The 136,322-nt window shown below is 46.9% G+C and overlaps 3 protein-coding genes across 6 annotated transcripts in view; 2 read left to right on the forward strand and 1 right to left on the reverse strand.

The window, feature by feature from the left end:
- Nucleotides 1–24,333, forward strand: part of LOC104358118 (cystine/glutamate transporter) — a 24,497-nt gene extending 164 nt beyond the window's left edge. Inside the window, exons 1-14 of one of the 4 annotated variants that reach the window (XM_042795557.1) lie at nt 5,586–5,747; nt 6,410–7,050; nt 8,482–8,750; nt 11,543–11,669; nt 12,446–12,561; nt 13,279–13,404; nt 15,831–15,930; nt 16,020–16,064; nt 16,242–16,365; nt 16,677–16,780; nt 18,588–18,684; nt 19,665–19,814; nt 21,774–21,948; nt 22,860–24,333. In XM_042795557.1, coding sequence (XP_042651491.1) covers nt 8,555–8,750; nt 11,543–11,669; nt 12,446–12,561; nt 13,279–13,404; nt 15,831–15,930; nt 16,020–16,064; nt 16,242–16,365; nt 16,677–16,780; nt 18,588–18,684; nt 19,665–19,814; nt 21,774–21,948; nt 22,860–22,924 — 1,425 coding nt within the window. In that variant the 5' untranslated portion in view covers nt 5,586–5,747; nt 6,410–7,050; nt 8,482–8,554 and the 3' untranslated portion in view covers nt 22,925–24,333. Of the gene's footprint in view, nt 1–3,743; nt 3,890–5,585; nt 5,748–6,037; nt 6,109–6,409; nt 8,751–11,542; nt 11,670–12,445; nt 12,562–13,278; nt 13,405–15,830; nt 15,931–16,019; nt 16,065–16,241; nt 16,366–16,676; nt 16,781–18,587; nt 18,685–19,664; nt 19,815–21,773; nt 21,949–22,859 lie in introns of those variants that run through there. The other 3 variants (XM_042795556.1, XM_032996398.2, XM_042795558.1) reach the window with 3 other exon arrangements.
- Nucleotides 24,334–26,523: 2,190 nt separating this feature from the next.
- Nucleotides 26,524–55,548, forward strand: LOC116962343 (protein mono-ADP-ribosyltransferase PARP12-like). The gene is made up of 20 exons (XM_032995757.2): nt 26,524–26,616; nt 28,200–28,237; nt 29,652–29,787; nt 30,247–30,367; nt 31,412–31,502; nt 32,738–32,813; nt 33,546–33,676; nt 35,510–35,661; nt 36,067–37,178; nt 38,328–38,415; nt 42,318–42,420; nt 42,955–43,075; nt 44,839–45,075; nt 45,205–45,323; nt 46,161–46,209; nt 47,374–47,485; nt 49,585–49,665; nt 53,607–54,007; nt 54,367–54,521; nt 54,876–55,548. Exons 3-9 carry the CDS (start codon nt 29,728–29,730, stop codon nt 36,345–36,347), a joined length of 912 nt encoding a protein of 303 aa, XP_032851648.1. The 5' UTR covers nt 26,524–26,616; nt 28,200–28,237; nt 29,652–29,727; the 3' UTR covers nt 36,348–37,178; nt 38,328–38,415; nt 42,318–42,420; nt 42,955–43,075; nt 44,839–45,075; nt 45,205–45,323; nt 46,161–46,209; nt 47,374–47,485; nt 49,585–49,665; nt 53,607–54,007; nt 54,367–54,521; nt 54,876–55,548.
- Nucleotides 55,549–84,768: 29,220 nt separating this feature from the next.
- On the reverse strand, nt 84,769–120,414 carry AKR1D1 (aldo-keto reductase family 1 member D1). Its single transcript, XM_032996373.2, has 9 exons — nt 120,106–120,414; nt 103,518–103,685; nt 98,911–99,027; nt 94,428–94,505; nt 91,993–92,115; nt 90,115–90,224; nt 89,471–89,636; nt 88,616–88,698; nt 84,769–84,937 (listed from the first exon to the last, which is right to left on the reverse strand). Exons 1-9 carry the CDS (start codon nt 120,196–120,198, stop codon nt 84,895–84,897), a joined length of 981 nt encoding a protein of 326 aa, XP_032852264.1. The 5' UTR covers nt 120,199–120,414; the 3' UTR covers nt 84,769–84,894.
- Nucleotides 120,415–136,322: the final 15,908 nt, after the last annotated feature.

A 136,322-nucleotide genomic window follows, 5' to 3' on the forward strand; every position in this document is an offset into this window, starting at 1 on the left:
CCCCAAGGAGGGGGCTGCGTGGGGAGGATGGGGCTAGGGATATTCCAGCCACTATTGTTTTAAGGCACCCAGGAGAGGAGGAGCTGAATTCAGGCCTTCCGTGTTCAGGATGGTGGCTCCTTGGTGTGTTGGCCACGATGACCCCAAGCCCCAGCGCCTCACAGGGCGATGGCCCCAGTCCTGCAACAAAAGGTCCTCCCGTCCTCTCTCCACGCGTATGCTGTGTCCGTGCAGAGCCACGACAACAAGGGGAAAAAATGAAAAAAAAAATCCTCGTGGTGTTTCTTTCTTTGAGCGGCCGGCAGCAGAGCCTTGCTGGGCTGTCCTGACCCCGTGCTTGGTGCAGTGCACAAAGGAAACCTCCTTCTAGACACCCTGCAGTGCTCAGATTTGCCCCCAAAGCAGGAGACGCAGTGACCTCTATTTCAACATGAATAATTGCGACTGTAGTTCTTGCCCCTCCAGTGATGCAGGTCTTTATTAGACCTGACTGGGGTCTGTAACCTCTGCTGGCTGCAGGTTCTCCCAGCTGCCGGCATGCTGTGTGAAGTGCTGTTTGTATTTCCTTCTATTCATGCTAACCTTACCTGCCATCAATGATGCAATCATGTGGACAAGAAGAGATCAGAGGGAGGTTCAAAGTCCGGGATGGAAAAAAGAGAGAGGGAAAGAAAAAAAAAAAAAACAAAACCCCAAAACCAAACAAAACAGCAACAACAACCAAAAAAAAACCCAACAAAACAAACCCAAACCCCCCAAAAAACAACCAATCAACCAAAAACGGACCACCATAAAAAGAGAGCCAAAACCAGAGCTTCCAAAGCTGGAGATTGTTTGGGTGTGGGGCTCAGGGGGCATCAGAGGCATGCTGGAGGGGAATATCCACTTGGTGCCTTTCACCTGCCTGTAGTTACCTGTGCTTAAGCCACCCCAGCTCTCAGCTGTGTTGAGTTCGTTGACTTCAGGGAAGCCCGAAGGGAAGTGAGTCTCCGGGGGCTGGTGGAGCCCTGGGTGCTGGAGAGGGGAGGGGTGGCAGGGACCATCACCAAAGGCAAGTGCGAGCTGATCGGTGCAGGGAGACTGTGAGGTTGAGCCTCCTGCAGGTCTCGGGCGCGGTGGATGATCCGGCGGTGGATGATGGCCGTAAGCGGTGGCTTGGGACGTTCAGGGTGGCCACTGGGACAAGCGTCTCCCCGGGAGGGTAGTGCAGCACTGGAAAAGGTTACCCGGAGAGGTCAGGGACTCTCTGACCTTGAGGGGTTTTAAGACTCAGCTGGACAAAGCCATGGTTGATCTGAGCTAGTGTTGGTAACAGGCCTGTGTCTTACGGAAGGCAGGACCAGAGGCACCCAGAAGTCCTTCCCAGCAGGTACTTCTATGACTGTACTTAGATTAAAATTGAATAAACACGTCCTTGTGTTGACTTAACCTTCCCAGTGAGCACGTTGATCTGGTTTTGTTGACACGCTCGTTCCTAGAATCCGATTCTCACTAAATGCGACGGAAAATGGGAGGTGGCCTGCATGTAACCTGAAAAAACACGAGAGCAGGGGCTTGGGTAAGTTTCTGGTGCCATCCCTCGGGCTCTGGGAAAGCTGGCAGGGCTGCACACGTGGTGCCAACCGTCACCCGTAGCCAGCTCTGTCGATGCAGTGATTGGAATAAGGCTCCTCTTTGCGATCAGCAGCCTGATGGCCCCTCGACATGTATTTCTGCTCTGTCTTCGCACTTCAGCTACTGCTGTGGGTAAAATGGGCTGCAGCCAGCGAGGGCCCGGGGAGGGGGGCCGCTGCCAGGTGTTCATTCCCTCACCTCTTCTAAACCATGAGACGTAGTGACGTGTTTCTGCTTCACCGCAGGCACAAAACGGGACCTTCGAAGGATTTGCGTGTGCACGACTGGAGATACTCCTTTCAGACCAGGGGTTAAAGCTCTGCCCAAGCTGCTCCCGGCATGGAGCATGCTCCTCACCCCTACGGTAACTACCACCGTTAAGCAAACCTCCTTCCACTCCCGTGCCCCCACCAAGACCCTTGTTTGGCAGCTGCCAGCACAGCCATACCCACCGCTGGGCTAGAGAGGCCCCGTAGGTGCTGGCGGGACTGAGAAAAAAAATCTCATTTTCCTTCTGGCCAGAGGGATTATTGTCTTTTTACAAGGCACTTCTCCTTGTTACCTGGGCTGGGCCACTCTGGACGTGCATTCCTGCTTTGCCTCATGGGGGATGAGGTAGTGGTTCTGGTCAGAGAAAAAACATCTTGTCCCCCCTTCCTTCCATCAGAGGAGTGGGGAATGCTGAGCAATTAATCTGAAACTCCGTGTAGTAAAATGTAAATCCCCATGGCCTGAGAAATTCTGGATAAGAGCCAGAAAGGGTTAACAAGGAAACATGTTCCCTCCAGTATAACTGTGTATTTGGCTTATATTTTAATAAATGAATAACAGCTGAGCAGAGAAGCCAAAAGGAGAGAGTCCCCCCACCCTGAAGTATGTTCAAGGCAGTTTGGGCTGCGTGCGAGTCAGGTACTGCAGTGGGTGATTTGGCACAAAGCACTGAGGATTAACTATGAATTAGCTACGTAGACAGTGAGTAGCAATCAGGGCAAGTGGCTAATGCAGGTGTGAAGGGTTTTGATTTTTTGTTTTTTTTTTTTTTTTTAATGTTTAAATTTTCTTCTGAATTCCCTGAAGGTGGTAAGAGAAGGAGCAAAGCCAGGCACTGCGGTGGAGCCTGAGGCGAGCAAGAGGCCTGGGGTGATAAATCAGCAGCACTGCAGTGAGATTAATGGGGGAACTACTGTAATATATGAGGCAACATGGAAAGAGGAGGTTTATTGCTACGATCAGCTCTGCAAGGATTCAGTTTCAGATGGTTAAAGCAGAGGTGGATCGGGAACCCCCATCAGATGGGGCCCACCATCTGACACCGTCGGGCAATAGCAGAAGCAGCCGAGAGTTTCCTCTGCATTGAGTTTCACCTGGACAGAGCTGTCTCCAAAGCAGGATAAAATAGCTTGCACTAGTGGGGAATTTCCTCTTTGTGAGGAAAGCTGGTGATGGACTTGGCTATTTTGGCGTTTTCCCCCATTCAAGAAACGTGTTTTGTTCTTGCAGAGCATTTCTGGGAAGGCTTTGGGATTAGGCTGCTGCTCAAAAGCACCGGGTGGTTCTGGATGATGGTGCCATTGGCCTGACACTGATGGCAATACTGGCCTTGACAAACCCCCCCTGCAGCTCCTCCACAGACCAACAGGCCCTGGGGATGGGTGGCAGTTTTAGCACCCCTTACGCTGGGCTGGGGACTCCTGTTCCCCAGCGACCGGCCTGAAGCTGTTCAACTTGGTTTTCTGATAAATCAGCAAGCAGTGGCAAGGGAGCAGTGTCGTTTACAGCTCTCAGCCAGGGCAAGAGGTAAAATGAAGACCCGGCTCGTGGAGGGATTTCTTCTGCAAGAGCAAGGGCTGTCGGGTGCAGGCTAACTCTCAGACCTCAGCACTGATGCAGCGCGACAGATTGCTGGGAGGAGGGGGGATGTTGCTCTATTATGTTTTTTTTTTTTTTTTTTTTTAATTTTGAAATGGTTAAGAATCCTCATTTGGGGAAATTTTGGCTGTACTTTGCTACAGCATTAGAATTCTCTGTTGGGTCTCTTCTGCTAGAGTTGTTTAGATTTATTTTTGTTTGTGTTCTGTCTTACGCAGCTAAGAAAACAGTTTCAAATAGGACAAATTGTCTTGTTCCAGGGAGGAGGGCTGATCTAGAGAGTGAAAACAGCTTGCTACTTGGAGAGCCATCCACAAAAGAACAAAGCTCTAAGGACAGTTCCCTACGCTGTGCCCCACAGGAGAGATTACAGAGCCAAGATGTTGGCCTCGGGAAGCACTACTATGTGAGACAGTCTCCTTGCTAAGTGGCTTTTTTCCCCTAAGATTTATGTGCCCCGGTGCCTGGTCCTCTGGGTGCTGCTCCTTTGGGTCAGGATGGGCAGGGAAGTAAGTGCCTGGGGTATCCCCTTCTCCAGCTTGTAAGAAAGGGGAACCACGTTCCTTCATTTCACAGGGATGCTGGTGCACCTTTCTGATACTGTTTAGTAGCTGGTGCTGTAGAAAAAGAGTTGAGCCTGTTCTAACCAGGTGTGCATCTCTCCCATATTTGTGTTTTGTGTGTCAGTGGCAACATGAAAGGAAGAAGTGCTCGTGAAAGAGCCAGTGTTCCCGCACAACCTTCGTGGAAAATCAGTTCTGGATGCACGGAAGTGTGAATTTTTTCTGGCAGTTGGATGCAGAGTTACACTCGGGTGCTTAGAAAAGTGAGATGACATTGTATGAAAATGAACCAGCGCTGCTATTATTAAAACATCTCCACTTATAAGGGCTGCTTTGGCAGACTGGTTGTAATGAAGAATTTTGGTGTAGGACATAAATTCCAGTAGGAAGGAACTCTATAAGCAACAGGAATTTTGCTGCTTGAAAACCAGTAACAGTTTAACCCAATTTCTAGCCAAAGAGCCAAAGTGTGGATTCAACACTTCTAGATCCTCAGTTAAAAGGTCATCATCACATCATCAGGAGGTCCAGACTCACCACACCATCAGTCTGTTTTCCAGAAAAAAAGCCATTCTTGTCCAAAGGACAACGGAAATACCTAAATGAGATGGTAAAAGTGGTGTGACCCGAGCCAAACCCCATTTTGCTGTCAAGACTTAAAAAAAAAATATTTTCATTAAAGAAGAAATGTTAAGAAATGTCAGTCTTTTGATGGACAACTCACGAGACTAAGTTTGTGAAACTGTAGGAAGAGGAGCTGATGGGAATTATTCTTACATTTACACCTCAGGCAGTCACCCTGGATTTATTACTACAGCTAAGGCTGCAAGCCTGAGTCTGATTTATTAACTACTGTCCTTTTTGGTTCTTTATCCAGGGTGGTAAACCAGCTGCAAAAAGCTGAAAAGTAGTTGAGCTGCGTGTCTTATCTTTTCAGCCTGTTTCTTGTGTTCATGTTGGTCTATAAACAAACATCTTTCAGGTCTCCTAAATAGATTTTCTGACTGAGTTTTTGGAACAGACCACCACCAGTCTCATTAAAGCTTATTTATGCTACTTTCATGCGTGAATAAAAAGCTCCCATTCACTACTGATTTTTATTTAGTTAGATCCTGTGCCTTGTGGTGGACATTGAATTGGAATGACATTTTTGGCACCAAAAAACAAACAAACAAAAAAAAAATAGTGTGACTGCAGAGGAGAGTTTGATGCCTGCATCTTTTGCGGCGTGAACAGGAAGGGGTTAACCTGTTCTTGGCTGTATGGTATTGATTGAGGCCCACGCAAAGAAAATACAGCTGTAAATAGTTAGGAGTATTCCCTAGTAGCTGTATTTTCTTTCTTTCTTTTTTTTTTTTTGGAGCGGGGCAGGGGGGGTGAGTCGCTGAACTGGGACTCGAGGTGTGATCGGTGTCCCAGGGATGCCACCCGCTTCCTGGGTGATAGGAGGAGGCAGGTCACTGGTTGCTCCAGGTCTCAGCTCCCCAGCTGAGAATGATGCTTTCTCCCTCCTCTGCTTTTTTCCAAGTTGCTTGTTTACATCGCTAGCTTCCCAGCCGAGTAACATCTACCCTGCCTATGGGCTGGTCACCGTGGGTCCTGCTCTCAGCTGGGGCCTCTAGACACCACTGCGAATAACAAATATGATTTTCCCTTTACGCTTGTCTCCTTCATCTCCATCCATGCTGCAGTGCCTGTGAGGTAAGATTAACGGCTAAAACTAAGAGAAAAAAGAAATCAGTAAAGATTAAGAACAAGGAAATAAAGATCCAGCAGGTGTGAAAAGTTGTGGAATGGGTTTGCGTTTCTCCAGCCCTGCTAGCTGATGATCTCATGCAAAGGTACTGCACTTCGGGAAGAGAAGGATTTGAGCCTGTCCTTTAAGTCAAAAGGGCGAACAAAAAGCGGCTCTGTGGGTTTCCTTTGTGCTAAGCACATTGTGAATATTCTTAAGCATTGCCACAAGGATTAACATCTCTGCATTCTAATGTGCCTGGTGCTGGAATGTAGCTGGAAAGCAGAACAGGCAGGAATGGTCTCTCCAGGCGGTGGGCTCTGCTAGGTGACTCTTTGAAGTGCTATTCAATAGCTTTCTGCTACTCTTTCTTTCCCCTCTTCTTCAACAACTTCTGGAACAAATCCTGATAGATTTAATGTTTCTGAAATTTACTGGACTGGACAGTTTTGTCTCCAAATACTTATGCATGGCAGTAGTATTCAAAAACAAAACCAAAAAAAAAAAAAAATGCACGTGGACAGAAGTATGGAGTTTGGTATTTACTTTGGACCGTTAACCTGATCTGTAAATTTGATTTAACCTCTACTTGTTTTTGTTCCTCCCCCCCCTCTTTGTGTAATTTCAGAGCCTGCAAAGAGACGCTGTCTTTTGCTGCTTCGGGATCCCAGCAAGAAATGGGAGTCTGATGGATTGTAAATGCACCTGCTTTGTTTAAAACCCAGCCAAACAGATAAGTGCCCTTTTAATTATCTCACAACAGCATTTTAGACATAGCTGCGCACATTTCTGTTTAGTTTGGTTTCAACTCGGTGAGTCCCGTGTGTTTCATCATTGCAAACGAACGCTCTGCAGTTCTCCTTTCAGCTGAGAAGTAACCAGACAATATTGGTATTTCATGTGAGCTAATTAATTGGTGTCTGAGGAAACTGCAGCTGAGGGCTGAGGGAGCTCCCGGGGGTCTTTCCCTGCCTCTCCAGAGCCGCCGTCTGCAGCAGCCCTGGGAGGTTTGGGGACTCTGAGGAGCAGCTCTGCGGGACCAGACGAGGCTGATGTGACCCATCTGAGCCTTAAGGAGTCCCCCGGGACTCATTAGAGGTTTAATAACTAAACTTGGCGGGTTCGATTGAGAAGATTCTTGTGCAGGCTTGGCGCGATCTCAGAGAAACCAGCTAACGCTGCTGGCAGGAGAGAGAGGGCTTTCTGCATGTGCTAATCATATGTGTGCGGAGAAAGTGATAAACTCGGCTTCCTCCTGCCGGTTTCCAGGTGGGGAAATAGCTGGGGATGGGGCAGAGAAGCTCGTTGTATGTCCTGTATAAACTCAGTGTAACTAAGCGGTATCGTGGGTGAGTGGTAACAAGAATTGTCCCCTCAAAGTTATGGAGACTGTTTATGTCAATGGATGGAAAATACAAACTGTCAAGAAAATAATTTCTGACTGCTTAGATCTGCTTCTATAGACGACTGCTATGGGACACACCACTGTAATTATTTAAGAAATCCATAAAATTAAAAAACAACTTAAGAAATCCATGAAATATGGTCTCATGTACAGCGTAACTTTGCAATAGTATACAGCCATGGGGCTGGGGCAAATATTCACTATAGCTGCCGTCTACTGTGCTAGAATAATGAAAAAAAACACTAAAGCTGAGCATGTGAGGGTTGGAGAAGACGTGTGGCTGGAGGAGGAGAACAGAAGCCAAATTATATACTCCAGACCTGTCTTGTCTACTCTGTCAGGCTTAGCTAGCAGTGTAAAAAGTCTACCTTGCACTTAGCAAAGCTGCAAACAGGTTTGCTACAGCAAATTAGACTGTAGGAACTGATGTGAATTCATCTTACCTGACTCAGCAGAAGGTGAATTTCTTGGTGAAGGTGCCAGCCTAGGACTGAGAGAGGCTGGAGAGACACGAGGATGAAGCAGGAGGTTACTGCGGTACAAGAGACCTGGATCGAGATCAACTCGTGATCCCTGGAGTGTCTGAAGTTCCCTCTTTTCTAGGAAAAACTTCACTCCTGCTTCTATTACTGAGAAAGATTTTATATTAATAGAAGGAATGGCATGTCTGATATTAATGACTGTGCTCTGTCTTATAATTGTAAACAGTACTTATTCCTGACTCTTCAATACTCCGATAGCAAAAAGGCTGGACAGTATGTTAAGAAACAGTGATAAAATGGAGATCTAGTGAGAAAATCAGGGTTTGTTCATTCAGCAAGGATGGATAGGACTGTGTACTCCAACTAACGGACCTCTTCACTCCTCAAAAAAAAAAAAATATTTTTTTTTCAGCCTCAGAGATCCTTAAGGTCTCTGATTATCAGGTTTGCAACTTTCTGCCAGTGTGCTGATATCGATGTTCCCCCAACTGAGGTCCCATTAAATTAAACCTAAACTGGCTAGTTCCAGTCTGGGCATCAAAGTTGAATCTGGAAATCATATCCTGAAGTGTGTCATGCAACTTGCAATGCTCCGTGCCCCTTGGCAGAAGAGGCAGAAGACCCTTACAGCCCCACTCAGGAGCTGTACTGCTGTGAGAGATGACATCCGAGTGTGCTCCGTGCACCTGTGGTGCGGCTGGTGCACCCAGCAGCTGAGGAGAACAAATCCAACAGATCTTTGACAGCTTTCTGCGAAAAATCCTGTCCAGAAAAGCAGAGCCCTGAATCCCTAACTCTTTCCTCGTCTTACAGGTGAGCCTTGAGGACACTTGGGAGGCTGCAGCTCCTGAACGCATGACCGTCCCCTGGGATTAGAAGAAAAGCCATGGGGAAAGACAAGAAAGAAGAGGAGGCTGTCTTTCTGAGGAAAAAGATAACTTTGCTGCGGGCTTTCTCGCTCCTCATTGGCAGCATGGTTGGCAGCGGCATCTTTATCTCCCCAAAAGGAGTGCTGAAAAACTCTGGCAGCGTGGGTTTCTCCCTGGTTGTCTGGTTTGCCTGTGGACTCCTCTCAATGTTTGGTGAGTGGTGAGCTCTGTCCGCCTTTGCTTAAGCACCTGGGAGCTGAGGGGAGCCAGCACATTTTTATGTATAAAAAGTTGGGGGAAGAATAAACCGAAAATTCCCTGTGGTGACTCTGGGGGAGTCACCAGGGGTCTTTAGTTGAAATGATTCCCCCGGGGTGATCGAGGAAATCCCAGCACTTATGGCCTGTGAATATGAAATCATGTGCAAGTCCCGAGCAGAGGAGTGATGACGACTGCAGATGGAGGTGGCGCGGTCTCTGCCAGGAAAGCTGGGGGGAAAGGAGAGGACTCATTCTGTAAGGTGCAAGGGAGATGTAAGGCATCTAAAAGGCCCCCGTGAGTCCGAGGGCTGCGCAGTGCTTTTCCCAGACGCTGAGAAAAGGGCAAGAACTGACAGTCTTAATATGTCATAAGGGATCCCCTTTCTGTCCGTGAGGATGGAGGAGCACCAGGGCAGATCGCCCGGGGAGCTGCGGAGTATCCCCCAGCCCGGGGTGGGGGTCTGGCTGCCCGTCAGAAACGGTTTGGGTATGTCTGATGCTGCCTTGGAGCAGGAGGTGGAGCAGATCAGTTCAGCCCTGCTTTCTGTGCGTTACCCTTGGCTCTGTTTCTGGTGTATAATACCGGCTTTTTCTCACAAAGGGTTGACTTTTTGATGACGGTTTCATTCTAGTTCTTCGGAAATAATGTAGCTCTTAAAGTTATGATGGATAGACCGCATGGCTTTTAGTTTTCTTCATTAACTGTGTAAGATTGCCGTCTCAGAAATGCTCTAAAGGTGCTGTTAGGAGAACTGTAAGATCTCTCAGCTCTGGGGAGAAATCTGATGTTTATTTCAGCGGTTGACTTTAAGGTTCTTCTTCTGTCATAACTTAGGAAAAAAGCCAACCAACCAACCAACCCAACAAAGGAGAAATACTCCGTGTGGAAAGAAACCACTTTGGCACCGTGAAATGTACACGCAAGTTTAGAAATCAATACATTCAATATTAAAATGGCAACAAGTGTGGGTTTCGCTCTTAGCACATGCTTACCAATATTTCGTGTTGCAGCCTATGTGTGGTTTTTGGCGAATGATATACTTTTGCGTAAGGAAAATCTTAAAATATAATGTGAGCACAGTGTTTCTTTTAACTGAGCAGAGCAATAAATGCTAACGTGTGTGCTGATCACATAGCCTGAGCTCTGCACTTGGAAAGGTTTCTCTCTCCATTGCATCCTTTGATAGACTCTGCTGGAAGGGCCCTGGGAGCCTTTTTATCAACTTACTGTAGCCACATTTGTTGGTTTGTTCTTCCCTTTCATCATCCTGATGACCTCCCCTGATCGTATCTCTGACACTTTTTTTTTTACAGTACATTAAAAAGGCCTGCTTTCTTTACTGCTTTTTTTTTTTTTTTTTTTTTTTTTTTCTCTTTTCTTTCAAGTATGGCATTTATATGAGCCCCATTGCATGAGTTCAGCAAAGCACTTAAACGTACACTTGAAGAATGTAGAGAGACCCACTGGAATAAACAAGACGAGGTGTCCGCCTCTATCCTACACGTTGAACAAGGATCCTGCACAAATTTGTCAGCAGAGATGTGGGCGAAATGGAGGTCCTCACCATGGGCATGGCCTGAATATGGCATGATTGCCACCGGGACCTGGAGACGTGGCCACATCCATATCAGCACGGGGCTCCTCTGTGCTCTCCCTCCACGGCCGCCTGAGCCGGGCAAAGTAGCGGCTCGCACGGCCAGAGGTGGCCTTAGCCCACGGGGTCACATCCCAACAGCTCCCAGACCCGCTGCAAGGAGAGTTGTGCTCAGAGAAGCGAAGCGTTTCGTCTTTTCTTTCGGTGAAAAAAAAAAAAAAAAAAGGATGTTTAACCTAGCAAGTGAATCCAGTGTAGGCAGAACCGAAGGTTCGTACTTGGACGCGTCCAAACGGCGTGATGAATCGCTCTGTAGAGAAAACACAGGTGGGGTGTTTTTGGCACAGGCAGGGGCGTAAAGGTTTCTATCCGCTTGCCTGAAAATTTCAGGCTGCCTTCTCTGCTGCGCCTCCCCCCGGGGTTTCTTGCTGTGCCCCAGGGCAGGCGTGGAGGCGCTTGTTGGGGCGGGGACGGGCTGTTCCCCAGGTCTGGGGGTGCCCTCGTACACCGACGGGTGAGAAGAGACCGGCTGAGCCCCTGACGGGGACGCTCCCCTCGCTCTGCACCCTCGGGGCCGTGTCCTGCTCCGGCAGGCAGGCCTTCCCTCTCGGCGGGGATGCCCTCCCAGGTCCTCTGCCCGGCGTCTTTGAATGGAGGAAGGGATTTATGTGAAGATGCAAAGCGAGGACACTGGGAATGGGGTCTGTGATTAAAAACACGGGTGAAACGACCTGTTCAGCCACAGCCTGCTGTTACAAGGCTGTAACTGCTTCGTAAGCACCGGTTCACCGGTCTAACTGGGAGGAGAAGCGAGAACCCAAACCTCCGGGACATTTTTCAAAGGAAACCTCTTGTAGCTTAGTGCAATGTTTCTCTTGCACACCCTTCTACGTAACTTCCATGGCAAAGTTGTATCATTGACCAGAAAATGGAGAATTTCTTTCCTTTTGTCAGAAGTCAGTTACTTCAAAATGTACTTCCAAAACACTGCAGCACACAAAAATAGGGAGGAGCTGTTCTGCTAAAGCCCCTTTTCTTCCTCTAATTCACTCCTTATTTTAAACAGATTCATTCAATCCCTGAAAAGTCACACAGAAAAGAAACTCCATGGGATGATTTACTCATTGCGTTTCTACCTGAACTTTTCCAGGTGCCTTGTGTTATGCAGAGCTTGGAACAAGAATCACCAAGTCTGGAGGACATTATATCTACATTTTGGAGACACTGGGGCCTCTGCCAAGTTTCTTATTCCTGTGGGCAGAGTTTTTTGCTATCAGGTAAGAGAATTTTATGGGGTTTTTGCCTTTTGCTGGACACCATGACAAAAAAACTCCAGAGTTTATTGTGCCAGGTAACGGCCTAGCTAAAAGAAAGTTTGTAAAAAAAAGAAGAAACAATCCTGAACTACTTTTAAATGTTTTCAGTGGTAAAAGGAAGAAGGCATAATGAGTAAATAGCTACACGTGTTCAATGGGATCTGTACTTGAAAAATACCTCTCTTCTCCGCTGGCAGCTGGTATCCTCCAAGAGCCATGGTATTTTTCAGAAACTGACAGTAGAGGCCAGATTTATGTCAGAACTTCTGTTTTCATTGTGAGACTTCTTTGGAGTCTCCTGTGGAGAAAACTGGCTGGCTTAGCCCTGAGTTAAATAATATTTTAGAAAATTGTAAATTAGTTATTTTTTTAACTTTGTATAGAAAGTCTTCACCTCTCAATAACCTGTGTCCTTCATGTAAACCGAGATGAAGCAGGACATACGAACCGCACCACATTGCTCAATATGATTAATCTCAAATTTTGCCTTCAAGTTGGGAACGAATCTTTTTACAATGTGATTTTTTTAACCCATTTACTTAGAAAAAGCTATGAAAAAAACTCTACGGGAATTTACCATCTGCATGGGAGAGCAGGATTAAAGCCGAATGGGGAAAATGCACCCCCACGCCCCCCTCCCTCCCCCGAGTTTTGTGCACTTTTGCATCATGCCATTTTTCAGCCGTCTGCAGACCACAGTTTGTTCTCTCTTCCCCCCTCACCCCCCCCACCCCCAGGCCTGCCAACAGTGCTGTGGTTTCTTTGGCATTTGGACGCTATATGCTGGAGCCGTTTTTTGCCCCCTGTGCAGCCCCTGTCCCTGCTGTGAAGCTCGTGTCTCTCCTGGGGTACTGTAAGTACTAACTTTTACGGGACTGCCAATCTCAGAGCCTCTCTGCCCCACACCAGAGGCGCTTACAGGGTGTTATCTTCGGGGGTAACTTTGGGATCGGGGTCCCCTCTTACCCCCTTGGCCACCCAGAACATCCCGATCCGAGGCACTGGTTTGGGGCCGCAATTATTCTCCAAGAAGGGGAATGGGCTTCCCTGTTGACCAGCTGGAGCCCTAGGTTGGAAGGATCGTGCCGAGTACGGGAGTAGGAACTCTTCATCTATAATTGTGCAAAAGCCACCCGGGTTGAGGGTTTAAGGCTCAAGGTTTTGGACTTCTGGTGCACCCAGCCTGTGAAGCTGTCCTGCCTGCTCCGGGCTGGTGTGTGCTGGCACAGGGACCGCTGTGAAGGGGGCTGCTGAGATGTCCCTGCAAATTCACACCTCCTCCCCCACCCCCCCCCCACCAGGCAGGCATGGATCACCCGACAGCAACCAGCCTCCTGGTCCCTCATAGGAGCATAACTCATTTCCCACTTCAAACCCTGTACCCTGGGCCACGTCTGTAACGTTTTCTGACATCTCTCACCCCGAGCATCCTCTCTGTAAAGACACAGTCTTCTTCCCGGCATCCCCAGAGCAGGGAACGCTGTTGTATTTTTTTATTTTTTTATTTTTTTTTTCCCCCTGCGTGCGTCAAGCGTGGGCTGCAGCTGTAGCCGTGTGTTCTCCTCTCCAGACATGGTCCTCACCCTCAATTCCTGGAGCGTCACCTGGAGTGCCCGGCTGCAGACGGCTCTTTCCATTGTCAAACTCCTGGCTCTCGCGCTCATCATCGTGCCAGGGATGATGCTGCTGGCGCAGGGTAGGTGCGCTGCTGCGTGGCTGAGGGAGGGTGCTCGACATGCTCGAGAGCTTTTACCTGTGCCCTAGTGACAAGTGTGGCACTCCTTTAGCTGCCGGGAGCTTTCTCTGCCTGTGTGCTGGGAGCTGAGACCGGGGCAGCTGACACCAAGCTGCAGGGCTGCGCTGGGCTGGTACAGCTGGCTCAGCCCTGCTTTCTCCAAAACTGGGCAAGTCCCAGTGCCCGAGGCTGTGTGAGCCTCCCCAGGGGCGCGCCGGCCCCTTCCCTCTGCAGAGGGTCTTTCTTTGGTGTCAGACTCCCCTGTTTCCAGCGTGGCTCGAAATCCTTCCACAGCAGCACAGACTGATGGACATCAGGGCTGCGTGGCAGCACCCTGTGGTGACGTGACGAGTTACCAGCCTCAGCCGAGCCCTGGCAACTGCATCTCTAACCCTCCGGTGGCTTAAGCTAATGGTTTTTACCTCCTAATTGAGATGGGCAGTGACTTAGTGAACTTACAATGGACTCGTACAGGATTACACATTCACATCCAGAGTGGGGAAAAAAACCTACCAGTCATTCCTTCTGGGAATGATAGAAGAGTGTTGGCTTTAATCCAAGCCTCTGTTTATCAAAAAGACCAAGGCATTCCTACTCAGGGGATGAAGTCTGCTCCCTCCCCATGCTGTTACCTTCCTCTGCAGAGGCAGTAGCCTCCACGTTCTTGTTTGTTTTTTTTGTTTTTTTTGTTTTTTTTCTGATGTCTGGAGCTCGCTCCTTTGAACTTGCAAAGATCCACTCGGGCTGGCAGCACTTCTGAACCGAGGGACTGCCCTGCAGCTAGAAGTCCCAAGCCGTTATTGTCAGGAATGCCTTCAAATGACAATCTGGAGCCCTGGCACCCTTCCTCTGGTGAGGAGGATAAGTGCCGGTGACATCTGGAGGCAGAATACACCAAGAGACCCCAGTATGACAGGTTGTATTTAATGTGATTCCTGGGGGACTGTAAATCACTCATTAATGTACTGCAGACAATAAATCCTTTTTATTCACCATCACTTATCAGCAATCATTTTAGAACATAAAAAGACTACACCCATAGACCCAGTCCCATATTTTGGTTTAATTTTCTTCAAATCTATTTTCTTTTTGACTTGTTTTATGTGCCTAAAAATCGGCTTTGTGCTTTTGAATCAGTTTGCCTGATTCCCTTGTCTTGTTCTATTATTTTTTTTTTTTTTTTTTGGTTACACTCTTGTCCTTTCCCCTGCCATTACCTTCCATTTGGCTCAGGTTTGCTTTAGAGGTGTGCTGGGCCTGTGTTTCAAACCCAGATGCCCAAATCTCATCACAGACGTCCTTGCAGAAGCACCTCCATGGAAGTGGCTCGACTTTCTCCATGTGCCTCGTGCCATTTTATCCTCTCCCCAGCACAGCCCAACTGAGAAGTGCTCCGCACCTTTTACTTTTAAAGAGACTTTGGTATGGAGAACTGAATATAGATGGGGAACCAAACCTTGGGTCACCTGGCTTTCAAAGTGTTGGAAATACAACTCTTTTTAACTGCATTTTTTATTGGTCTTCCTTTGAATGGGGGGTTACTAGGTGTTTCTCCCTTCCCTAGGTTTTTTTGGAGTTGGATAAAATACGGTTCCTATGCAAAATCCTGACTTTGATTTTGTTGTTGTTATATCAAGCAGACAACTTCTAGGAAAACTGTGGGAGTTGGCAAAATGGGATCTCTGTCTGAGCCACCTCTACTTTTAAAATTCTATTTGCTTTGCCCTCTGTGTCCTCAGTTCCTCCTCCTGCAGGCGAGGCGCAGTGGCTGGCAGGGGCAGGGGCGCGGGGAGTGTGCCCGGAGCGGGGGGTCCAGGCTGGTCGGTGGTCCCCAGTCCCCGCTCCCAGCTCCATCCCTGTCCCCGCGCTCCGGCCGCCGTGGGGCTGGGGCCAGCTCTCTGGTGTCAGGATCAGGAGGGAGCACAGCCGGAGCCAAATCAGCCGCCTCGCTGGCTGCACCGCATCGAAGAGGAGCGCGCATCCAGCTGCTTCAGGGGCCGGAGAGGGGGATGAGGGGGGTCAACGTGGCCAATTAATTTGAAGCCTAAAGAAAGGACAGGACGACTTGGGTCCTCTCGTCTCCACGGTCTCTCGTTCCCACAGCAGGCTCTGCCTGAAACGGAACCAGCCGCCGCTGTTGCCCTTCCCGAAATGTCTCCCGTAGCTGGATGGGGGATGGATTTGTCCTGTCGCTGTTTGTGAAGTAAATGCACCAGAACAGCACTGCAAATTAAAGCAATTAAACAAATCTGAATACCCGGCTCCAAGGAAGTCACAAACGCTCTTCCCAGGTCTGGGCAAGAGGAACAAGGGGCATTATGCTGCGGGAAGGAAGCCCACTTCTGATTTTTTCCCTGCTCTGTGTCCGTTGTTTATCTCTTCCGCAGGCCACACTGAAAACTTCCAGGATGCTTTTGACAGACAGTCACTGGTTTTGGATAAGCTGCCCCTGGCTTTTTACGCAGGCATGTTTGCATATTCAGGCTGGTAGGTGTGACAGGAGGGTGCTTCCCGGGCAGCAGGCTGGTGTTTGAGACGTGGCTCAAGCTCTCTCCCTGTCTCTTCCCGCCATGCAGGTTTCAGACGAGCTTCGTGCGTGAGGAGTTGGTCAGACCTGAACGGTGAGGCTGGGAAGAAGTTGTCTTGGGTTAGAGGCCTCTGGAGTACTGCAGCTTTCCCAAATGTCATATGGGAGGAAATATGTTTGTGGGTTCACCTAACCAACGTCAGCAGCAATACTGTGTGCGACAAGGGATAACAGCTTGCTCTTTGTGTCTGCCTCTTCCCCTTTCTTGTAGAAATATCCCCCTGGCTGTCATCGTGTCTGTGATCACAGTAATCGTGGGGTACATGCTCACCAACGTCTCCTATTACACGGTCCTGGGAATGCAAGACGTTCTGGCTTCTCCTGCAGTGGCTGTGGTGAGTTGTCATCCCTACAGTTATCTTTCTTCGGTGTGGCCAGCTTATGCTCAAGGGGTGGTCACGGCAAGTGTTTTGGAGATGGTTTTCCTATAAAATGCTTTATTGCTTTGTCATTTCTCCGATTATTAGGCAACAGTAACTTCTTCTACTCTTGCCTAAAAGATAATTAAAAATAATCTGCAGATGACACTAGAAAGGGTAAGATTTATGAGTTACGTTTTACTCCTTCGATGGAGGAACTTTTCTTTCCTTTGGAGCTGATGAGAGATGACCACATGTTCCTAAAGTCGTGCTTGCTCTTTCTCCAGAGCTTTGTGCAACGAGCCTTCAAAAGCCTGATCTCTGTGGTCCCTGTCCTCGTTGCACTGTCCTGCTTTGGAACCATGAATGGAGGGATCTTCACGTTTTCAAGGTCAAGTCCCTAAGAATTTATTACTCTTTTGGCTTACCGAACTGGAGGGAAGCACCAGTGACCTGTGCAGCTTCCCACCCATGCGATGGCATTTTAGCCACTCTTGTGGGAAAATTAAGGCCTTTGACTCCTAGGATGTCAACTACAGGATGATCCCTCTTGGCTAAGAATCTACCCTTTCTATTTCTGGCCAGGTCCAGACTTTGGTATCTGGGGCTGGTCACAAACACGGATTTTCATCTCTCTCCCCACCCTTCAGTTTAAATCCCAAGTTTAAAGTGTAATGTCAGCGGTTCTGGTGAACTGGAGGATTTGTTGATGTTGGCAGCTGCTCAGTGAGACCTCGTCTTCTGTTGCTGGGTTCACCCAGCTGCTCTGCTGCAGGGCACAGGGTCCCTCTGTTGTGAGGACCTCTGGCCAGAGGCAAACTCTCCCCCGAGGACTTTGCTTTGAGGTCAGTGAAATGTTATCAGGGACGGGCTATTCCTAAAGCAATAGCCGAGGCTCAACAAGTCTTGTTGTAGCAGTAAGAAAAGCTTTGTTCAATGGAAAAACGATCTTACCAGCTTCACTGGGTACCACACTGCATGTCCTTATGGGAGCCTTGAAATTGGAGAGGAGGGCAGAGCTCACGGAGAATTGTGTTGTGCTGGTCCTGAGGAGCTGAGTGAACTCTCTGGAGACAGTTCCATTTCACAGCTTTGATTACAAAAGGAAAAATCAGTTGATATGAAAGGGATGTTTCACGGTGCAAAACCTAATGAGTTATTTGACCCACTGCCCTGAAATCTTGTATTAAAGACAGGCGTGGAGCATCCTCCCCATTATCTCCTCTAGATAGTGGTTTTCTTTGAGGATGAGGAGCCCCCAGACAGCACAGAGGTTCCTGCCTGTCCTTATCACCTTTCTCTCCCCCATCCTGGCACCATTAACATAATCACTGTGGAAAGGCCATATAAACAGTGATGGGGCCTCCCTGGCTGCTGGCCAGCCACTCCCCTGCAAAACCACAGAGACAGCAATAAAACCCAGTTTTACACTCATGCCCCAGCTGCTTCGGGCCCTGCTCCAGCCCAGCTGATGCTCTGGCATGATTTGTTTGTGGATATTAAATTTATAAAATTGGATGCAATGTCTGCTCCCTTTCGTGAGTCAAAGGAGGTATGGAGGCAAGGAAGCTCTCTGTTGTCATATAGTAGCTGGTCTTGTGTGTAGCTGGCCTCTCTGCAGTACACCAAACTGTATTTTCCAACAGCTGGCTAGAGGATTGAAAATCCTCTATTATTTGCAGAAATTGCACCTTATTTATATATATATATATATATAATATATTGGCATCAAGACTGACAATCCCCTATCATCCACTCATCAGCCTCTTTTATAAAGAATTGAAGTTTGTGACCCCTCCACTTCCTACTGGAAAGATGTACCCCTTCTCTGATGGCAAGAAACTTTCTTACTTCTGTTTCCAGCCTGAACTCCTTCATGGTCACTTTGGACTTGCCCAAAGGTCTCTGCTAAAGGGCCACCCAAGGGGATTCCTGCTGGCGGGCTCTGCACTGTGTTGAACTAACTGGTCCTGGGAGAGCTATGGGAATTCAACACTGGGTTTTTCTTCCAAATGCCCCAAAAGTGCGGCTAAAGGCAGAACTTTTGCCTTGAATAGCAGACCTGTGCTGGGGGGGGGTGGGGGGGTGGTGTGTGGAGGTGGGATGCCTTGTGACCTTAGGTCAGTCCAGCAACTGATATTCTCATTTTTAGTCTGGATGTGGGATGCTAATGCACAGGGCTCCCTGCCTTTTCCTAGGACTCTGTTTGTGGCTTCCAGGGAAGGACAGTGGCCGCCTCTCTTCTCCATGATCCACATTCGAAGACATACACCCCTTCCTGCTGTCATGTTAATGGTAAGGAGATCTGGCTTTGTAACACGCCCTGTTCTTGCCGTCTTGGCTTTCTTGCAAAGCCTGGAGAAGCTGAGGAGTTTTAAAAGGTGTTGAGACAGCCTCTGAAAAATAGAGAAGATGGAATGCTGGAAATGGCTGCAAAGTAATAAGTTCCCTTCTGCCAGCAGTGGTATCCAAACCTACTCCCTTGAAGTCCCTGCCTTATAACCTTGGACACCTTTTTTTAAAAATGCTGTCCCTACCATCTGCCGCAGTTGCTGCTTGATATTGTCATACGAAAACACCTCTGTTGGGCTTTGGCTATTTGGAAAACTGAAATTCTCAGGTGTGGTGGAAATGCCGGCAACGAGCATTTGCAAAGATGCTCTAAGTTTTGGTGTGGGTTTGTGTGGTGTGTGTTTTTTGTTTTTTTGTTTTTTTTTTGTTTTTTTTTTTTTGTTTGTTTTTTTTGTTTGTTTGTTTTAATGTTGTTTCTGTTTAGGTTTCGTTTTTTTTTTTTTTTTTTTTTTTTTGGGGGGGGGTGGGAGTGTTGTTTTGGTTTGGTTTGGTTTTGGTTTGTTTTGATTTTTTTCCCAGCAATGGTTCAACTCCATCCCAACTGTGCTGCAGTGCCTCTTGCAGCTAGGCTGACCTGCTAAAAACTTAGCAGGTATCTTTGTAGGTAGCCTTTGTACTGGCAGCATGGGCTTTTGGATCATGCATGTTTTAATTACACTGCCTAGGACATAAAGCATCAAAGGTGCTGCTCATCTTGAAAGGATTGCTCCTTTCTGTAGCACGTCATAATAGTGTGTTTAGGCCTTTTGCCTTCAGTCCATGACACTGTTTTGTAAAGATCTCTGACCTCTGAAATGTTGGGCCTGGGAAGTATCTGCCAGTGATTGCAGGGGGGCTGGAGGGGGGGTGATCCATATTACCCTTTCTAGCCTGAGGACTGTAGCAAGGCCTTAACGACTGTATTTCATCTTCACAATGCTCAGTTCCCTTTGGTTACTGCCATGGTGTGTATCGGAGATATCTACCATCTAATGAACTTCTTCAGCTTTTCCCGATGGCTCTTCATAGGATTAGCCACCCTCGGGCTCATTGTCCATCGCCACCGCCACCCAGAGCTGCACAGCCCCTTCCAGGTAACCCACGGCATGTGTCTAACAGCCAGCAGTGCGCAGGCTTGTCATTTCTCTCTCTTATTTGGTAATAATTAGAACATTACGTGGCCGTGGTCGCCTTGAGGCTCTGAGGGGTCGCCATCCCTATTGCTCAGTGGGGAGCTCCTGAGGTTGGCTGATGTGCCCAGCCGGCCAGATGTGGTAATTCCCATAAAAGTGGTTCCACGTGGTGTCCACTGGTAGCATCTGTAAGACGGCAGGCTGCTCCAGGGGGGGACAAAGTTTCAGGCTGGGAACTGGGAGGTGCACAGGAGGCACTTGCCACACTCACATCTCAGGGGCTGCAAGGAGGGACGCTTGCCTGGATGTTATTTCAGTGGTAGCCAAGTCCCAGCTCTATCCGGGGAGCAGGAGGGTGTCAGACTTGGGGGAAAACAGCATGGCCGGGGGGACCCTGGGAACAAACCTGACTTAAGGGGCATCATCAGCTGGCACAGAAATACCGTATCGTGGAAAGCAGCTTGGGTGCAACCATTGACCTTGAAGCTTCCCATGGTGTTGGTTGGCTGCAGCCGTGTCCTCACCCGGAACCAGCTTTTAAATAAGTTTCCTCTTCTTTTAAAACAAGCTTCTCAGGGGATATTTATTAGCAGATAACACTGGTGACGTGGTCAGCTGCTGAGATTTCGCCCCGTTTTGTTTTAGACAGAGGTTTAGGCTTTTAGCGGTTCCTTAAAGCAGATGAAGCGAGGGAGGGGAAATGCTGGGTTTTCGGTCCGTTTGGGAGATTCCCCTCCTGCCCGTTCCTAATTTTTATAACCTTTTGGGACCCGAAGCCCAGCTGCCCGCCAGCGCAGGTGCCGCGGGCGAGTGCTGCGCTCTAGTGGCCACGGACCGGGTCGTCTCCGGCCACCAGCCGAGGGAGCACCAGTCATAAACCCCCACGGTCGTGCTGGTACTTCTTCAACCCCCCCGCAGCCTTTTGAGTTAAAAACGGTGAGAAAACGCCGGTAAGAGGAGGAAGGGGTCCCCTCACACACACTCACCTCTCGAGGAGATGTGCAGCGGGTGAGGCTGGCAGGGGGGGCTCCGGCTGGAGGGACCCCAAGAGCACTTACGTTTGGTGGCTGGATGGCTGCCACCGCTGGAACAACTGGTCTCTTCCAGCTCGGCATGGTCAGCATCCAAAATAGGATCTCTGTTACCGGGAAAGAGATTGCCACCCTACTTGAGATGAGCAAATCCTTCATTCCATCAGCCGCGGCGAGGAGTAACTTGGCTGAGGTTGGATCCAAAGCCTGAGTTTTATTTTTTATTGCAGTCTTCCAATTTATTCTCCAAATAACCCAGATGAGCCGGATTACCCAACGGGGTAAGGCTGAAGTGCTGACTGCTTCTTTGGTCTTTCATCAGGGCGACACTGAAGCTCATGTTCTTGATGCAGGTGCTATAGAGAGAGGGAGTCTGGTTTATCCTGTTTTGGCCACTTTAAGTCTCAGGCAAGCTGGAGGCAGGTGAAAATGAGTCGCGGGTGTTATAATCGAAGAACGATTTGATTCAAAGTGATGCTTTTACTCTCGGCTTCAGGCTTTCCACCAGCAGTTGCGGCAGGTGGCAAGTAGATTGGTGTGCATGGGCACGCACAGGAGCGGTATGTCCAGAGGGCAGTGGGGTTTAGAAGACTTCTCCCCCTCCTTGGCTTCCAGCTGCAAGTGAGGTTTATCTTTTTTTACACTAATATAGGAGGCATGCAGCCTCACAGGGCACACTGGGCTCTGAGGATGATACAAATCAATTTTTCTTCTATGCATCCTACACGTTCACAACTGGTTGTACAGAAACAGTGTGCAGGACAGCTGTGTGATTTTTCTCATCTTCTTGAAGATGGAGAAGTTAATACAGTGTGTGCTGGCACGGATGGAGACTGATTTGCTACAGCCACTGGTTTTGCCTGAGAGTCTTCTGTGCTCTTTTCCCCAGGTTCCTCTGTTCGTTCCTGTCTCTTTTACCGTCATCTGCCTCTTCACAGTGGCAATGTCTTTCTACTCAGACCCCGTGAACATTAGCATCGGGTGCACCATGGTTTTAAGCGGTTTTCCAGTCTACTACCTCATAATCCACAGGCAAATGTCAAGACATTGCAGTAGCCCATTTTGTAAGTATGTGTTTGAATTCCACTGTTCTGGGCCTAAACGTGCGCTGGGGGGTGGGGACGTTGGCTTGTTCCCAGGGCTCATCTCTAGTGCCAACTGCTCCATGGCCAACAGGCCACGTGAAACCTAAATCGTGACCCCTGCCAGCCCTTCAGTGGCTTCCCCCAGGACACGGCCTCCGCGGCCGAAGAGACGAGGGGTGGGCTGTGCTGCGGGCGGCTGGCAGCCAGGCACGGGCTGGGTCTGCCTGGCTTGTGAATGTACTGATAAGCCAGCTTCGTGCTCTGTTTTAAAAAAAGACAGGGCTGGGGTCTCCCAACGGGAGGAAAGGAGAAGGTCACTTCAGTAGAAACCAGGGCTGGGGTGCCAAACCTTGTCGTATCTTCGGCATCACCACCTCCCAGGCAAATTTGGCTGACACTGAGCGACAAGGTGAAAAATTAGGAATGGAGGGACTGGCAGGCAGACACTGTAACCCTGTGTGCAAACATACTTGCTGCGGGGCTGGGGAGAGGACTGCTGGGAGAAGGTCGTGCTGCCTGAGGGCTATCTGTTTGGTGAAAAGGCACAGATGTGGGTGTGTAAATGAAATACATCTCCGCTTCATGCAACTCCGGCGCAGATTGCCTTTGGGGGTAGCTCTGGTGGCACAACGATTTACTCAGAAAGAAGAGCCCAATTTTGAGTTTAATTAATAATTTCAGTTATTAATCTTGTTTTCTTTTGATCTGATGTTGGGCCGACGTCTGTAAGTAACCACTGAATAGAAGAAAATGCACAGCAAGAACAGAAATGGATACAGGGATCTGCTAACATAAAGTGCTCCGGCCATCGGTGCTGACACTGTGATTTTCAGCCATATCTCAAGATTTCCTCTGGACTAAACTTTCTTCCTTTTTTTCCCCCTTTTCAGATTATCTTACACGCAAACTACAGTTACTGCTGGAAGTAGTCCAACAAGAAATCAAGACTTACTGAGAAAAAAACATCAGAACTCACAGAACTCATAGGAGAAGATAAAATCTACTTACTTCGTTTATGATACCTTTGACCCTACCAAAAGCAGGCCATGGTCTTAATCTTTTAATCATTACAAATGAGGATAAGCCCGAGCAAAAACCTTGCTGCAAGTGTTCCTGAGCTTGCCAATTGGGATGAGCGTGTCACATCTGTTTCTGCCCTTTTCTTTTTCAGCAGAACAATCTAGTTCTCTGAAATGAGCTTGCTTTGCCTGCAGAATGTCTTTGAAACTAAGATCCTAATTTGTAGCTTAGCCCAGTCCTCAGTAAAATAGTGCGTGTGAATATATATATATATATATTATTTTTAGTTTTATTTTTATTTTTTAATTTCCTAAATTGGCAAATAGAGGAAGGGAGCATGTTGCAGAGCTTAGAGCCCAATAGAGGGAAGCCAGATGCAGTTTTCAGTTTGAAGCGTTGTAGTAGCCATGCTGTGGACAAGCATTATGATGGGAAATGGGTGGGGACGAGCAAATTAAAAATAAGGTAGGTGAATGAGAAAGTAGGAGTCAGAGGGATAAAACTTCATTCACCAGAAAGTGCCGATTCAGACTAATGAGAAGCTATTTGAAAACCCTTTGAAATTCAAATATTAACAAATATGAAGGTCAGAATGTTTTGCTTTGACTATTGTATAAGCAGAATAAGTTTATTTTGCTTTGAAATAGTATTTCAATTTTGAATTTTATTTTTCCGAAATTATATTTCAAAATGTATGAACACATTAAAAAAAATCAGTTAAATATCAACAAGAGCATGACAAAATAGATCCTGATCCCTCCCCCAACTCCCCAGCCCCGCTCCTCACCTGGCACTACCAGTGAAATTGAAAATTCAGATTTTGGCCCAACTCCAGTGAAATACAATTTCTCCTTTAGTTAGACAAGCTCGCTGATGAGACTCGAGCAGATTCCTGAATAAGCGCATCTTTTGGTACTGTGAGAAGACATGAAAGACTTCATGTCAGAGCTTTAGCTTTAAATCTGCCGTCAGATGACTTGCTGAATCGATACGTAAATGCTCACTTGAGCTATTGACATAAGAAAGGTTTCTGGTTTTGGATTACCTTGGTTGACATTATTAATGTGGCAACGCTATGTCCATATAAAATATCAGTTAGCTGTTTCCAATCACTTCATTGTTAATCTTTTCCTAAAAGATGGGAAGTAGCATGCTGAGACTCCTCTAATGACCGCTGGAGAGAGGAATAGCAGAACGTGGAGCATTTTAAATCTTTTCTATCAAGCATTTATGTACTTAGAGTAAAACCAAAGTATCATTTACAAACCCGATGTAATCTACCAAAACTTGTAAAATTCGCCATCAAGATTTGGAAATAAATAAGTTGGGGTTTTTTTTTCCAAAGCAATTGAGAATTATTATTCTTGTTATGACTGCTTCCCGTTCCTGCGCTAAATTAAGCTGGGATAGCATCAGCGTGGTTGCAGGGCTTTTTTCCCCCCCTTCCCCAGATTAATTTACAAGCTGCTGGACACTGCCCAGCAGGAAATCCGGTCTTACTGGGAAAACCATCACGACCTACAGGAGAAGGCACCAGTTTTAAATGATCGTGTGGCTTCAGGTGGGATCTGGAAATGTTCCCAGGCTCCCGGACGTGGGTCAGCTGAAGCTGAACCCCCCACTCCAGCACAGCTTCCCACCGCCAAACCCCACTGTGAGCGGCTGGGGAACCGACCTGGAGAAGGACCTCAGAGAGCCAGGTGAGCCCCAGCACCCCAACATAGCCTTAGGTACTAGTTTGGGGGGGGTTTTCCACGTCTTGAGGTAGGAGCGTGGGGTGCTGCGGGACCCCTGTGAGCACAGTGTGCCCACGCCGTGGCGTCAGCACTCGCGCATCGAACCTTGGAGGGGTCTGAAACGGCAACAGAGCTGCTGTGTGCCCGCGGGTAGACGCAGAGGAAGGGGGAGACCGTCACTTGTTTTGTCCGTTTCCTCTGAAGAGAAAAAGGGAGCAAGAATTTAAATTCCTGGAGGGAAAAGAAGTAATCCTACCTGCTGGACCACGGTTTCTTTGTACATGATAAATCATTTTTACGTATGCAGGGAAACCACACTTGGGTGCCTCTGCTGACTGTGAAGAAATATGATCTTGCAGGGCTATACACAGGATGTCTGCTCCAAGACCTGTCAGGTACTGGAAATGCAGACAGATATAGTACCACAGTTACATTCACAGTTAGAAATCAGAGGTTCAACAGGTGTACGGATGACACTGCAATTACAAGTGATGAAAATAAAAAGTATAATGTTCAGAAGGTATCTGTTTACAATGAGCTCACGTTTCCAGTTGGCGGTGAGTTGTTTGGTTTTAGAGAGGATGGTATGCTGCTCCCAGCAAAGCTACATAAACATTTTCTACCAAGCCAGGATGTTTTTTCCTAGAGCTGATATCTCATGCCTACTGAAACTTTTGGCTTCAGTTCAGAAGAGTATTTTACTAGAGAATTCACATGTGAAAAAATGAAACGGTGGGACCTGATCCGATAAATCTCATCAGTCGAGGGGAAGCACAAAAGTACAGCTGTGGAGATGGGAGCCAGATAACTATATGGGAGGTCAAAAGCCAGTCAAGAAAGGCCAGATGGGGAAGAAACAAAGTTCAACTTCATAATCACATTTGTGGTGGGGTTTTTTTGTTTTGTTTTAGTTTTTTTTTAATACTATGTCTATAAAATGCCCTGAGAGTGCAGTCTTTCCATAGACATAACCAGAGATTTACGTGTTTCAGCCACTACTGATCTGGTCTGACTGGATCATCAGGAAATAAAAATGTTCTGGGCAATTCAACCGAACGTGATTTGTACAACAAAACAAACCAAAAAGTTTGCATCTGAGCAAGTTTATGTAGGTAGTGCTACCTGACTTGCCATTAGGTTTTATGCTTCAGAGCTCTGCTGGGAAACGCTGTCAGCCTTTCAGGCCGAGAGGTCAGACGGGAAAGCTCCAAACCCTTCTCTGATTTCCGTGGGGAAGAACAAAGCGGAGGCTCAAGCTTGGCGATAAAGGAGCACAAACACTCGGGACGTGGCAGAAGCTCTGCGGGGGCTGACTGAGCCTGCCCCCCCCCCGGGGCTCTGTGCCTGGTTTGCACTGCTTTGGGCAGCTCCGGGCAGCGCTGCGCACTGCAGCCCCCCCGAACGGTGCAAGAACCTGTGCGAAGAGAGCGTTGAACGATGCACCCCCTTCCTGCACTGTAGGTTTTGGGGTCCGCTTTGCAAGGCAACGCTTTTGGCTTTCAAAGAATGACGCTCAGCAGAAGCTGCTCCCGGCAGGAATCTTGAGAGGAGAAGGTCTTCAGTATCCCCAGCCACTGGGAAGGATGGGAGGAATGAGCTCAAGGTAAGTGCTGGCGAGCAACAGCAGGAACCAAGCTGCAGGGATGAACTATGTCCGTTCGCAAGGATGTTGATTTTTACTGATGCATCTGCCAAGAGCATCAGCTGTGCCTGGCCGGTCTGCTCATGCCTGGCAGATGCGCATGCGTGCGGTGCAATAACCAGAAGGAAATGTTACTCAGCTCTGTTTCCTTAAGGGTCGGAGGCTAGCGGAGCGGCACCTGTGACGTCCCGCGGAGAGGGACGGCGAGGCGCGAGCGCGCGCTTGGGAGCTCGCGGGGAGCTCGAACAGGCCAGTCATATTTCATTTCCAAGGGTTTTAACTGCACCCCCCGGGGGGACCTTTTGCACGTGGAACAAGGGTTCCCAGGGCTCGTCTGAGGGGCGGGCGTGTGGGTGATGCCCTCGGCTCCCGGAGGGTGGTGGCTGGGCGGCCCAGCAGCAGGACCGTGAGTACGGGAGCTGGGGAGCGTGCCGGGGCTCTGGCAGCTTTTCCAGGGTGCTGCCGAGCTGGGAGGAAAGAGGTTGGGGATTTCATGGTTTGTGGGCTTGGCTTTAAGGATACCTGCTCGCTGTTAGTCATACTGTAAGCTGCGTTTACACGTTCGTTAATTCATCCTTTCTCCCAGGCGAGGGAGAAGTGCGTAAGAAAAGAGGTGGCATGAAGTTGCTTTTTTTATGTATAAAATTTCCTCTGTATAAAGCTATTCCTGTGGAGATATAAAAAGCAAATTTACGGGGTGTCTCTCAGTTGCACAAGACTGGATAGCAAACTCTTCAGCCAAAGGTGAAGGACACTACCTGTCTTAGTGAAATATTTCACTGGTCTGTTTTATTAGGTGTTTCACCTTTGTTTCTTTCTGTTTGGGGTTAGTTGGTGTGTGGAAATTCCCTACAAGGAGCAGAAGGGCTGTCTGGCAAGTGAAAGTGAAAGTAGGGCACAACTGGCCATTCTGAAAAGCTGACTGGGAGCCCTGGCTCTCGGCAGGGGAGCTGGCAGGGGTTTGCATCTATCTGTGGAGTTGGGAGAGAGGGAACAGAGGTGGGGAGGGCAGTGAAGAAAAGCTGCCTGGACACATCAACTCCTCTGCTTTCTCCTCCGTTTCCCCTCTGCCCTCCCAAATCCCACGCTTCAAACACAGAAACTCCAAGTTCTGCTGTGGCAGCAGCAGCACACTGCTGTGCAGAGGGGAGAAAAGGGGCAGCCACGTCCAAAAAAAGTTCCCAGGTGTGATGGATCTCTCATGAATCTCCTGCGGTGGGATTCGAGAGAGAATGAATTGGGAGCATTTTTCTAGGAACAGCCCTGGCTGGTGTTGCTGCTGGTGGTACCTCGTACAAAGAGCAATCGTGGTCTGAAGACAGCAGTGGTGCACGCTAAGGCTGCGAAGGAGACTTGGCTTTTTCCTCCCTGTTTGTTCTGGCAGTCTGGGGGCTGCCAAGCCTTTTGTTTGTGGACCTTTGTACTGTAACCAGCTCCGTAAGGAAGCTCCTCCTATAACGATTTCCTCTGATTAGCCCGGTCAGAATACTCGTGATCCCTGCCAAAGCATGAAGGGTGCCAGAGCTGGATAAATGGTCATTCCCAGCTTCTGTTTGAATACCGTGTTCAGATTCTTCAGGCAGCTCTGAGTAGCTCAGCCACGGACCCCTGCAGACTCCACGGCAGGTGGGTGGGCAGGTCTCGGCTGGGTGTATGTGCTCCACAGCCGGGTGATGTTGGAGGACCAGTAAAGTGATGAGATGCATAGAAAAATGTTGCTTGAGTCCAAAACCGGGACAAGGAAAGGAGTTTGAAGCACGGCAGCAAGCAGAGTAAAATTCTCTGTATTTGAATTATTGGTGGCTACCTGTTTCAGCTTGTTCCCTTTGTAGGTCCTGTGTCTCCAGGGTAGAGCACAGAGACTTTGCTGGTAAGTGATTTTTTTTCTTCAGATTTTCTTGTTTTCTCTCTCGGGAATTTGACCTTGTCTGGCTGCCAGACACCCACCCAGCCGCCCTCACTCCCCCTCCTCAACAGGACAGGCGAAGAATGTAAGGTGGAAAAGTCAATGGGTTGAGATAAAGACAAGGAGATTGCTTACCAATTACTGTCATGGGCAAAGAAGACTTGACTTGGGGAAAGTTAATTTATTGCCAATTAATTGGCAATAATCCCATAGATTGGGATGGTGAGAAACAAACCCAAAAATTAGACCAACACGTTCCCCCCACCACCACCACCCCTTTCCTCCTCGGCTCAACTTCACTCCTTCATTCCTGACTCTCTACCTCCCCCCGCCAAGTGACTTCGGGGGAGGATGGAGAATGGGGGGTGACCTCAGCCCATCAGCGCTGCCCTCTGCCACTCCCTCATCCCGAAACATTTCTCATGCTCCAGCACGGCTCCTTCCCGCAGGCTGCGGTCCTTCAGGATCAGCCTGGTCTGCCAGGGACTGCTCTCCATGGATTGCAGCTTCCTTGGGGGCATGCCCATGTCCTGCAGCGCGGGGCCCCCCACAGGCTGCAGGATGGATATCTGCTTCACCACGGTCCCCCGTGGGGTGCGGGGGGACAACCTGCTTCACCGTGGTCTTTATGAGCTGCAGGGGAACCCGTGCTGCGGTGCCTGGGGCATGTCCTCCTCGCCTCCTTCGCTGCCGTGGCTGCCTGTAGGGCTGTTCCACTCGTGTTTTTTTTTCCACGCTTCCCGCTGCTGGGCAGCTTTCTCAGGGGTGCCACCAGCTCAGCGGATGGGCTCAGCTGTGTCCTGCAGCGGGTCTGCTGAGCTGGTTGTGTCCCGTGTGGGGCACCAGGTCCTGGTCTCTTCTCAGAGAGGCCACCCCTGCAGCCCCCCCCGCTGCCAGCGCCCAGGCACCTGCACCCAGCACCGTACCTGTGAGCGGCAGCTTTGCTTTCCTCAACTCTAAAGGAGAGGTGATGCTGCCAGTGCCTTCTGAAGGCTCTCTGGCTTCTACAGCTGATCACACGCTGCCCGAAAGCCTAATCTTACTCCTGATAGCCAAGGCACCACTGGCCTTCACGTAACAAGCTGAGTTTATTGCGTCGAGTCGTATTTTCTTACAGTGTGGATTTTAGAACGATATCTTTTAGAGAAACGCTGTGACCCAGGTCCAAGCCAGAGAGGTCAGTGTCATTTCTGTGAGCCTTAACACACCCCATAAACATGCAAACATCACTTCCTTGGTTCTGGGCCAAACCTGCACTTCCCAGAGGGAAGGCTCTCCTTTTCTGAGAATTGATTAGACTTCTGACCAGACCGGCGATATCACATAGTGTGGTAGCTTTGGAAAAAACTTTAATCTGGATTTCTCTTCTGATGGTAAGGCCGAGCAAGCAGCCAGGCATCGGTCAGCTCCTCTGCGCCCGTGGTGTCTTTCCAACTCAGCCGCCTGCTCCCGAAATGGAGTACACCTGGTACTGGTGGGACGATTCTGGGCAGTGGATTGAGTACGGGGAAGAGGTGAGATCCACGTTGCTAAGCCATCTTTCGGCGAGTGCTTGAGGGCACGGTGCTCTGCAGCCGGCGCGTTTCGCGGGCACCGCCGCGCACCCCCGCAGGGCTGCGCTGCCGCCCCGGCGGCCCGGACTTGTTAATTGTCCCTCGAAGCAGTCCTGCTACCCTGGGAAAGCTTCCAGGGGACTGGCTTTGAAAGCAGGGGCGCTGCCGGGAGGTGATGGACGTCTTTTGGCTGGAGCTGAGCAGGCGGGCTGGAGGCTGCTTTGTCGCTCTCCTTACAAGCGGCTGTTTTCTGCGGCGCGCCCCTCCGCCGCCGAAGGACAAAACGCTTGAAGCCTTAGAGACTTGGTTCAAAATGGCATCCCATAATAGGGGCCTGGGGAAACACTGGTATTTCCCCGCAGTGTCACCTAGACCAAAGGCTGGTTTCTAACAGGCGTAATTTCCTTGTTCTTTCTGTAGCATCCAAATCACTGCTCTGCCACAGTAACATCTGAAGATCTGGAGAAAGAATTTCTATCTGACCAGAAGGGTGTTGTGTTATTCAGGGCTGGTTCTCAGGTGTATGAGTTAAACTTTGAAGGTGAAGTATCTCCTTGTTTTAAGTTCATTACACAGGGTACCTTTTTCTAGTAGCCTCTTTCACGTAGACTTTTTACCCTATAACTGTGTTTCTTTGAACAGGTCTTTTTCCCCCGGTAAGTTTTCTCCAAGCACAGCTTGAGCAGTATGTACATTTCTCTGCAGTTTTGAGATGCCCTGCTCGAGCTTCTAGACCTGTGCATCTATACTCGGGAAAGCATCTCCGACAGTATTGTGTGTTCAGATGAAGAGCTGAGAGTAAACACTTCATGGCATCTGGCTTATGCATTTGTGTTTATACAACTGAAGAGGAGAAATGAGAAAGGAAAAAACAAAACAGAAAAAAAAAGCAGTGAGAAGTCAAATGGAGAAGAAGGGAGCCCATGGCAGACTTCTTGCACCTAGCTATGGGGAGAGAAAGCACACAGTGCAGCAAAGAGAGAGAGAAATCAGAAAAATGAGAAATGCTTTTCTGTTTCTAATTTATTTACCCATCTTAAAATTCCTGTTGGCTTTCCAAACTTTAAATCTGTTTCCTGGCATGAATAAAAAGAGTGGAGTTTAAAGGAGGAAACAGTGGATAATTAGCCATGTCACACACCGTGTGCTCTGTGATATTGTTACAGGACCAAGAAGAGAGGGCAGACTTTCCTCTCAGCACCGTGCAACAATCCTGCACTGCCAGGAAATCCAGATTTATGGCCCCCATCATAGTGAAACCTCTCCCCAGCTGTAGGCCTGGCATCAGACATGGTTTTCTCTGGCCGGCAGCCTGGGTGCGAATGCACGTGCAGGTGCAGTTGGTGGTTGGGTTGCCTCGAGCTTCACAACCTGTGCTAGCAGGTGGTTGACCTTGCTGATCTCTAAGCAGAAGCAGCACAATCGGGAGTGGTTTCGCAGTCTGGAGCAGGGTGTGGGTGGTAGACAGAGCACTGCGATGAGGTATTCAGGGCTACCTCCGTTTTATTTTTTTTCTAATCACATAAGGATGTGTCCCTGGACAATAAATTGTCTAACTATTAAGTCATTGTGTTTTTCTTTCAAGACATGGTCCAAACGAATTTGTTCTATAAAACTCAAAGAAAAGTTGCCCGGCTGCCAAAATTTTCATCCTCTCAAGGTGGACAAGGCAGAAGGTAATATACATTTATTATTTGATAATGTCTCTAGATGACAGCACCTGTCTGCTAAGAAGTTCCTCCTACCTGTCTAGAATTCAATTTTAGATTTCTTAAATTAATTTTTCGCTATCTTTTGCTGACTGGTTTAGTGGCAAATTTTGCAGTGATAGTATTTGTAAATCATGCAACAGTTGTGTGAAGTGTGCTGGAGGGATGTTTGGTGGCAGTCTCTGGCAGCTGTGAGAGACCCCGAGAGTAGATTTATTCTCCCGGAGAGAGCAAGGCCACATAGGGCTGGCACAACTGTGCCAGGAATTTTTATTCCTTGATTTATGCCCCAACAATACTAAATAAACCGTGCACAGAGTAAGAGCAAGGGACTGCCAGTCCCGAGAACTGTGGAGGAGGTAGATGTCATCCCCTGGAAAGCTGAGGATAAAATAAAACACGGAAGAAAATCCCTCTAAATTAAGAGAACTGGATGCACTTCTTTGGGGTACCCTATCTTATGGCTCGTTTAAAGGAACTTCAGCTTGACAGACTTTGAGTATGTCTGCTGTAAAATTTAGTTGGGCTACTGCTTTATTTTTTAAAAAATAAAAGCATTTGCTTCAGAAACTCACCAGCAGACAGTTCATCTGAAGCCAAGCGTTCAATTTAAGGGTTGGTTCAACCAAGGCTGGGTTGAATCAAACAGACAACAAACTGCAGCTCCTGAAGGGACGCTAATGCTCTTGCTGCTTGGGTTAAAACGTGTGTGCCAGGAGGCCGTTAGTGCTGGAAGCTGTGGAGCACTGGCTGGTGCAGTGGTGCCTCCGGGACACGAGTGTCCGCCCACAGTCTCCTGAGGGGCTTGGTCCTGGGGCTAGCTGGGGGCTGGCCACCTATGTGGCCAGCAATTTAGAGATGAGTAGCCCCACATGGAGGGAGAGGGCTTGCCCTCCAGTGTCCTAGAGGTTCAAGCAGGACGTGTGGAGGGCTAGCTGGCACAGTTGTATAAACAGCCCAGCTAGGAGCACGTTACTTCCTATTTGAAGCTCTCCTACCAGTGTCTTAACCTGCCAAGAGATGCATTAGGATGCGCGGGGATGTGTGTGGAAATCTAAACTGGAGAATGCGATAATGGTTTTGTGGAAAGTAAAATAAAAATCCAGGGATATACCTGAAGGCTGCTGTAGAGCCAGGGGCTGGACCCTCCGGAGTTGGTTAGGAGTACCATAGACTGACTTGCTCCTTTTTCTTTCCTGCAGCCAAAACACAACTCTCTCAAGTTCTGCCTATCCTCTGCAATGGGACCAATCTGCACTGCCTGATGTCGGGTTCAGGGTAGGTCCTTCCAGCTCCCCAATGGGTATGGCAAACTGTGTCCCGTACTGATTTTTCCAAGAACGTGACCCAAGACTGTTGAGATGTTCCCAAATTTTAAATGTGTCTTATAAAATAAGCAACTATGAGGTGAAACAGGCTGACAGTTTCATGTTCAGAATAGACCTGTGTCTCCTGGGTGGCTCTCTGAGCCCCCCCACATACACCACACAGGGTAAGAAGGGCCCTTTTGGCCCTTACCGGTCTGACCTGCCCTTTGCACTCTCCCAAGGCACCTGATAAACTGTATGAATTGCATCTTAAGGGGTGTTGTAGTCTCTCCTCCTTCGATTTGAGGCAAAATGTTATTTGCCATGATAAAACTAGGGCTTAGCCCTGTAGGGAAGGAGCTAGGTTGTCAAATTAAGGTGAAACTGATATTTGCTCTTCTCCAGCCTGAATATTGCCGTGCTTGTAATCTTCAGGTTACTCTGAAGTAAGAATAATCGAGATGCGGAGGTGTGTCCATCAAAGGAAGCTTGCGTGGGATTGCATTCATTTTTCTCAGTCAGTGCCTGTGCTTCCACATGGGGAGTGAGGGTGAAGGAGGGGAGAGGATGGTTAACTAGAAAGCTTGTGATTTTAATGGCAGGGCTTTTTCCCCTAATGTGAGGAGGCCAGTGAGTCCTTAGGTAGGACTGGGAGTTGTTAGTGTCAGTAATACCTTATTTTGGGTGTTTTAAAACTATTCAGTTGGTACAGCTCAGCTACAGTTCCAATGAGTACGGAAAAATTCAGAGGCTGTTTGAGAAGACAATGAAAGATTACTACATCCACCAAGTGCAAAGGATCCAGAACCCAACACTCTGGCAAGTTTTTCAGTGGTTTGTATCTATTTTATTTCATTATCCTTATGGTAGCAGGAGACTGGTATTTCCTGATCTATTGTCCTCCACAGCCTGCATTAGGAGTTGCCAATCCAGCAGCCCAGCAGAGGTGCCCAAGCCTGGCTGGGGGTGAGGTTCAGCACGCGTTCCCATTAGGCACACATACACACAGAACGTATGAGTGAGCACACAGCTGGTCACAGAAAGCAACACAGGCAGCACAGCACCCGTGCAGTCCTAAACAGCACCAACAGCCTCATCCCGTTCCCTTCCTCTGGCTGATTCGGGTGAAAGCCTGTTACTGGAATGTACACACATATATGGTCCCTCTAGGAGCTGGGCTTAGACCCTCAGCCTACCCATGTGCTGACCCCTGGGTCTTCTTGTCTCCAGTTATGTTCTGCATTGACACGCACACACATACAAGTGGGTCTCTATAGACTTTGTGGGGTCTTCAGTGGTTGGCCTGGACCTCCTGGTCCTTCTGGTAAGCAAGCTCAGACCTTTTAGCCTCTCCAGCGTTTGGGCCAGACTTAAGACTGCTCTGAGACCCGGCTCCCAGGCCAGCTCCCCTCCTCACTGGCTGTCCAGCCTCACGCTGGCTGGTGACCACACACTGACACACACCCTCGCCTGCTGAAGCTGCTGGTGCTGTGCACACGTGGCTCCTGTGACCCAAGGTCCTACTCCGGGTGCTGCATCCCGATGCCCGTACGCGCGCGTGCGCACGGACTGGAGAGTCCATCATCCAGGTAAGAGCCAGAAATTGAGTTTAATGAGGAGACAGGGCAGACTGCGCTGGTCAGGCACAGGGCATGGCCAGACAAGACCACTAGCCAGACAGCTGTCTGTTTACACACAACCAGCCCTTTTTACCCCCTTATCCATCTATTTTCCCGTGTTTGTTCCTCCTCAGACCACCCTGACCCCTCCCTTCTCCCACCTGCAGTTCCTCTGTTAAACATCTCACTATAAATTCTGTGCAATCCCCAAATGCTCTTCCCCTCTGTACCGTAACAAGTCCCGCACCCTCGTAGGCAGTACCCTGCTTGTGTCCATGAGCTGCTCTGGACCCTTCCCATTGCTCGTGGTGCTGGGTCTGCCCCTGGTCCCTGGGAGAGGCCAGGGCTGAGGCTCCTCTCTCCGTGATTGGGTTGTCGGGGTTGTCTCTGTGCTCTTTTGTGTGTGTGGAAACGAGCCTTTTACCACATAACCTAACGGGTTGTGGGGGGGGGGGGGGGGTGTTCTTGCTAGTGTTATTCAAAAAGAAAGTTCTTTTCCTTCACCATGACTGAGCTGTGGTATCTCAAATTTATTCTTTTTGTTTCAGTCTCTTCCACACAGGAGTTCTGTGTTTTGGTTTTGTGGGGGTTTTTTGTGGTTGTTTTTTTTTTTTTTTTTTTTAAAGGGACTTCATATGTGATAAACGTGGGGGTAGAGATTAGACAGTCTTCACTGTGGCTTCATACGGTTCAGTTTTATAATCATATTTATGCGTTCAGGATTTATATAACCTGGGAGCTGACCAATTCCCAGTCAAGAGATGTTTGTCTCTTTACTCTCTCATGTGGTATGAAGTTGTGGGTGACACAGTCCATCGCAATGCTGAGAACTTTTTGTTTTGCTGGAAAGAGCCAGCTGTGCAGCAGGGTACCAACAGAAGTGCAAAGAAGGCAGTAACCCCACTGAGAGTGGTTTGTGTCACTGTTCCTCCATGACCCAAAAGTAGGAGGAGTTGAGTTGGGAAATTGTCCTTGTTTGAACCAGGGTAACATGTCTATTTTTAAATTTTTTTTTTTTTTTTTTTTTTTTTTTTTTTTTGGTCCATAGGCAAAAGGAGCAGATGAAGAAGCTCAATAAGTCAAAAGGGGTGGATGAGCGGCTCCTGTTCCACGGGACGAATCCGTCCCACATGTCTGCCATCTGTGAGCAGAACTTTGACTGGAGGATCTGTGGGACTCACGGGACAATGTATGGAAAAGGTACAAGTGCAGAAGTGTGGGTTCAGGGGCTGTAGCAGCGCAGGCTGCAGAGCCCAGCCAGGCTGATGGGTGCGTGAGGGGTGACCGACTGTCCCTGCCCCCTGCACTGCATGGCTGCAGGCAGCGTCCTCAGCAACCCCATTTCAGGAGGGGCTAAAACCACCCCTCTTTGCCTCAGGTATCCACTGCTCAGCAAAGTTCTTGGACAGATGGGACTGGGAGGTTGATGGCAAAACGTGGCTAGAATCTGTTGATGCTTTAAATTAAGTCGATGTGGAAACACCTGGCAAGGATACGTGTCGAGCTACCTGGGGTTTTTGAATCATTGGCTGCCCAAGTGTTGACAGCAGATGTTTGTTCCTCGGTTGATGTATTGTCTGACCTGTGGCTTCTTCTGGTCCCTAGGAAGCTACTTTGCCCGAGACGCCAGCTATTCCCACGAGTACTGCTCCTCTCGCGGTGGTCGCTACAGCATGTTTGTAGCTCAAGTTCTCGTTGGAGACTTTGTTCAGGGAAACCCTGAATACCTTCGCCCTCCACCCAGAGCTGGTAATTCAAACAGACTTTACGACAGCTGTGTGGATGACCCAACAGACCCTTCCATCTTTGTCATCTTTGAGAAGCACCAGATTTACCCCGCCTATATTTTGGAGTACAGCAGCGAGGCCCATTGTATGATTCTGTAATGAATGGCAGAGTCTCATCTGAATTTACACTGAATAAATTACACTTTAGTGCATTTTTTAAAAATGTTTGTTGAATTTTAGCAGTAGTTTTAGAACATTTCGTAATGCTGTGAACCAGTGCCAATCCCCTGAAGGATTCTGAGGCATAGTTTTTTGGTAGGGGCTGTCCTTTTGGTGGCAGAAAGCGCTAAACTTTGACCTCCGCCTTATCTCCAGCCTGGGATGGGGATGTACCTGCCTTGCGTAGCTGGGTGCAGTGACACTTGCTGCTGCTGAAAGTGGCACTGCTGAGGATACGGTTAACTTGATCCACTGATTTAGTCACTTAGGGATGATTCCTGCCTGTGATTGTGCTGATGAGCTAAAGGTGGGGAATGCGGACAGAGGACAAGTGAAAGTACCTACGTTGGAGCACGAGAGATGAATCATGGCCTGTCTTTCCATTAAATGACGGGAAGCTCCTGCATCCTGGAGGCATTGTAATTAATGCTGGCAATGAACTCTGCTTTGTTTCCCGGTCGCGTTGCTGACAGCTCTTCTCACTTTGTTCTTCCATGTCGAGTCTGCCCGTCCCCGTGACACCCTGTCCTTGCTCTGTCCCCACTGGGTTAATGGCAAGAGAAGCAGGGAGATTGCAGCTGCTGAAGTTAGATCCCCACTGTGCCACGGCAGTTACAGCGAGGAAGGTCCACGGTGAGCTGAGCAGCAGCAGCAGCGACCGGTGAGGCCAAGGAGCTTTGTGAGGGGCGGCCGCTGGCACGGCCACCCCCCCCTTCCCACCCTGCAGACTGAAGTTGGCGGTGGCTATTTTGAATTGTGCTGCTTCTCCAGGTGATTGAGAAGTGCCCCGGCAGCGTGTGCTCCCACCGGGATGGGTGGGGGAAAGCTTGGATGGTGGGCACACTGCTTGGAACTTGGTGGATGGTGGGATGGCTTTGGGGATGACTGATAGCATGGAAACAAAAATTAATGGTTTATTTTTAAACAGTCTTGCTGTATAAGCTGTTGTAATTCAGCAAAGGAGTCAGAAGTGGTTCAGCTGGGCATGCGGTGAGTGGGAGGAACCAAGAGTGGGGATGTGTGTAGGATCTCATCAGCTTTCCTAAAGCCTGCTATCCTCAGGCACAATCAGTGCCCTTAGCTGCCTTTCTGACATTTTCTTACTGCAGTGAGTCCCTGAGCTACCCTATTTAGTGCACTTCCACGTCCCACGTCTTTTGCAGGAGCCTAAAGGTTGTTTTTTTGCAAATTAGTGACCTAATCTTGTCAGCCACAGGTGAGCAGAGAGCTTTCCATGCACTCAGGAAGTAAAAGTCACTTAAATGGGCATTTTCCTGAATACATGATATTTTTTCATTAAAAAGAAAGAAAGAAAGAAAGAAAAACAAATGGCAGTAAATTATCTGCTGCACACCTTTCTCAATAAGGAAGGTGGTGTACAACGGTTAATTGCTTTCTTGTGCTATCAATACCACTGCACTGGCAAAGTGCAGGGATTTTGGAGAGCTCTTTGCCCAAGATTTGTCAGTGGTCATAGACCTGCATCCTGTGCTTCGCACAGACATGAATCTGAGCATTATTTGTACAAACAGCAACAGAAAATCCGACTGAAGCTGTTGGCTTTTTAACTAGGTGGGACTATACAGAGGTCTTTTTCAGTTTGCAGACTTGCTGCCTGGCCGTGGCACCCAGTGGGTGCCGTCTATGGCAGCCTTCACCCCACAGTCGCCCTCCCCTGGCTGCCTCCAAGCTGCAGATTCTCAGGGATGGAAATAATGACCATTTCCAGCTGTCACCCCGCCTTGGTTCTTACAACACTGTGTAAATTTGCTCCTTTGCTTCATCAGCGTATGTGGGGGGTTGTACAAGCAGCCTTTGGGAGATGGAGGGTTTGGGAAGAGTTTTGCCATTAGAGAAAATGCTGTGTGGAATGATGCCCTTGTACAAACCATCTTCCCCTGTTCTTCTCCACCATGACAGAAGAAACCGTGAATCTCGTGGGAAAAAGCCCTTTCCAGCAAGGTGGGCCTCAGCGTGTGATCACCAACCTCCTCAGAGGCAGGAGAAGGTAAGGGAGAGCCTGCTGAGGGGCAGGCCAGGCACCGAAAAAGGGGGGTTTTGTTGGCCTGAAAAAGAGTAAACCTGGCAGAGAGGAGAGGGGAGGTGAAAACACGCAGCGTTTGGAATAAGAGATTTTCCAATAAGCCAAAACAATTTCTGACAGCAGGGAGAGCTCTCGCAGCCTCCAGCAAGTAGGTGCCAGGTATTATACGAGAAGATCAGGCTGGAGTCCGGTGTGTGCAGCGATAACTGCGTGCCGCGGCGCGGGACGGCCGAGGTGGAACTGCTCTTTGGCTTTGTAGGTGTTGGAGCACCGGATCTGAAGTGGGAGAGCTCCTTGAGGAGCCCGAGCCATTTCAGGGTCGCTCGCTGCAACCCTCCCTCCGTGTCACCGCCAAAAGGAGCGGTGCCAACCCCCAGGAGTGTGTTGCTGCTCTTTTCCCCACGCCACCGCTAATTTCTCCATTTTTTGGAATATGGTCCCTGTTAGGAAGGTGCTGCGGGAGCACTTCACCTGTGCCACCGTGGGGAGGTTTTGGGGGGGCTTGGAAGCTGCGGGAGAGCAGAGGGAGAGGGCTCTGCCGACAGGCCAGCTGCCCCCGCAAGAGTCCCCAAATGCAGAGGAGGGAGCCCAAGTGATCTTTTTGATGTAATGCATTTCTAATTGATTTTCTTGTGGTGCTCTTAGGACTTCACAGTGTCCCTGGCTTTAAAGTTGTTGGTTACATATTCATGCACCTGCTCTAGGCTTTCTATTAAATAACACCTCAAAACATTTTCAGGCTGTCTTTTAGTTTAGTGATGCCAAATTTGACTTTTTGGTATTTTTAAGAATCCTTTTAAAGAATTCTGACAGAGTTTATTACAGGGATGATTAAACCATAGAAACTTAATGCTCGATTGAACAAGCTGAATGGCATGTTATTTTCCAAAACATTTAAACTCCTAAAAATCAACCTGAGCCCCATAACCTGGCGCTACCACTGTATGGGTGCCAGGTGGAGAAAACTCAGATATTGTTCTTGGCGTGACATGCTCAACAATTGCATTATTTAACAAGACTGTTTCTGGATCGAGGGAATAATGATCCTGAATCAGCGTGTAGCTGTGGTAATGATGGGGGCCTGAGGGTTTGGGGGAGGGCAGGGGTCCTCATCTAGGGGCTGCAGGAGACAGATCTGTAAGAATCAGACTTCCATTGCTCAGGGAACAACTTTTTCTAATTTTTCCTGTTTTTTTGAAGTCCTGTTTCTTTTGATGAACCTATTGTCTGGTATGCTGAGTCCTAGACAGCATTTCCCAAAGCAACTCAATCTGTCTTTCCAAGATTACTTTTACATCTAGATTACAAATAGGAGCAATAGGAAAGGCTGACCTGGTTCTTATCCATCTGTTCTTAATAAGCTTAGATTTTCCTTCCAGATGCTTTACTGCAATGTCAGAGGGCCCATTAATCGGTGTGCCAGTGCTCAACCTGTAGCCACTTGGAAAGTGTCTACACACGATATCCCCACCACTGGAGGAAGCCGTGTCTTTACCTATTCCCAAAGAGAAGCTTTATTTCACTCTGTGTTCTCTGAATCATTTTTCTTGGGCTGTGCCTTCAGCTTCGATCTCCTTAATGATTTTGATTTTTTTCAAATGGTTTTCCCTTTACTAAGACCAAAGGAGATGTTAGAAGTCACACTGATCTCTGTTTTCTTGAACAACTTCTACACTTTTTCACTCTTGCTTCTTGAAAACTCTTTCTGGCTGCATTTTGCAGATAGCCCCTTGCATAGAAACATAAAATGATTTGGGCTGGAAGGGACCTTAAAGATCATCTAGTTCCACCCCTCCCTGCCCCGGGCAGGGCCCCCTTCCCCCAGCCCAGGGGGCTCCCAGCCCCATCCAACCTGGCCTTGAACCCTCCCAGGGAGGGGGCACCCACAGCTGCTCTGGGCACCCTGGGCCAGCGCCTCCCCCCCCGCACAGGGAAGGATTTCTTCCTTACATCTAATCTAAGTCTACCCTCTTTCAGTTTAAAACCCTTACCCCTCACCCTGTCACTACACCCCCTGACCCAGAGTCCCTCCCCCCCTCTCCTGCCCCCCCTTTAAGCCCTGGGAGGCCGCTCGAAGGGCTCCCCGGAGCCTTCTCTTCTCCAGGCTGAACCCCCCCAACTCTCTCAGCCCGGCCCCCCAGGGGAGCTGCTCCAGCCCCCCCAGCATCTCCGTGGCCTCCTCTGGCCCCTCTCCAACAGCTCCATGTCCTTCTTACATCAGAGCCCCCGGAGCTGAACGCAGGACTCCGGGTGGGGTCTCAGGAGCTCAGAGCAGAGGGGCAGGGTCCCCCCCTCGCCCTGCTGCCCACACTTGCTGCAGCCCAGGACACGGTTGGCTTTCTGGGCTGTGAGCACACCTTGCTGGCTCACAGTCAGTTTTCCATCCGCCAACACCCCCAAGTCCTTCGCCGCAGGGCTGCTCTCCAGCCACTCTTCACCCAGCCTGGATTTGTGCTTGGGATTGCCTCGACCCATGGGCAGGACCTTGCATTTGACCTTGTTGAACTTCATGAGGCTTGCCATGGACTCACCTCTGAAGCCTGTCAAGGTCCTTCTGGATAGCAATCTTCCAGTTTGTTTTCTTATTGAAAGCTCCTGTAGGTTTATGACTTTTTAACCTATACTCTGTGCCATCCGGCTGAAGCTGTGATCTGTCCTTCTGTCCTGAGAGCCAGTTGATCTTCATTTTGCCTCCTAGCTCAAACAAGTTCTTCAAAGAGTCTTCTCCACATCCTTTTTCCTCTTGGATCCTCATGCAATCTGACCTTGTATTAATGATTAAACAATCTCTCCCTTCACAGAACTTATTTGACTGAAAGTCCTCACATCCCTCATAATGTCTCAAAAATTGCCTCCCACTTTGGGATTTTTTTTTTTGACTAAGTCAAATTCCTTACTAACAGAAGGGCCTCTTTACATTTCTTTAGTGTAGTCTGAGATGTGATTAGTTTCACTGCATGGAACCGTAGGCTACTAACCAAACCTAAACTTTGTGACAGCACTATGAAAAATAGGTTTTTCCCACCAGGACCTCCTCCAGATGCTGCTATTTCTGTATGGTCTGAGTAACTCCATGTCCCGCTCACCAGCTTTTCTTTTCCTTCCCTTCTCAGATCAAGCTTTGGATTTGTTTTCTTTTTACTCCCTTCAACTTCTAGTTCTATTTGCGCCTCTTAACGTGTGGTGTCTAGGCAGTTTCTTGAATCTGAAATATAACTAACAGGACTTGTAAGTAAAGCAAAAGCTTCACTGCACAGCAGATGGAAAGGCCACTTGCAGCACCCCTCTCGGTGTGAATGCTATCAACCGAGATAAAAATGGTCAGAATCCTCTAACGACTCTGTGCGTTCATGAGGATTGTGAAAGCTGTTGCTTGTCACGGGGAAGCAGCTCATTGCAGTGGGCAGCAGAAGGGACGTGGGCTTGGTAGCCAGATGATCTACTCCCACATATGCTGAGGTTTTGTTGGGGAACCCAAGGAAACTCAGAAGTATTGGCTTCTATAGGTGAAACATCAATAGCAAGCAAACAGTACTCTTGCTACCTAACCAGGGTCAGGTGTCTGCTCAGTGCACATACCATGTGCTGGCTCGCTCAGGGGGCAGCATATGGGACATCTGGGTTCAAGTACAGGCAACAAAGAAAACAAAAAAACTTTTTAGGACTCGTTCTCTGCCCTGAGGATTTGGAAACCAGACAATTTTCTGGGCTGTGAAATGATGATCACAGTCCAGGAATTCCTGCTGAGTGGGGGTTTCCTTCTCAAGACTACTGTTAAGCAACCTGCCAGAAGCTGATCGCCTTTTTATTTACTTATTTATTTATTTATTTTTAATTTTTCCCTTTCATTTTTTTTTTTGAGACAGTTCTGTGCTTTTGATCCTTCCTGAGGCTCACTCATTTGGCCGCATGGAAACCTGCTGATACTGGCTGGATGATTCCCTGTGGCGGATCGAGTAGGGGAAGCAGGTAAACTCCGCTGCACCCCTGAAACCCAGCTCCGAGCCCCAGTCACTAGTAAAGAAGTCCCGCTTTGAATGTTTGGGTTTTTGCGAGGCCTGCCTGTCAGGTGGCACGCGGGCTTTCTCCATAGTCCCGTGGTGCTGGCCAACCCTTGAAGTGTCACAGTGTACTCTTGGGGGAGTTTCTGAATGCCACCTCTAAGCACAATTTTCTGTCCTGGGAGTAGCTAAAATCTTTGCCAAGGCTGTTTTTTTTTGTTTTGTTTTTTTTTTTTTTTTTTTTTTTCCCCTGTACACATGCACACACTTTCATTACATATACGTTATATAAATTTTGGGGGAGGGCAGGGAATGTCGTGACTCACTGGAAAGCTGACAAAGTTGTATTTGGAAAGCTGTTTCTCTGAAGTACAGTGCAGCACTACTTTGACTATTAACTACTTTGGTCTTGATGTTATGCTAAACCTTTCCACCAATCTTATAAAGAGCATTAAAAACCAGCTGCCTATAACAGACACCATCACTACTTTTGTTTCTGTAGCCTTCAACCTAGTCTGCAGCATTGGTGACATCTGCCCAGGTGGGGAAGGTGCTCCAGGCGGATCAGGAAGGCACTCTGAAATTTCGAGTTCATTCACAGAAATACGGGCTAAACTTTGAAGGTAGAATACTTACTTGTTTATAACGTGTTTAATACGTGTGATGTTCTGTTAACTTTGTAGCGCGGCTTCTCTCCTGAATATGCCTCATGTAGCCCCATGACCAACAGAAGCATCCGTCCTAGCTAGAGGGAACACACATCTTTAAAAGCACTTGCTAGAAAATTAATTGTGTAATTTGAGAAGCAGAGGAGATGCTGTTTGTGTCTGACAACATAAAATGTGAGAAATATATAAAATTTCCCATTCTTTTGGCTAAATGAGCGATTTAATTGCTGGAGCTATTTGAGACCTGTACAGTTAAAAGATTAGAAAAATAAAGTCATGGTATTCAACACACAAAAAAAAGAAGAGTATTAGGAGGATAGTCTGAGACCAACAGGTGGGTCATGGTGCATGTGGCACCACGAGCGATGGAGGACTTGTGAGAGAGGATGAGCTGAGGAGAAGACCTGGATTAGCCGAGGCTGTGGAGGAGGAGAGCTTCGTGGGAGGCAGCCTGTGGTTCTCCATCGCCCCAGGGTGGCTGCTCGACTGCGGGGCTGCTTGCTGGGGAGGACACAGAAGGACTGATGTTTGCAAGCTGAAAGGATAGGGTGGTATTCGAAGAAGAAAAAGAGAAGACCTAGATCGTGCACAGGCACTATTTTAGGTACCCACATCCATTTTTGAGGAGTGGGATTGCGATAGCTCGAAACTGGCTGTGTGATGGGATCAAAAGAGGAGCCTTCCAGGTCGACAAGAGGACACGTGTCAGCAATTTTCCAGTGCCCCTCTGTGTAAGAGTGGCTGAGCAGGGACATGCCCAAGTGTGCCAGCCTGGCTCCTGCCTTCGGCAGCAGCAGGCACTGCATCCTTGGAAAAGAAGGGGAGGAACAGCAGGTAGTGAGACATCCCTCACTGCCAGTGACATGCAACTCGAGGCCTTCCTAAGGCTGAAATAACATATGTGTATTTGATGGCCCTTACTGGATTTCTCTTCTCCGGTGAAGTATGTTTGGTCTTTCTTGAACTGCTGCAGACTTCTAGCGCCTGTGTTGTGTCACAGCAGTGGGGTCTGTGGTGGAGCTATGCCTTTCCTGAATAGCTGCTCTACTTCAGCCTGCCTTCGTGTTTGCTTTGTCACGACACGGCCCAGGGAAATCTGAGCGTGCAGATGACAAGAAAAACCTGCTGCCGGCCAGATGACAAGTGTGGTGGAGGTGTCCTCTCACACCCGACCCGCCCGGACTGGTGGTGGGACGGCGCTGCAATATCTGCGCTGGCAGGAGGAGGTGGACACAGAGAAGGGAAGGGGTGATAACGGAGGTCACGGGTTTCCACAGCTGCCAGACACTGATTTTCCTTTTCCTCCCATCTCCACATCTTTCCTCTCGGCATGTCTCACGCTGGTGCTTGCCCCGTGGCCAGTACCAAAAACTGCCGGTACTGCCTGGATGACCCTAACCAGCGGCAGGGATACCGAGAGGCAGTAAGCACCTCTCCCCTCCCTGCCCGTGAGTTTCTTTTGCCCTTCACGCAAGCAGTGCCTTTCACACACGTCTCGGGTCTTGCCTCAGTGCATCCCCGTGGCACACATGCATTTTGATGTATTCAGCAGCCTCTCGTAATTTTACTTCTATCAGGTAGCACCCTGTGAGCTTGAGGTCTGAACACCATTTATTTTCTTGGCCAATCAGAGCCTTTCAGAATTGCTTTAATGGGAGCAATTGTTATGCTGTGTGTGCACCTGTGAGGAGAATGCTCTTTTGCTTTGGACATCCTAGCGACTCATTGCAGAAGAGAGAGCCAGAAAGCTATCCCACGTGCTGACAAGGAACAATAGCAAAACGTGACTGTTTTGAGAGCCGTGGTGATGTTCTCCAATCCTGCGTGGAAGGGCTGAGGAGAAGGTGGAGAGCACCACGGGCCACAGAGATGGGCAGGACTCTGGGGATACACCACCCCACCAGACCTCATCTGTGGATGCAGTGCCCAGCAAACAGCTTCTGGTGGGAGATGAGGTAGGTCTGGGATGCACTGGAAGACTCCAAGTCATAGGCAACTACCCCTGCTTAGCAAATAAAATGCTGCTCTGCAGGCTCTCTAAACCAAAACTTTTTTCTGATGGATAATTCCCCTTGTTTTTCCAGTCTCCAAACCACTGTGCTGCCACTGTAACCTTCGCAGGTGGAGAAGGCATTTCAGGCTGACAAGGAAGGCACTCTCCAGTTTCGAGCAGGTTCTCAGCAGTATGTGATCAACTTCAAAGGTGAGATACCTGTTTGCTTTCTGTCTCATGTAGGTGGGATGTGACTGACGCTGCAGCGCAGCGTGCCCCGGGGAGAAGGCTTGCAGGCAGGAGCACAAGAGGAATGAGAAGTGCTTTGTGGATTGCAAGCAGGCAGTGCTACAGGAGCGTGAAGGGGAGGATGGGAAGAAGGGGGATCCTCCACTGAGAAGGCACGGGGACATATAAGATGGTGCAAGGATGCCCTGGGGTGTTGCAGCCTTCTGCTGCCGGGTCTGTAAGTGGCGGTGCCCGTCCAGTTCTGGGGGGGCCTGAGGGACCCCCGCTGCCCGGGAAGAGCCAGCCTAGCTCTGGGCCCCCTCTGCGGGGAGGGCTGGCCGGGTGCAGGCAGCTGTAGGTTGATATAGGGGAGGGTGGTGTAGGAACATGCAGGATTGGGGTATGGGGAGGGGATGGTGGGAGAGCTGAGGGCGGTTGTGCTGAGCTGGGGGGGCTGAGGGAGAGCTGGGGGGTATCACAGAAGTTCAGCGTTAACCGTCAGCAGCCCGTAGGGTCTACTGGGTCTTGTTCTTCATGAGCATCTGCATCACAACCAGGTCAGTTCCCCTTCCCCCAGAAAACTGCAGTTTAATTGCAACTGCTGAGCACTAAGCGCAGATCAGTCCAGATTTTGACCCACAGCAGGAAGAGCTGGAGGAGGGTATAAGAGCCAGGGAGTGCTGCGGAGCACTCCAAAGGTCTGCAGACTTATTGCAAATGCTTTTGGGACTGCCAGAAACTGGTCTGCCTTTTTTTTTTATTGCCCGTGGTCATCTTTCTGCACTTTCTGTCGATCACTGATGCCCGCTTCATCGGCAGGATGGAAAGCTGCCAGTATTGCCTCTATTGGGTTGGATACGGAAAGCAGGTGAGCATCTCCCTCTCACACGCAGCACCTCATGCCAGTCACTCCCTCCCTGCTGTCTCCTTCCCCCAAAGTGTGGGAAAAGCTGTAGCATACCAGGACAAGAGGTACATCTAGCTTCAGAGCCTGTCCCTATCGCTGGATGACACAAGTGTCAAAGGGAAATTATAAGCTCAAGGCAAGTATGTAGCGATACTTTCCCCAAATGCTCTCCCTGCCTCCAGCAATTTTTGGCTTGGGGATCTCCAGCATCAGGGTTGGTATTTATATACGTAATAACCCTCGACGAGTTCTTCTTTCAATAATTATTCCATCACTTTTTAAATCTGAAAAAACTTTTAACATCCACAACATCTTGTGGCAAGTATTCCCACATCTGAACTGAATGTTGCTTGAAGGAAGCTCCCCTTTTCCTTTGAACTTAGCACCTGCTAGCTTTATTTAATAAAAGTAATGCAGATATTCTAACAGTGCTTTCTTGATCACCCTGCACTTTTCTCTAATTTTTGCTCATTTTCCTCAGTGCTCCCAGAAAATTCAACTCTGAAAACAGGCTGCCTTTACAGGTGGCTGGGGAATTTGTTGAAAACTCATTTTGATTTGAAAGTTCTGTGTATGTGAGAAGGGTTCACTTTCTGCCTACTTCTGCCGAAAAAACCAAATCTCTGAAAGCCACTTGCTTTTTCCATCAAAGCCTCTGGGAGCCATCCCCATCTATAAGCTCACCTGGGAATAACTTTGGAGCCTGGAATCGCAGCTCCCACTTCCAGGGAGTCTCTGTTTCCCCCCACCCCGGGCAATCAGAGGAGGCTGAAGCGCTGCAGGGAGCGATTTGGGTGGCACTGAGCAAGGGGGGTGAAGGGAGGTGACATGCACATGTAATCAGGCTGTACTGCAGCCACTTTGGTGCACTTGCAGCAGTCCTTGGTGGGGGGCACAGGGAGAAGAGAGGGACAGGAGAGAGCCCTGGTGATCTGCTGTGGTGCAGGGACTGGCCAAGACAGCAGAGACACCCTGACATAGCTCAGAGGAGAGTCTGTGATTTGCCTGGGTTAAATCACTGGTTTTTCCCTGTGACTTGTGTCGAAGCTAAATCCAACCCTGCTAAATGTGCGACACCACTGTGGCCCAAAGCCCGCTGCTAACAAATATCCCTCTCCTTTGTAGCACCCAGAACAAGGTGCTGCACCTGTAACTTCTGCAAATGTGGAGCTGCAAACTCATCCGTGCACTTCTGAATTTCAAGCTGGTTCACAGAGATACAAGATAGATTTCGAAGGTAAAAGATCTCCGTGCTTACCTCTTGACATACTTATGGGAGAACTAGCTGGCACCCAGCTTCTTTTCCAAAATGTCGTTGGAAATGCTTTTCTATTTGTATGTGAGAGCAACGAGGGAACATTTCGTGGAGTATAAGCAGCCTCTCTTAGCACAGTAAGAAGGGGAAGGAGCAGGAAGTGAAACATAAAATAGAGAACATGGAAGCAGTTTTCACAGACTGATCAAAACCGGGAGTGGCTCCGGTTTGAACAGAGACATTTTAGAGTAGAGTCCCGGTTTCCTTGATGTTACACCATGCTGAGCTAAGGCTGCAAATATGAAAACCTTTTTTATATATTTACAGTTGTGAAATCAAGAGTCAAGGATGCAAGTATGATGAAAGGAAAGATAGTGACTAATTCATCATGGATAGGTTTTCCCTCTTGTGCATACGCAGCGTAGGTGGTTGTTGCATGCATTGTAACTGGACTTTCTATATGAATCCAGTTTACCATGGTGCACAGTGAGCATCACATGTTGGTGACTCTGATTTTCCATGCGTGTGAATGTGCCGTACAGCTAGGGCTTTTCCAAGCATAACCACCCCCCAGCCAAACTGCTGTGGCTGTTGCCTTGGGGGGGGGGAAGGAACAAGGAAGAAGAAAGGGCAGGGACACCACAGCTTAAGCTAATTATGAACTGTATTTGAGTTTCTATAGTACATATGCATTCTGTGTCGAGCTTAAAATGAAATCATGTGCAGTGATGGTTGTTCATGATATTTCATAGTTGAAGGAGGCTGTAAGCTGTGGAAGGCAGCCTTGGTGAAAATGTTAAAAAGCGTGTATGTTTTATGCCCAGAGGAGGTGGTGTGCATTGCCATATAGTAGCTTCCAAGCCAGTCTGAGAGAGCATGAGACAGGTAGGATGTCCCCTTGCCCTATCTGGGGCTGGAAAAAGAGCATGACTTCTCTGGTGGCCTTCTTTAACAGCTGGGAAAGGAGAGAAGTTTGTCCAAGATTTCTGCAGTTCGGGTGAGCTGTAAGCAGGCCAGTGAAGTAGCACTCAGATGGTGGCTGAGCAGCATCCCCGTAGCTCCTTCTGGGTTTTATCTTCTCATAGCTCCACTTCATGACTGTGCTCTTCGACGTGAGCGCGCAGAGTTTTTATCCTCACGTCTTCCCCAGCAATAAAACTGAGTCTGAGTCATCTGACACAACCCGGGCACGTCACTGTGTGGGGGCTGGTGAATCCGGCGTTCACCGGAGAGGCTGCCCGACTCTCGGGGTGCCTGCACGCAGGCTCTGGGCTTCCCCAGCCTCCGAGGCATCGTCCCTCGCTGACGTGCCAGGGCCTCGTCTGGTGCGGGCAGCGCCGGCTGCCAGGCTGGGGGGAGCAGCGGGAATTATCCTGAGCATCTCCAGCAAACGGCAAAACCATGAGAGCACCTGGGACGGGGAGCTCGATGCAAGGCACCGCGGTCGCACTGATGGAAAGCAGAAAAGACGTAGCAGGAGTAAGGCAGCATCTAGATCCCCAGAGAAGGACTCATAGTTCAGGGAGGCCTGTTTTTGTGATAGAGATCACACTACTGTAAGTGGAATGAAAGGTTTGCTGGGTATCATCCACGTTTTGACCGCTTCGATTGAGGCACAGCCAAAAAGATGCCCACAAACATTCCCAAAACTTTCCCAGGCAGAACTTCAAGTGGCTGTGAGTGTTCTCCCTGTGCTATCACCGTGAGGTCAGAGAGGAGAGGGTCACTTCTTTCAGCACCAGAAGAGGAGCTAGTGTTGCTTGGAAACCAAGTCAGCATCCCCCCTAAGTCTTGGCGGCTTTGGAAAGAGAATCTATATGAAGGGAAGAGAATGTGAAATTGGGTGGTGGTGCTAATGAACCCCTCAGTCAGCCGCTACAGCACAAAAGGTCTGCACAGATCCCTTCTTACTGACAGCAAAATGTCTGAAGTGGAAATGGCAGGGAGCAGAGGAGGGGCTGCGTGCAGGAGCTGCACTGGCAAGGCTATTCCCGTTGTGTTGCACAACGACATCTGGGTAGCATTGCCAGATGGCAAAAACCTCCTTTCTCACTCGTGGTGCACTTGTCTTCTCGTTCAAGAAATGGTCCAGAGACTGTGATAAAAATCTGCAGAAGTCCTAGCAATGCAAAGAGTGGCAGCAGGAAACAAGACAATGAAAGGTATGGGATGTTATACTTATTATTTTCCTGCCAGTGGGAAATAACGTCGGTTTATTTAGTTCTCCCGGGGTGACTCATTTATCTGCTGATGCAGGCTTCGTGCAGGTAGGCCGGGCGGTGGGTTTGACAGCGTTGACAGGCTGTCACGGCGGCAGTCATGCCGCAAGGGGAGCGCTCCGAGGAGAAATCCCAGCAGCCTGGAGAGAGCCAGGGCAATTTCCCACTTCCTGCTGATGAGAAGTTACATGGCTGGAGGCGCTCAGTGTAAAAACTCTACTGTTTTCAGGAGTGGAGTTTCTAGGGTGGTGTTTTATATTCTTCTATGAAGGCCGATACTGGTGACAATGTGAAACAGCAGGTCCAACTCAGGCACGCATGGCCATGTAGCCTGGGGAAAATATACTTTTGGTTTGCCATAGAGCCTGCTGGTGAGTTGGGGAGCTCGGGGAGTAAGGCTGACATCCTGATTTGTGGATGCTGTAGTCTGGAGCAGGAGGAAGAGTGGGACTGGAAGAGTGGAGACATCAGTTAGGGGAAATTTGGGCGGTGTTGCTGGAACAGGGGCGCGTAGAGTCTTGTAGCAATCAGGGGAAATGAGAGAAAAGGGAAGAAAGTGAATGTTCTGGTTGGAGCAAAAGGCAGATGTTGATAATCTGATGTGGTTTTGCTGTGCTTTTCCTTCTCTGATTCCTTTCCCAAAGAGCTGATAGTTTTAAGGATAGTTTTAATAATTTCTTAGGGTACCAACAGGCATTGTGTGAACTATTTGTGCCACTGCTTATTTTTTTTTTTTTTTTTTTTTGGTAGCTTACTGCCAAAGGAGGCCAATATGGCCTGGTGGTGGTAAGGAGAGGTAATGCAGGAATTGTGCTTAAAGAGCTGTTTGTACTTTCTTTAGACAAGACTGGGTCCCTACAATTATCAGGCATGTTTATAAGCATGTAGTCAAGCAAGGAAGGCAAAGGTAACACTTGCTGTGAAAGAACTGTGCGATGCATCTTGCTGCAGAGCCTCACTGTAACATACATTGACATTCTCTACTTGTAGCTTGCATTAGTAAGAGAGAAGAGCTTATATATAAAGAATATAAAGACGGAAGGTTTTCTGAGGCAGTCCCTAAAACATGACCATGAGACTGTCTCGTGGAAATCCCTTGAGTTTTTTAATCTTGGTCAAACTTGTTTTAAACAGGCAATCAGATGCTGTTCACATACATCATGTCTCCTTCAGACTGGGACCATTCAGTACTGTCTGAAATAGGATATGAGGTATATATCTGTTCACATCTAGTCACTACTTTGGGAAAAGTTATAGTGTGTAATGTCTTGCTTTAAGCAAATTTAAAATACATGTCTGAGTACAGGAATATTAGTTTTCAGCTTCCAAATGTTTCACTCCAAAATGTACAGCTAAAAGAGGGACAAGGATGGCTGTGCAGAAGAGCTGTGCAGGGGACACAGGGCTGTCCATTCACGCCAGAGCACTGTACATCTAAATAGCCAGCGTGCAGAAATGTTGGCTTATCCACTGTGCTTTTGGTTTGACCTACATGACAGCTGATGATCCGGAGGCTGAGCCCCCAGCGCTCCCTATTCACAGGACCGTTTCACCTTTAAAAGTCAGTCACGCTCTAGAATTTCAAATCAAAGCATGCACGTTAGGGGGACCATCAGCTCCTTCAGTACTGCTATAACGAGCTTTAGGTCTTGTGTGGTTTTGAAACATCAGGCAGCATGATTCTAAATAAAGCTGCTTTGATGACTCACTACGGTACCGTCAGGGCTTGTCTATAAAGATGAGTTAGTGCACAAGAAAGATAAGTGTGCACTTGATATGGAACAAGGATTTCACGTTCTCTTTTCCAGCTGGACGCCTATTCTGAATGCCCAGTGTCTTTTGACAGCTTTGATTTATGGTACTTAGGACTGCAGGTGTTCTCCGGGCAGAAGAAACGTGCTCCGCAGAAAGCAATAGTTCCTTTGTATTACAGACAAGCTCTTGGAGTAGTTTGGAGCAGAATGGGACGGGAGTGAGAGCAAGGAAAAGATTGTGAGTAAGTGAGAGAGGGCTCTGAAAAATGACAGGCCGTGATCGCACCCAGAGTGGGTGGTGGCTAGGTCCTTTGGGAGGGACCGGGGCGGTGTAACGAAAAGCACTGCAGCACGTTGGTCTGTGTTGCGTTAACTTTTTTTTCCAGCTAGTAGAAGCCAGCTGGGATGACAGCAAATAACAGGGAAATCGAGAACCTATTTCAGCAGACAATGAAGGGATTACAGCATCCGCAGGCTTCGGAGGACTCGGAGCACGACGCTTTGGCAGCGTCTCCGGTTGTTTGTATCCGCTTTACTTCATTCCCTGGGTGGCAGCGGAGCCGTTCAGATAATGGCTGGGCCCCCATCCCACCCTCCCGGCGTGTGGGTGGCTCCCCCCTTGGCAAAAGGCAAACCGCCTCCCTCTCCGTTCAGCCCCCTATCCCAGCCCTCGTGGGCTCAGGCACATTCCTCGGGAGCAGACCGCTCTGATTCTCTGATTTATGGTGGAAAAATAACCAAATCCAAAGATGGGAGGGGGAGGGTGACAAAAAGGTTGGGGCCCTGCGGAGTTAGACCTGGGGTTTATAGGAAATTTATGTTTTGATTAGGAAAACCCAGCAACGCAAAAGATTTTTATTACAAAGATGACTTTTATAAACCTGGCGTTTAGATTTAGGGGGCATACAAATCTTGTTTTGTAAGCCTGGCTTTACACAAGCCATTTTTAAAACTATCAGATTCTATGATGTTTTTTAGAAAAAAACCCAACAAACACAGGCATTATAAGCTCGAGTGGTACATACCCTCCCTGTTGGTAGAACATCATGATTTGGGGAAATGTTTTCTTTACTGTTTGGCTTCTCACAACTGCAATGTTCTCATTCAATATGGAGAAGGCCAGATTTTTATTTTTTCATGAAATCTGAGAGGTTGATTAACCACAGCCAGAGGAGTGAGTGGACTGTTTCCCCAGGATATGAGAGACCTACATTTAATCCTATACTTGAACTGAAGCTAAGACTCCCTGTTTTGGGTGCCTGCCCCTATCATTTCACAAATGGACCATGGGATAGGGTCACTTGAGCTCGAGTGAAGTAACCAGAGATGCCAGTCTGGGTCTGAAGTTTTCCAAGGAAAAAATAGCACCAAAACTGAATGTTCCTGAAAAAAAAAAAAAAAAAAAAAAAAAAAAAAAAAAAGTGGTTCCAGTTGGCATGAGTATTTTCCACAAATTCACCAAAAACCTTTAGTCAAAACTCTGGTGGAGAGGGCTCTTTGTTTTGTAGGTGTAATGTATAGTTTTGCACATTTCCTTGAGTCAGACTTGGCTGTGGCTGGACAGAGCATGAGAAATTAGTAGACAGATTTGATTTGAAGGCCAGTGGGGGGATGGATATAACTGGTTAAATTAATTTTACCCCGCTGATAAAGAGAGAAACTGACAATATTTGAGTATATATAAACAAGTGACTACTTCAGGTCTTCTCTGAGAACAGATATACTGAATTTGTCAAAAATGTGGTCTGCTTACTGGCCAGTGTTTTATCGGAAAAATTGAGGTCTGAGACCAAAACTTAAAGTGTTAATTCTATTGAGAATTAGAGTTCAGGGCTGCAAAGGGAGTGTGAGAGAGCACTGTTTGGCTTGTGATCTATTGTATTTATCCCTGTATGAGGTGTGAGTAGCAGCTATTTGATATATCAGAAACTCTGTTTCCTTGTTTTTTTTTTTTTTTTCTCTTCTCCCTCATCAAGACGATCTTGTATTTCTGAAATAGCTCCCGTTTTACTAGCAAAGTTTCTTTCAAAAATATCTGAAGCGCAGTGGGATTTTTTGCATTTGTGATGACACAGGGATTTCTCTTAGCTCCAGCTCAGAGTTCCCTGGTTTCTTCTGCTGGTTTTGCAGGGAGGAAGATCTAAGACACGTTCCTTAGGATGGAGGCCAGGGAAGGAAAAAGCATGACTGCGGACGAACATCTGACACACATTAGCTATCTTGGCCTTCCTGGTACTGATATGAACAGAAAAGAAGAAAACTCTTTTTGAAGGCCAGCTAAAGATCAAGCCACCCCTTCATCCATGCCATCAAATCCAGCCATCTAGTTCAGAGTTAGACCATAGTCTGTTGAGACCAGATCTAACACCACAAAAGGAAGAGGTTGTTTTTCTTTTTCCCCTGGCCACATACTCTCTTTCTCTGTTAAAGGATTTTTGCAACCGCAATGCTGAACGGAGAGGAGCTGTGGGCACTGCCATACCTGCCTCCTCTTGGCATGCAAGAAGCCACCACCAGCCAGCTGATTCCAGGTAGAAGGCTTTGTCCTGACAAGTGAGAGAGGGGAAGGCTTGGGTCAAAGAAAAAGGATCTTAGCTCAGATCCTTCGCCTCTTCTGATTTCAAATACCACTGCCTCTGGTTTGGTCAGGCACACAGATTTACTGGGGAGACCAAGGCAATGCTGCAATGTGTGCAGTGTGTGTGTTTCATTACTCACTGGGATACAGGTCAGGGGGTTACATCATTTTTTTTTTTTTTCCATCTTCCATAGTATTTTGGGTCTGGCTGGGACCTGGGCGGAGAAGGCAGCTGATCCATAAAGATAAGAAGTGCTTGTGTATGGGTGCATATACATGTATATGCTAAACCTCTGATATCTTTTTCTGTAGGCAGGAAGAGCACATGGAAAAGAGAAGCCCAGGGCAGGAGGTGGTAGATGAGTGGTTCCCATTCCACGGGATGAGTCCACCTCACGTGCCTGCTATCTGTGAGCCGAATTTCAGCTGGAGGATCTGTGGATCTCATGGGACAACATATGTAAAAGGTACAAGTGCATGAGCTGGATCTGCATCAAAATGCCTGTGGTGTTTCCAGAGTGCAGGGGAGAGCACAGCACAAGCTGTGCTTTCTACTGTGTGGTCCTGATCCTACCCCCTCAGACCTTTTGTAACCAGTGAAGCAACAAAAAGCTGCAGTGAAAGCCGCCATATCAGCCCCATCTGTTGATGTCTTAAAATAAACTCATGTGGAAACACCTGGCAAGGATGTGTTTGGAGCTACCTGGGGTAGGAAAGAGAAGAAGGTGCTTGTTGAGGAGTTGGCTGCTGAAGTGCTGATAGCAGATGTTTGTTACTTCAGTTTGTGCATTTTCTTACCTGTGGCTTTTTCTGGTCCCTAGGAAGCTACTTTGCCAAAGATGTAAGTTATTCTCATCAATACTGTCCATCCAGCACAGACCACCACTGTTGGAGACTTTGTTCAGGGAAAGCAAGTCTACCTTTGTCCTCCAGCCAGACTTGGGGTTTCAAACAGACTTTTGGACAGCTGTGTAGATAATTGAAAAAAATTTTTCCATCTTTGTCTTATTTGAGAAGCACCAGATTTTCCCAGCTTATATCTTGGAGTATACACGTTCAACCTGATAAAGACGGTATCAGAGGTAACAATATCTCATCTGAAAATAACAGGCAAAGGTTTGACTTTTTTGAACTCTATAGTGCATGTAAGAACTTCACATATCACGTTCAGCTATACTGCAGCTCTGTTTCAGTTACAGCAGTGAAACTACAAGTATGGTAACGTATGGAATGGTTGGGTCCTCTATGAGAGTTGTTTTCTTCCTAAACAGACTGGTGGCAGTTAAATCGTCATAAATAATATAGCCACGACAATGTGATGATGATTTGGATCAAGTGCAATGTAGATTTAAATGTGCATTGTGATTAATTTATAAAACTAATTGCTTCCATGTAAAATACGGTACATAACTAGATGTTGTTTAGGACATACTTGGGGCACTGAATTACAGCAAATGGGGAAAATGGAGTATAAAAAGCATGTTTGAGGGGTGACTCTTTGTAGTTGTTTTTCCATGGAGTGAAGATCATCAGCATCTTGTCAGTGTAAGAAAAGTAGACAATGGGCTCTGAGCTGTTTTTGTCCTGTGGTTTGGCTGCTTTGAGTGTTGTGGCAAGAAAAGGCTTTTAGATCATATCCTAAAGGACTGTTACATCATGTTCCCTAATTTCTCTGCTGGTCCCATTTGGTTATCTTGCAATAAGAGTCAGAAAGACTCCAATTCAGATGGGAAAAAAAATATTCCTGGATAACAAAGAAGCAAATGACTCATTGGTCTTCCTCAGTCTGCTTTGTCCATTGATCATGTGAAGCTGGAGTAGACAACACAGTGGACAGCTAGTGAAGGGACCCGTCTTCACATAACCCCTCTGAGAGAAGGGGTAGATGCCACAGGCTATACTTGCAGTCCAGTCATACCACAAATCAAAACAACAGTAATTTCCTGCTCTTCTAGAAAGAGCTAAGTTATTATTTTGAGCTGTCTGCACCCTTGTGGACTGCAGGCTGGGCTGGGATCTCACTTTAAGGGGATTACACAACCTCCCTCTCACAACTTGAAGGACGAGTGTGATATGTTCCTTGGATTCACACCAGGATATTGTAGTGGATTTCTAGTGGGTGTTGCCACGTAGGTGTGCAGCAGCCTGCTGTGCACCTGGCCTTCCCATGCTGAGGGCAGCTCCAGCACGTTCAGATGTTAAACTGGAGCTGGGGCGGGGGGGAGCAGCGCGGTGGTGTCATTGCAGGAAGCTGCTGTTCAACTTTTGCTCTTGGTGAGGGAAGAGCAAGCTCTTCTGGGCTTGCCTGAGGATCAGTCTTGCTCATGGACCAGCTGGAAGCAGCTCCCTCGAGCTCTGCCCTGGTGTGCCAGTCCTTACACTCAGCCATCCCCTGGGAGCAGCTCTGGCCCTTGCAGGTCTAGGAGCACTTCAGCAGGTCCGTAAAGGGCCCAAGGGTGCAGGACACCACGACTGCTTTGAGTCGTCTTCTCTTCACTGGGGACATTGCCTCCTACCTTTGCCCAGAGCTGAGTTTGGGGTCATAACATTGGAAATACCTGCCTGCTGGTGGCCCTGTCCCAGCTGGGCACTGGGAAACCCTGTGAGGAGGAGCCCTGCAGCCTCAGTTGGTGGGAAACCCTGGGGGTACAAATTGATGCTATAAACCAGCCCGGGGGTCCCATAACTGACACCGGGGATGTGGTTTGCTTTGTGCCCTGATCACATCTCTGCCAGCACTTCTCACCCTGTTCTCAAGTCTGCCCATCCCACTGGTGACACCCTGTCCCCGCTGGGTGACTCCCCCGTCCCAGAGCAGAGCTGCCCTGGGTTTAGGGCAAGAGAAGCGGGGATATTGTAGCTGCTGAAGTTAGATCCCCAGCACACCGCGACATGAAGAGCGAGGAAGCCCGCGGTGAGCTGAATAACGGTGCATGGCAACATCCCACCACGGCTGCAGAGCCAGTGTTTGCAGAAGTGAGCAAACACTGGTAAAGGGACTTTGTTCCCCTTCCCACCCTGCAGCCTGAAGTTGGTGGTGGCCGTTTTGAATTGCCCTGCTGCTGCCTGGCACTTCTCCGGGCAATTGAGAAGTGCCCCAGCAGTGTGTGCTCCCACTGGGATGGGTGAGGGATTGTTCTGCCATCTCAACTTTCAGCTCATGTCTGTAGGAAAACCCCTAAGTAAATTAGCCCCTGGACTGAATTGTTGTATTTGGTTTATTTCCGCCTTCTTCTCCTTCTGCGGGGAGTTGGGGGATTTGAATCAGAAACTGAAGGTTTTTCTTTAAGCAAACTAGTGAGCTCATCAGGAGCTTTGTGGACCTAGTGGATGTGGATCTTGTTAACCATGGCTAAGCACAGGGCTTTCGATGGAAGCAGGAGGCAAAGGATGCTTTGGGAGGGGTGATGTTTACTAGATAATGATTCCAGTTGTTGATAAGATCGTTCTTTTAACTCTCTCCCTCCAATAATCTGCATACCAAATCCAAGTCTGTCTGTGCTCCCCTGAACCGCCTGTGCTGCTGGCTGGTGTTGGGGTTTGCTGGGGTGCAGGTGCTTTTCATTGCAGGTTTATCAAATCGCATAGTCCTACTCCTGAAGTGTCCCTGCCTGTCTGGATAGCGCACATTTCACTTCTGCATGACAATCTGAGGACCCCATTTTACTGAACCGCTAGTTTCCATTTCAGGGCTGGAGGTGCGTGTGTGGGGGTGTCTGAGATGGACTCTTGCCATCACTGGGTACAAATATTTTCTCCACGATGCAGAATACCCCTAAAGGTTTCAGATGAACATTTCCTGTGACTGACCGCACGCATACACGGGAGTCTGCTGCTATACTTTTTATGGAAGCCACATTTCAGATTCCCAGTTTAACAAAAACACCTTGCATTGACAGGCCTGTAACAGAGCAAACACTGTTAGTTAAATCACGTACAGGCAAACAGCTCGTTTCCTTCCTGTTCTGGCGTTAAATCTTGTAACTCAAAATCCAGCCATCTCATTTCATGGTTTTTCTGAAGGTGAGGACGGACATCACTATACTTTAAATTCACAAAATTATATTGTTGAGAGAATTTTGTATTTCTGAATGCTCGAAGACTTCTTTGCTAACAAAGTGCTAGAGAACTAAATGTAATATCTTGCTGTTCACTGTGCATCTTCCTTGCTCTCTGGCAAGCTTTCATATGAGGGGTACCACACCATCCGAGCACGTTGTCCCTTGATGTGGTCGGGTCCCAGGGGCAAAGCACCCCAGAGCACTATTACAAATTTATTCTTATATTTTGATTCAGCCATTGTGCGATAAAGGGAAACTGTGACTTGTGTCCATTGAGGTACAGGAGGAAACGAACGAGAAGGACTTTGGCCAGTACTGGGGAAAACCAACTGGCCATAGATGGCACAGCTGGCTGCAGTGTATTTACTGGAGGAGGATTTGGTGTCTGCCAAGTAGATAAGCTATTGTCTAGTCAGCCAGAAAGCCCGATGTGGCTTAAACTGATTCCTTATTTACCCACTCCACAAATAAACTCACTGTGTCTCCATACATAGGGAGACGAGTGTAGTAAATATATCTGTTTTCACTGCATGGAATTTATAACTCTCCTGGGAAATAATGGCTTTTGGCTCCTGCAGATCTAGATAAGGTTCATAGAAAATGCTCCAGTTTCGCATTGGTGATGGTAGGGTGTTCTGGCAGTAGGAAGCAATGGCTAGCTAGTATGGAATTGGAAGGTGGTTGCAGGACGGCTGTTGGCAATCATTTTGTTCTCTCACACGTCAGTGTCTGCTCTCCCTGCTTGCACCGAGCTTTCCCTTTTCTGTATTAACTCTTGGGATCAGGCTGTCCAAGCGGTTTCTTTCTTGCACAAAACTTTGCCCACTGAGGTTTCTAACACAGTCACAGAACAAATAGTAGCTGTAATATATTTTTCCTTAGAAATCAGCTTATTACGGTGGGGTAGGAGGATTTTCTCCGTAAGCGAAAATAGTTTGAAGGAAGAGTTTGCTGTTGAGAAGCATGTTAAGAGCTGGCTACTACAATTAATGTGGAGGATCGGATGGCAGCTTTTTCTCTGAAAAAGGATCAGATCTCTGTGGGGGTAACTCAGAGATGTCATATGGAAAGGTGGGACAGGAGTATTTAAGCAAGAAAGAAACCAAGAGTTCATTTGGGTTTCAAGTTATAAGCCCGAGGAGAATCTGAGCGTGAGGGCAAGGCGAGGGCTGCAGCTCTGGTCAGGTACTCGTCCAGAAAGCCAAACCATACTAAGGCAGACAATATTCCTCGGGGTAACTCACGTCAGGAAATGCAGCCAAGATTTTTCTCCTAATCAGTGACTCACAGAATGAACTTCTTGACCCTGCTCTTCCCTCAGCCCTACAAGGTCGTGTTACCCTGTGCAGAGCAGCGCGCCTTCCGTAGGTGGGATGCCAGTCTGCCCGTCTGCAGGCATCTGATGGCTTGGAATTGAAGGAAAAATCACTTCGCAGCTGAGTATTAAGCACTGGTTCTGGTTTTAAAACTGTTTCTGGGACAGTAGAAAGCTTGATTATAGTTGCATCCCTTCGTTCGTTGTCATTTATGCCCCGTCTTTGGCCTCAGAACAGCAGAAGTCAGTGCCTACCCAGAGCTGTGGGGACCCACAGCCTTCCAGTCAGGTCACCCACCCAGCAGCTCAGATTGCCCCTGTCACCTCAAATACTGCTGGAGGTGTCTTAAGCTACAAACCCCAATGCTCTCAGCCTCCTCTTGGCCATGGGAAGAAGCTTCCCAGGCCCACAGACCATCACAAGCCCTTCTAAATCAAAAGAGCTCTGACTGTTGTAAGCTGGTACACCAACCTCCAATGTAGACAACTGCCAGATCATTTAGGACTTTCAAATCCACTGTCCACTCACAACATCACAGCTAGAAAATCTATTGATGTGATGACTGGGAAAGATCTCTGTCGATGCCTAAACACCAGCTCCCAAGTCTACTCAGTCCCAGCAACAGAAATGCAGCACATTCAAAAAATCCTCAGGTGAGAAAAAGGTGACTCAGGAACGGCCAGTTGGCACCCAAAAGTAAAGGCTGCCTACATGCCATGGCTTATTAATTAGGCATAAAACGGTAGAAGGCCTGATTTTGAGCATTAAACACATGTTTCTTTTAGGGAAAAATCTCTGGGAGAGCGGTTGCTAACATGTCCTGACCATAGGCCACCTGCAGAGCCAGAGCTGGGATTGTACCATGAGTCTCGTATCGTAGTGTCACTTCTCTAGCATCAAGTATAACTTGGGAGTTCAAAAAATACCTTTAAACAATTAAAATTCACTTTTAAATCCTTTTGGGGGAAAAAAAAAAAAAAAAAAAGCTACTTAAGGAATCAGAAAGCAAGGCAGAAAGCAGAAGAAAACCATGGGTCTTCCCATGGATTTCAGAATTCACTTTTCACTCTTCAAATTATCTTAATTTCTTTTCGTAAAACACATCTCAACCCCAAAGCCACCGAATCAACAATGCTCCAGTCATCTGCTATAATTAGGTGACAGCCAGAGCAAGGTTAAGGTAAATTAATATTATTCCTTTATAATTTCATTGCCATTCGTTATCAAATACTCTGTTGCTTAGAACAGAATTACAGCTCCAGTCCATCCTTTTCTTTTGGAGGGAGTTACTGTTCAGGGTGAAATTAAGTTCGACCAGTTAAGTTTCATACTCTACATTAAAACACAGTGCAAATCCATGAATATTATACTGGGAAGAGCAACACTAAAGCCCTTCAATCCTCTGCCCTCTCAAAATTGCCAGCAGGTTAGAAAACCGACTCGAATGTTGGGTTTGTCGCAGAAAACTGACTCAGGTGAAATTGCTAAAGGTCAAAGCCTTTGTCAGGATGCCACTTTCATGAACAGTACCAATTAGATGTTCTACCTTTTCTATCTTTTGTGCATTACTCAAGTTCTCATTTGCCAGTATTAAAATGTAGGTGTTGAGAGGGACATCACTGATACCACCCGTGTGGAAGGTCCTTTGAAGATAAAGGTTGGATCTGCAAAATTTAAATTTACAGCAGCAAATTTTAGATTCTCAACAACTTCCCCTAGTTTTCAGGAAATCAGAAATCAAGTTTTTCAAGGCCTAAATGGAACAGAAAAAAAAAAAAAAAAAAGTTTTCTTGAATCAGACAGAAGCATTTATTTGTATTGTGCCTTGACACTTAGTATTTACATCTAGTGTCCTTCAAAGGTTCTTGGAGACAGCAGTTACCTGAATGTGAGCTGGACTCAGGACTGAGGTGCATCAAGCCCATTTATTAATACATCACTGTGACTGTTTTATACAGATTTGCTTCGTCATCAGATGACTGTTTCTTGAGTGGACATATTGTAACATGAGGACAAAATACCACCAATTTCTCGGGAGGTTCAGGAACTATAAAGACAAGTACCTAATATAAGTTAAACAAGACAATCTAAACGTCAATATTTAGACTCTGAAAGATTAATCTCATTCAAATACAACATATTCCTTCAAAACGTTAAATATACAAAAGCAATATAGTTCTTTGAAGTGCACCCCTCAGTCTCTACTGTTGTTCAGACCGGTTAATTGTTCAGAAGTCCTTGAATAGTCCCTAGAGCAGAGGCTGGGATTCAGTTGACCACTGCAGAGGAAGGAGTACAGGGTCTATATAGATCTGAAATCCCTTTAATATACCTGGCATCTAATCATGCTTAGTTTTCTTTGGTGCATACATTTAATTTTCTTTCTTCTCCCAATGGTTGCAGTAAGCCTCTCTGTTCTCAGTGTGAATTTCCTCTGTACCTTGTTTCTTTCTTGTATAGGTTTCAAGTGTGTCTTCTCCACACATCTTTTACTACAGCATGGTTATTATGAGCAGGAAAGGGAAGGATATCTAAACACACACTACATTTTTTTTTTCAGATGGTATTTGAACATATTGCAAAAAGAGAGCATTTTATTAAATTAACTATGAATTAACTCTAAACAAATTTTATTTGAATAAATTCTGAAACTACTTTAGTTTTATAGTAGCATATATATGCATGTGAAATTATTTAACCCTGACAGGACAAAATAATTTTTAGCTGAAGAAATAAAAAATTTTATATTTCCCGCCCCTCCCCCCCCCCCATTCTTGTAACCAAGCATTTAACAACACACAGATCTTTATAAATTACATAGACAAATATCTGACCTTAAATAGCAGCAATTCCACCTGTCAATAAAATTGTTTCTATTCCCCCACATTGGGCCTAGAGTTCACAACACACAGGCTGGGCAAGCAGATGACAGCACGCAGAAACGCTCCCATTTATTGAGACGGGGGATTGCCATCTGGTTTTCTGCTCCCGCTACAAACTGAGTCCTAATAATAGCGGAGGGGGTGTGTGTGCTCAAAACACAGAAACAACACAATGTCCTTTCTCCAGCTGAGCAGGTCTTTTAATCATTTAAAAAAAAAAAAAAAAAAAAAAAAAGTGCTCAATTCCTTTTAGGAGAATGTATGTTCTTTGCCTAATTAATTGCTCTTATTTTGCAAAGCTGAGTGAGAACAAGTCCTACGGCTTAGGTCATGCTCAGCTGGATCTTATTTGCTAATGCTCCTGGCAAACAAATTAGCAAGTTCCCCCTTACTGAACTGATTAACTCGGATTCCCAGTTCACTATACATTTATTGAGTTAATGGCTATGTTTGCTTTGGGTTTCTTAATGTGGGCAAGACTCCCAAAAGTGATACTGCTGATCTGAATTCTTCTGTGTGCTACTGAAATGATGCTCTGGCCACTTCACTTACCATTTGTTTCAGCTGTGTAGCAACAGTGCCAGTGGTCCATCAGATAGTTGGTATCTTCGAAGGGTATTGAAAACTCAGTAGTTCGTGCTTGGTGGTCATGCCAGACACACTTCACTACCTGCTGGTGTTCTAATCGCAATGTCCTTTAAAAATAGACAAGAGCTTATGTTGGTCTTTCAGAAAGTCTAACCTGTAGTGCACCTAGTGTATCTTCCAGGGGCGCGTTTTGCATTTTAGCATCTCAGCACGGTGCCGCTCCTTTTCTGCCAGCTCCTCTCTGAACTCTAAAATCAGACACTTTCTTACCTCCCTCCCTCCCTCCCTCCATTGCACTCGCCATGGTTTTCACTTCTCTATTTCCTGACCATTAAAAATATTAATTTTACTAGATTGGTTCTAAAATGGTGTATCCGACGGTAGGCACTCTTCTTCCTGAACAGCTTTAAACAAACTTGTATATGGATATGCACACATATGGTGTGAACATGAGTACCAATTAACACAAAATTTTCTTTTATCCAAATGAAACCTGAGCATTTTTGATTTTCATTAGTGAAAAATGGATTTACTGATATAATGTAAGGATTTTACTTTTCTGTGTGAATGAACCTGAGAGTACAGGAGAACTTAGGATAAATCTTGAGATAAGGGGATAAGCCAAAACACAGGTGGTAATTTATTTCCTTTAAAACCTAGAAGGGATGAATGAATATCCTAACAGGAGTAAGGGGACTGTGACATTTGCTTAGCCTGGTTTTGGAAATGGAAGGTTTCTGCTTACAGCTTGGGATAACCAAAGGTGTATTTTCCACCCAAGGTCCTCCCTTTGCTCCTTCATCTCTCCCAGAGAATAGTAAGAGAAGAAATTTGCGTTTGTAACTGTGGCCCAGCTCTCACAACGCAGCCGCATCAGCTGATTTTTCTTGGGCAGAGGCTGAGCCCGGCCGATTGCTCTCTTTCACAGCCAAGCAGGAGCTGCTTTTGCCACCACCCCTATCCATAGCAGCCTGGTGTGGTAGCAACAGGTTTCTGGAGAGAACTCGGCAGCGCCAGCAAGGCTGCCCACCCACGAGGGTGCGAAGCCACGTGGCAGATGGACCTTGGCTCTCAGGCCTGCCAGGGATGGCGAGTGCAACGGCCACATTGAGGGAGGTCTCCGGGCCAGACTTCATCCTGAAAAATAAACAGAAAAAGGCTGAGCCACTATCAAACGGCCCTCTGTCTTGCTTTAGGCGTGTTTAAAAGGAAACCCTCTATCTGCAAGAGTCAGTTCTACGTTAGCCCCTGCCCTGCTCCCCATCCTAGGAAAAGCACCCCAAGCTCTTTCTGCTGGACCACAGTGCTGTTCTCACTGCCTGTGGGGAAGCAGCCTCCAGCTCAGGAGTTATTTTAATGAAATAGCTGAGAAGGGCTGGTTGTTCCAATACGTTGTTGTATGATCCGTACCCCTGATACAGGTATCAGCAAACAGAAACACCCCCCCCACACACAGAGTCCTTCCTTCTGTGCAAGTCTTCCTGCTGCCTCCCTAGCCTCCCCACAGCCATGGGTTTGCATCCTGGAAGCAGGAAAAAAGAATACACCAAGGGGTTGTCCTGTTGCAGCGTGTCTCACAGAAAAAAAAAAAGAAGAATAAGACAAACCAGACAACAATAATTGCAAAATAGCTCTGCTCTGAAATCAGGCAAACTGCCAGAGAACTCTTATGCAAAAAAAAAAAAAAAAAAAGAAAAAAAAAATGCTGGAGATTCAGCTCTCCCACATAAACAGCTTCCTTTCAAAGTCAGAGTCCAGTGAATACAGGGGCACACATGCATATACATGCTGCTCTTCCTCAGCAGGCTTCAGAAATCAACTGGTCACCACCCATTCAGCGTTAGCATCGTCATTCTCACAGTCTCTGGCAGCACCACCAGATAATGCAAGCTTGAAATTTGGCACTGTGGGAGATCTGTTTCGTTGGGGTCATAAATTCATCTTCCCAGGTTCTGTCCTGCCAGGCAGGAGGAAAGGAAATGTTATCAGAAGGGCACAGAGTGCCTCTGGCCGGCAGGACTTTGGCTCCACCAAACATCTCCACACTCTCAGAACAGAAAACTCAATGTTCTCTATTCTTATGGCTTGGAATGAGCAAATATTTCATCACAGGCAAGCTGTACATTCCTAAACTGATCTGCCTTGTGCAACATCACTATACATTTAGGCAGTTCACTCTATCACTTTATAACATTTTGTATCTGCTTCTGTTAAGGCACTGAAGTAGCTAGTACGTTCTGTTGAGTTGTTTTATTTTTAAACAAATTGTTTCGGTGTCTGGCTGTCAACAGCTGCACTCTTCATTTTACTCATTTTATATACACTTATTTTCTGCAGCGTGTCCTGATACTGCAGCTCAGCTTCAAACTTGAGCCCACGGAAATCCTTAGCCAGGCTGTCGACTAGGCTTGCAGGTCATCTGCAGTTTCAGGTTTTCCCCCAGACTCATGGAATTTGTTCTTGAATAACAGATAATACAATTTAAACCCTCACAAAAGCATGGCAACTGTTAGGGGATCTTCTACGGGGTTTTTTCATTGTGCCCAAGAGCTCGCCAGCCTCAGCTAGAGGTGGGCTGGTACACGCGGGTGAGATGTTTTAACTCCTTGGAGTTAGCTGGTATCACCCACTCCATCGTTCCCCCAGCAGCGGTGCCCGCCAGCTCTGGCTGGTGCTCCAGATAACCCTGTTAACATCTAACCTCAGCCAGTGTTAGGCTTGGTATTATCAGTAGCTCAAAGCAGAGAATATAAACAATGAGATGGATTGGGGTTAAAAATCACCAGACAGCGACTGAAGCGCAGGGTTTGGTATTTGATCGCTTCGGTTCTTGACAGAGTGTGAAAACGCAAAGAAGTTTATTGTAGATTCCATCCCACTGGGAGTAAAATAAGACCAAAGAAAACACAGAATAAAAGTATGGCACTTTAAGAAATGGTATTCTTCTAAGTTTATTTTTATAATTCCAAATTAAATGCATTTTCTATTAAATGTTTCAATTATTTTTAAAAATAACAGTGTCGGGATCCAATGAACAAACTGTTGTCTAATATATCTCTGGGGCAATATCTATTGAAAACAGTCTACTGCAAAGTTAGTTCATAGCTGCTGTTAATGTGCACAGATAGTGTCCCGGTTTCTTTCTTTCTGTGGTTCATCAGCACATTTTCTTAAGTTCTCTCAAGCTGCTGTGTGTGACAGCGTTACTGCTGACAATAACAGTAGTTGTTCATAAGCAGCCAGCGCTATTACAGCACTCTGAGCAGTAGGGTGTAAGAAAACCATCAGTAATATATACGGTATTTAATGATTTTCAGTCCCAAGCAGGACACGGGCACCTCAATTTTAAGATTTAGGTTTGGTAAAGTATGGTTTTGAGACTGGAAAACAACAAAGGCATATGGTGTCATATGTAGGTGGGATTCCACCTTTCTTCGTGCCCACATGGGTGACAAAGTGTGCCCGGTCCCCGAGGGGTGCTGTGTCAGGAAGGCTGCGACAGTGCACATCGCCGGGGCGGTGAGGGTTAAGCCGTGCAGAGCGCCACTCGGAACAAAGGCTGGATTCATGTGTTTTCTTCCTTGAAGGGAGTGAGAGAAAGACACGTAAGTAAAATATAGCAAAAGCTGTTGTGAAACAAGCCCGTTGCTGTTCTCTGAAAAAAAAAACCCCAAGTATGTGAGGATTCATTTTCAGAGGCGCGCTGAAGCAGCAGGGGAGCCGGAGGGTGGCCACAGCCACTCTTCCTCTGGGGGCTGTCGCTGCCCCGCCAACGCCAAGGACTAAAATCGGCCGGCTTCTTAGAAGAGGACATGGTGCTGAGCGTGTGCCACAAAAAATGTCTGCTGGACAAAACCACAAGCTATTTCCCACTCCAAAGCAAAATCTTTAATAGTAGCTGTTCTGGCAGTAATTGGAAAAGTTATTCTGATTCTCTCTTTTTTTTTTTTTTTTTTTTTTTTTTTTTCTGGGAAAAAATATCCCTGGTTACAACTTATGCTTTTGAAGAGCAGTTTGAAAACCAGCCCAGCTGATCTAGAAAAACTCAAAATCCATTGGAATAAAACTTCTTCATTGATTGCTCAGCTGGAGTCAGAATAACACGGTCTATTACTGAGTGCTGATTAGTGAAAAATCAAATTAACTAAACTGTTCTTTTTATCGCACTCGGAGATGTTATTGGCAACTTCTATTCCAAAGGCCTCTCCCTCCGTAATGATACTAAGTGAAGCACTCAGTCATGTTAAGGCTGACATGGGGAACATTATAAACTGGTGTGAGTAGATAAGAAGCACAGTGAGATGATATATCTGTATTTGCTGTGTGAATTAAACTGACTAACTCTTAGACGGCTTTGCCTACATGCAGAAACAGATCCACTGTCATCTGAAGTCTTATATAGTCATAGAATCATAGAATTGTTAAGGTTGGAAAAGACGTTTAAGATCACAGAGTCCAACCATTAACCTCACACTGCCAAGCCCACCCCTAACCCATGTCCCTCAGCACCACATCCACACGTCTTTTAAATCCCTCCAGGGATGGCGACTCAACCACTTCCCTGGGCAGCCTGTCCCAGTGCTTGACAACCCCTGTGCTGAAGAATTTTTTCCTAATATCCAATCTAAACCTCCCCTGACACAACTTGAGGCCATTTCCTATTATCCTATCCTATAATTTGTTACTTGCGAGAAGAGAATGACGCCCATCTCGCTACAGCCTCTTCTCAGGTAGTTGTAGAGAGGGATAAGGTCTCCCCTGAGCCTCTTTTTCTCCAGGCTAGACAACCCCGGTTCCCTCAGCCGCTCCTCATAAGACTCGTGCTTGAGACCATCCACAGAAGTGGAAAAATAGGTGTGACTACCATATAGCTCTGAGAAATTATCAGTATTACCAGTTAGCTGTGGTAGCACCTCCACAATCCCCTGGGAAGGTGAGGGGTCTTCTGCGTTAGGTCCAAGAGGCATGTGCAGGAGCATCCCCCTACAAATCTACAGCAGAACTGCATTGCTGCTGCAGTGCAGCATGTTGGATGGTATTTGGCCAAGTCATCCAGTCTCTCTGTATTCCCGCTTTTGTGCGTGGTATGAATGTGAAGTTGGGCTTTGGCGTTTCCTTCGCCAGCGTGCATGAGCCGAGGTGCTGGGGACCACGCTGGAGGGCGGGAAGGATGGGGGGCATTGGCCTGATGTCAGCCCTCACTGGGGTTCAGACACTGCTGAAGAACCCCAAGCCTCAAAGTCTAGGGAGGTGAGTCTCCATGGGCTGCAAAGGTGGCAGGTGAATGAGGCAGAAGGTGTAACACAGCAGCCCTGGTGTTTTCCAGCCGTATCTTCTGTGAACCTGATGACGGACACAGTCAAGGCTTGATTTGTACTAATACTCATTGCAGATGTGTGCTCACCTTGGAGAAGTTGGGTGTGTGGACACAAACGGAAGCTACGGGAGTTACACTGACTTGGTGGATGACTGATGTGCAGCGAGGACTCCTTCTTGCCAGCATATCTAGGCTTGCATGGCCTGGGGGGTGTTGGTCACCTCAGACACGTAGCTGTCCATGAAAATGAATATTAATTTCATGGCCAACTGAAAGGTCAATTTTCAGACGACAGTTAAAAAATAACAAAGCAAATGCATCTAAAGAAAACAACTGATAATATGTTTCTATGGTTCATAACAGTGCTGACAAATTTTACCACAGACAATGAGTATATTGATTTTGGCAGCATTCCTTAACCATCAAGAAAGTAGTTATTACAGAAATTTTTGGTGCTGATTCATTAAGGGGTGGTTATTTAATATTTTGACATTCAGTAGTTAAAATAATGAGAAAAGCATGGGACTGCACTTCTTGCAATAGGAGGAACCGTATGGGATTGCAGTGTACTGCTCATACACTGCCTACATGGCTGTTAACGTATGCATCTTAGAGTACAGCCCCAGCAGTTTCTTGGAATAGCACCAGAATGTGCTTCTAAATGATAACCAAGAAACAATAATTACAAATTTCAAATAGTCCTGGGTAAGAACGCAAAAAATAATGTGGAATATAGAGTTGTGGACTTTGTTTTCTTACATATACATATGCATGTATATATACATATATGTATGTATGATTGAAGGCTGCTAAATGAAATTACACTTCATTAGGCTAAACTGTGTAAGAACATGGAGGGATATACGTCTTCATATTTTGCAAAAATATATTTTTGAGACTGCTGCATCACAACTTATTCTAAAATGACTTTTATTCTGAAAGTGCCAAAACCCATTCACTTTAAATGAGACTTTTCAAAACAGGATTCAACCTTTTCAATCCAATTGCGACATGTTTTATTTGAATACACACACTGAAACATAAAATGATGACAATAATTATTCCTGGAAGGTATTAAAAAGTTGATCCATATGCATAAATTGAATTACGGCTCTGGCAAAGGTGCATTACAAGCAAATAGATACAGTATAAACACTTCATACTCCTCTAGCATCTATGCCAAGGTCCTCTAATCATTTTAAATCAGTTCAGACTGTTGCTGTAAGATAGCCTGCCTGTAGTCAATTACATATGCATGAAAATCAGAAGATTAAAGAAATTGTTGAGAATACAAAAGTGATTTCTTGAAAAAGTTAGCAAGGGAACGCCAGAAGTGAAGGTAGTGAAGAGAGCACAAGCTGCAGTCCCAAGGACTGGCTGTTCAAATGCCTGAGCAACATGGGGAAACCATAGGGGAACTCAGCTGCCAAGAAGTCTAAAGGCATTTCAACAGCATATTTGTGAAGCGTAATTTTGCAAAGACTTATAAACTGACCAAATTGGGCAGGTTTTCCTAGGATTAGCAAAAGACGCGGCCCTGCCATGAAAACTGCTGCTCTGCCAGACTTGATGTTCTGCTACAAAGCATAGTTTTCCTCATGGAATAAATGTTATAATGTTCCTTGGATATTAATGTTGTTAAATAACAACAATAACCACATAGAATCATCTCTCCAACATGGAAAATTTCAATATTTACACAGAGCAAAGCTAGCTGTGGTGAAGATCAAGGTGTTAGAATAGGAGGGATGAGGCAACCCAACAGTAGTCAGCGTTATGTCCTCCACCCACCACGTGGACATACAAGTGTGTATGTTTTGTTGCTATGCCAGCTACGAGTCAGCACTGAAAACTCTTTACCTATCTACAACTACCTGCTTCAAGTAAATAATGATAATTTAAAAAAACAAAACAAAACAAAACAACAAATGGAAAGGTGTATCCAAGCAGGAGTTTCTTGGTTAATACTTCACTGAAAAAGTAGTCAGAGATCATCACCAAAAAAAAAAAAAAGTCTTCCTTTTTTCTTACCCTCCTCATCATCGCACTGCTGCTCTGGCCCCATGCTGATCCCTGGCTGCTGGACTGTGAGAGCAGGACCTCAGCATGATAGGGAGGTCGTGTGAGTGTTTAGCTGCGGTCGTGACAGTGGGAGCTGGGGAAGCCTGGCAGAATTGTGGGGACCTTTGTGTTTGTCCAGGTTGCTCCAGTCCTCGTTCGCTCTGGGATTCAGTTCCCAGCCCATAAAGGGAGGTGACTGCTTTGACCCAGATCAATGCTGTGGGGGTACATGCATTCAAGACCGGGAGATAGATCCATCTTGCAGTAATGAGGAACCACCAAAACCAGTGAGAGTCACCTGAACTGTCAAAACCTCCTTGCCTCTGTAAAAGTGACTGTGGCATGTAGATAAATGTTGACCTTGCTGCAGGACTAAAGGACTTGTTCAGACAAGAGGGACACCCCCTGACACGTTGAATTTAAATAACATGATGGTCAGTTTGTGAAAAAGATGTTAAATGACCTATTACAACTTTTCACCTGCAGTCTGTATGAGGTTTACCTAGGGTGCGTGCAGCTGCTGGAAGAAATGTAGGATGAATTGTGAAGCTCTTGAGCTGGGAAAAAGGGCTCTATCTACATTTTGTCCAATGCCTTCGGAGTCTTTCTCTCCAGGACATGTTCCATAAAACATGTCCAGAGCGCCAACTGCATGAAGAAGAAGCAGGATGCTTGGAAACTGTATGCAGATAGACTGAACCAACAAGGAAAAAGGGGAGAGAAAGGACAGACAGCCTAGGTAGGTGATGGAGCATGTACTCTATAAATACAGACTGCCTTAAACTAAAGCAAACAAAGCAAGCTGGGGAAAGTTACCAACGGTTTAGATTTTTCTAAGTACAACATTTTTTGTTTTATTTTGAAACAATTTTCCTTTAAGGAATGTCCTTTCATTTTAATTTGCAGAAAGCTGACAACTCATCCTATTAAAATTTTTTCCTTTTGCTGGGAAGAGTTTTATTTTATTTTTTTTTTTTTGGCTAATCCAAAACTATATTTTTTCCTCTCATATTCATCAACCACCTTTCAGTATAACTCCCTCAGCACTTGAAGGCATGACCCAGCCCAGTACCTGATGGGTATTTATAATAAAATTTCTCCAGTGGATAGATTTTCCCATAGTTGTTCTCTTTTTATTTTTGTTAGATGACCTGATCTGATCTGACGTGGCAGTTTTTGTGCTTTGGGAACATAGCTTTCTCAAGTGTTCAGATGACATGAAATGGAAATAGTGTCTAACTTGTGCCGCCCAGTGCCAAAACACAACGTTGGAATGAGATGGGCAAATCACTGAGACCCATCCCCCCCTCACTGGCAAGCTGTAGATGTTTAGTTCAAAAGTCTTGGTAGAATATGTACTCCAAGCAGCTCAAAAAGCTTCTCAAAGCCCTTAAGACAACCTGGGGGTCTGTGGTAAAACACCCAGCCCTACGGCTGTAATGTGTTTTTTTGATGGGAACAGGAGAGATTGAGGGCATCCTCACCAGGAGATCTGAGTCCCTGAACAGAGCAAAAAGGCAGAGGCTGTGAAAGGCAGCGAGGGAAGATTTGGTTTAGACTTAGATAAAACACTCTGTACCAATAAGGACAATTCAGCCCTGGTACAGATTGCTGGGGAAAGTGAGGATCCCATTCAGGAAAATCTTTAAGAATATCTGTCAAAATGGTACGGTTGCTTCCCCCTGGGGTTGGATGGCCTTCTGTGGTCCTGTCCAGATTCTTTTGCCTATTTATTCTACAGATCACAAAACACTTGTTAGCTGTTTATTCCTCTCCTACCATGATTTATCTACAGAAATCACTTCTGAAACAATTTTCAAACATTTCCTCTGAAACAGCATTCCCTGACTGCTGTAGAAAGCGCTCTCAGCCTCTAACTGGAGGCAAAAAAAGAGCAACTGGAACATTGCCTATCTAAGATCTCATCCACTGGCACAAAAACCCCTCTGAAATTGCAGGGACCCTAGGCATCTCCCCAAAGTATGGCTTTCAAAGAGTGTAGCTGGATCATGACTTCACACCTCAGCTTTCTCACCCCCCCCCAAACTACCCTGCAGGCCACCTTACCCATTTCTGGGAGCACATCTGTCCCACTCATGCTCAAGCCTATCCCGCTACCCACACACGGATTCTCCAAAAGCTTGCAGCGATTAGCAGTTCTCATAAAGGTGGAAGATCACGTCTGATCCAGGACTCTCTGCTCGCTAGCAGGCGTACAGTTGGTGCAGGGGGACCCACGAGTGTCGGTGACACAGAAGTGGCTTCCACAGGACGCAGGCTCCGCACAGCAGTGGAGGTTGGTGCCGGCAGGACATCAGCGTCAGCTGCAGCCCTGAGAGCCTCGAAGGAGCAGGATGGTGTTTTGCTCTTCTGACACTGGTGAAATGAATCGCTCCAGTGAAGTTAGAGCTCCATTTGAGTGTATAGCTGGGAACAGGAAGAGGAGCTAGTAAACAAGACTGGTTGTGTTATGGCTAGCTGTCTTCTGTTCCATTTGATCCCTTGAACAGACAAATGACTGCTTACTTGAGGCTATTAGGCATGTTTGTTACACATAAGGATTCAGGACTTTTGGTTATGCTTTTTTTTTTTTTTTTTTTTTTTTTTAACTTGCTAGAATTATACTGAATATTAATTAACATTCCGGGACACTGCTTGGTGGGGAATGAAGATAGTACTAAGTCTCAAGACTCTGGGTAAATGCACTGCTCTCTACACTGTGCTAAAATAATGCTTCCTTATATTAAAAGTCAGTACAAACTTGCAGGAGAGCAATGTGGATAAATAAAGTGATAAAGAGAGTGTAAATCCAAGTATATGCACGCATATAAAGAAATAAAATTTTATAACTTTCTTATACATGTATTACCAAAGAGGAAATATTTCCACAGGAACATTTTTCTGCTGGAGGAAAAAATTCTACTGTCAATCTGTAACAAGATAACAACAACCTCTACACCTTGTTTGGAAGAGGAAAGTTTCATTAAAATACTGAAGGCCAAGTAATTTTATTCCATGAAATTACTAGAAATGCAGAAAACAACTAACTGAGGACAAGTCCTGAAAACCGACTCATCTCAGAGCTTGTTCCGAGAAACGATCTGAACTCATTTCTTCACAGAAGGTTCGTGCTGAGCATTACACTCAGTAACTAGCAAAATACAATTTTTAATGTTAATCACTTAAGGTATAGAAAAGGAAAAAAAAAAAAATCAGGGAAAGACAATAAAAAAAAAAAATCAGGTCACTTTGCACACAGATCTCTTCTGCACGGCTCTCCGTCATTAGCTTTGAACAAGGGGCAGTTTGGAGGGGGGACTGGTGTCAGCAGGAATGCGCTGTTGGGGAAATTGGACCGAAGTATAGTGTTCTGCAGATGGTGGAAAGTCCCATCGAAATGCATCACAGTAATTACAAATAGGCAAGAACAATTGCTTGCGGGATCCTGGGAGTGCTCTTTGGGTTTCCTGCTATAAACAGGAGGCAGTTAAAGACAAGCAAACTTTAACCTTTCCAACGAGCTGGTGTGCTGAACTCGATCACTCAGAAGGCTGCAAGAGTTCTTTGGCAGAGGTTGTCGTAATTTGTCTAAACTCAGCACGTAACCTGAGAGAGCTGTGGAAACACAGGTTCAGCATACCTGCTGAAATCTTGCGCTAGGATAATTCCCTCAAAAATATCAAGGGGAGCAAATATTTTAGGGTCAAAAAGGGATGAAAACAAAGGTCTTCTACGGCGTTGCTTAACGTTCTTCTTATTGACTGGAGAAGCAAGTTGTTTCAAGTGTGGTAGAAATTCATTTTGCTCTTCTCATTGAGTTTCTGAAAAGCCAAATACTTACCCTCTGGATTTCCAAAAGGAAAACCTTCATGTTTTTCTCCACGAGAGAGGTAAATTGGAAATGAGAGCCTTCCTACAATGAAAACACTCTGGAAGTAGACTGAGGCTCACACCTCCTCTCTGAACACTCATGCCCCTTGCAGGGTCTCTGAGGTCCTGTCGCCCACCGGCGCCCCGGCTGCAACCGTAGAGTCACAAACACTGTGGGACCAAAAGTTGGTGCTGCAGTGGTTGGCACTGCACCGTCCAAAGCCCTCGCCCTGCAAATCAAGCCGGATTGTAACAGATCTCCTTCCACCCACTGCTCTCACACACCGAGTAGGATGACTCCCCAAATCGTATCTGAAACGGCCCAGTGCAGGGCATGGATTCAAGCCCCCTGGACCCACACGTAGGGGGAATTTGGAGTGTTACATGTTTTTTGACTCAAGCTTCTCTTTTTGCCTTCTCTTACCTGCTTGCTTCAATCTTCCAGAGCTACAAACACAAAGACATCCCGGCCCCAGAAGCAGGGGATGTGCGTGGGGTGTATCTGTACCGTGCTACCCTTAGGGACATGGGTTCGCTCGCTGGCTCCTGTTGCAGGGGGGACACGTCCAGTCCCCCCCGGCCAGGCAGTGGGGCCCACGAGCACTAACTGCCCCACACGCAGGCAGCAGCAGAGCTGCAGGCATGTTGCTCTCCTGCAAAGCTGCCCGGTGAGACAGTCCATGACCAAAGCACGCTCACTGCAGCTGCTGCGGGCCTTGGCTTCCTCGACTTGGGAAATACAGGAAAGTCAAGGGAGGAGGGAGTTATTTCACAGCAATGTCTGTAGAGAGTGTGATTCATTTATTTATTCTTCTGTGAACACCCTAGCTGGATGACTAAGGCAGATCTGCAGACTAATGACCCAGAAACCGTAAAGATAAATTTCATATGTAGGGGAAACAAAAAATAAGTTAAAAGCCATACACAGACTGTTATTTTCCTAAATTCAGTTGGTTTACCTTGCAGCCTGAGCCCTAGCCAACACCAAGAATATAGCACAGAGACTTACTCAGGGGCTTTTTTTCCCACCTTTTCTCCTTCTCAGGATGGGGTAATTGAGATTAGCAGCACCTGTGACTTCTTCAATTAGTGGCCCAGAAGCTCACCACACCTTCTGGACCTCCCACACGGGAGGGTTAGGGTGGCCTGTTTCTGGTTCGAGCTGCTGAAGTGGGGGCTGATGGTTTTGCTGTACTTTTTTCTTCCTTCCATCAGGTAAGATGCTTGCAGGGGCAGGGGGGGGTTGTGAAAGAAGAAGGAGGAGAGTGTCAGATGAAGAAAGTCTGCTCTGGTAGCTCCTATTGAGAGGCAGGAGCCTGCCTCCTCCCTGATCAGAGGATGGGTCTGGAAGGTGGGATGTTGCAGTAATTTCTGAGGAATTAAAAAAAAGACTGGGTGAATGTAGGGGGAAAAAATGCTTCTTGGTTTTGCTTCAGGCTTGTTTATGAGAAACCTTTCTGTGAGCAGAAAGTGTTAAGCTACAAAGTGAGTGTAAAACAGTCTTCTGCAGGCTAATTGGTTAAGCTGTGGCTAATATCAACCTGGTGCTAATCTGATGCAGAGGACTTAAGTGTTTTGTTTTATTTGTTAGACCCCAGTGATGCTCCGTGGGAGTCTGTGTCTGTGGTGCAGTTGTTGGGTTTAGGCTGTTGTGCTGCTCTTGGCCTGTGACTCCTCAGTGCCAGTGAAATGCTGTAGGTAAGGCTGTAGCAGATGAGATGCTGCAGGTGCTTATGGAAGCTGATGTGCCTCATCCCAGCACCTGCCTCTGGAGACGTGCGGCAGGACTCTGCAGCGGGCAGGGCTACCAGCCTCTACGTGCACATGCCGGCGCAAGCCTGCAGTCATAAATACATTCAACCTCCTGGCTGAAAAGCTCTAAATATCTCTGTTTTCTGACCTTCCTCTTGGAGCGCTGGAGTTACTTTTTAGAGAAAGATGCTTTTATTGGATGCGACTTGACAGTATTAAGCCCCGAGCAGTGTGTGACCCCGGCACCAGACAAATCCCTTTTGAGTCCTCGGTCATATAATCCTTTGTGCAGCATGCAGGGCAAGGTGGGAGAGTTCTCCTCTTCCCATCACGTTCCCCTCCAGCTAGTTGGACAGTATCTGACACAGAGGTACTATGTCCTGGCCATTATATAAACTATTAGGTTCAAACCCAACACCCTTGTTTGGCCCTTTAATGGCTGTAGTCATGATTTCGAGAGTGAGTTAGAAACTCATATCTTGACCAGTCTTGTGCTCTTTGATTTCTTTGAGTATTTCCTCATTCCTGTACTGTGATATTGGCTGTAAACATAGAGGTTAACGCATCACCCTTATTATATGGTTTGCAAGAGGAGAATATTGCCTCTCTCTGTACCGCTCTAAACAAACCAGTCTCCATAACCATCTCTCTTTGCTCTCCCACCACCGTTTTTACCCTTTTCCAGTCCTGACTTTACCAGAGGTTGTGTTCTGTGGGGCACGTCAGGCCTTTATTCCACGCAAAGTTCATAATCCTTCACAGGGTCAAAATTACTGAAATGTGTAGAATGTTGTTTCCTCGTGTTTTCTCTCTCCTAATTAGCTTTGGTTTGTAATTCTCATGGTCTAACACAGCATATCCACACTTCCAGATTAAGTACCACAGGAAACTCATACTTAGCACCCAGCGTTGTTTTTAAATGCTGAGTTTTACCAGAGCTAGGAAATAGCTTAGGTGAATGACCTTTCCCTGGAGGTGGGTCATGTCAAGGATTCTTTCCTCAATGGGTGGGAAGAAACCAGAAGAATGGGGACAAGTGTCCAAGCAATCCTTGCAGGGAGTGACAGAATGTGAGGGGAGACTCTCACCCAGCAGTCAAGTTTGATTGAATTATTTGTTCAGGTATGTGGCAAAACAAATCTTGGGAGAGAGCAGAGAATCTGGATGGATGTGTTTAGCTGCAAAGAGGGTCAAAGGAATAAGGTTTGGGGGAATCAAAGATAATCACACAAGGTCAGTCACTAATGTCTGTGAAGTGATTGGGTGAGAGGAAGTTGCCAATCAATGTCTTGATCCAGTTAGATATGTAGTATCTCTGTGCAGCCTGCTGGGGTAAGTGTTTGGTTAAGCGATGCTATAGGGTTTGATCTCACTGTAGCAATAAACCCTAGAAATGCAACGAAATACACGTTTATGTGTGGAAGGGGTATTTGCATCATCCTTTCCAACAGAGAGAATCCTCTTTGATAATATAACTGGTGGTGTGTCCAAAAGAAATAGCGGAGAGAGCAACTTGCATAACATAAGAATGAGCCATAGTACAAGGGGGAAAGTTTTGATCCTTGTTCTGTGGGAGTGTTTTCCAGTCAGCAGTGACCTGAGTGAGGTCAGGACTGCAAGTTCCCCGCTTCCCAAGAATGTACATTATGTTTCTCAGCCACCAAGTCCTTCCCCTTTTCACTCTCATGAATTTCTTACGCAAAGTTGAAAAGTTCAGTGGGGTGGATGAAGCCAGATGCCTTCCAGAAGGCTGTACAGCTTGGTAACTGGATAAGGTGAGACATGTAAGTTTAAGCCTCCATAAAGATTTGAACCTGACTTGCTGCATTGCTTCTCAGCGCTCTAACTGCTGAGGGAAAGGAGATATAATGTCTCCCTTCCTACAACTGTTGTCTCTGAGAGCACTTTCAGTGCTTCAAACTCTTGCACACCCAACAGACCAATTCTGTGAACACAGGGGCATGAGCCAAGTAACTTGGTGGTCTCAGGCCTGGAGAGAATGTCCTGGGTTGAGTGAGTGGTGGAGTTTTTTGGTGGCAGGGGAGGGGGCTATCGGGGTGGCCCCCTGTGAGAAGCTTCTCGAAGCTCCCCCAGCTCCAAGCCAGCTCCACTTCTGTTTGGGAAATTAAGCCAATCGGCTGCGCCTCTGCGATAACATATTTAAGAAGGGACATGCTGACGTGCAGTGGGACTGGTGAGGAGGAGTTGCTGCAGCTGCGTGAACACCAAGGTCAGTGGAGGAACGGAGGAAGAAAGGAGGGGGGAGGTGTGCTGGAGCAGAGACCCCCCTGTATCCTGTGGTGAGATGGCAGGGCGGCCCCCCCTGCCACCCAGGGAGATCTACGGTGGAGCAGACATCGATTTATGGCTTGTTGCTCCTGCTCTGATGATCAAGGTTCTGTGCCCGAAGAAGGCCGGGGTCTCATGGGAAAAGGCAGCCCCGCTGCTGTAATTCAGCGCTGGGAGGATTGCAGCATGCGGGGGAGTCCCACGCCAGAGCAGCTTGGGAAGGGCTGCAGCCGTGGGAGGGAATCCCGTCGGAGAAAGTTTGTGGAGGACTGTCTGTTGTGAGAGGGGGGACCGCGATGGAGCAGGGGGAACAAGTGCCAGACACTCCCCTCACCAAAGATGAAGGAAGTGGCAGCACTGACTGCACCCCCCATTCCCTGCCCCTGTGCCCCTGGGGGAGGAGGTAGAGATATCGGGAGCAGAGCTGAGCCCGGGAAGAAGGGAGGGGTGGGGGGAAGGTGTTCTCAAGATGTGGCAATGCTTCTCACTGTCCTACTCTGTTATGTGTTGTTAGTGTCTGTAATAAATGTATGTTCTTTTTTTCTTCCCCTAACGAGTCTGCCTTTTGCTCGTGACCATAAAGGGGAATTTTCTCCCCATCGCAGTCCTATCTCGAACCCCAAGCCTGGCTCTCTGTCCCTTCCCATTGCCAGAGGGGAAGGGAGAGAGAGCTGCTGCATTGTGGTTGGCTGCCAACCAGGCCCAAACCACGACAGAGGTATAAATTGCCAGGGCTATCCATGACTACAGGTTTTCTCGAAATGCCATGCCTAGAAAAAAAAATAGTAGAAATCCTAAATCACGTGGGTATTTCTAATGTCACCTCTTACTTTCCAACTTTGTTGTTTCTTCTAATCTATATTGGGAAGATCATACCTTACGGGGGACCAGAGAGGTAGCACTGGCTTCTTGAACAAGGGTGTGGATTTCCAATCCATGACTTAGAAGAACCTATCCAAATGTTGGAGATTCCTCTTTGAAGTTCCCCAAGCACAGATCAGGGTAGCCAATTAAATGTAAAGGCAATCTCCTCATCCTATAGAAAAACAATGCGGGACTGCAGTCCCACCACTGTGGAAAATCCTGGAAGAACTGTGCAAAGTATGCTGCTAAGCAAGTGGTTTGAGCTATTCTGGACTGCCTGGGAACGTGTGAGCTGGTGGGGTCACCTTGCTGGGAAACCTCCCTATTTAACACATGAGGAGCTTTGGGTCTTGCCCTGTAGGTGGAAGCTGAGACATGGTGGCAGGAGGAGCAAAGCAGTTTTCCTAAGAGATCGTGAAGACAAAATACTGGTTACAAGCTTACCCCGAGTTCTGCCCTGACCTGGGAGAGCAATGTTGGTCAGGCTAATTGGGGGAACAGAGAATTTATGATGAGTTTCCTTGCACTGAGTGTGTGGGGCCTCTGTTTTGTGCATTTGTACTGCTGTAAACATTGAGTCAGCAGAGTCACTCCTGATTTGTATGTGCTGAAATGTTAGCAGGATCCTATCCCGTGTCCTCAGCACACTGCATTTGCACAAAGTTTTCCTTGTTAATGCATGAGGCTGCTCTGAGACATGTTCTAGGCCATCATGAGCTCTCATTTAACTTGTAATTGAGTGCGTGTTTGTCCCAGTTCAGGATTTCGCCTTCACTATATTCAATGATCTGGGACTGATCTGAGGCCTTCATCCATGTAGCTTTGCAGTTTACAGAGCAAAAACTAAGCAGCTTCATCAAGTGGTGCCCCTCTGTGTGCATGTGTATGTGTTTACACACACGTGCGTTGTCTTTCTTTCCAGCTCCTTCTCTCCCTCCTCTTTTTCCATTTGGTTCTGCTTTGCATTTTATTTGCAATGTGTTGTCCTGTTGTGAGTATTGCTCATACATGTTGAGTTAAGGTTCCCCAAGGAGTCTGTCTGACATTGAAAAATTAACTTTTTTATTTTTTGCACTCTCAAAGCCCTTTATTATAAGCTAGGGTTCTTGCTCCAGGGTAGTAGGATGTTGGGAAGAGCGGAAATATGGCACTGCTGAGAATCAATTAGTATCAAAACTGCACTAGTACCCAACTGTGTGGTGATTACCCCACTCCCAGAGGCCAATGTGTTTGCAGTTTAGGTCACAAGTGAAATAAGCACGTTGAATCTCATTCTAACATGTCACTCTCTTATGGACTTTCTTCTCCACTTCTGTGCTTTCCTCTCAGTGTGTGAATTGTCCTGTTGAGAGCTGGGCAAAATATGTCTGGAAACAACAGGTGTATCCTCACCTGCAGAAAATAAGGGCGTTATCTTGCAAACACCAAACCCATTTATTTCCAAGTGTTTCAGTTTGGTGGATGGCAACAAGGGGACTTTGGTGCTACTCACAGGGAGGAAGGTGGTATCCCATCTTGAATCTACAAATCAGGCATGCTGAACATGGAGGATTTGAGTTTGTCCTCCCTGCTCACAGCAGAGATCTGAGAGATGATGTCTTGTATACGCCATGCATGTGATTTCTTTTCCTCTAAGAGTACCTACAGCACTGGCTTTGCTTCCACACTTAAATGATTCACACATTCAACCGAAGAATTAGCTCTGATTCTGGTTACGAGGTGATCTTAATTAGTTAAGGAAAATAGCAGCCTCTCTGAATTGCTTTGTGTGTCCCAAGGATATATTAGTGATGGTTAAGTATTCTGCCAGTCTGGAGGTGAGCAGCTTTTGGGGTTTGTTGGATTCAAGAAAGGAACAAAGTGAGGAAGCCTCACTGGGTGAGGACCCTGCTGTATGTAACCCACAGCTTTGTCTTTAGTGGCCTCTGATCCTCTCCTACTGCTTGCAGAACTCACTTTCTGTCCTTGTTTGTCATTACACATTGGCCAGGAGGAGAGAGATCTCATTTTTACTGCAGAGCACCCAGCTCTGGCACCTAGGCCTTAATGTCAGGCAAGGAATGAAATCTATAGGAGGTACTGCCTTCCCTTCCCACGTGTCCAGTTCTGTCTACCCAAAACTGTGTCCTAATTCTGGCTGATGGCTTTGTATGGCTGGCCACTCGCCCTTTTCTCCACAGAACACATTGCACACCCTTGTAAAGCGCCTTGATAGCTTTGTGGTACAAAAATATGCGATATAAATCCAAAGGGCATTCTTTAATGTGAGGCTGTAAAATGTGTGCAGGGCCCATACTACTTTGCCTCTTAATATTTTCCCTATTCCTCTTGTGGGCACCAACACAGCATCAGGGAAAATGGGATGCATGTCCCTTCTGAAACAGGGTCCTCTTCCAGATATTTAGTCTTGGGAAGATGAAGCTCTGCCTTCCCATGGGGGAACAAATTCAGCTAGTCGTGTAGCTCAGGGTGTGGGTAATATCAGCCTGTTGCACAACAATTGCTTGACAGCTCTTCCTTGTTGCTTCAACTAATAAATGTGAGCACGCACGTGCCCAAGGGGAAGGGCCTGGCTGCTGCAGCACCAAAGCCTTGTGCTCTGCCCTGAGTTTGGGTAACAACCGGGAATGCCTCTGCCCCGGAGAGCCGGGCAAGCCCGTGGTCTAATGTACAGCAGTGGCAACTGCTTTGCTGCTGTGGATGTGAGCGTACCACCTGGTTTTCTGCTGGCCAGACCAGAGCAGCTCTTGGGCTGCAAAAAGAATCTAAAGCACTGCATCGCTTGCTCTTCTATTTGCCATAAAGTCACATGTGCATAGTTGAAGCAAACTTCGTTGGTCTGGATTTCCTTTCACTTTGCAGCTACGAGAAAGGCCACAAACTACTCGGGTTACTTATGGTAAAAATGAGTAAGTTTTCCTGGTACACATTTGGGTCTATTCTTGTCATGTTCAATTGCTCTCAGAGCAGGAGATGCTGGAGCCCCCTCTATTTGTGCCTGACCCTTCCAGTTGGAGCAGGGCTGTATGTGGCACTTCAGGCGACGTGTTTCGCACCAGTGGGTGAGTTCAATAAGCCTCTGAAATTTGCTAGATGCGAGCAGATCGTACATGGGGCTGGGATTTTGTTTTCTTTTTTTTTTTTTTCTGTCTCTGTGCAATTGCTGATGGAATACAGTTCCCAAGCCCCCCATCTGCAGGCCTGCTTATTTTCTCTCCTCCAAACCTTTTCTTTGTAGGTCAAGATGGAGAACAATGGGGACCAATGGTCTGAAACTGAGCAAAGCAGGGGAAAAACTAGGCTAGATGTCAGCAACAGTTTCATAACTGATGGAAACAAATATGGGAGCATTTGCCCCTGGGAAGAGGCTGAATCTTTTTTCAACAGACTCAAATGAGGCAATGCAAAGGAGGAGAACTCTGTTAAAATTAGAGGGAGGGGAAAAAAGGGGATTTGCTGGCATGACTTTGTCTGGAGGAACTCTCACAGTCTGTCCTGCCTGTTAATTCAGTACAAATTGAAGACTTGATTAATAGGGTATTTTCTGTTAGAGAGGCTTCAGCATATGGTCTTCCATACTCAAATGTGCAAGGTCACCTGATTAATTAGAACCTCAGGTGCTGCCTAACCTCTGGGGGGATGTCTGAAAAGAGCAGATAGCTGTGAAGGGTCTGGCATGAGCATTTTAAACTGAGCCTTAGCTGACATTTGCAGTGTAGAAAACAAGCGCTTTGCCAAACCTTGTCTGAACATCGGCAGTGGCTGGAGACTTGCACCTGGTCGAGTTACAGTACAAAAATTTGCACAGTGTTAGTGTTGAGCCCTGATAGCTCTATTTAAGGCTGATATTTATGAAGCAACTGGAATAACACGTTGGGTGTAGTGGTAACTGTGCTCCTCTCTGGCACTTGAATTTAGACTTGGAGTTTGTTCAGGCTTTTGGCCAGGACATCAGCTGTTTGCAAAGGGGCAAACCAGGGCTGTGATAGTGGTTCTGACCACCCCTGGGAGCAGAGCTCCACCTGACCTTGGGATTGTCCTCAGACCTACACCAGCAGATTTCTAATGTGTCTTCTTCCCCCTTGACTATATCTCCCCCACCTTTTTTATTTCTTCCTCTGATTTAAGTGGGCAGTGGAATAAAATGGCAAATGCCCTTGGATATCCTCCAGTAAGCAGAATACTTCTCTGTTGACACAGCTTTACAAACGGGTTTATAAATTCTAAGTGGAGGCCACCACTCGGTGAAGGGGCCTGATTTCTCCAGTGGTGCCCTCTGAGCTCATCCAGGGATGCGTTGGCACTAGACCCATCCGGGAGCCCTGCCTGTTCCTCCTGTGAAATGGTCACCCCTGTACCTCTTTGCCTCAGCTGAGGAGCACACCCTGACCCAAAAGAAGCGTCTCCATGAACTGTACGCTCTGGTGTTTTCCTGTTCCAGTCACTCCAGGCATAATAAATAGCAATGGTAATAAATAAAAGCAAGTGCTATAGACTGAAGGTCACGTATAACCTATTTTCCGAGGGCAGTATGTGCATTTCAGTACATGAAGTACTCTGTGTAAGATTTAGTTTCTTCTCCAATACCCCTCTAGTGTATCCCCCTCTGTGGTAGGAGTGCTTGTGTACAGGAGGGAGGGGAAGTAGCCTTCTGCAGATGTGGGTATAGGCTGTCGCACCTACAGGTTGCAAAACTTGTTGAGCAAACAGGTGATCTGAAAAAGATTCATGTTGAAGGAGCTGGGCTCCTTTACTCTGGTGCTCGTGCTTCTGCCCCCATGTTTCTGAGAGTTGAGGACAGATTGAAGAAAATGTCCAGGTTTTAGCCTAGCTCCTTCTGCCCGATTCCTACCCTTTCTTGGACCTGCCAGTGTTCTGCAGTCTCAAAACACCATAGAAAGTTGTATTTAACAAGGTACAACTTTCTCCTCTTTTAAAATTCAGCTTCCTAATTCAGTATTGTCATGGTCAGGAGTTTATACAAAAGACTGTAAGAATTTTGAGGTGAACAGAAGTTTTCTTAGGTGAGTATCAGTTTGGGGAGCAGGAAAGAAGTTTATGGGATTTTTAATCTTATGAGATGAGGCTCTCATTAGTGTTAGCTCCAGGATGGCTCCAGGCTGAATATGCAACACTATCCAATACCATCTTCCTATAGCAGCACAAATATAGATGCAATACTCATACGCTCTGCTGTGTTTCACTGAGGTTCTTAGCTGAGGTGGGGTTGGGGGAGGTATGAACATGGTCATAACGCTTTAGGGCTTGAACTAGTCGCTAGCTGGGGTGTGTTGATGGAATGCAGCTCGTGTATGCAGCTGAAGAATACCCTGGTCAGAGTGAAACAGGATTCACTGCATGAAGCAGTGAATCTACCTATCTATATATCGATATACATATGTGTGTATATATGTATCTCAAATCCAGCTAGTTCCCCGCACCTTCCTCTCACTTGAGTTGTGAAACAAAATTATACTGCTTCACATCTACTGAAGCAGAACTTCTTGTTTCAAATTCAGTGAAGACTGTGCCATTGAGTGAAAATGATTTGGCTTGAGCTAGTGAGCCTGTTTTCAGGAGATACCTTCAATTTTATCAGCTGTCAGTTTTGAAGCTTCAGTGCTCAGAGTTAAAGCCTCCTAAGCCAAAACCACAGATTCAACAGGTTAAATAAGTTTGCTCATCAGTAGCAATAAGAGACTGATAAGACAAGAGGAAGGAAATGTAATATTTTTAATGCAGATTTGAACAATCTTCCATGAAGTCAAAGCACCAAACGTTGGGTCTCTTTCAGTGATGTCTAACACTGAGTTAGGAACCTGCCCGGCCACACCTTGTGTTCAGTACTCGTCGTTGAAGGGATACTCTGGATGGTCACGCCACCTGTGGATAGGTCAGATTGAACAAGTGAGCTTCTCGGGTGAAGCAGGATATCGCATCACTCATGCAGTTGCCCTGTGCCTAGCAAACCTCTTTCTTGCAATATACACGTGGCCTTCATGGAAGGCTCTTCCGTTCTTCAGAAACTGTCTGCTCCGAATAATCTTTCCTGTGGAGCTGGAAGGAAACCTGTGCATTTAAGGAGAAGCCAGTAGAGAACCATTTTTCAGGCCTACAGACTATCTGCCTTAAGGACAGATGGGAAAAACCAAGAAGAGTTTGGATATCAGCTATGCTCGCTGTTTAACTCAAGTTAGTAGAAGTGTTGTAGGGAAGGGGGGTGGCTTCACTATGTGTGCGTTGTGGAAAGGGAAGACTTCTTTGCTCAAATTTCCTGAAAGACCCTCAGAAATAAGGGCTATATTTGAAGGAGAGGTGGAGACACCAGACTGTACTACTTTGGCTTAGGCGCTCAGAGCGAGCGTGAACAGGTCTGGGTCTGGTATGGTGCTTTCTCCAAGTGCTGTCATATCTAGGCTAGGTCTGGCTGTCCACTAGCTCAGCCTAGACGTAGATGCTCTGCCAGGTTAGTAGCACAAGTGGCAGAGAATTTACAAAGAAACTTCAGGGTGACCCAGTTCAGGGGAGAAAGGGATGTTCATGGCCACATACTACCAAAGGTAGAGGCACTTCAGGCTTCGTTTAAAAAACTGCATGCTCAGGGAACATGCAGGATCCTTATAAAAGGCAAGAAGAAAATTCCCAGGGTCAACTGCAGGTGAAAAAATAACATTATGTTTGCCCATTATTGGCGCTTGAGAGAGAGGTAGTTGGTGGGTTTTTTTGTTGTGGGTTTTCTTGTTTGTTTGTTGAGAAGATGATGCTAAACCACAAGCCCTGACTTGACAAACACTTTCCATTACTAAAGTCAAAAATTTCTGATGAGCATTCTCAGGTGCACCATGGCAGCTGGCTGTCTTGCCTTACAGCAGAGCACAACAAATACTGGCATTTATCCCAGCTGTGAATCGTTCCAGTTTGGGGAGGATACATTTCACAATATTGAAGTTAACTAACTGGAAGGCATCAAACATTTTGAATTGGTTGTGTCAAAACATTTCATTCCAATATTCAGCCAAGCTGAAGTGTTTAAACAGTAACAGATTGAGTTGGTAAGAAAAAAAAAAAAAAAAAAAAGCCACAACACTTTGGCTTGTTTGGTTTCAGTATAATTTGACTGTGTCTTAGTTGCCAGTGTCATAATCTCTACTTTCCATCTATGGAGTTTGCTAATCAGATCTCACATGTTAAAAGGTCTGAGTCGTTTGAGTGAAAATGATTCACTCGGAGAGTCAGTGCAGGTTGGAATAACTGGTAAGGAAGAATACCCATAGCAGAGACTGGGAGCACAAGATAAGCACACAGATTAATGTAAAACTTGCCCAGCACAGTAGTTCTAGATTTCTCCAGGGGGAGAAGAAACCATTTCAGACTGAGATTTCCTGAAGTACTAATATTTTTACAAAACCTCCATTTTCTGCTCAGATGCTTACCTTGCTAACTCATTCCACTAATTGCAGTGTCCTGCTCCTATGGGCTTACTCACACCACCAGAATAACAGACTTGCATACAGTATTCATGGTAGCTGATAACTGGAAGAGCCAGAGGAAAGCTGGATTTTTCCATTCCTGCTGGCATTTGCATCACGGTAGTTGAAGGTTTTGCACCAAGCTGACTAACCAGAAGTCTTTCTGAATGATGGGTTGACTTTTTCAAACACATATAACCAGATGAAATAAGAAATCTCTATGCTGGTAACTCATCTGTTGCAGTGTCAATTCCAGACACTTCAGTGAGAACACATAGTAAGCAGATACATATTTAGCTGCTCCTTACATGGCAACATCACTTTTCTGAGAAGGCATTTTTCACTGTTGAGGTCAGACTGTATTTAAGCATTTTCCCCAAACATGGCACTCCTGTGAAAAACAGAGCTGGCAATGTCCATCCTATGCATCCTATTTTCCCTGTCCTCAGTGGCCTCCTGTAACCAAATTCAATCTAATAAAACAAAACATTTAATTTATTAGGTTCTGGATTGGTGGTTTAGAAAGTTGTTCTGTGGGGATTTGCATCCTTTAACTTTGCTTCTAGAAAAGGCTCTTGCATTTGCACCAAGGTTATGTTTCAGGTATACACTCACTAGAAGCTTAAATTATGTAATAGATGAACGTAGCTATGAAAACCCAAACTTCAAATACCAAAACACACATACTCATCTGCTAGGCCACATGTGAGAAGCCTTCTGGAACTAAGTGCTTCTAATTGATGTAAGGCTATTTTAAGTTTTAAGAAACTAAAGCTTCAGAGCACCTGGCTGAGCTTAAATGTGAAAGATGAATTCCATTCTGATGCTTTTAACTTAGTTCACATTTCCTAGCATACTTATGCAGCACATAAGTGGTTTATTTGTTCCTTTGCAACATTCCCCCCATCTTTTGAGCAATGTTCAATGTTTTAGAGTGTTATTGATGCTGCTTTCCTACTTTTCATTATTTTTAGCACTTGAGCATGCTACAGTTTGGCAGGACAGATAATCCAAGGTAACAAGAGAAATGCGTGGAAATGAATCTCTAGCATTTGGCTACACATTGAGTGCCCTGAAATGGGGAAAGCATAGTTTGGCCTTAAACTGCAGATGCTCTTGAGCTGAAGGTAAAACAAATGGTCTCATTCTCAACAAATGGTATTGGGTCAGCCTGAGCCTTTCGGGGTAGTGCAGCCTTCAGGTGAAGCAAAAATACATTGGATGGTAAGGTTTAGATCACAAGCAGCAAGGGACCAAACCTTGTTAGTTCTCAGAAGAGATAATTAGGAAGCAGTCTAGCAGTCAAGCAAACTGCATGGTTTTCTGCTTTCCATATAAGAAGGTACAACTCAAGATGACAGAAGGAGAGGAGATGGCTGAAGACAACTTCAGAGGAAAGACCAAAACAAAGTCTCTGACTATTTGTGGTCACTAAGAGGTATCATCTTTTATGAGGACATTAGGTACTCACTCAACCCAGGACAAGTAGGCAAATTTTCGTGTTCTGATCAAAGTATTAAGCAAGAAGGATCAAAGTTCTCCTTAAATTAGCCCTGTGGTTTCATGTAGCAGTGTTCTTAATCCTTAGCCTTCCAAATGGCAATTTAGGACAAGTTGTCTCTGGAAACACTAGGTTCACAATCTATAAGCCATTGTACTTGAACAACAACAAGGCTGGCTGAGCACTGGAAGTGAAGGTGAGGAGGAGGGGAAAGGCAATAAAGTGCTACTTTTTGAATTTCACCTCTGATATCCACATTGCTGGACAGGGGCGATGCTATACCTTGTCAGTGGCTGAGACTCATTACAACATATAGCAAAAAGTGTTAAAGGAGAAGGAGCGAAGATGGAATAGCCAGATACAATCACTTTCTACTAGGTGGGCTTTTGACATCTGAGCAAGTTATTGCATACTTATATTTGCAACGGGCCTGGGAGTGTATTCTGGTTGCATTAAAGACCTCTCATATTTAAGCCTTACCTTAAAATAAGGTTGTTTATACAAAAATGAATATTAAAAGTGTGTGGGGTTTTTTTTTTGTTTTTTTTTTTTTTTTTTAAATCATCTGAAAATAATTCCTCCTGGACTTACATTAACAGTTCCACATAACGAACGTTTTTGTTCAGGGCTTCAATCTCCTTCATCTCTTTCTCAGTAAGGGAGAAGTCAAAGATCTAATGGAAGGAGATGTTAGGCATAAGTCAACATTTCTTGTCATAATCAACATTCATATGTTCCAGATTCCAGAAGTACAATCCCCTCTCCTATGCCCCCCACAAATCCATACCTGCATTTATAGGAAAGTTTTGAGGATATGAATAAGTCCAGTCAGTTTCTTACAGTCTTTTGCAAGAAGGGAAAGGTACTCTGGCAAGTCCTGGGCCACCAGCTTTGAAAGAAATATATTGGCAGGGGAAGCAGGGAGCAGTGTGGGTGTTGAGTGCTGCGAGGGACAGGAACAAATTCTTCGTCTTGTTTGGGTGTGGTGGTCAAGCCAGATGCTTTCTGGTGGTGTGCTTATGAGCCTTTCTGGCACTCCTGTATGCAGCAACCCTTCCCTAATAAAGTTGCCCCGTATCTGAAGAGTGGGCAGAACAAGTCAGTTGGTCCTGCACACCTACAGCCAGCAACCTTGAGCTGCTGACCTACTGAATAGCTTCATCTTGCTTGTGCTGCTCACTGCAGCAACTGGTGCTCTGGGATACACCACCAGCTGGAACTTTAGCTACTCCAGAGGATTAAAAGAAACTAAAATTTCCCATCTGCTTTGCTCTATTATTGTCATATCATGGTACTATTAAGTGATGGGGACAAAAAGCATCACAAGTGGCAAGCTTGACACCGGTCAAGCCTTGTGTCTACAGAAAGAAATGGGAAGATTGCCTCCTGGAGGGGCTAAGCCCACGTAAGTGAATTCATCCATGCACCTTTGGAGTATGAATTTACCTGGAAATTCTCTCTGATGCGTTGTGGATTGAAGCTTTTTGGGATGACCACCACCCCTCGCTGGATGCTGAAACGCAAAGCAACCTGTGCAGCTGTTTTGTTGTATTTTTTTCCAATGGCATTCAGCACAGGATCCTTCAGTAAAGGAGGGGAGGACACATTTACCCTGGAAGAAAATTGGAAAAAAACTGAAAAACCCTCTTCTTATCTTTAGCGTCAAAATATAGAGGCATCTACTTTTTTTTTGTGGGCAGAATACTCCACCTTTTTGACAAGTAGTGTGAGAGACGGGAGAAAAGCTTTGGTATTTAGGTTAGTGGGCTGTCAAAGGCAACTTCCTATGTGCTGCCCTAACACTGAGTTTATTCTTCACCGAAGCCTTGACATTCCCAGTTACAGACACTTGTTTTCTGTTAGAGGACACCTAAGGTGACCTCCTATGTAGACACCTGGCATTTTTTGATGATGGCATGCAGTAAGAGTGTTGCAAGTTTACATTCGCAACAACGATGTTTAGACACGGATGTTCAAAGCTACTTTGAAAAATGGGGACAAAGATATTTTGCCCAGAGACACAGCAGTGGAGAACTATTATTCTTTTCGTGGATATTGTCCTTCTATTGGAAAGTAACATGGGGACTTACCAGGTTTCATCCCTTGAGGTTCCCAATGGGCTGTACCCAACAATAACAATGTCGTGTTGTCTGCAAAATTCTAAGAGCTTGGGTTGAGTGAAATAGGGATGGCATTCAACCTACAAGAGTAATGTAGAACGAATGATTAATCAACGGGACCAGATACAGAAGCAGATGGTGCCCCAAAATTTGAGAGCTACAGACCAGGTGCTTTCAGGAAAGGATACGTGTAACTTAAGGAATAGGAAAATTCGATCTACAGTTACTGTTCTAAATTGTACATTGGCGGGTGATGGATTTCTTTTTTTTTTTTTTTTTTTTTTTTTTTTTGTGGACAGCAGATCAACATCTGTGATTATAATTCGGCTGCAGGGAATTTTTATTAGCCCCCAGTGGAAAGGTGGCAATAAGGCCGGGGCGGGGGGGGAGATGGAGGTGAGGGAAGCTCACTAGAGAATCTGGCTGAGAAGGCAACTCATCTCGTGTGGGTCAGATCTTTGTTTCTCTGCCTCTTGCACTCAGAATGACTAATCCGATGTTGTTTCTAGGGGAAGTGTCGGTATAAATTGTCCCAGATAGAAAGGTGAGGGGGAGATACGTGAAACGTGAGACATCTCCATAATGGTTACAACCTTGCTACGAGCTCTGCCCTCCCACATTGCAAATACTGTTCCCTTACAGGCAGGGATTTTTTGGCTGTATCCTCAGTCTCTGGGAAAGTGATGTCTACAAGGTGAGAGAGCAACCATCGTTTGCAGGCAGTCTGAAACTAGCTGGCACACCCATGCTGGCTGGCTAGCTGCCCTAAACTGGGCTTAATCTTTTGCCCAGTTTTCCTCAACCCCAGGGAGCAGCAGCAATGTGCAGCGCAGCCTTAGGGGTGTGCCAGAAACAGCAATTGCATTTTGCACCCGCTGAGCATGTTAATACCAGTGAAGGGTGATGGAATTTCTTCCTCTCACGGGCTGCTTTTCCTGGCAGGCCAAAGACAGAAATGAAGGCTGTGACCAGCCTCCCTGCCCTGTCCCATGGCAATCCCAGCCCTCCAGGCCCCGTGCTGAGGGTGGGAAGATGGTCCCACTTGGTCTCTGGCCTATTCTCCGATACTGCTAATGTGTGTGTTAGTTTGTGCCAGATGAGTCAGGAGAGATTCCTAGTGATTTCTAGGAAATGCAGTGACCTGCCAAATGCCAGTGTCGAAGGTATTGGGCACTCGCATGGGTCACTGCCACTTACCGCCTTCTCTGAGCCCCCGCTACTGTAATTTAACTTCACACGCCTATTATCTTAATTGGTTTGTTCAGCTCAACTTGGTCACTTAATGGGGTGTCCTCTTTAATTTCAGTTTTTCTCTAACTCTTACTGACGTCCTATAGGAAAGGCACAAGGGAGCAAGTGCAGGAAATATAGGAGTTACCTCTAATGGCTTTTAAACTTGGGAGGCTTAGAGTGACTCATGATCCCCGATCCTTAGGGTGGTTTTGGTTTGGTGTCGGCTGAGGTAGACATGGCTTCACTGAGGACTAGTTAGGTCTGTATGGTTTCTCTTGGGAATATTTTGGACTTGAAGTAAGGTACATGGCAGAGATTTAAGATCTGCATTCAACCTTGTTACAGAGCTTTGGCACAGAGGCACCAGTTTTATAGTCCTGGAGCAGGAACCGAGGAGAGTGATCGTTCCAGCACCTTCAAATATTTATCTTTAGCCTAGATAGGATGAGTAATATTTTCAAGCCAGAAACGGGAGTGTGACAGTACGGAGGGCAGCATCTGTGGCAAAGTGTACGTCGCCTTTCTGCACGTGGCAGCTTAGGCCACGGGTAGCCTCTGTGTTCCCTACGGGGCAGTGGCACCGTGGCAGGCACTGCCCTCAGCTTGCAGTCATACCTGGTTGCTGACAGGTTTGTACTTAAGTCCTGGCTTGTTCAGGATCATCTCCAGCTGCCTGCGGTTGAAATTAGATACTCCGATAGACTTTGCCAAGCCTGCATCTTTACATGCTTCCATAGCCTGCAAAGAAAACAAAGACCAGCAGAGTCCCACATGTTGGCTTGAATCCTTGGAGCATGCGTTTTAGAGATAGGTGGAAGGCAGTCCGTTCTCGAGACTGCAGGAAAACCTTTGCTGCAGCAGAACTCACAGCTGCATTAGCACGAGGGCTGGTGCCACCCCGCTATTCTAAACTCCACTCCTGTGCAGACCCGCTCTCCAGACCGAACCCTAACGTTTTATACCTGCTGTGAGGGTAGAATTTGTCTGGAGAGCAGAAAGATTAATTCGAGATATAGATACTTAAGTGTCAGACATCTGCTTTCAAAGGTTTTGCTTACTTTTGTGCTGCTTTAGCACTGCCTCAAAGCTGGAGAAAGGAGAGTGAACAAAACAGATTGCTTTCCAGATAAGTCAATTTATTCCTTTTGATTGTAAGATGTCTTTTCATATGAAGTCTCTATCTAGTGAAACCCTCTAACTATCTGGCAAGGCACATCACAAAACCAGTTCAGAAAACTTCATTACTGTATGAAGTAGATAAAAAAGTGGAGGAGAGAGTAATTCTAGATATTTTGCACCTTGGAAAAATCTTAATAGCTGAGAAAGCCTTATGAATACTGAATATGAATACCCGCCCCGGTCTTCATTAGCTTAATGTGCTGGATTGTTAAGGGGGAAAAGGGTCCTTTCCTACGGTCTTCCCCTCTGAGCTCAGAAACTCTGCACACAAATGATTCGGTGACTGCCTGAGGCAGTGCAGACCCCACCGTGGAGCTGGGTGACCCTCATGCCGGTTTTGTTCTACCTCTCTGTTTCACAGGAGCTGAAAGCAGGGAGGTTGGAGGCACTATGTATGTGATGACCTCTAGTTGGCCTCATATGCTTTGTATCGCTGTGACAAGGCAGCAAATATAGTCATCTGGAGCCATTTTTGCCTGCTAGCCACCATACTGAGAGAGTGAAATTATCTGGATTGAGTTTAGCCAGTTTTATTTAGATTGATGCTGTCATTTGCAGGCACTCACCGCCACCTATTTGTCTCTTGGCTTATTAACCGAAGAGAGTGGCCTGCTACAATATACCCTTTACAATTAAGCTCTGCTTCAAGATAAAAGCATAACAGTGCTCAGACACCCGTTGCTTTCAACATTTGAGCAATTATCCTGTGAAAGAGAGGAATAAACGGCATCAGCCAAAGACAAGGGTAACATAAACAGCCAACGTGGAAGTCCCCGTTCCCCCTGTGACCCAGCCTGGATGACTCAGCTGCCAAGGGAAAGCCCAAGCCCGCCCTGGGCTCTCTCCCACTCTGATCTTTCACTCGGAATTACACCCGTTCTACATCTTTACCTGCTGCACCTCCAGTAGAGCTAAACTGGGCCACGACTATCCAGCTCTGGATGGTGCAAGATGAAGTGGAGCATGTCGTAGCCCATGTTACCTCTCTCAATGTGAACCGGGCTGAATTAGTGATGCTTTTGCAGCAGATCTGGTGCAGAAGGAGACCTGACCAGCTTTGGCCATGAATTACAGAGTGTCCAAGGCTTTGAAAGGCAGAAACATGAGGCGATTGCTGATCTCACTTTCTGCCTCGCCTGAGATCCTGAAGCCAAGCAGCCGTAGGCTTAAGGAGACGTCTGGCTATAGGACTAGAGCACATCACAAACACATTTGGGGTGCAATCTTTTAGTCAAATGCTGCTTCCCTCCAAGTTTTCTTATCAGAAAAAACTTGCGTTCTCATCTGATAATCAAAAGTAGAAGTGTGTGAACTTGTTCTGATGACAAGCATTTTGTTTTGTGGGGTTTTTTTTGTTTGTTTGGGTTTTTTTTATTGTTGTTGCTTTTTCATGGTTTTTTTTTTTTGTTTTTTTTTTTTTTTTTTTATTCGTTTGATTTGTTTTGTGGTGAGCTTTAGGGTAAATTCTATTTTTTTTTTCTTGAAAGGTGAAAACCTTCCTTTTTTTGAAGGGGACCCAGTCACTTCTTAGGCCTCCAACTTTCTCCTGCTGTAAAGATCTTATAAAGGGGAGAGATTGGTAAAAACCTACAGATACCTCAACTAGTAAATACAGAGTACACTCCCTGAAAGAAAGATTGTGGATGTCAGATATTTCAACAAGGTTTTATTTTGTTATAAAAATAATTAAGGGATGACAAGAAGCAACATCCTTAGGGGGACAGAAGTAAAATTTATTTCTGGAGCTACTAGAATTTGATCCACTTGCCCTGTCAACATGCCTTAGCTCTGTTTATGAAGACCACAAGTAAAACCGAGAATGAGGATCTGTGTTTTTAAAGCATATATGGATGGATGTTGTGTTTGCTTACCTCCCATGTGGCGCATAAGTCTGTCTCATGGTAGATCATTTTTCCATTTTCATCTTTTGGGTAGATTGCATCTCCAGGCTGAAAAGTAAAACCCCACTTCTGTGCTTTAAAGAAAAATTTTCACTCCTCAGAGTGAAGATTTTTCTACAGGCTCTGTTTCTGCTAGAAAACAAATAAAAATTCAAAAGCTTTCTGGAACGCCCTAAGTTCAACAGGTCATTCATGCTGAGCTTACCACATCCTCCGCTGCCAGATCGTCCTTGGACATGCTTCTGAACTGCACGAGTGCACTCAGGAGTTCCTGGATCGCCTTATTTTTCAAGAAACTTTTGACCTTTATGTTATGGCATCCAGAGGACTAGACTCCTGCCAAAGGACTGGGTTAGGGTACTGACCTGTATTCTCTTCCACTTCTTCCCTCTTTTCTTCCCAACCCTTCCCCTTATCCTACCTGTGTCCTAGGCACCTGGGAAGAGTACCAGCTCAGTCCAGCTCCCAACAGTCGGAGGGACCGTTTCCAAGAGCGACTTACTACTAGTAAAGGGCTACGTATGTAGCTATAGTACAGGCCATGAACCTCTTAAGAGCATTACCTAGCTCTCTTTGGGCACTAGGAACTCTCTCCCTATCTCTATACCCCATAAACAAGACTTCAGAGATGAGTTATGAGCTGATATCTCACGAGCACAGCTTTCTCTTATTTGATCATTATTTCACTGCTGTTGCAAACAATGTATTAACGCCTCCCTCTCTTTTGTCTGATTACAATTTCACTGTTTTTCATAAAAACCCTTTGGTGATGTTTGACATTTGATCTGACTGCAAACTGCTACATTTCAAAGGCCTGGGTACAAGATGTTGACATGGTAACTCTTTGGGAACATGCAGCTGTGACTAATATGATCAGTAACTGGTGCCTCCCAATTTAGTCAAGAAGTTCAAATTCAAGATATTTCATGGGAAAAGTGAGCCTGAGGAAAACAGTCTCAGATTTCAGAGGTCAAGGTCTAAGTTACAGGCGTAAGCCTGTCTCCTCCAAATGTGCTGATTTTCATCAATGAATTCCACAAATATGACTTGTTGCCTTTGTTGCTGTCTTGCTGAAAAAAAAAAAATCTTGACTAGGAGGAGATAGGTGTCTGAGTACCTTTTTCTATTAGGAGGCAAACTGTTTGATATCATAACTTGAGGTAGGGAATCCCTGTTTACGAAACCACCCCACGGTATTTTAGAACAAACCATTCATCCCCATGATATCCCAGCAGACTCTCCGGGGACTGCAAGCTCAGCACATAGCACTTGGACTTCTTTGAGCTCAGAGGATGAGTTTGAATTCAAGACCTTTTTACTTTGTTTCACCTCTAATTCATTAACTTCCGTTCAACATTATTTATAGTAGTCAATAGACAGCAATTACCTTAGCTAATTTATCATCCATTCCATTTTCCTCTATTTCTGTCACTTGTGTTCTAAAAAGTGAACAAAGTCAGGATGAATGGTGCTTGAAGAGGAACTTATCTTGACTAAGCGGTGCCAGCTATTGTGGATTCTCACAAGGATTAATCCTTCCCCCTGCCTTCAGGGAACTGCACAAGGTGTTGAAGTACGCTTGTCTCTGCTCAACAGTCTCCAGGCAATACTATCTCTGCCAAGCTACCTTTTTATGCAAGAGAGTTCCTGCATGGAAGAATTGTTTGCAGATGGATAAAGAGGGATAAAGTATTGAGAGAAAGGCAGTGCTTTGATAGTGGCAGGATAGTGGTTACTGGGTCTTTGTAAAGGTCTTTCAGAAGTTGGTGACGTTTCTCAGCTTTGGGTTTTCATGGACTACACTGCACCAGTCCTTCCCACAAATGCTGTTGTCTTCTCTTGGAAATAGCCATGTACCTTAGACTGGATGTAAGGTGGCTTTCTACCACGCTTCCATATGAGCACTGAAATAAGTGGGACAACACCATGCAGTCACTGCCACTATGCAGGGATCACATTATATCATGTCATGTTCAAAGTCCGGGAGCTCCAAAAGCTACCAGACAACTTGCATATTTAAAACACAGCAGTTGGTAACCACTGAGAGGAAAAGCCCTGCTCCCATTGTAATTTCCTCACCAACACAGATGCAGGAAGACAGGTCTGCAGATCCCATCGCCTTCACGAAACGGTCTTTAAGGAGCAGGCTTTCTCAAGGGAGCAATTTTAACAACTTGTGAATGCCCGCTGTATAAACAGCAGTGGAAAGTCACATAGTAAGGCCATTGGACTTTTGATTTATTCTCTTAAAACGACAAGAAGATACTTGGATAAGACTTGTTCAGTGTAAGGCTAAAATACCCGCTTTCCTGCTAGATCAAAAAATAATTTAGTTGGGAGGGATTTGGAGCTGATTTAGTGCACAGATACCTGCTTATTGATGGATCAGTCATCCTAGCAGAGTTCCCTAGAAAACCTGCCCGTGGGTATGAGCTCCCCAGGCAGAGGGCATGCGGTGGCCTGGAAGAGACCTGTTCCTGCTGGTCATCAGCCTTGCTAGGGTAGAGGGGCTGAGCACCACCACTGGGCTAAAGGGAGGAAGGACAGAAGTCCTGAACAGGGAAGCTGCTTGAGGGAAAAATACAGGGAGGCGCTGGCTACTGTTGGTAGGTCAGTGAATAATGTCACCCAGAAGTGCTGGTGTGGTGGGGCTTTCCTCCTCTGAGTGGTGTTCTCCAAAATCATATTCCTCTCACTCTACTAAAAGCCCCTATGAGAGCTTGCTCTGCTGGGGCACGTTCCCGACTGGTTTTGGAGTGGGACCGTAGAGTTTTGCCTCAAGTTCTTCACTGATTTCCAAGCATAAACCAGTTTTGCTAGAAGGCTTTTGTGGAGACAGGAAAGCACCAACGTTTGCAGACTAAGGCAGAGTAGGAGTTTGTTAGTATTACACTTACACAGTCCTCACCAAAGGCAAGCGTTGCATGCGGGATGGGTGTATTTGTGGGAGAGAGAGCAAAGGAAGGAAACCAGTCACCACTGCAAAAGGGTGGGGGTCTTTTCTTTTTCTATATGGCACAGAAAAATGTATATTTTTCAGGCAGAGAGCGACTTTGTTTTTTTCTTTTCTCTCAAGGGGGACACGGTTGAATCTGCAGGACTGCTACTCCTTTAACAGCTCAGATTGTTGATACAGGCCTCAGGGAGTCAGACATATATTACTTTATAGCCAGCTGTCTATATCTTTATATTGTGAGACAATGACCTTCACTATGTGGGAGAATGAACTACTAGAGAATACAAACACAAGCAAAGGGAAACAGGAAATTGCAAGCGGTGGGAAATTTTTTAAAATGTACCCAAAAGGATTCCATATGTGGGACCGTATAAATAAATTTTTAATATCTGAGCCCAGATACTCCTATAGAGGTCTTAATGGGATATGGCTTCCTTGGGGAAAAAGGAACTGCAGGTCTAAGGTGATTGTTTCATTGGTAAATTGCTTCCTATCTGATGCTTCTGGCAGTCTTGAGTCCGTAGCAAAATATAATTTTAATAATCAGAGAACTACCTTCCTTGCAAAAAGAGGCCAATTTAGAGCTTAAGCATCCCACAGAAACAATTATCCAGCTATTTGCCTGACCTTATTCTCTCTAAGAAAAAGTATCTAATTGGTTCAAAACCACTTAAATACATCTTGAATGTCATTCTTCTAATTTCACTATTATTTAATTTGCCTTTATATCATGTACTTGCAGAGAAAAATTGTAAAGCAAGGTACAATTGGCTGTGAAACCAGAAAGTTGCGGACTTGCAAGAGCTCATTGCAAGGGAAGCATGCAACTCTGAGAGCACCTTGCATTCAAAGGTTTTGGCTACAAGTTTCCCAGAGCCAGCAGTATGAAGCAACATCAGGCTTTATCTTTTGTAGACATTTGAGAGTGAGAGATGGACAACCCATGATTGGAACCAACTGTGATGTACTGAAGCTGTCCGAGAGGAGCGCTGAAGTTAAGGAGATTAAAATCATAAGCAATTATTTCCCCAGTGGTTTTAATACTGCTGAGGCTATTTGGTTTTTGGGACACCATAAGGAGATCAACTTGGTGGCTTTTTCCCCTTTCCCTCTCCAAACTTTGCTCCTAGCCCTTCTCTGCTTTGTATAACCCCTTTCTTCCAGTGACTCTCTTCTCACGGGTCAGAGAGGATTAAGATACATGTGCTGCTTCAGCTACAGTAATTCTTCAGTGTAGGAAGTGTTCAACCCCAGTTAGGAGACCCGTCCTTCCATTGGAGAGACCCCATGTTACAGCTGCTAGTAACTGTTCTCACATCACCTATAAGTCTCTCTTTGTGAGGGTAGTGCCCAGAAACGTATGCATGCAGTATATGTCAAACATTATCTAGTCAAAATGCTATTTTCAACATGGGCTGGAAGCTGGAAGGAAGATGCTAGATGGAGACCTCGGTTCAAGCTAATCATGCACTTTTTTGGGGCAATTATTCTTTTTACCTTGAAAGCCATTGGCAGCTCAATGATGTAGAGGTCAACATAGTCCAGCTGCAAGATCTTCAGGGTTTTCTCCAGCGTAGGACGCACAAGCTCTGGAGGGTGGCAGGTATTCCACAGCTGGGGAGGCAAGCATAAGCTTTTTTTTGGGTGCCAGGAGAAACAGTTGAGCATCCTCCAGCTGACACCCCACCCCCCCCACCATGCACTTGTCCTTCTGGCAGAGATCGTTATGCATAGTGCAAAGACATTGTGGTCTACATCACTGCAAGACAAAGATGACAGGCCTTTTCCTGTCCTCTGCCAGAGGCAGATGTAGAGGTTAAGACAGTAATCCTTGCCTCACACCATCCCAGTGCTGACCCAGTAAAGCCATTACGTAGTTGTTTATTACAAAACAGGTTCTTCTGAGTTGAATATATTGCAAACTCTTTCTCAATGAACTTAGGCAGTTTTCTTTTGTTTTCCAAGCTTTCCAAGTATATGCTTTCACTGGAAAACTTTGCTCCCACACGAAATCGGTGGTCAGTTTTATGCCCGAAGGCAGAAGCTCAGATCAGGCGAGTTAGCTATTGAACAGCCAAGCACCTGGCACAAGGGGAATCTTTTGGTTTTCTCCTGTGGTCGTGGAGCCTGAGGGACAGCCTGACCTAAGAAAGTTTTAATTTGCCCCCCAGTCCTTACTGAAAGATGTATTATTATTTAGTTACTATAATTCAGGTGTGACTGGTTAAACCACAGCCTTTTCAACCTCTTTAATCACAACAGCTTCCTTGTGGGATTCTGCCCTGAGGTTCCTATGGAGTGTGCTTGGTTGATTAGCTTTCAGTAGTACCTCTAACTGAATTCTGATGATGCAAATCTCTTGCAAGAATAAAACCATAGCATGGAAATTAGTAGCCAAGAGCTCTTCGTAAACTGCTGCAGTTAAAATTGTCAAAAAAACCCAGAATTAACACACAATAGATGATTTAAAGTGCCATTTGTTTGTACACAGCAAGCTGGGATATTTTATCATCTTTTTTTTAACGTATAAAAGTGATGTGTGGAGTCGCGTTGAGGTTTTTGTCACCTTTATTGGATGGAAAAACCTTCAGTTTGTTGGTATCATCATAGTCTAGCCAGTTCTGTCACCAAAGCTGGCACTCACTGCACGTCAAGGTATAGAATGAATTAATTCTTGAGACACAAAACACTTGAATTGCCATTTTTGGGAGAAGATAATGATTATAGGTGTCAAAGAACATAGCCTGGGTAAGCTTTAAAGTATTTTAGATGTTTGGGTTCTTTTAAACCCGATTATTGCTTTCCCGGGGAATAACTATCTGCTCAGTCCTGCCAGCAGAGGCAAGGACACATTATCTTGAAGTTCAGTTGTACTGAGAGCAGCACATCTGACCCTGCCCTAAGCTGACAAACAGAAACAGGGTTTGGCACCTGGAAATTCATGCTAGGCCTTCCCCAGCTGTACGTTGCAAGGCACGAAGAGTTTATGATCACTAAGCGGCGGTTGCATAGGCTGAGTTGTACTACAGTAAAGGAACCAAGGTCCTGTTCTCGGAGCTTTAAGCTGTTCCATTGGATTCCCTGAAAGCCTTTGGTCTGGGTGTTTTTTAAGCATTTTACATGTGAAATAAGATGTTGGTTTGGACTTAAGTATAGGCAAGAACACGAGTCCATATACCCTTCATGTTTAGTTTGTTTCATTAGTGTGTTTTAGAAATTCAGTGACCTGAGGTATGTTGATAGTTTAGAAGCAGTTTTTCCAAGTGCCCTTTCTAGCCCAGTGCAATTTTGCTCGTTACTTGCCAGTGCATATACTTTAACAAACTGCAGAGGTTCTAAAGAAACAGCCTTCAGAAATAGCAAACATTTGTACTATGTTAATACATAGATGCCATGGAAACTTAAGAGTTTCATAACTGTTTTCATGATTTGTACAAGTTATTGTATTATCTACCTAAGTAGAACCCATGTAGACATTTGAGCAGTTGAAACTGCCAGCTGGCTTTGGCATTTCAGGACACCACATTTCCTGGAAATGTTACTTCTAGTTTAATGAAAGAAATATCCTGGGATGAAAGAGGAGACCAAAAAGGTCTTGCTATGTAAGCCAAGTGAGATGTTGGCAGTTGATATAAAACCTCTAAAATTTCTGGATGCTGAGCTGCTCTGCCTGATCAGCCAGCCAGCAGCACGAGCCAAGTGCAAGTGCTGATGATTTCAACTGGCAGATGCAACCTGAGTGCACCAAGTCCCTGTTCCAGTAACACTGCCACTCAGCGGGCCTGTTCTTGTTTGTTCTTGCTGATGGACCAGCCTTCAATTTGCATCATCTTTGTTTAAGGAAAGATCTGCATGAGGGGCTTGAGTCTGAAGAGTTGGGGGAATTTCCAGTACCTCTGATGTCAGTAAGGCTGAAAAGAGAACCAACTTTTGTTGTGAAGACTGCTTCCAAAAACGGTCTACTCTATGTACCATGTTTCCCAGAAGATGCCACAGTTCCTATCAGTCAGCTACCAATCAATGGTTGATGTATCTACTGGTAGCTTAATATTTGCCTGTGGTTCATAAGATACATAAGTTTGTGCGGTACATAAAGCTAAAGATACATAAGCTCATAAAGCAAGGGACAGCCAGTCCCACTTCTCCTGGGAAGTTCAGAGCTGCTGTGAAAATGTTCAGTGAAACCTGTGAAAATCCTGGATTGTGATGGACTGAATTGGTTGCAGAATATTTTCCACTTCTGCCTTTGAACTCTTTAAAGACTACAGAGATGTTCTAATGACCTTGCACACCTGAAGTTCTGTCAAGCACAGACAGGACACAAGAGGAAGCTAAATCCCCATGTGTCCCATCTCACAGTCACAAGGCAGGCTGGAACCACAGGCATTGCCTCTGGTGGTACTGTGAGTTGCAGCCCTGTGGCTTGCAGGATTTGCAGTTTAGGGAACAAATGAACTTACAATCAAGAAGTCAAATGTAACTACACAGATGGCTCAGTGTTTAGGTAGTGATTATCAACTAGGAGAATCATCTAGTGATTAGACCAGACAACCTAATATAGAAAAGCTTAATAAATAAAGTAAGTTTGGAAATGTTACCAAGATGTGCTTTCACAGAACTTAAAGGTTTATGTGGGAAAATAAACTGCAGGGGAAGCATTAGGGAAAGTTAAAAAACTCAAAATTCTTAGGACATCTGGTTCTAACCTTTTGGCTCTACTTTGTGTTTTTGATTTGAAATATTACTGGTAAGTTGCAGTAATGAAACTATAAAACATTTGAAACAAAATATTTTGACATCCAAATCAACATACTTGGCATATAAGAGGCTGAGAGACCACCCTGATAAAGGTGGAAAATTTGACGACGTGAAGTTTTTCTCAGGATGGTAAGGCTGTTATCAGTAGAGTCAAGCAGGGAACTTGGAAAAGAGTTGCATACTTTACAAATTGGAAATTGCTGTACTCGGAAATTGGTCTATAGCTGCTGAAGTCCACTCGGTCTGCAAACTACCCAATCCGAAGTTTAGTTTCCCAGATCATAGAGCTTAACTAAACTGCTCACAGTAAAATGGGTCTTCTATCCCATGAGGTCTTTCACTCTAGGAACCATGGTATTTATTTCCAAGGCTGTTGAGTAACTTTTGTGGATTACGCCTTCTTTGGGAAAGGAGAAAGGGAAAATATTAGTCTGATATGCTCAAAGAAGCACTGCAGGAAGGGGAACTTGAGTCTATAATCTCCATTAGAAACTGGACAGGCACCATGAATTCTCTGGGGCCATCTGATCTTTACTCTGCCATGTGCAATGAGCTCTCTCTCCTATACCTGGGATGTAGTCATTGTAGTTGTAATGGCTTTTGTCAGACACTTCATCAATCAAGGGTTTTCATTTTCCCAGGACAGAATCAACTCTTACAACTAAGACTTTAAAGCATTAACTAGCTCGTGCATTACACCGGCCTTGCTGCTCTAGAGCAGAAATGTGATGACATCTTCTCTCCAAGTAAGTTGATTCATCATCCTAGAACCTTGTAATGACAGATGATACAGTAACTAGGGGTGTATCTTGATGAGTAATTTTCTGGCAGTAGTACCACTGTAAGCACTTGCTGTTCTCCTGTACACAGACACTTGCATGCACGTGCTTGCTCCCACCCCTTTCGTTGTGCAATCTCATGGCAAACCTCTACGGGGAATTGCTCTAACAGAAAGTAACTCGTTTGCAGGATCATTGTCCAGATCGGGCCCAGTGTGTGAGTACACACACATGCGTGCCAGCATATAATGTGGGACAGTAACAGCTCAGACAGCACCGCTGAGTGTAGCAATGGTTTAAACTTGCAGGTACTTACGATACAAGGCAGAACAGATGTTGCATGGTTCCCATTGCTACTAGGGCTTTAAACTGAGAACAACAGGGATTCTTGCACTTAAGAGCAAATCCAGTGCTCATAAAGCTCTGCGGCATTATGGTAATGCTAGGAAAAAAAATAAAGGATGTGGGATCTGGAAGCATGCCAGATGTTGACCACCGGCATCCTTAAGAAAGCCCATTCGCAGAAATCCTGGAATTAGTGTAAATAATCTAAGCAGAGTTTCTAACCTTGCCGCAGTAGAAAATGTCTTCTCGCTTGATCCTTCCTTCAGCAATCTTCTCCCGGATGGCTTGTCCCACTTCATGCTCATTGTAGTAGACAAAGGCACCGTCAATATGGCGGTAACCAGTATCAATGGCAATCTTCACTGACTCCAAACAAGAACCTTTGGGAGTCTAATGGGAGAGAAAAAAAAAAAGAATAAACATAGTTTCAGCCTCCTGCTCTCCTCTCCTGAAATGCTGTGGAGTCCCTGAGACACGCACAAGGTTCATGCTGGAGTTCATTCAGTCTAACCATCCTTTACCTCCCAGACGCCGGTGTTTCAACTTCTGAATTAAAAATGTGCTGTGTACTTCTCTTTAAAACTGTCGTGAATGTGGAATTACACTGGAAAAAGGAGCAAAGCAAAAAATTCTCTATGTGTCTGGGAAGGAGAGAGTACTAGAGTCCTCAGAAAATAGAATTGAATGTTTTTGATATGAAAATTATTTTAGAACTCCTTATCTGGAGAGCAAGAGCTTTCCTACAACAGCCGTTTGGTAAAATCCCTTACTCAAGTGGAAGAGGGCTTTTTGGTTGAGCGGAGCTGATCAACCACCTGCCTGATCAGAGGCTGTTTGAATACCTTATGGCCTAGTAGAGCTTTCAGCAGAGCAGGAATTTGGATTTCTCGTCTTTCTCCTCGGATCAACTTACCATTGGTGGTATCACAAGCCAAAGGGTGATAGGCTCAGGAATGTCTACTGGTATTGCTAGTTCTGGACAACCCCTTTATTGTGTGGCTAAGAGCCAGTAGATGCTTTAGTGTGCGTTTATATACATTTCACTGATTCAGTTTAAGATGAGCCCAAGAAACTTCTTAATAAGTCCAAGTGGCATTTTTGTACTATGTGATGCACTTATGTTTACTCATCTTTGCTGAACTTCAGAGTAAGCTTGTTTTTTCAGAATGGTCATATTTTCCATTAGCCAATGTGGCAAGCAAAATACATGCAGGCCAAACCAAGCAAAAAGCATAAAACTGAAATCATTTGACTGATCACTGAAACTGTGCTGCAAACATCTTATTGTTGCCACGCTTTGTAAAATGAGAGGGCAGCTCTAAGTGGTGATGGTCAAGGGCCCTCAGCGCCACGTGGCAACACTATTCTCCCACCCTTTTTGTAGGCATTGCTCTGCTGTGACAGGCTCATCTGATTCACTTAAAGGAAAACTGAAATAGGGTGAGTCAACCTGCTCTGCTGCGCTGTTGTCTGCCAGCAGCAAACGCCAAGAGGTGAATTTTGCTACCTCCGAGTGAAGGGCCAAGACGATGCTGCTTCTCCTGTGAAGAAAACAGACGCCAGAGACATCTGGAAATGAGACGGGTATGAAGAGAGGATGTCAAATTTGTTGGTTTTGCTGGTGCAGAGGCAAGGCAAGAAGCGGGACTGGCAGAAGATGCTGTTGGGAAGGACCACTTTTCACAGCAGCAATCAGTGTCCCTCCAAGCTGCCCTTTTCCAGCAGCCACTGGCTTGGCTGTCCAGGAGTATGCCGTAAAACAAGCAGCTGTTCTTCCACCACCTGCTGAACTGGAAGCCGTGAAACTCATAGCTGCCAGAGGATGCTGCAGTGACTAAGGACATCGGCCTGCCCTCCCGTGCTCACAGCAGATCTATGACAGACTGCTGAAGACACATGGGGGTCAACCTCTCTGTCTTTCAGTCCCAGAGCTGCGGGCTGAAGGCAGATTTCTCTGGGGTAACGGGACTGTATCGCAGCCCGCCTGCTCCGCTCCTCAGTGCCCCATCCGGGCTGGCGGCCACGACTGGACCAACTTCTGTTCAGGCTTAGGCGGGGGGGACTCTGTGTGCCTAAAGGTGACTTAAAATGCAAAGCTGCTCACGCTTGCCCTTATTTATTACAGACGGGAATGAGGGCTGAGAGGCAAAATGGCACAATTTGGCACACTGAGGTGTTTAGAGCAGCGACAATGCGATATTGTCCGCTTAATTGAGAGCGACAACGAAACAGTCGTTTGAATGTCTTGCTGCTTTCGTTGTGGGAGGCTCCCAGTGGCAGGCTGGGGCCCTTTCCTAGTCGTTAGTAGGATGGAATGAAGACCACAGCAGCTAAAAGCCTTTCAGGTGCAGTCAGTGGCTCGTTTTCCCTCGGGGCATGTCGGGCAGCGTTACAGCAGCACGATGCATGGAGCAGCGACCACCTCCAACGTGCTCCCCGCTTTGTCCCTGCCTGAACCTGCGAGGAAGGATTCGAGGAAGGCAGCAAGCAAAAAGCTGACACAAGTGCTGCAAGCCTGCAGTCACTGAGGACGGTAACATCAGACCTCTGTCTCAGTGATGAGCTGCGCCAGGCTGTGGCCACAGTTACAAAGCTCAGGGTGACTAGGACAGAACAACAGGGCTCAGCTTAAAGGTCTTGTGAGCTCAAGTCCAAGTGGCGACTACTTATCCAAAAGAGAATGTATTTTAAGGAGTACAATCGGTGTTTTCTCTATGAAACCTGGTTTTTCGAACAGTGTGACTTTTAGATCACTTCAGCCTGTTTGACTTTTACTATTCAAGTGTACAAAAGCAGAACATTTAGAGTACAGTGACACAGTATCTTAATATAGATTAAAAAAAAAAAAAAAAAAAGGTTTTTGTTCTGTTTTAAATTTTTCCCTTTTCGTTGAAGAACCTGAAAATGGGATATGGGCCTGATCCTAGGATTTCCTCTCTCTTCTCTTTGCACTCTTGAGAGATTGCACGAACATGGCTCTCAGTCATTTCCTGCCGCTATAAACTAACCCTCACAAAGCAAAGAAATGATGATTATTGAGTTGCAACTTTTCTCAAACACTGGGGCTGTGTTGGTCAATAACAAAAGCAGAAGGAATGGCTGAAGAAGGGTAGAGGCTCTCGCATATGGGGCAATGGCATAACAGCAGACTTGGGAGGAGGGTAGAACAGAGGAAAATGGGAAAACTTGCAGTGACTGCAAGTGCCTTTGGCTGAATCAGCTAACTTATGTTAGAGCTGAACTTCTATGTATTTCTTAATCTTTGCATTGGACTTGCACACATCTGTGCAAATAATCTTGTGAAAGACTCCTCCATCTCAAGGACCAATCTTATTCTGTAGGGGTTTGAGGAGGCTTTTTCTGGATCAGGCCTTGATTACCAATGGCCGGAGATGGGTTTACATTAAATATAAACGTTTTCATTGCACTGGTTCATTTCATCTAATGTGGTATATTAGTTCTGACAGATTCTGGTCTATGGTGCTTCATATAAAAATACAAGACAACCTAGGGAACGGTATTTGGAAAATCTTGCCTCTTTTGAACCGTCAACAGCTGAAGGTCTGTGACATCTGCAAGTCTGGACACTTTATACAATGTGTTTATTTTCATTCTAATGGCAAAACTATAATTTCTAGCTTTTCACGTATCTAATCCTTCCAAATCCTGCAGTAATGGGCTATGGTAAACTATGCTGAGGAATTGCACAGGTCAGACATGTTGTGGTTTTGCCACTTTTTAGAAGTGTTGCCTTCAGTGTCGTATCTTATTCCACTGTTTCCTGACAGACCACATGGATGACTCGGATCACCACTGCTCATCCATCTTTCCTTCAGAGAAAGCACAAACCTGGATCTTGCCCCCCTACCCCACTGCTCAGCCTGAGGCATTTTAATCTCTTCTTTCTTTCACGGAAATAAAGCCTTAAACTAGTAGTGACCAGATCGGAGATTACCAACTGAAACCCAACTTTTACTTAAGTGCAGCTATGCCTGCTTTTACATCTCGTGGTGTTGTGTAAGGGCCAGCACTTCAATCACAGCAGCTGATGGAGAAGTGCCTCCCGGGCTGCCCGGCTGCAGAGCAGAAACCCAGACCTCCTCCTCCTTACTGGGGGTTATACTCACTAGCCTACGACACCTAAAATGTGGTTACCTATGCTGCCTACTCATTTCAGGTAGGCCTTTATTCTTGCACCATTCCCAAATAAGCAGGACTCGCTTTTCGAGCAGCAGAAATTCCAGATGAGGCACTGAAATGTCTCCGTCCTATAAACCTTTGTGCTTTGTCAGTAGTAATTCAGGACGCTTTGGCCTTAAGTCAAATCTTTGCTTCTTTAGTACTTTTATTTAAGTGTAGATAAGAGGTATGCTTGATCCTTAGCTGTAATTAATGTTTCAGCTTCAAATCAGTGTACCTTGCAACTATGCTGCTTTGATCAAGGACTGTTGGTTTAGAACTGGAAATTTATAACCACTTGTATGCTGTAAGTCAGATTTTTATCTTCAGTGCTTTTACAGTCAGTCACTAATTCGTGCCAAAAAAAGGTATTAAATTTATTACACGTTTCATGATAAAACTGCTTGGTTGACTAGAACCACTCGCTCAATCACTAATAACTGCTTCAATAGCATCTAGGTTACTTTTAAGATCACAGAGTTTAAGGAAACAGCACACACAATTATTCCCTCTATCAGTCAATAGCTTGTAAACCTGCTGATTTACCACCACGCATGACAGATTAAACCAGTATCTGTTTCCTTCAGGCTCCATGGTAAATAAATCCAGCAGAAGGGCAGGGGGAGCAGATTCAGATTTGCACCTTCGCTGTAAGAAAGGAAGCAGCAATTTGGCCCCTTCTCCACAGATGAAGTAGCCAACTGGCCAGTTACCACATTTTACGAGTCTGAAAAAGCAATGTTCTTCATCAGTTCTGCCTGTCTGAAAGGGTCTGCTCTCTTTTTCCTCTGAGAACATGAACTTTTAAAATTTTTAATATTTATTCCAGACACCTTCCATCACATCTCATTTTGTCAAAAACTATTTTCCCTACCATAGAAAATGTACAGCTTAAGTTTTGATCCGGATCACATGTAACCAAGCCACAGGAGAATATTTTTTTTGTCAGGCATATCCATGAATTTTACTGTTCCCTCTCAAGCAGAAGAGTATTTGCTTAGCAGTGTTAGTGGTTGCCCTACTTATTACTGTTATTTAGTGTCGCATTTCAGCTGCCCTCCAATTCTTTTGCTTTTTCTATAGCATCCTTTTCTGGTCAGCAATTTCCGTCAGCTTTCCAGCTGATAAAGAGGGATTCTGGATAGCTCCAAATACAAAGGTAGAAGGACACTAGTGGCAGATTGTAATCCTGCAAAACTGTGAACAGCTACCATAGGCACTGCTTTTATAAATGTCTTAACATCACTACTGTCATTTATTCTGTATGAGTGCACGCAGTAAAGGAAAACAGTCTGCCTCGGGCTGCCAGATTCTGCTCTGCCTTGTTTCACACACGCAGCTCCACAGAGTTGCACCGGTCTGGGCAGCATGTGAGAGCTGAGGAAGCAGCACTTCGGGAAAGGAGCTGTTTACCTCAGCCTTGAGCACCTCACCTGGTTAGTGCGGTGGTCTCCAGCCCCTCAGCTGGGAATAATGATCCTGGGAGGAAGAGCTTAAGGTGTTGTGAGAAACAGGACCATCTCCTGGAAAAACCTGCATTTAGCTGCAGCTGAATTACACAAGAGATCCAAACTGTGGGCTAAGTGCTTCAGTCCTAACCTATAATTTAAGATGTGGAGCCGCTGTTTAGGAATCTTAGTCAGCTAAATACAGGGAGGGGAAAGTAGGTACATTCCTGGGCTCAGAGCCTCCTTCGCCAGAGCTCAGCACTCACACACAGATTCTTATGCAAGTTTCTAGAAGCCCAGTTGCTAATTTCCATTTGCCTGTTTTCCGGACAAACTGGCAAAGAGGACTGGCTTAAGATGTTAGGAACAGAGCATAGAAAACATGTGTACTCAAGGCATTACAGTAAAGCACAGGTCGAGTTTACAAAGCCAGAGGATATAAGCCACATGAGGGTACATTCTTAGAATTGTTTAATCTTGTAAAGGAGAAGTTGTACTGTACATCTCTTTCTTGGAAAATGCAACCGCCAGCACATCCCTCTCTCTTGTACACAGGAAAATCTGGCTTTCATCCCCCGGAAGCATTGGCAGCCACCATCCAGGAAGCAAAACCCAGCGAAAGGATCTCTGCAAAAGCAGGTAGAGCTGAGGAGAGCCCAGCTGAGAGCCATGAGCTGCTACGCTGGCCCAGAGCTTTGCTTTACGTCATGCCCTGCGTTGCCTTGGAAAGTGGAGGACAGCAAAAGCACCCAGGGAAGACGGGGCAACGGTGACACTTGCTGCCTTGTGCCATGCTGTGAATGAGTGTGGACAAGCGGTGCCTTTAGCCTGATGTCCTGTCAGTGGCTTGAAGCGTGAGGTTTGATTGCCTGTACAACAGAAATTAGATTGCATAACTGCAGATTTAGCATTTCCAGAATTCCTGTGACATTGTTATTCTAGGATTTAGCCAAAGCTGTCTTCAGGAAAGCCTTATTATTGTAGCTGGCAGAGGCTGCTGGAGTTATTTTTACCACTTGATTGCAGAATCCTCAGTTTTAGGACTGCCACAGCTTTTCACTTGATGCAAATTCACTTAACGGAAGGCTAAACTAAAGGGCTACCGTGCCTCTCTGTCAGCAGCTAGAGGATTAAAGCAAACCAAGCAAATGACGTGCACGCCCGGGTCCCATGCTGGCAGTGCCAGTGGGGTGCACTGGGACAGGTTCCTGAAGAGCTGGAGGGCACAATAGCCAGCCAGCCAGCCCTGGAAAGCGCGGCTCTAACTGGAAGGGTGGATGCTTTCAAAAAACCCTTCAGACAAGGAATGTGATCCTAGGGATGCATGAGGTACAAGGTGAAGATAAAGCAGCAGTTTGTGCAATAACAGAGGGGAAAGAAAAGGTTGCCAGTAGTTCTTCTACTTCATTCCCTAGAGTTAAAGGGGAGAGGTTTCTGGCGCTAGTTTGAAGAAGTGTTTGCAAAGGCAGATGTAAAACTTGGGGAATTCCACCACCTAGTTAGCTGAACCAACAAAAGTTGGCTTTGATGAAGCCTAGAGAGGCATTTTCTGCACAGCGTTTTCAAGTTTTGACAAATGTGGCCTCCTAGGTCAACTGAAGACAAAACCCAGATGTTAGCTTCCTGCATGAGCTGTAAGAACATGCTTATACCCTTCTCCAGAGACCTGCGGGGAATCAGGGTCATGTGGGAGTGCACAGCCATATTTAACGTATGGAGTCAGTCAGGGATGTCTTAGAAAATGGAAGTTTGTCTGGAAAATTGGGCTATAACGGTTCTTGCCAAAAAGCATATCTTTCAGTTGTGCTAATTCAGATTACTCGCTTGTAGGGGTTCAGTTTTTCCCCTCTTCAACGATGTCAGTGATTCCCCGTCTCGTCTTCCGCAAAACAAATCTTTGTAACTTTTAGTTACATAGGAAGGCTTTCCCTGTGGCTCTCGATCAGGGTTAAAAATCCAGCATGTTTAGAAAGATGGAGGAGAAGAGAAAGAATTTTTTCTTTGTGTCACTATTTCGCCTTGATATTATTGCACTGGTAACAGCTAACTTTGTAGCTTTTGGAAGAGGGAGTATATTGAAATAGCTAGTGCTTCTCACTGCAGTATACAGCTATGGAACAGAAAAGGTCTACTTTCTGTTTGGTTACTTCTCAAACAAGAATCCCTACGACTGGTTGTGGGTAGTGCTACTGTCCTAACAGCTTATCTGGATTAACCTTCTATTAGTTTTGTATCTGGGCTGATTAAACGCAGTTCCACCCTAGGTCATAGCCGGGCGCGTCGCTCGGTGGGTGATGCTGGCATCTGATATCCCCCATCCGAAAAGCCGTGTCGACTCCCAGACAAAGTTGTCATCTCCTAAACGCCGCCTTGCTCTGGGAACGTTGCCCTCTGGGGCGCTCTTGCAGCGTCCAAGTCCGCGTGTGCTGGCACCCGCGTTTGGGAGCCAAGTGACGGGGTGCCCGGCGGGCTGGAAGAGCCAGCCCCTCTGCTTGGGTCAGGCGGGCATCGCCGCGCGGGGCCAGGCGATTATCTGTCTGTCAACAGCCTCGTTAGTGGAAGCCCTCCGACCCGCGGGCGGGGGGGGATAGCTCTCTTGGTCCTGGAGTAGTCTGAAAATGTTTTCACATAGCAGCCGAGATGTCAGCGTAGCTTAGAGGTGCTATCTTTTTGAGAGGAGTTTTTTTTGAAGGCTTATAGCTTAAGGCATGCTCAGGTTTGGGGAGGGGGGGGTGGGGGAGTAATTCTGAGCACAATCTACCCCTCAGAGCAAACTAAAAAAAAAAATCTACCGTTTTCCAGGGCTAGCAATTCTGTGGCCGTTTTGCTCAAAAGCGTTCCGTAGGTTGATGAACTTTGTAGCTAGAAAGTTAGTCTTTTATTCACCCTCATCTACATGGCTGGGCTCGTCCTCATCAGGAATTTTACATGTTGACCATTTTGGTAAATGCAGCTTTTAATCTGCCACACATGATTAGACACTAATTGTGTTCATAGCTGGAAATACCACAGAAGCTGTTGGCACGAAGTAGAGATTAGTCATACTATCAATTTGTTTTCTATTAAGCTTCAGGATTCATAGAAATGAAGAACCGCAGGGATTACAGCAGAGAAGATACATGGAGATAAAGGAGCATTTCTGAAAATTCAGCAGTGTCTTAGAGCCATGGGTTTTCTGCAATCAAAGTCATAAGAACTTTCTTGTGTCCTCAAGAAAGTTGCATGCAAGAATCTTTCCTCCAGCTTGACAGAGACTGATAAGTCATTTTGTCAAATCCAAGTTTAAAATTCAACATTAATGGTTAAAGTATAGCTCTTACACAAAAGCCAGGAGTTTCTGCGTCTGCCACATTTCAGAAAAAAAGCAGCTACCTTTTCTAATTACCTGTTTTTTTTCTAATTAGATGACTTAATTTTCCTTTCTTAATGAGGTAAAGATGCAATCTTACATTTATGCAAGCCAAAAATGTTCCATTGTATAACAGGAGATTACAGGGAGCTAGCAGGAATTGAGGCGTCAAGAGGTGGTTGGGGGCAGGGGAGGGGAGAGGTCGTGGCTGAACACCAAGAAGACAAAGTGTTGAAGGCACAGAAATTTAGAAGGAATGTTCTTACAGCAGAACAGAAAAGTTGCATGGCAAAGGAGAAAAGGCAAACGTCAGATAAACAAATTCTGCTTTTCATAGGTGGTAAATATGCCATTAAAGCATAGGTGAAAGGGAGCTTGAAAATGTGTTATGCAACATTGAGTTTTTAGCAGGAGTCACTGATGAAAGCAGGACTTGTCTGTTACACTTTTGATTTAGTGCATTCTTCTACTCTGTACCCTCACCTATTTGCTATAAGAAGACCGAGCTGTGAAAGCAGTATCTTAAGTGTTCCTCTGCTCATCCCTCATCCTCTGGCATATTTGAAATCTCTGTAGGAAAGAGGAGGGGTGGATCCAGACAATCATACAGCCCAGAGTCACTGCCACTGCTTGGATCCTTGCACAGACTTCTCCTGTATCTTCCTACCCACGGTGCTTTTGATCGTGTGTCCCGCGAGCAGCCACGGTCCTGCCCGAGAGCCGTGCCCCTCTGCTACCTGCTAAAAGCTGACGCCTGCTACTGCGCCGCCTCAAGGCATCTGGAGACTAAATACCAAGAAACCCACTCTTGTCAACTGGGTCTTGCCCGTACGGTGACTTAGTTGAGGACTAAGGAGTAAAATTTGAGACATTAAGCAACGAGGGCACCGCTCAACGCCAGGATACCAGCCACTGCAGGAAAAGCGTGCCATCTGCAGTCTGTGCAAGCAGAATCCTCTGAATATGGTTTAGTCCTCCAAGCATGAAACCAAGTCGTGACTTTGTCAGTGAGGGATCTGCTACAGATATATGGCTTTGGGATAAATATCATTCGGCATGAAGATTAGGCACAGTTCTCTTCCTGGGCTACAGTAATATATGTCTTTCCCTTCTGCCCTTGCCTCAAGTGTACAGGTCTTGTTTTGGGGGTATGGTTTTAGGATATGATCAGAGACCAAGGGAACATAAGGCCACCCTTTGGAATATCTCTGAAATCCCAACCCTGAAAGACTGTGTGTTGCTATATGTTGACCACCCGTGGCTCTGCTGCCCCAAAGCGCTCCCCGAAGACAAGAGGCATTGGTACCGCATGAGGTAATGCTGCTGCTTAAAAAGCAAATGGCTTGAGAAAGCCAGTGGTGGTTACCAAAAGGGACTGTAAAGAGGCACAATGTCCTTTGGAAATGCTGGCCAGAGGATATGGCCCAACAACTTTAAAAAAAAAAAACACAAACAATTTTGTTTTGGGAACTTCCTTCACTTCTGTAGTTCAGGGCATAAATATGAGGCTCTGTAGCCAAATATCCCATCTGACTCCCATCCCCTCTGTTCAGTCAGGTTCCCAATAACCTTTTTAGTGAAGAAAAAGGCAAAATATCTCCCTGGCCTACATCTGTGGTGATTTCAAGTGGGTTCACAAAGACCACTTTATTACAGAGCTAACTTCAGACTCAGTACTTGCTGAGTTCAAACACGTATTCAGGTGTAATTGTTCATGCTAAAAGGACTGCGGTATTTTCTTTGTACATTTATTTTAATAGCGTGTCGTGGGAACTAAACTAAGGCTGTAAGGACACTTGCGTGTTAGGGCAGTTCCTGTTCTTGCCAGTGCCTCTCTTATCTCTTTCAAGAAAAAAATCTAGGAGCCAAGTGAGAGGTTTACCTCAGGAGGAAGGAGGAAGACACAGTTGTCTGTGTCAGAGAAGGAGAAATTTGTAATAAAGAGATCAAGAAGTGGAATGCTTTAAGCTTTGACCCTGTCTCCAGAGATCTCGGGTGTAACTGCTCCCCAGGACTCTTGATACACGATGCATTTCACAGCTTTGGGTCAGGCCAGGTGACTTTCCCTACAAGTCACCTGAAATCATTGCTCTCTCCGGCTGATCGTGTTTCAGATGCTGGTGATGGGCAGGAGGAAAACAAAGGAAATGAATTTGTGTGTAATTCCCCCTCTTACTGCACATCAGAGATCCAGATCGCATCCTGGGGACGAGTCACTTATTACCTCTTCAGACCTAAAGGCAGCTCCAACGGCAGGCAGCCTGCACTCTTAAGAGTGAATTAAATAGTTTGTGTGCACACAGCCTTGTGCGAGGAGCTCTTTGGCATAAAAGGTCCTACGAGAGCACTAGGGACTGTTAGGCCTGTACAGCGAAAAGTAACTCTGTTCAGCTTCTAGCTTGGGTGTAAAAAGTAATTCAGGGTGCCAAAACAGTGTTTTTACTTATCCAAAACAGGTTGTGGTGTTTTTTTTTTGTTTTGTTTTCTGTTTTTTTTTAACTTGGTCACTCAGATTGGATAGAGGAGCCCTGGATGAACTCTTACCTCTCCCTGATTCAAACTGGCAATTTCTTCTTAAACAAACCCCAGACTGTCTGGGCACTCACAAGGGTTACTTTGTGGTAGTTAAGGGTTTGGGGAAGCGGGTCTCTCTCCCTTCTGGCTGGATGCCATACCGAGTTCTCCAGCATCTAAAGCTGTGGGGCTGGTGGGCAGCGTGCTTTCCCGTGGGGAGGGTGCTCCTCCAGCTCCAGCCTGTACGTGTTTCCTCTTGCCTCTCTCTAGCTATCGCATATCCCCACGATAACGTTATTTCCCTGGGCTCTGTGATATGAATTGAATCCCCAGAGGCAGAGAGGAGGACTGAATCTGGCTTCGCACCGCCCGCGTGGATTCCCTTACCAGCGGGCTATTCAGGGAAAGGCAACTGCTACCTCCGACTGCTTTAATAATCCTTTGATTCCTCAGCTTGTACTGCCAGTGCCCAAAATGAAATGCTTTGCCATTTGTTTTGCCTGAAACCATTCCACAAAACTGCTTCCAATTTATGAATGGATTTGGCTACCTCCGAACCTCATTTTTAGCAAAGTCGCAACTTGCCAAAAACCCTCACCCAGTGCTATTCTTGAGCGCTTTGCCCAATCTTATGTTTCAGAAGCAGTGCCTGTGTACAGTGCGGTTGCTACAACCTTCCCTCCAAGCCCTCTCCTCCCTCAGTCAAAACAGGAAAGCAGGAGAGGAGCTGTGGCCAAGGCCCCTTGACCTTCCAGGGAGACAGCGAGTATTTATGTGGAGGCACTGGGCTGATGATCTTAGCTGTGTTGACAGGGATGAGTTATAAAGTGAAGCGGGCATAAGTGCAGTTTTAATGAGGCATAGGATTTCCAGGATTTAGGAGTGTTTTTAGCACCTTTCCCCTCTGAGCCTGCTCATCCCCACGCCCCATCCTCTTCCAGACGGGGACCAGTACCACTCGCCGGGCTGTGCTGGGAACGGAGCATCGAGGCTGGGAGATAGTGGGAGCCTGGGGGGGGCTGCTCCGGCTCTGCTGCAGCACGGGGCCGTGCCACGGGCTCATCAAGGGGGCTGCCCTCTCCCTCCCCCCCCTCCCCACCTATTTAATACCCCAGAGAATTGGGTCAACGGCTCGGGGGCCCTGGGAGAGGGAAAGCTGGCCACAGCGCATCTGCTGGAGCCTTGGCAGAGCCGCTCCTGCACGCGGGGGGGCTTTGCCAGAAGGATCCACAGAGCCAGACAGAGGCAGAATTGGCCCCAAATTTTAAAGCCGTCTGGAGGGCCTTGATAGTCCGGATTCACTGCTCCCGCTGTCGTTCCCTCGCAGACCCAGGAGGAGAGGGGATGTTTGGGGAAGGGAAGAGGGAATAGGGGAAGGAGTCGGTGACTGAGATCCTCAGTGTTTTGCTTGAGCCCATACTTGCTAGGGCAAACAGCCTAATTTACGTAGGCAAGCCTCTAATACAACTTACACATTTCCTTCCCTGCATGAAGGAGAACGCTGAACCAACTTCAACGCACTGAAATCCGCACCGAAAAGCTTTTGGTTATACAATTATTACCTTCCCTTAAAAAATAAGGATAGGAAATACCCATTAAAGCAGCAAAAAATATTTCTAAGTGCTTTTCTTGATAAACAACCCAAATTTATCACTAATGCTACAATCCAGTGAAGCATTCTGCCTTTCTGCTAGCAGATGAGCTGCTAGCAAATAGATTCATTTCACTTTCTTGCTGTGCTACTAAAGTGAAAAGAAACCTGCAATATTTCACTACCAGTGTTTTTAGAGTCAAAGTATTAGCTGAATTCTTGTCATCCTGACCTGTATCCAGCAGAAGAAAAGCTCTCTTACACCTAGGAAGAAAGAGCATTCAATTAAAAGTAATCTGGTTATCAAATAGACCTTTTCCACGGTGGTCCAGCACTGCTCCATTTGAGTAATGTTCTTTGTTGAGACAGTAAACTTGCACCTGGGACCAAATTTTGATCAACGGGTTTATTTTTTGTTCACTGTTTCACAACTGGAGAAACATGACTTATCTCCCAAAGTCGTCTTTGGGAGAACAACTAAGTTATTTAAGATGAGCACGGCAAGCTGCTGGCACATTTCAATTCTGAAGGCACTGCTGTGCAGCTTATCCAGACAAAGCCCGAATCATGAACGCTGGCCTCCTGCCTCTGTTTTCTTATAACCGACCGTCGGAGAAGCAGATTTCTCTGCTCTGTGCCTAACTAGATCTGCCTAGTTTGCTTAACCAGCAAGCGCATTCCTGCACTTCAGGAAGAACACTCCAGGCTCATTACGAGCTACTGGGCTATAGCATGAGATTGAGAAAACAGATTTGTTTTGGACAAGCTGCTCTGACATGGAGGTGCCAGGGTGAATAACCTTTGAAAAAAAAAAAAAAAAAATCTGCCTCCAAGAGCGAGATGAATAATCTGACAAATGAATGGCTCTGTATTTTATATCAAAGCACAGAACGACTAGAAGTCGCGGAGATCTGACTCATGAGCAGAAATAGCATGCTGGGGACAGCTGGCACCGTTGCTACCACCAGCTGCCTGCCCCCACTTCTGGAGAACGGGTGGCTGAGATGCTGCTTCTTAAGCAATTCAGCCACAAAAGGCTACAGCTAAGCATTTTAAGGGAAACATGTCAGTGCTAGTTTATTGCCTCGGTCCTTAAGATAAACCTTGAAATGGTCCCGAGTTGTCCCAAAGCCTTTCAGCTCTCTAGGCGGGAGGAACAGGACAGAAATTTCGCCAGGCACCCTGGCAGAAGTTGCACCAGAGACGAGTCAGCGCTCAGCAGAGCAGCTTGTCCCAGCTAAGCAGCACTTTGCTGCCGCGGCAAGGTGTCGGCAGAAGCCCTCCCCCCTTATCGGCAAAGCTGCCTTTTGAGCTGGGCTTTAAGCTTTAAGCCGTGACCTATTTAAACATCCTGCCCCATCGCCGGCCAGTAGCTGCAAAAAGTTCTGCAACAAATCCGGTGGCACCCTGCTACTGCATTTCCCCAGCTGCCCTCCGTGACAAGTTGCCTGACTCAAACACCCAGTCCTAATCCCGGCATAAAGCTTCAGCTCAGCTCCTCCAGATATACTGTGTTTCACCTGGTCTTGTGCAAAAATTAGACTTTTGCAAGTGCCTTGCCAATGCTGCTTCCTGAATCTCTTCTCAGCTCCTCCTCCCACCCATAACTTTCTAACATGTTTATCATGTAGAAAGAAAGACAGCTCAGAAAATCCAACTCCTACAAATGTAGGGGGAGGGAGGATGGGTGGTTGGGTATATGCACCCATCCCCACTGAGGGTGTAGTTACACAGCAGCCTCAATTGCTCTAAATTGGAGTTGCTATAGCAATGCCCTGCCTGCATCATCCTCTTGTGTGTCCCCCCTCTTCGGTCACCAGAAAGCAAAGGAGGAACATGCAAAAAGCAAAAAAAAACACTACCTGGGGCTGATTCGGCTGAAACCCAGCCCTACCCCAAAACGATTCATTTTTGCTGGATGAGCTCTACGTAAAGGCTCACCTCGACCTGCGGGAGGGCAAAGGAGGCAGCAGAATTTTGCAGGGCTGGGGGAGAAGGAACAGGACTGTTGCCGTGCTGATTTTGGGACGTTTGAATTTTTGCAGAACGAACTCTTAGCAGGGTTATAGCATTGCTGAGAAGCTGCCTCCGAAAGGGGAACCCCATCCGCCTCCCCTCCCAGCTCTGGCAGGTTACTTGCCACCCTGGGCTCTCTGCCTGAGCCTGGCTGATGCCACAGCAGTCGGGCCGTGGCTCATCCGAGGTGCAGGCGGGAAGTGCAGCGAGGCAGGAGCACCCTTTCTGCTCATTTTTCTGAACTTAAAACTACTATAAAATTGCAACTCGAGGGTTGGGGACATGATATACAAGGCTGTAAAGAGATGCTTCAGGTTCGCTCAGAACTATTTTGTCACTGAATTATGCAACGTTCTGCTTTGCTACGTTAAAACTCCTGTTAGTTTAGTTTTGTTTCACTAACCGTTACTCAAAGGATGCACCAGCTGAAAATATCTCCAGAAACTCTAGTGATGTGGGAGACAGAGCCCAGCCTCTGAAGCTGCAGATTCCCACCAGTTCTCCCCACGTAAACCACCACTGTTAACCAGGGAGATCTGCAGCTCTGGGGATTCCTTCCACCCTTTCTGCATCACTCAGGCACTGCCTGTATCGGTGTTTATTGAGGATTTTCTTCAATACCATTATTAATATACTATATTGCAATTAGCGGGTGTTAAATGGTTTTAATCAAGTTTTGTTTTAAACGGTATTTTTAAATGCCTTGTGGTACGTGGAGTTGTACACACAATATTGCGCCTCAACTCTGATACTGTTACACAAGAAGGGTTCTAGCCATGATTTCTCTTCTCCTACTCTTTAAACAAAAAAAAAAAAAAAAAAAAAAAAAAAGTAACTGCTGATAGATCCGGCAGTTTCGGAGAGGGAAAGGCAGCGAGTCGCCTTTTTGTACCCGGGTGTGCAGAGGAAAGGAGCCTCAGGTGTGCTCCCACAGCCTCGCTGTCAGATGGGATGCCAGCCCGGGACACGCAAAACCGTAGGATGCAGAATATTTGCGACTGGTTTGGCCGCTGGCAGTCAGCTGTGGGAGCCGCAGGAACCGCGATGCAGGAATTTGGGTCTTTGTTTCAGGAACATTCCTTGGAAAGTGTCGGGGGCCAGGGGCAAGACGGGTCCGAAAACCCTCCTCTTATCCGCGCCCGGCTCTGGGGGGGGGGGGGGGGGGGGGGGGGCACCGACCCCCCCCACCTCCCCGGCTCCGGGCTTCTGGGGCCCGAGGGCTCCAGCCCCGGGGGCAGCGCGGCAGAGCCTCTCCCCGGCCCCCCGCGCCCCCTTCCCGGGCGCCCACCAGCGCGGAGCTGCGCGGCGGTGAGCAGCACGCCGCAAACTGGGTGGGAAATAATAATAATAATAATAATAATAATAATAATAATAATAATAATAATAATAATAATAAGAATAAGAATAATAATAAATGTTATTATTGTTGTTATTATTGATATTATTATTTATTATTGTTATTATTATTGTTATTATTATTATTATTATTTCACCCCCCCATCCCTACCTTTTCCTCCTCTGCGCGCCGCGCACTGCCCGTGCTGCTCACCGGAGAGCTCGGGCTTCAACTTTGCACGGGGAAAGGAGCAAAAAAAGAGCAGGAGAAGAGCCGGGAGGGGCCGGGAGGAGAAGGGAATAAGCGGGTAGCTCTGGCGGGGGGGAGCGGGGCGTGAGCCTGCGGCGGGGGCAGCCGCCACCCGCCCCCGGACTTACTTTTTGGGGGTCGGCGTAGGTGCCCAGCCCCACCAGCGGGATGCTGTTGCCGTCGCTCAGCGGGACGCGGTGGCTCTCGGCTGTCAGGTTCATAGCGGTGCCAGGTAGGGCCGCCCCGAGCCCGGCGCTGCCTCCGCAGGGGCGGGAGCCGCCGCTCCGCAGCCAACCGCGGCCCTCGCACACCGGCACCCACCGACCGACCGACGGACCGACCGGACCGACGGCGCCTCTATGGGGGCTGAGGTACGAACTGCCCGCTCCCGCCGACGGGAAGCGCCTTTTTGGGGGGTGCTGAGCCACGTGTGCCCCTGGCGGCTCCGCACCGCGCCCCGCCGCGCACCGCCCCGCGCCCCGCCCCGGCCCCGCGGACCCCCCGCGGACCGCCCCACGCCACGCCCGGTCTCCACGGTCCCCAGCGCACCGCTCTGCCGGGTCCTCGTGTCCTCGTGGACCCACCCCCACACCCCCCCCCCCGCGCACCGCCCCACGCCACGCCGGGTCCCCATGGACTCCCGTGCATCGCTCCTCCGGATCCCCACCGACCCCTCCCGCGGACCGCCCCACGTCCCGCCGGGTCCCCACGGACCCCCGTGCATCGCCGCGCCGGGTCCCCACGGATCCCTCCGCCCACCGCTCCACTCCCCGCCGGGTCCCCACGGACCAGCCCCCCGCACACTGCCCCACGCCACGCCGGGTCCCCATGGACTCCCGTTCATCGCTCCGCCGGGTCCCCACGGACCCCCCCCCCCCCCCCCCCCCCCCCCGCACCGTCCCATGCCCCGCCGCGTCCCCACGGACCCCCGTGCATCCCTCCGGCCCGGTCTCCACGGACCCCCCCGCGCACCTCTCCACGCCCTGCCGGGTCCCCACGGACACCCCCCCCCCCCCGCACACTGCGCCGGGCCCTGCCGCCGGCCCCACGGGGTGACCCCAGCAGAAGCTGCGTGGAACTCCAGGCGGGCCACGGGTGTCCAGCACCCCGGGGGGGGGGGGTAGAGGGGGGGCTGCCAGGGACCCCCCTCGGGGCCGCTCTGCCTGGAGCTGCCAGCGAGGGCTCCAGGCTCTGCCTGCCGGGGTGTCTGCCCTGCCACCCCCCCACCCCCCCCCCCCCCCCGGCAGCAGGGCACGGGCTTGCCTCGGGGCGGCAGGGCTTGGGACCCATCCCACTGAGGTGTAAAATCCTTTTGCAAAACCCCAAATTCAGGGTTACCAAGGACAGTTTGTGTCCTCCGGGGACAGTTTCCACCTCTCCTTTCCAAAGGCTACAGGCCACAGGTTGAAAACCGCTGCTGTAGGGGCAAGGAAGGAATGAAGAAAATCCCAGCCAGGAGACTGGTGAATAGTTCCTCTGCCTCAGCGCGAGTCCCAGATTACAGGGAATGGGCTCAAGTTCCTCACAGCCTGCTTCTGCTCTGCCGCGGACAAAAACCTGTGTATTTCCTCTCACTGGTATCCCAGAAGGGGACAATGCCCTTTATGAAATTCAACCCACGGCTCTTCCTGTCCTTTCTGACCCTCATAAAACACTCAGGGCTGTGCCTTTACACCACTCTGCAGAGGTTTACCCCGTCCTGAGCCGGCTCCTTTGTGTCCTGCAACCGTGCCTACGCTGAGTTCTTCCCATCTGGTTTTTAAGCGTACGGCCTTATATGTCTTCCAACCCGAAGTTAAGCCCTCAGAGAACACTGTCCCTCAGCCGTAACGATGTCCTTTTGCCTGGCAGATTGTTTTGTCTCCTCTAATACCCTACTTGGCTTTCTGTGCATGGTAATAGTTCAGCAGGTTATGCAATTCCAAGAGGGGTTAATGGATCCGTTGTGATAAGTTATCTTTGCAGGGCTCTTGAAATCAGTAGGTGTGCACTCGTCTGCATTTGGGGAAAGGGTTAGTGGCTCTTAGGAGTGGGGACGTACCCGGACAACACCCTCCCAAGACACCTCTTTAGTGTTACAGGTTAGATACCTGCAAGGGTCTCCAGTGAAGATGGAAATATTGCCGCTTTTACTGGTAGGAATGTGCCAAGCAGCTCATGACTAAGCACAAGCCGAGTTGATCCCTGGCCCAAAATGCCGAGGTAGCTAGGGTGTCCTGCGGGACAAAGGAAGCATGCTGTGGTGTGAAATGCTCCCAGGGAGGTGGGCTGAGCGCGGCTGAGGCTTTCCCGATGGCCTGCGCTTTGCCTGGACAAGGGAATGCAAAGAACTGGCTGTAAGGTGACTTGGTTCTTATCTCGGGGCGGGGAAGCTGAGGCAAACCACAGCCTGGGTGTCGTTGCTGTGGGCAGCCTGGTCCTTCTAGGCGCCGTCCTCATGTTAGTGCAAGCTGCGGGTACGTGTATTTACACGTGACATGGAGGAAGGGAACCCGGTGGCCTCCTCCATGCCTCCCTGGTGTTCCCGTGTAGCTGGCTACCGTTTGCTTGCTACAGGAGAAGCTCTTGTCTCTTCTCTCCATGCCAGTGATGCCTAAGGATGCTCTCGTATGTTTGTAGGAGGACAAGTCAATGCCAGCGTGCGGAATGGACTGCTGAGCCTCTGAGCTATAGCCCTCGTTCTGCAGCTTTTCCAACAGAGGAGCAAGAGTATGGGGAGAGATGGGAGCGGGGTGAGTAGAAGAGTCTGATGTGGCAGAGGGCATTCAGAGACCTCCCCGTTCCCAGCCCCATACCGCTATCCCACGAAGAGGCCCTGCTGCCCAGTGGCTGATTCCTCTCCCCCTGAGCTCCCATGCTCCAAGTCCACCCCAGAACCCACTTTGCCATAATTCCTCCCAGTCCAGCAGCTTGGGCCAGGAGCACTTATGGCACAGCTCGCTCATCTGCTTCAGGCTCGGAGCAAGTCCAGCTTGCTCATGTGCCCCAGGGCCAGAGCAAATGCGTGCCCCGAGCTGCGCGTGATCCCGACCTAAGCAAAGCACGACGGTGTCTGTCCTGGGCGAGCGTGAGGAGCCTCTCTGGCAGGAGTACACTAGCCTGATACACGATAGCCCACAACAACAACAACTGGAAAAGGAGGAGAAACGGACCTGCCACAATTCGCAGAAAAGGGAGCTTGGGCAGGAGAACAACTCCTGCTTCTAGGAACAGTCGGGCGAAGCGGTCTGTCACCCGGCGAGGCAGGACAGGCGGCCCCGGGCAGGAGCCCCCGGCGCTCGGTGGGGCCGGGGTGACAGGCAAAAGACACCTTTCATCTACATTCACTGCGGGACTGGTCCTTATAAAATTCAGCCAACGTGCCTGTCAGACAAATTGGGGAGAGGCAGAGGGTTTTTATGAGTCCTTCCCCCCACCCCCGTGCCCTAACCGACAGCAAAGAGTGTGAACGCTTTTTACACATGCGACTCTTTAATTCCCATAGCAGCTCTAGTGCCCTACCCTACTGTTTTAATGCCTTTGCGGATTTTTATTAAACCCCAGAAAACAGACAGGAAAATGTATTTTTTTCCGTTTACATCTGAGTTACTAACTCGAAAGAGCCTTATTTCATAGAAGCTAGAAATACCAATGAGTTTTGAGGTGATGATGAGTATCCTTTAAAGAACAAAAGAAGTCGAATAATGCAGCCTGGAGCCTGTTGCATGTAATTGTTGTTCATAACAATTTCTCCTAGCCGTTCAGGGGAGTACAGTTCTCGGTTTCAGAGCTTAAATGACTTAACCAGACTTTTTACGAGGACACAGTATCTAGCAACTCCAACTGCAAAACAATGCAAGTTTCTAGAGGCAAAGCTTTGGCTGCTGGTTGTTGTTGATCAGCAGCTATTCAGGAGCTTTTATAAAATGCAGATGTGATCTCAGTTCTTTCTCTAGGAAACAAAAACAATGAGGTTTCAGCCTGGCCTTACTAGCAAGTAATGAGAATTGCCGTCCTATCAACGCAAGTTCGGCGCCTCTAGCAAAGCTTGTTAAAGCGCACAAAAACATCTTCAAAAGCAGCTAAGGTAGGTCTGCGATTCCTGGGTCAATGGCACAGAGTTTTATAGCTGCATTAGTCACCTCAGACAAGAAAAGAGCAGGGATTTGAAGAGCAGTATCTTGTACTTAAATGTGGTTTCTCCCCCCCGCCCCGTATCCACACACAAATCGATTTTAAAATATAAAGCAAAATTAGATATATGTTTTTGCAGAAAAAGTAGATCAGGCATATGAAGTTTCTTGCTGTTAAAAGCCTGCAGAAATCTTAGGTAAAGAAAGTACTTAACGGCCTCCTTACCTGAACAAAACTTGCCAGCAATCTTCTAAAGTAAAGAGGTCACCCTTTTGCTCATTTTATCTCAAATTGCTGAGTATCCTGGGAACAGGAGAAAATGTGTGAGGCCTTTAAATATAGCCTCCCCAGTTCTTGGAGGATAAAAGATGGGAATAAGGAGTCACTGACTGAGGACTGTCCTTGTCATCTTCTAGGTTTTATGTTTTCTCAGATTTGTAGGTTGTCCCCCCCCTTTTGGTTCATTTGTTTGTTGTTTGTTTTTTTGGTTTGTTTGTTTGTTTTTTTTTTTTTTTTTTTTTTTTGTTTTTGTTGTTGTTTTGTTTTGTTTTTTAAGTAAGCTGCTTTTTTGGACAAGGGAAGATGTTAAAAATAGTATTCTCCTGGATCTTGTAAATCTGGGTGTGTTTACATATTGTAGATTAGATTAGTGAGATTCTAGAGGTGGGTGACCTGTAGTGCCTAAAAATTAGCCTTTTTACAAAGCAAAATAGGAAGTACTTTTATAATACATGTATTTATTTCTCTATTAGATAAAAAGCGCACGTTGCTACACTGTTTCTATTTTCTGTACGAGCCCTGCTCTACTCTATGTGTAATTATCTGCTAGAATGCATACTCTGCATGTGTTTTTAGTTAAAATTTCTTAAAACACGGTCTTAAAGTCTGCATATTTTCAGCCTAGTCTTTTCATAACTCATATAAACTAGCGTGTGTCCATTGTGCATGTGGAATATCTATTTATAATATATATTTCCAACTATTTAGCTTAGAGATTTTGGTAGCGTGTGTCATGACTACTATTTCTTTTCCCTTTTTACCATTAAACTAATATATCAGGAATATATCAAGAAAAACTTCTAGCTTCACTCTTTAAGAAAAAAAGTCTGGGTAGTGTTTTGTAGGGGGACTATAGATGAATTTCTTTCCTTCTTGCTCCTTTTTTTTTTCAGTGTGGAAACAAATGGTATAAACTGAACCGGAGAAGGCTTCTCTGGAAAAAAAAAAATGTTGGAGCATCTTCTTACCCCTTTATTCACAGATCCCAGTTATCATCACGTATGTCCTGGTGTGGTTCTCAGGGACGCCCGGTGAGATGAGTGGTACCTTATACCGCCCGTGTGATTCTCTCCCTGAGAGGCCAAAGGGTTTCTCATATGGAAGCGTTTGTGATCTTTTCTCTTTGATTGTGTGTGTTGCACAATGAGGCTGATCACAGCCAGGGTAACAGCCTAGGCTCTGTTGGGAAGTGTGGTATAATAGGCCTTCTTAGCAGTTTCTATGCAAACACTTTTTTCCCTAGGTCCCGCTGGGGCGTGTAAACTACTTGGTAAACAATGAGACACTGAAGCGACGTGCTCTTGTTTATTTAAATAATTTTTATGTCAGCTAAGGGCTTTTTCTTGGTAAGTCCTTCTCTGAAGGCCCAAAGTTGCTTTTCAGATTACGTCTGAGTTACGGCTTGGTAGTAACGGGAGTGTAATTTTTGCGCTTTTAGCGAAACCCTTCACTGCAAGACCCACAGAGCAGCACCTGATCTCCAAACACCTCATCTGGCCCTGATTTTCCAGCACTGGTGCAGCACTTCTGCTGGATCCTTAAGGAGAGCACGGGGACAGGGAGAAAATGTGCCCTACCACTCGTGCCTGCGGAGAGAATTAGGAAAATACTTGATGGCTGGGTCACTTATCCCTTCTGCTTCATATAAACGCTCTGCGACTACAGCTGCAATAAAAGGGGAATTCCTAGGTATCCTTGACGCTGTTCCATTGCTCCTAGTAACACTGGAAAAGTCAGGCCACCGCTGGGCTTTGATCGCTCCTGGGGTACAGGACGAACGCCAGCGGCTGCTCCGGGTTATCCTCCCGCCGCTTCCAGCGGCCGCCGAGCTGCTCTCCCGCCGTGGCGGGGCACGGGGGGGCTTCCCCTTGGACCACCCCGGCGATGGCCATCCCGGCGATGGCCGTCCCTGTCCCCGTGCCACCGGGGAGCAGGGACGGAGCCCCGGCACGGCGGCGGCGGCACCTTGAGCTCGCGCTGCCGCAGCCCCGGGGGGGGGGTGCCGGAGGGTGCTCGGCCGGGGCGGGCGGTTGGGCAAACAGCGAGCGCCCGCTCAGAGGTTTTAACACCCCCCCACACCCCACCCCACACCCCCCCCCCTCCTGGTTTGGGTCGTAGTAGCCAAACGCGTCGCTGGTGGACGCTGTCCCGGAGGCGGCGGCCACGCGGGAGGGCTTGCCCTCTCCACGGCGGAGGGAGAGAGGAGAGGAAGCAAAATCTCACACCACGAGAGCCAAAACTAGCCCGGCTGTTTATACGCCGCCACCATGTTTTCTATGGCACAACGGGACTAGCAGCTCAGCCCCTAAAATGTGCCCTTTTTGCCTTTGGGGGTCCACTTCAGGTGCTGAGTTGCTCTGTTAGGCTCCAGGGAGTGCTTCAGGCAGGCTGAAAAGCCCTGTGGAGGACCAGGAGCTGGCGGGAGAGGGAAAGAGATGCTCCGTTTGAAAAAAATAATCCTCCTAATCCTTTGGAAAAATAACCCTCGAGTCCTTTACCAGTGTCATTTACATAGGCACCGGCTCATGAGCCCGCTGTCTTTTGGGCACCGTCCTGGTGCTCGAGTTTGGTGTTGCGGGGCTTGCAATGAACCAAGCCAAGAAGCCAGCGTATTTTTCCCCCCCCGGTCTGGTTACCGGTGTCAGCACTTTCCTCTAGCAACGGTTTCTCAGTTTCTGCTCCAGAACGCCGTGCTACGGCACACGCAGGACCCTGGAGCTGGTGAGCCCTGGTCTCTCAGATCCCCGGGCAAAGGTCAGTAGCTGCATAGTGGCCTCTGGATTCTTCAGATACCGACCCTTGTCATGTGGGGAGGCATTAACCTTTGGCCCTGGGTAAGCGTCCTCGTACCTCACCCCAGTTAGTCTGGCCCGATATCTGAGCCTGCCCAATATAAAGCCCTTCCCTTTGGCATCCTGCACATCTAAAGCCCCATCTGGATGATTTCTAGTACGCCGTCCACCTGCGTCTGGTGGAAAAGACCCCTGGGTGCGTTGCCCCCAGCTCAGAGTAAGCAGGGGCAGGAGGGGCAACCCGAAAAGAGGTGGGCGTGCGATCACAGCCCCTCTCGCCCCCAGAGGCGATGGAGCCAGAGGAGCGGTGGTGGCTCTCTCCGCGTCACTTCTCTCCCTCACACGAAAGAGGGAGAGCCACCATGGGAAGATGCCGATACCGCCTGTGTTGTGCGACTAAGGTGTTTGGGGGTTTGTTGGGTTTTGTAACTTCTGATTCAGTGGGAGTGGCTCGCTGAGAGGGTCATGGCCCCGTGCAAGTCCCTTATTTCAAATCAGGCTCTAGGGATGGAGTCAGATGCATCACTACATCTCAGCATGTTCCAGAAATCTGAGATTTCTCTTGTCTCCTTTTAATATAGAGCTGGGTCAGCGGCTTACCTCAGTACACCACCGCTCTTCCAGCCAGCTCCCATGTTTACCTGACATACAACCTCACAGGGCTCCCTCGGGTCCACCTCAGGGCTGTGCCGGAGGTCATCTTAGTTCAGCTCCCATGAACAATCATTTTACCTCCTTGTGCTGGATAAATAGCTGTTTTCTGCGTTACCTGCTTTAAGAGCCTCACTGACATGTTGGTTCTTTCCTTGCCTCCAGCGACGAGCAGACACATCTGACTAATTGCAACACGCCGGCACCTTCTCCCAGTCGGGACAGCATGCAAAACGCACAACTTTTTTTTTCCACAGCACACCACCTGGCAAATGGTCCTGAGATAAAAGAGCAGGGAAGAGGCACTTGCAGTTTGCTTCCCCTTATCTTTTACTATTCAAAAGGGTGACAACAACGCAGGGTCCCAAAGGGGCCAGTCCCCGTTGATCACAGCCCTTCCAGCTTCAAGTCCCTGCCGGGGAGGCTCTTCCTTTGAAGTACATCTCACTTGGGCCAGAGCCAACCTCAGGAGGAGGAAACCATTAGCTCGTAAAGAGAGCCCCGCAAAGTAAAGTCTTAACAGCCTGCTGGTTTCTTTGCCTGCGGGTGTTTTCCCGTGGATGCTTTTAAAACAGGAGGTATTGTGTGGGGTTTGCCGGTGCCGCCTGCTAGTGGGCAAGGCTCTCTGTCTGGCAGGAACAGGGAATTTGGAAGAGTAGGCTTTAAAGCATCTCGCTGGTGCCTCTTAGCCTGCCTGTATGCTTTTTAAAGTGTGCCAGGGGGCTTTCAAAGGCCAGATAAGCTCGTCTTTGCGTGGGTTAGTCCTGTCCCTGGGGGCTGGCATCGCGGCACTGGGGGACAGAGCAGCGCTGCCGAAGGACGCAAAGTCCCTCTTGGGTGTCGGTGCTTTATGAACAGAGGTTTTATCGGGGCGGGCAGGACTTACAGCTGCGTTCAACTCTTCATTTCACGCTTAGTATCAAGGTGCTGCACGCTGACCGCCGGGTGTTTTTTTTCCTCTCGCACCCCCTCAGTTTGCACTGGCCATTCTTTTTGCCTGCTCTGCACTGAAGGTAAAAACTTTATTTTTTCGTCATGTGCTTTCATTTTCCCACTTGACCGCCGAGTTTCCCATGTTCACGTGGACATTTGGCAAGTTGGGAAATCTCCTGATGTATGTGAAACACACTTATCATACTCTGTCAAGCTCCACCAGCCTCTCGCTCGCCTCCCATCCCACCTTGCCCATTTCCACTTTGTTGGCAGGTTTATTCAAGCTTGTGGCCAAATAGCCGCCTTTTATCAAAGACCCGTCCTTCTACCCTACCGCTTTTCCATGCCTTGTGTCACCTTGTGCAATGAGGTAGCATGATGTTAAACTTCCTCTCTCCAAGGCATTGTGTAGCGTCTCCGCAAATCAAATTGTGCCAATCCAATTTGGGATTAGGAAATGGAGGGAGACGAACAATTCCTTGTTTGCGTAAGACTGGAAAAACAGTCGGGGCAGAGCTGGGGCTAGAACCCAGAATAAATCATGGGGCTGCCTGTCATAACAAGACAGGGGAGCTTGCAGCAACTTACATTTTTGAGATGATTTATTAAATCTTCTGTAATTAGTTTAATAAACAGTAATAGGTGGGAAACAAAAGACAAAAAGTTCTCTTCCATGTTCCATAGGTTACTTGGTATCTCTTATAGCCATAAGGGATTAATGGTGACCCTAGGGTAGGATTTTACCGTAAAACTTTTATTAAATGTTTAAAAACCAATTAAAGAGGCATTGCCAAATTGAGCTTTCTACAGTTCTGCAAAGTAAACTTTTTTCATTGTCGTCAAAGCACCTTTGAAGTGCTAGATCCTGAAATTTTTAATCATTTAAAAAAAAAAGCCACATGTGCTCTGCTGATACTGACCCTATGCTGTGACAGCAGTTCAACTAGTTATGCACAGTACTGTTGTGGGCAGACAACAGATAAAATGGTCCAAAGTGGAAAATACTTTTTCCTAGCTTCCTTCATCTACAGAAGTATTTTAAATCTCACTTGTAGCCTCAGTAAGTGACATTTTAGGCAGAAGGATTTGGGTTCTCCTACCAATTTGATGATGTCTTTTTCAGATAGGCCTTCCTGAAAGCTATCAAGCCTCCAAACTGAGAAATGGGAAAATCCTTTCATGACCCTAATTATAATTATTAGATAGTCCATACATCTGATTTTCATGAAAATTGGCTTTCATGAAAAACCAAGCTGCCGTTTCAGGTTCTGCTTATTGTAGACACGGATGTAAAATGTCCTTTTTTTTTTTTTTTTTTTTTTTTTCTATGGACACCATTCACCCTGGATTTTCAAGGAACAAGCAGCCCTGTGAAAGGAAAAGGCTCTGCAGGGCTCAGCGTTTAGGGTAGAAAGGAGAGAAGTGGATGTAGATGCAGCCACAGCTGGATTTCATAGGTAACAATGTACTTGCAGCAATATGAGAAATATGCAGAGGAACTACAGGGAATCATTGATACTGGGTGTAGGATTTGTCTTGAGTTTCTTGCAGCATGGGCCGAGAGACAGGGTGGGAATAAAAGGTTGGAGGCTGCCAGAGCCCTGTGCTCTCCTTATCTTCATAAGGTGAAAATTCATCCCTTGGGATATGAACTTGGAAATAAAATAATTACTCCTGAGGTTACGGTGTCCGTTCGGTGTGGAATAAGATAAGGGAAGGAACAACTTTTTAGACTTTGTTGTGACGTTTTCCTTCGCAGTTTGACAGAAATGGCTTTTGTTGGGATCAAGAAAAATGAAAAGCGTGCATGCTCTTTTACCTCTTGCTTCTCTCTCCAGGAAGCAGTCGATTTAACCCGCTCTTCATTCCCTGCTCATGCTTGTTCCTTGCCAGATCCACACCGACCTCTTTGCTTCTAAACTCCTTTTCAGTTTTTACTGTGGTTTAAACGCCAGGATCCTGGCTCTTTAGAGGGAAGCCTGGCAGGGCATCTCTCGGGATGCTGTGGCATCCTCTGAAGGACAAAAGCATCTCCTGGCTACCTGGGGCCCCTCGGACGTGCTCTACCTCTGTCTGAGAAAGGACAGCAAAGGCTGGGGCGTCCTCGGCGAGGTGGAGGTGAGCGAGCCTTGGTGCGCCCTTGCCGCCCGGTCTCCGCAGCCGGGACCCGACAGACCTTTTTTTCAGCTCTGTTTTGTATATAAATCCCCATCACCGTAGCACTTCATCTGATGTGACTAACACGCATCGTTTCTCTCTGCTCTTTCCCCCGAGGAAGGCGGGGGGGAGACTAGTGTGGGCAGTGCAGTATTTCTGCTTCAGTCTGGTTATTTTAGAAACGAACTTAAAAACACATGTTCATTTCAGTTCGTTTATGTGACAGAGACAAGGTCAAAGAGATATGCCTGGAAAGTGGAGCTGAAACCTCCCTCAGAGCTGGGCTGGGTTCAGGGATCCCGTTACATGGAGTTTTTTGCAGGCTGGTATTTAAATTCACTGTAGCCTGACCCCTCATTGTATTTTTAAAGGTCCTTTTCTTTTAGAAACCTCTTAATTTTGTCTCCTCATTTGTTCACTTTCTGCCTTTGTTGTTCCCTCCAGGACAATTTCACTTTTGGAAATACCCTCTGCTGTGCAGAAATCACCATATATGCTATAGAAACACGTTTGTACAAATATCGATAGTCCAAATTTTCTGCTTATCTAGATCCTTGTTGTGTTGTGTGTCGTGCCCTTGCTCCACAATTCCTATCTAAATTTCCACTGCTGTTGAGGCAGCCCATGCTCCTGAAATACATATGTATTAATAGGGCAACAGTCGGGGTTGGCAGGAAACGGCGAGGGAAGGTTTCCTCGTGAAAAAGTCAGGATCAGCACGTCTGGTTTTCATTCTTCATCAAAGCAGAAGGAGAGTTTTATAAATGATGGTGGGAAGAAACCTGAGGAGGGGAGATTTCAGGAGATAAAGCGCTGTCTGGTGGGGAGGGAGGTGAAGGGACAGCTGGCTACGAGTCACAGCTCCAGTGGACCTGGATGTAGACCTGAAGCCCCTGCCCCTGTGAGTTTGCTGGCTGGGGCTGCTTCCCTTTTGACCAATGTTTAAAGATTTAGAAAGTGGGGAAAAAAAAAAAAAAATGGGAAAACAAATCCCGATTAACTTAATCATGAGAGGAGAGCACCTGGGTGTGATGTAGGTGACAGAAGCTCAAACCTTTGCTGAAATCTGTCGCAACAAGGAATTAAACTTTCTCCTTCATGTTCTCCAGCACAGTAATCCCTGGGGCTGCTGCAGTTCATCCTGCTTCTCACCAGCCAGACCCTCCCTGGGGCTGGGAACTTGCAGCAACTCAAGGGTTTCTCCTGGGAAAAAGTTGCCATACAGCGCTTCCCATCACTTCTAGGAATGCGAATGGGATTTGATGAAGACAGCTGTTGTTTGGTTATACCTCTATGCAACATCTTACGGTCTTTTAAGCAAATATAATTAGAAACTTGCGTTAAAAAAAATATATATATAAATAAAAAGCAAACTGGGATTTTCTGAGGGGTTTTGGTAAACTCTTCTGCTTTGTTACTGTGGTGATGCTATAGAAAAGTGATTAGCGGGGCCAGGGGAAGTCTCAACTGGCCAAGTTTGTGAAAACAGCTGAGATTTTTGATAGGAGAACATGGTTTTGAGCACTCCTTTTTGCTCTTCTTCCTAGCAATATTGGTGGGGATTTAGCTGTTAATTTTAATGGGAACAGGATCCAGTGTATAAACCACGATCTGCCCTCTGCTAACTGAAACCTGGGAAACATCTACTCAACCACTTCTGAAATGTCCCGATGTAAGTAAAAGAGGCCTGTTTGTTGCTTGGAGAACGTATTTGCCACGGTGGACTAATAAACTTTCCCAGATTTTATTCCTTGAAAAAGTTAATTAAATAAGAGGTCAGTCTCATTTGTAAACAAAACTGTCTGAATTTAATGTTAACGGAAAGCATCAGGGGCTTTTCCAGGTTTTTTTCCCCGTGGCTGAGTGTCGGTACAGTTGCTTTTTAGAAACCTTAGTGCATATGATTCTTTTTTATTAGAAAATAAACAGAAAACACATGCCAAGCAGAAGCTTCAAAAGGGTTCTTGCTGCAATATCAGTTGCTAGAGCTGTGCAAGAGCCTCCTAATGAAATGGGAAATCAGACAAGTTATTTTCAGGCACTTTGGTACAAAGCCGAAGCTCTGGCCAGATTAGTGAAAGGTTTATGAACCTTCTGGGCAGTCTTCTCTACATTTAACGAATCTACACTAATTTGTTGCTGCTGTTTTGAAACCAGGTGAAAACCAACAGTTTGAGGATTCAAACCAAACAGAAAAGAGGAGAAAGGGACGTTCTTAGGACTGGAAATATTGTACAGACACCTGCAAAACCGAGGCAGCTGTTGCTTTTTTTTTTTTTTTTTTTTTTTTTGGGTTGGTTTGGTGGGTTTTTTTTTTTTTTTTTGCACTGGCAGGAATGCCGTGCGGGGAGGGGGAGAGCAGTCGCCTCCCAAACTTTTGGGTGCTGGCATGCTACTCCCTGCCCCGCTGCCCCGTGGCTGATGTTGTCAGCGCCGCCTCGGGCTGCTCGCACTGTCGGTGGGGCACGCGGTGCCCCCCGCAAGACAGCGGCAGGGACCAGCTCGGGGTGGGGACCCAGGCTGCATGGGCTCGGCGGCCGCGGCGGTGGGGTTGCATCCCGCTTTTTGGGCAGGACCCGTGGCTGGGGTATCACCATTTAAGGCTGGGATGGATACCTCTGCATCTGAAGTGCCTCGTACCCCGTGCTTTTTATATGGCGTGGCTTGTACGTGGTATAATTTCACTAGAACACCGCTTCTTGGATGCTGCTGTGACCAGGGATACCCTGGCCTTACCGTCACGTGCTGTTCTCTCGCCAGAACAAAAAGGTAAGAAAATAGAAGCTAAAAAGACAGAGCAATCACTGGGTATGTATTTGCATCGCTTGTAAATAATCTAGTCCGTGGCAACGTTTCTGCTTGGGGTTTGGCAACTGGCTTTGAAGAGGCTTTGGGGGGTTTGATTTGCTTTTTCGGTGGGGAGGGAAGAAAGATGAGAGGAGGCTGATGGAGGCTGCGGTGAGGCCGGAGGAGCTGCAGCGCCGGGGGGGGACGGGCGGGGAGCAGGGCTCGCTCTTCACGTGGCTCTCCCAGGCGGGACGGACAGCTGGCGGGGAGGAAAAGGAAAGCACAAAAAATACTCTGCGGTCACAGGGCCGGGTTTTCCTCGGGCTGGCCTTCGACCCCCTGTCCCCATCACCTCTCCTAGGCAAGGCTGTCTCTCCAGGCTTGTGTAAAAAAAAGAGCTACACCCTTTCAATTAAAGCTGTGTGTTCAAGCAGGTTTCCAGTAAACCAGTGCAAGTGCCTGGACTCTTATTTCAGCGTGAAGGTGGATTTTCATTTATTTATTTATTTATTTTCTTTTAAATAGCTGACTTTCAAGTTATTTTAGCTTAGGTAAATCAATTAAAAGCAGACTGCAATTAATACACTGTTTTCACACCTCCTCAAAAAAGTGTGTGATACAGTGTTGAAACTTGTAGAAAATTGTGCCGAACAAAGCTTGATAAACTTTGGTTCCTTTCCAGAAAGGTGAAGAGGAACAGGTTTCTCTTGTACCAGGTCTTCTGGGCCTGGTTTGGCGGAGGGACCCCCAGGTAGTCTCTGCTGTGTCTCGCTGTACCCAGGTTCCTTCCTGTCATATCACTGTGCGGTCCCTTAGAGCAGCTCTCAGGATTTTAGCTTGTGACTTAAGGAGCAAAAGCATGCTTCTCTGCGGAGAAATACAAGGACGGGAACATGGAAATTTCTGACATTTGAAATTTCATTTCAGTGCTCAAATTCTAGTAATGTATTTCTATTGAGTAGCTAAAAGACTGTCAAGGCCAAACGAAAATCACTGGAACGTTAGTTTGTATGGGACGGTGACTTCTTGCGTGTCCCATCAGATGAGAAAACCTCGTGATAGCCCAAAAGCTCTTCTGGAATCCCCTGCTGAAAGGACACAATTTTGGTAATGGCTGCCTCTTGGCTATAAGAGAGCTTATTTCCCTGAGAAGCAGAGCCCTTTTCTTGCCCACTCTGAACGGAAAAGCTCAAAGCTGAAATGATGCTGTATGACTTCCCGAGGTCTGTGATATGCATGGATGATTTTGCCAGCGTTGCTCACGCGGGGCGGTCAGAGGAGCGGGGGGACTTTGCATGTGGCCTGTCCCCTCTCAGTGGTCCCACGGTGGCCCGTCCCACCAGACGGCCTCGGCGGGTTGAAGAACAGCAGCCGTTCATTAACACGGAACAGAGCTCCAGCGCTGGCCCTAGGAAGTAAAATCCCTGAAGCACACTGCAGTAGCCTTGTTCTCCCTTTACAAAGCTGCTCTCTGTTAAACCACGGCATTGCCCCGCGCTGGCGTACAAACGCCCTTCGTTAGGGTTTGCACGCTGCGTTATACGAGGCTGCAGTTAAAAAGCAAACAAACAAAACCTGCTTGTGGTAATTTGCTGTTTAATGGCATTGGAAGTGAGTTTATTTGGGAAAAAAAAAAACAAAAAAAACAAAACAAAACAAAACAAAACAAAACAAAACAAAAACAAAAAAAAAAAAAAAAAAAAACGATTGGGGTGATTATGCCTGACTGTGGCGCTGGAAGGAGCGGGGTGCTCAGGCGCTGAGGTGGTGGCTTCACCAGCGACTCTGGAGGAGGTGGATTATTTGCAAAATCTCAGCTTGACATGGCTCTCCCAGAATGCAGCCTGCTCCTAAAACACAGATCCTTACACGTTTAATAAGGTGTTAAAGCAGAACTTGAAACGTTCGTTCACATTCCCCTGTTCTGGATCGTTTCATCGACCACCTGGTGCCCTTTTTTTTTTTTTTTTTTTTTTTTTAAAGATGCTTTTGCATCCTGCACATGACTTTCTGCTTACCCTTTGGGCCCCAGTTTGGCAGAGTGCCTGGGACTGGGCTCGGTGTCCTGTGCCTTTCTAACTCAGCAAAACACCGAAGACTCTGCGTAATGATAAGCTGTCGTGTTTCCGCTCCCCCCTCACCAGGACAGCCTCATCCTACCAGCTGCTAGAGCAGCCTTTGGTTGGAGGGTGGGAGAAGGATGCGAGAATTTATACAAAGAGCACTTTTAGTCCCAGGGAGGTTTTTAACACTTGTTTTGGTGGCTCGCTCAGATTTGCATTCTTGAGTAGTGATAGCAGCCTGGCATCAAAGTAGTAGGAGAGAGAACTGTTAAAAGAAAAAAATAATTCCTTCCATGGGTCCAAGCAGAGTTACGGTCTGACACCAAGAGCTGAAAGACTTTCCAGTTGACTGCCCATTTCCCTTGTGTGTTAGTGCTACAATTACGAATATAGCTGGGCTTTGCGGTGTGAAAATTCAGTTAATTTGCTTAGCTGGAGGAAAAGCAAAAACTCTGCCCTTTCTGACTGGAGTGAAAGGCCATATTTTAACCTGAAGAAGAGCTAGCGTCTTCTAGTGGAGAATGTCTGCTGGAAAGTGAAACCCAAGAAATGACCCTGAACGAACACTAA

The sequence above is a fragment of the Tyto alba genome, unplaced genomic scaffold (genome assembly GCF_018691265.1).
Source record: "Tyto alba isolate M040663 unplaced genomic scaffold, T.alba_DEE_v4.0 Super-Scaffold_21, whole genome shotgun sequence".
In the NCBI taxonomy this organism is placed as follows: domain Eukaryota; kingdom Metazoa; phylum Chordata; class Aves; order Strigiformes; family Tytonidae; genus Tyto; species Tyto alba.

Coding starts and splice junctions, on each gene's coding strand:
- LOC116962343 (XM_032995757.2), top strand. CDS start 29,728: ATGGAGTACACCTGGTACTGGTGGGACGATTCTGGGCAGTGGATTGAG. Junction 29,788..30,246: donor GGATTGAGTACGGGGAAGAG/GTGAGATCCACG, acceptor TTCTTTCTGTAG/CATCCAAATCACTGCTCTGC. Junction 35,662..36,066: donor CGGGACAATGTATGGAAAAG/GTACAAGTGCAG, acceptor TCTGGTCCCTAG/GAAGCTACTTTGCCCGAGAC.
- AKR1D1 (XM_032996373.2), bottom strand. CDS start 120,198: ATGAACCTGACAGCCGAGAGCCACCGCGTCCCGCTGAGCGACGGCAAC. Junction 103,686..120,105: donor CCTACGCCGACCCCCAAAAA/GTAAGTCCGGGG, acceptor CTCTCCCATTAG/ACTCCCAAAGGTTCTTGTTT. Junction 89,637..90,114: donor ACCTCAAGGGATGAAACCTG/GTAAGTCCCCAT, acceptor ATTTTCTTCCAG/GGTAAATGTGTCCTCCCCTC.